At 39.9% G+C, this 117,268-nt stretch overlaps 1 protein-coding gene across 1 annotated transcript; it reads right to left on the bottom strand.

Moving 5' to 3' along the window:
• Positions 1-39,365: 39,365 nt before the first annotated feature.
• pcdh1a (protocadherin 1a) lies at positions 39,366-92,500 on the bottom strand. The gene is made up of 5 exons (XM_037269470.1): positions 91,979-92,500; positions 85,369-86,183; positions 82,984-85,167; positions 55,262-55,481; positions 39,366-43,028 (listed from the first exon to the last, which is right to left on the bottom strand). The coding sequence occupies exons 2-5, from the start codon at positions 86,161-86,163 to the stop codon at positions 42,658-42,660; spliced, it is 3,570 nt and encodes a 1,189-aa protein (XP_037125365.1). The 5' UTR covers positions 86,164-86,183; positions 91,979-92,500; the 3' UTR covers positions 39,366-42,657.
• Between the last annotated feature and the right edge of the window lie 24,768 nt (positions 92,501-117,268).

Genomic DNA, 117,268 nt, shown 5'->3' with positions numbered 1-117,268 from the left:
GCTGGGCTCTCATTCCGGGGGTTCGCTGGGGGGTTTCTCACTAACCTGTCTCTCTCCTCACGTAGCTTCGTTCTTTCAATTATGATCGTCTCATATGCATTTGTCTTTTTCAAGCTTAAGTGGAAAGGTAACTGCCAGAAATAATATCAACAGTTCTTAATCCTGCCGCATTCTGTCTGGAAGGCAATTTGTTCGTCTTATTTGTTTACACAGTCATGACACTTTTTTTTCCCAGGTTAAGGCATCTATCCCATGAATACCAAGCAAACTGAACAACAAAATTACAGAGCAGCATTAACATTGAGTAACGCAGCATGGGGAAAAATGGGGAGAAAGCATCGCCTCTCAGCACTTACACAGCCCTGGGAGATTTAAATAATAAAAAGCACTGGGCCGCTGAACAAACAGGATAATTATGGCCTACAGTCTTCCTGTCGTTCAACTGGCACAGCCAAGCGGAAAGAAACGCCTTATTACTGCTCAAAAGTTGTGCGAGGAGAATTTGGATAAATACAGCTGAATGTAGACGAATGGCTTCACAGTTGATCCTTTGACCAGTGTAAATAAGAAAAAATCAATTTGGTAGATTTTTGTTTTTAGTTTGCAAAGTGCTGATCTACATTTTTGTTCAGACCTTAGAATCAATATGAGTTAATTATGCCTTATGCATAGTTTGTAGCTTACGTTTATTTTTTAATGACTTGAGGGATTTATTTAGTTGCAGTTATGACCTTTACCCTGGCCCCATTGGCAAAATTTAAAGCTACACTCGTATTCTTTTCTTGCAAAGTAGACAATTTAGGAAATTAAGCTGCTTATTTCTCTATCCTTGAATTACTGACCCGATGAGGTCTTGACCCATTGCCAGGGCACGGAATTTTCCGTTCAATTTGGAGGTCTTGCTCCAACATGTATGCAGCTGCCAGCAGTACGTTTGTGGTGGAGCAGATGGTGCTCTAATGGAAAGAGCTTGTCTCCATTAGCTTTCCTGCCTTGCTGTAACATAGTCATTGGTGGCAGTCACTGCTTTTGGATTGCTGTACGTTTCCAAATGTTGCAACACATAAGCGCAACACTCCTTGATTTTTAATGTCTGTTGCCGCACCGAATGGCCCATTCATATTCATCAAGTCCACCAAGCCCTCGCTTACCTCTTTCTACATCAATTTGAATACTAAAGATGGCAGCACCTTCAACCGCAAAGCAACTTCATACTGCTTTATTTATGCACTTAAGATATAACCCAGTGTGACCATTATGAACGTTGTCTTATTTAATTCCAATTTCAAACAGACACATTAAAATTAGTTGTGATGCTTAGTGCTGGCTGACCTGCTGTTTACATCTCATAACAAGCCCAGGCACCCTAACAGCAAGCTCTCTATGCAAGCATCAATTCAAATGCAATCATTGTGCATGCCAAGTTTACATCTTTTCATATTTAGCTGGTGTCGTGCACAGACCTTTCAATCGAAGAAGCCACTTACCACCAGACTTTGCAGATTAATTATAAATATGTTTTCAGGGCAAGGCTATCCAGATTCCTGGTGGCAAATGGAAAAAAGACCTCATGCTTTTTATTTTTTAATGTAGATTGTGGGCGCCTCTCGTGACGAAAGGACATTTCTATACACTTTAATGAGCGTCCCAAGAAACCAAATAGGGAGAGGCTGATGGTAAGTTCTATGTCAATTGAATCCAAATCTAATATGTTGTGGGCTGCTTGGGTCTACACTGTCTTGTGGTCCATTTGTTTGGCTGGGACACTGGTTTGTTCTAAGGAGAAGAGTGCTTCTGTTATTGCCATGGCAACTCGAGATTGCTTTCTTTTGTGGTAATGGCCTGTTGGACTGCCACACTTGCATGGCAGTGACGTTTAAAAAAAGACACCTGCATGGCAACAGTTGTTTGCATAATGACAATATGTTGAGGCTGTAGTTGTGCTTGTTTCAGAGTAGAGACTAAATATGCAAGCTCAAATCAAAACGTGTTAAAGCACCTTCAGGATTGTTATGGAAATGGCGCTAGCATTGTCTTGCACCTTCATTTCCCACCTAAAATCAACACCCTTCAACTTGTAAAAAGGTTAACATGTTTAGCTGTCCATCACTGTATTACTTGAAGGGCTAAAATGCAAACAATGCAAGATATCTACAAAACAGTTTGATGATGAATGTGAAGACACTGTCTTTACTTTTGGAGTTTTTATTTTTGTATTCTCCTCAAAAGGTCTTCATTAGCAGTACCCGTTGCGTTCAAATGAATAATGTAACACTGAGCTCTTTTAATTGCTTGGGTTCATAAAATCTGGGTTAATGAAGATATAGTGTAAATGTAATCTCCAGTATATAACACCTGAATTCTCTGGGGCTAGTTAAAGCTTAAAAATCGATAAGTAAAGCACATGGCGAGATGCATGGAGTTGAAACATCCTACTCGTCCTTCACAGAAACATTCACATAATTGGCCAGTCCGTTCACATCAAGTCAAGTCAAGTCAAGTCAAGTTTATTTGTATAGCCCTAAATCACAAGCAGTCTCAAAGGGCTTCACATAGACAAAAATTGACAATTATTCTCAAAGCATCCCCTGCTCTTAAGCTCCCAAAAGGGCAAGGAAAAACAAAAAAAAAACCTACGGGAGCGAAAACAAACTCCAGCCGAATCGGCCACTACAGGTTAATTAAAGGCTATATCATAGAAATGTTTCTTTAAACGTGTCTTAAATGTTTCTACTGAGGTAGCAGTTCTAATATCCATTGGTAGGGCATTCCAAAGCTCTGGAGCCCGAATAGAAAATGCTCTAGACCCTGCAGACATTTTCTTGCACCTCGACTGCACCTTGCACATTTTAGGGATTGATTTTAAATGTGTAGAAAATTATCGTAATTTCTTTTAGCTATGTATCCAATTTGTTTTAAGTTGTGTGCATAAATGCAGGAAAAAAAGCTTGTTAAATATTGCATTTTTCGATGTAGCAGACCGCAAACTGAGTTTAGTACAGCTATAAATAGGAAGAGTGTGTGCCTGTGTGTCTCATCAGAAAAAAATGCTTAAATTAAGTCAGAGTGCTGCAATGATGGAAGATGAGTGAATAGCTTGGATGGAGAAAGCAGATGGCACATGGTGGTTCTCCTCGCTCGCTCCCTCCCATCCTGAACGATGTTGCTCTCACCCTGCGTTTCCCGCCACTCGCCCCTAAAAACAGTCCGTGCCATTCTGATATGAAGCTTTTAATTGCATTTTCATGTAGGTGTTCTCTGAGGGTGTCATTCCCCAGGCAGAGGAGAGAGTGCTCCGAGAGGAGTTTTACATGTGCACAAGCATGGTCAAGACCCACTAGGGGAAGTGTGTTGGAGTGGAGAGGTTCTGGAAGTGGAGACATTCCTGTAGGGACACTTGAAAAAGCAGTTACAGCCACGGTATAAATAAATGCATGGCTAGACCATTTTTCCTACTGGATGAAAAGCCTTTAACCTTTTAGTCACTATAAAAGCAGAAATTGTTCAGTGGCATTTAACATGCAGATGCTGCTCTTCTTTCTACAGAAATCATTTCGAGCTTTTCAAATTGTAAATCACAAAAGCCTCATTGAATTCCAATAATGTATTACACATCCAAATGATGTGGCTGGGAATTTATTTTGTTCATTTCATGGAGGGTGGGTAAAAAAAAATAAACCCAAGACTGAGACACTAAACAGATTTCTAATTCCATCCATCTATTTTCTTCCGCTTATCTGGGTTTCTTTCGCAGAGGGAGCAGCTTAAGCATGGAAGACCAGAGTTCCTTCTCCCCAGCTACTTGGTTCAGCTCTTCGGGGAATTCCCAAGGCCAGTCGCTCCACCGTGTCCAGAACGTGTCGCCCAAGAGGGATTTTAACTCGATGCATGAGCCACCCAAAAACTAGCGCCACGAAACATATTATGCTACGGCTCATGTGTATGTAGACGACGTAACAATATTATTATGTGGCGTTTTTTAGCCAAAAAGAACATTCCACATAAAGTGCTTAAGAAGAATGCTGAGAAGCTGCGGCTAATCCAACATGCCAAAGAAAGAATTTCCTCGGGGACCCCAGCGCATACATCACAGCAATCCCAGGTTGTGTGCAAATTATGCCCTTGGGACTTTTGAGCAGTATAGGAATGACATTCAAAGAAACCGCGGAGCAATGGCAAGTATTTCTAATGCTAGACTTGTTGATGCAGTGCTTGTATTAGATAGATGGTTTTAATTTTGGGGGGTTGTGCTAGTCTTTTGATTGTCTTGGAAAAAAGGACAACTAAAAAAACAACATGCCTTCATGAGTGAGCTTGCGATTCAGCAGTATGTAATGAATGGAACAAGCCCAAAATCTGCTTTCTAACTACTTTAAGTCGATGTTGGATATTCAATGTGAGGAGGCAATATTTGTAGCCTACCTGAGAAGCGACGGGAATGCAATGGCACCACACAATAACTTGAGCGATATTTCTTGTCGTGCAAAAATTCAACCAACCACTTTCCCTTCCATTGAAGTAAAAGAACTGCTTCAGGCTGTACATCAATGTGACATCAGAGATCATACACGGGATCTCTGCAGGCTCATTTATAAAGCTTGTATACACTGAAGACCCAAAAACTGTGCACAGCAGTTTCCAATCTCAAGATCTGAAAGAACACAAGTCGGCCCATAAGTATCAGCGGAAAGGGAATACATTTCAAATTCGGAATACAAAGAAGAGACAATTGAAGAAATGTTGGAAACAATTTGCACTGATTAATATCATACTGGCAGGAAAGTGTTTGCACGTTTTCAGAAATTATAAGATTGGCAGGCATACAAGACATTTATAATTACTTTATTTATTTTGAGCTGATTTCTTTAAGGTAAGATAAAGTTAAAGTTAAATGTTAAAGGGTGTGTAGCATGTTGCAGTGTTATAGAAACACACGTCTATAATTCATTCATCTATTATGTTTTGATCATGTTTGCTTGGATTTATTACAGCAGATTAGGAGCATCACCTGTGCTCATGTCCCAAAATATCCCCAAAAAATCTGCACATGCACTTCTTCCAAGTTTTAAATGTAAAAGTCATCGTCTTATGCATTTTAGGTGACAAATGGCTATATATACAGAATCATTTTTATTCCAATAAGCATTAACATTTCTGGATCACGAATTATTTTGTTTCAATGGATCACCAGATTAATGGAACTGTAACCACAAATAGATCAATGGCAGTCACTGTACACGTGTCTACGCTTTACAGATCCAAACATGCTGGAAAGTTTGCAAACACAAAATATTTTCCAAGTACAAACACAATTATTTTTGGCCCACCTTTGAGAATTGCATCAATTCTGGCACGGCAGCTGAAAAACATGTGGTTGATCAGCCACACTCGCTGGAATTAATCACGAATTAAATGAACCAGCCCTGAGTGCATTCACTGTGCTAGGACAGCTTGCAGAATAAGTAAAAGAACCATCTTCACACATCCAATCTTATTTAATGGTGTTTCAAAGAATAGTGGCCTTCATCATCATCGTGATTGTCTGTGAATGCAAAAAGGATTGGTAGAACTCCGTCGCGGTGTTTAATTTATTCCAACCGTTGTTGCCAAATTAGAGAGTGCAAATTGTGAACGTATTGTCCAAGTTTCAAGGTGTTCTCCTTTGAAGTGTTTCAACTCCTTTTAAATTCTCTATTAATAATATCCAAAAAATTTGAATCAGACGCAATGCGAAAGCAGAGAGGAACTGGAATGTCCCACCCCATTGAACCTTTACGATGTGCAGCGTTTCACTACATTAATCTTCTTTCCGTGTTTGTATTCCCTTTTGCTCTTTTGCTTGGTCGAGCAGCACAATAATACCAGTCAACATTTTTTGCAACTTATTAAGATTAGAGCACCGACAGGTGGGCATAAGGGTGGAAAGCGCCATGCAGCATTTTGCGAGATGATACATCACTGCCAATATTCCTGCGATGTTGCAAAACTATGTGTGTATGTATCTATGTATATGTACATTTGAACACAAACGCACGGCATTTAAGGTGGGTTTGTGTCCGGTCAGTGAGCCATATTTTTCTCATAGTTTCTATTTATAAGTTGACAACAGTGCTTGGCCATTTGTTAGGTGACCTGTGCAACCCCTTGATATTTTCTCCAAAGCTCAGTAGCTTTAAAAGCTTATCATGACCCAAACCAAGTCACCTTTCTTCCGACACAGTAAACCTTTATGAACACCATGCACAATATTTGGAGTGGTGCCATAAGATCTGTAAAGATGAAATTTCCTGTTTCTATGCACAGTATTACCCTTTGAGCAGATTCTGCAACTCACGAATCAATTAAGATAATTGAAAATGAGGGTCTGAGATAAGGTGTGAATTTGTGATCCTTAAGGCATCAGTGCGTGAATTTCAGTAAATCAAAATTTTATATTATTGTCATGTACCCTAAAAGTTATATTTAGGATGCAATTGTGTCATTAACGTGTTTTTGTTTGCCGTATTGAAACTCTATGCTGCCAATGTGGGCAAGTTGGTCACTTATGTTCTATGCCTCTCTTGGAAGTCTGTGCCGACATCCTCCGCACAAGACTCCGGCATTGCATTTTGTTGTTTTGATCTAACACTCCCTATGATTTTTCCCACATGAAGCAGGCGATCGCACAAGAGTGTGCTGCATATGGAATAATGCTGCTCCCTCTCCGTCTTTGTCAGGTCGTGTGTGCGTCTCCCTTTGATGCTTGCTCTGAACAACACCGAGACATACACTTGTTCTGTTTTTGTCTTAGACAGATTTGAGGTTTTTTTTTTCTTTTGACAGAGTGCACTCGCCCCTTTGTGAGAGAAGGAACAAAAGTTTTGCTCAATGTCAAACGAACGGTAATAAATCTGTCGCATTTCTGCATATTATGAAATGGTGCAGCGATGTTGTTTGACATCCTGTTGTGTTCTCTCACATTCTCAAGAGTGTTGTACTTCTAAAGATGACACTTTTTTCTTCAGTCTCGAAATGTTTCGATTAAAACACATTTAACAAAGAGTACCACATTGATCTGTGACTTTAGTGGTGTTGGAGGCAGAACATGGACCCAAATGGAATATTCTTAACCATACATACGTACATAAGAAAAACAAATTTTCATGCAAAACAGCTAAAACCTTTATCATAATCGTTTTCCCTTTTGTCACGTACCGTGCTGTGTGATGGAAGCACAAAACACACGCACGCACCCTCAAACACATGAACTTCATGTACCTAACGTAGTCAAGAATAAATATCCTCTTCAGGTATTACATGAGGCATGAAGTGCACAACCTGTCAACTGAAAATAATTGCACCCTTCAGTGTCTTTATTTCCCTCATGTATTCCGACTGTATAAGTGATGAATTGACTGTGAAGCGCAAACAAGCCGTGCTTTCTCAAAGGAGCTTCAGAGAAATGCCAAGCTGTTTTTTATGATGGGGGGGGGGGGGGGGGGGGGCACTGCGGTGTCACTAGTATTTATTTATTTTATTTCAAATTAGAACTGGAGATGGTCTTTATTAAAAGCATGTATATTATTCTTCTGAACAAGTACATGGCAAACATGGTTCTTACAATAATGGTATTTCTGTTCAGTCAGTCATGGTGGTTGTTAAGTTTAATTTCTGTCCTGACATTCCATGACTGTTTTTGAATTTTGATTTGTTGTTTGTGACAATCACTGCATGCATTCAACAGCAAGGAAATGGAAAGAATATGACTATGTTTACCAAATTGCTCCTAGAAAATCACAATTGGCAAATAAGTGAACCAATTATTCCATTGACTTCATTTAAACTTACTCAAGGAAATGCAAAACAAATTAAATATTTGTACTTTTTTTCCCCCCCGAAAGACTCCAATGTGGTTTTCCAGCTGGATGAATATTTCAAGCAGTACGGCTTCGATCGAGTGCATTTGAGAGTAGGGGCATCTCGCAGTGCGACGCTTATGTTGGGCTCCGTGCTTGCAGCACTTTGGAAGCAGAGCGGAAGAGAAGCTCAGAATGGCCACCGTCCAGCTGAGATAATGGAATTGGTATGTTCTCTCTGAGATGTGTTTCTGGCTGGAATTAATTCCGTTAATAGCAGCAACTTCAATATTCAAACCCATTGCTGGGTTCGGTGGTAATCACAGAGCACAAGAGATGGCTTTTTGTAAGGTTAGTGATTGATATATAATGGATTGGGAAGTGACACACAAAGCTTTCAATTGTTCTTCAACTAGCTAATGTGTAATCATAAAATGTCTTGCCTCTTTATCATTAATTCATGATTGGACTATTCACAGAAGGCCTCGCAGCACAGCAGCGATGACAATTTTTATTGCAATTTTTATTCATAGCCGATGACTTTTAGCTAAAAGCCACGCCGCCTTTTGTAGTCACTGCAATTGTTTTGACAAAAGGCTAATTTTAATATACTCTATAAAATGCTCGTGAAAGAAAATGTAATTTAAGAAGTGATGCTACTGTACATATAGGTGTTTATCACATGCTAAACGCTATCGACCATCAAAACTAATATCGCAGTTCTGAATACACACAGCTATTTTTTTTATATCTTGGCACAGTGTCTGAAGTGGTCATTAAGAATATATTTGCATACAATACAATGGCAAAGATGATTTAGCTGAAGTTTAGAAGCACGATAAGGACCAAGTGACAGCTCGTCAACTCTTGGCACGCTTGACAAACGGATATCTGGTGTCATACGACATTTGTTGACAACTATTTGACATGATTAAAGACTGGGGATTTCTGCACAGCTGAACTGTACAGCCACATGAAAATGTTTGTCTTAGCTACACTGTGCAAATATCCAACATTCAAACTGTTCAGAAAAAAAGTGGGCTGTGTGGAAGGACAGATCTCTAGGAGAAGGGGACTTTCTAAGGCAGTACGGTCCAAGGGTCTCACCGAGGCCATTATAGGAGGACGGCAGGGACACCAGGGCCAACTAAAATTCCTAGGCCAGGCAATAGATCTCAACAGATGGCAGCCGCAGCACCAAGCAGAGGACTGAGGAAAACTGGCGCGGCTCAAACCGTGGTGTCGGAACAGCGGTCTTACTAGTAACTAAAAATATGGCACTCGGTACAGACCGGGCCTCTGCCAAAGCTGAACTGGGACAGCCTGTGTTTGTCCATCTGCTTGTTAGTTAACAGGCTACTTCTTGATTCCGACACAACCTGTCTGTAAAGCTGGGCGGGAACGTTGCGACTTTCCAATTATGAGTCTTCTTTAAATCGTCGTTGATTGCTGGTGTTGTCATCCGGTAAATGATTATCAAATTCAGCACGTCTCTCTTTTTTACTTGCCAGAGCTAACAATGCCAATCACCAAAAGTAAACCACACTTACAATGAGGCATGAGGATGGCACCGTAAAGCTTTGGGATTGTTTTCATCTGGTTGTAATACTTTCAACAAAAAAACAAAAAAAAAATCAAATCTCCCGACATGCCTGTAAAATGAAAATGAAGACAATCTTAACTTAACCCAAAGCATAAACCCCAAAACGCAAAATAAATAGCTTCTCTGATTGAAGTCGGAACCTGTAATTCAGTCAAGGAATCAAATCGGCAAAAGAAGGTCTGCTACAAGAAGAGGATTGGTTTAGAATGGCCCAGTCAAATCCAAGACATGAATCTAATTGCAAATCTGCGGGGTGACCTAAAGAGGGCTGACACACGAGGTGCCCTTACAATCTGATTGATTTAGATTGCTTTTACAAGAAGGATTGGGCAGATAAAGCTAAGTCAAGATGTGCCATGTCGATAGGCTCCTACCTAAAAAGAATCATATACTTCAATTAACTGCTACTTTAGTCAAGTAAAGCTCAAACTTGCAAGCATATTGCTTCTTTTGTTTAGTTTTTTTTTATAGATTTTGTGATATTTTCCAAGTACCGTATTTTCCGCACTATTAGGCGCACCGGATTATAAGGCGCACCTTCAATGAACGGCCCATTTTAAAACTTTGTCCATATATAAGGCGCACCGGATTATAAGGCGCATAAAATAGAAGCTATACTGCAACAAACTGAGGTTGACTAGGGTTGCGGTATGCATCCACTAGCCAATAACCAACGAGCCCTCTGTAAACAATCGCGTTTCTCAAACGATCTCCTATAAAATGATCGGAACTGACTAAAGTTCGATCTAACGCATTGGTACTACTTACCTATGTTTCCCTTCCATATCGATCCGTAGATTTACTCGAAACATTAACGGAGCAGCCTATTTTGACATGAAATAGCCTGGTGCGCATAGCAGCTATCGTTATAGCATTAGCCATCCGCAAATTCCCATGAGCCTCAGCTCGCAATCTCCCATGAGCCTCAGCAAAGTGTAAACAATCGCGTTTCTCAAACGATCTCCTATAAAATGATCGGAACTGACTAAAGTTCGATCTAACGCATTGGCACTACTTACCTATGTTTCCCTTCCATATCGATCCGTAGATTTACTCGAAACATTAACAGAGCAGCCTATTTTGACATGAAATAGCCTGGTGCGTATAGCAGCTATCGTTATAGCATTAGCCATCCGCAAATTCCCATGAGCCTCAGCTCGCAATCTCCCATGAGCCTCAGCAAAGAGTAAACAATCGCGTTTCTCAAACGATCTCCTATAAAATGATCGGAACTGACTAAAGTTCGATCTAACGCATTGGTACTACTTACCTATGTTTCCCTTCCATATCGATCCGTAGATTTACTCGAAACATTAACAGAGCAGCCTATTTTGACATGAAATAGCCTGGTGCGTATAGCAGCTATCGTTATAGCATTAGCCATCCGCAATCTCCCATGAGCCTCAGCAAAGTGTAAACAATCGTGTTTCTCAAACGATCTCCTATAAAATGATCGGAACTGACTAAAGTTCGATCTAACACATTGGTACCGCTTACCTATGTTTCCCTTCCATATCAATCCGTAAATTTACTCGAAACATTAACGGAGCAGCCTATTTTGAAATGAAATAGCCTCGCGGGTACAACAGCTATTCGGTGACGCCCCCTGACTACAGTTGCCGTAATGTTGGGAAGCGATGCGACCTTGTAATTTATTAGTCGTACTAAAACGTACTGAAACATTTTGGCAGAGCACTGTGTACAACCAGTATGGATCAACAAATTCATCAATTGATCCATATATAAGGCGCTCTGCATTATAAGGCGCACTGTGTTTTTTTTTAGTAAAATGTAAGTTTTTAGGTGCGCATAATAGTGCGGAAAATACGGTACTTTTTGGACTTTAGTTATCATATAAATATAAATATTTCAGTTCGTTATCTTGAATTTATAAAGTATTCTTTGTCGTGACCCCAATCTCTTTTATTGCCTTGGAATCATAACAACATTCAGAGCAGATATGCCCAAATCCATATTTCTAAGATAAAGGATGTGTTATACAGACAGATTTTAGGTCAAGGCAAAATACAAAGTAATTTTTGAAACATTTCCAACTTTCATTTCTAACTTCCTTGCTTCTACTTTTGAGCAGCCTTTAATAAATTAGAAAGCTGTCCCAAGTTCAATGCAATTCAAGTATATTCAATGATTTATTTATTTCAAAACAAAAGAAGGGGATCTCTTCTTACACTGACGTACTTTGGGTTGGCCTTGTAGGTCACAATGTGAATTCTACATGGCGTGGAAGGCGGAAATCTCCAACAATCTTCACCTTGAGTTAATTACTGCCGACAAATATGGATCACTAAGGATGTTATCACTGACTGCTGCAGGAGACTTGCCCCACATCTGATATGATTTTAAGCTCAAAGTAATCTCTGAAACAGAGCAATTTCTTTGCCCTGATGTGAAATGTCTTTTTTTTCATTAGTGAACAAGGCAGACCCCATCCCACTAATTAACTGCAGTTGTCCGTGTTCCTACCTCCCACATTGTTTCTATATAAACATTTCCAAGCACCTCTATATTCAATACTAGCAGAAATGCAATTCGTACATCCTGCACTGTATTCCATTAAAAAAATAACACACAATAACAAAGAAGCCATATTCCCTAGGGGGCCAAGTTATATCCTGCTGAGCACAAGTTGTTGGAATGGTGACAGTCTCAATTAAGCCAAATCTTCTTTGAGATAGCTGAGTCAACTTGTGCCCATCTCGAAAGAAAGAAAAAAAAAGGGCCTGGAGTGCTTGGAGGCAGCCACTTTTCAAATACATAAAGGGCTACCAAACTGATTGTCACTCTAGAGGCAGCACACAGACACATCAACAAAAATAGTGGGGATATTCTTGGTATATAAGAAGCTGTGCTCACTCCAAAATACGATCCTTCATACGGCAGTTGCTATGGGGCGGGTGGCTGAAGCCTCCATTTGCAGATGTGAGATAGTTTTGTTGGTGTCGGAACACACTGTGCACTGCAGTTTGTTCGTGCCTTGTTTAAAGTCTTGCTTGGGGCATTTCAGCTTGGGTGGGTGGGTTGGTGGGTGGCAGAAGGTCATGCAAGCATCAGTTCTCTGACCAGATTTGCTGCAGCCCAAGCAGTGGCCTTTCTTTGTTGTCGACTTGGGCCAAACACATACAAAGGTGTTTTATAGGGTATTACTCATAGTTTTGTATGCCCTTTCGTCAACACCATAACTCTGTTTTGGCTCACAGAAAATTGACTTTTAAAAATATAGAATGAAATAAATACAAATATAGCAACGATGGAGACTTTGCCAAAACTGTGTTTAATGTCTATGTATTTGTTTGCATTGTTGTTGAAAATGGTTGATCATATCTACTCAAATGGCCAACTGTATTAATGAGTAGATTTGGTCAGCGGGGGAGGGAAAAGTGAGTACAATGGACAAAGGCAAGTGTAACGATTCACATCCATTTATTTTTTTTTTTTGCTCCTTGCGGCTGTTATTGTATGAAAGTGCTGTCGACAGCTTTTGCGCTTTCTGAAACAATAGAAAGCGCACCTGCCTTTGTGCACATAGATTTGATGAGGCCTGCGAAAATAAGAGAGAAAATCCATAAAAGCAAATATTGTAAATCACAATCTGATTGGATCATGAAATGTAGCTATTATTATTATTATTAATTTTCTGAATTGACACAAAATTGTTGAAAGAATATGAATGTCCCTCTGTTGTTCATACTGGAGTAGTGAGATTGCTTTTTGTTTCGGAGCGCTGCAACTTTCTGATATTTGTTCTGTCAAAACACAGATTTCCTCACACAAGACTATTTTTCCTGCGAGAGCAAGATAAAACGTCACTTTATAAAATGCCATTCTCTTGTGACTTTTGTATCTGACCAAAAGTCCTAAACTCAAACACAAGAATATTTATCAGCATGAGATTTAAGAAGTGAGATTCGTGAAAATTGTTTTTAATGGTCGTTTTCACAACATCACGCTATCTTGGGTCTGTGGTTTGTTACCGGTTTAATGTGAAGTGGAATTTGTGAATGTACAGGCAACACTTGCCTCGATCTGTGGACCCAGATGGCTATACACAGATTCACTCATCCTTTTTCTTTTTTCCCTCCAATTGCTGTCCAGATTGTACAGGATTAAAAGATTTGCCTTGTGTCCTTCCACCGCAATTCAAGACTCGTAGCTAATGTTGCAAATGTACTCTGCTTTCTAATGGTCAGCTGGAAAAACGCATTTTACCTTATTTTAGACATGTTAACTGATGATTTGCAACTGATGGGAAAAAAAAATAAAAAAATCGACAAATTGGCCAGATAGCAGGATGGACGATGTTTATGGCCTTTGAATTCCAAGATATCAACTCCTGGCTCACGCCTTCGGATTGACCTCTAGCCTCATCACACCATCAGCATTTCCACCCCCCTGTGCAAATGTGGCCGTTGATGGGCTGTCTAATGCGAGCACTGCGGCCAGGCCTGGAAGAAGTCGTCGCCTCGCCTCATTTGGTTGCTTCATTGCACACTATGAAATATTTCTGAGGTCTAAGTGACTAAAACACATAGTGAGCATCTTGTCTAAAATGTGTAAGTTTTAATATGATTTCGACAAAAGTTTCCTCCGGCAAAGAAACTTGAAGCTCCGTAATGTCAGAACAGATGATGTGATTTGGGGTCTTGTCCCAATGTGCAATAATTACACCCATAAACTAGTTGATGCATGTTTTATTTTGCTCTTATACAATAGAGTGAAACACATCTTTATAAAAACACATGAAAAATAATTTGAGGATTGATTCATGGAATTTCAATGCCAAATGTGTAGACAAAGGAAAACATCAGCAGGCGGTGAGACAAAAACATTTTCAAAGCTGCCAAAAGACACCAAAACAACTTTTGGTGACATCAACAACGACCTCCAGAGGGTAAAAGTGTCGACTGTTTGCAGAGGAAAGTACAGAATATCCAAAACACTAATTAGCAAGAAAAATAGAAAAGCAAGGCTGGAAAGTGTTTTGGTCTTTGAAAAGAAAAATAAAGCTCATCTGTGAAACACACTGGCAATAATGTCATGGCTCGGGCTTACATGGTTTCATCTGGGAAAGGCTCACTAATCACAATTTTAATTGATAAACAACATGATGGCTGCAGCAAAATGAGCTGAGAAGACTACAGAAGCATTTTGTCTGTTAACTTGAGCGGTGCAATCAAACTAATTGCAAATCCTTCATCATGGTGCAAGATAAGGCCCATTGGCCCAAAGCGCACTGCCAAACCCCCAAAGAGTTTATCAAGGGAAATAAGTCAAACGACCCAAACCTTATCGAGCATGCACAATATTGCATTCACTTTCTGATGTCAATGGGTCTAATGCTTGATGCAGTTATCGCGAAAAAAGGATTTGCAAATAATAAGTCTCATTCACTCTTTATAGGTTTGTGAGCCTGCATGAAATTATGAACAGAATGGGCCCATCAAAACTTCTGAATTATATGGACAATTTAAAACATACATATTCAGCAGTGGCGTGGAATTGGCATCGGGAATATTGGCAAAATATCAGGGTTTTTTTGAACGGCTGGTCTATATTGGGGTCCGTTGAACGTCATGATGGCCGGTGATTACATTTCTTAGAGTCCCTAATGCTGAGTCATGACACACTGAGTTGTCATGCTAATGAATATTTTTAAAGTATTAGCAAAATACTAAATATAATCTAATTATAACACTGTGCAGTTACATTTCGTATATGTAACATACCGTATTGGCCCGAATATAAGACGACCCTGATTATAAGACGACTCCCTCTTTTTCACGACTCAAGTTTGAAAAAAGAATTTTTGAACACCAAATTAAAATTTTATACAGGAAATGATTACATCTGAAACAAATGATTATAACAATATATTCGAGAGAAAAAGCATGCTATTTTGCCTCATTCAAATGATGCAAAAAATGTCTATCACATCTTAATATCTGAACATTTAAATATGTAAACTAAAGTGCAATCACATTTGTAAATGAATGGCTTCTGGGTTTGAAATGTAAATAAACCAATCTACTGTGATAAAACAACAAAATTGCAACAACTGCATTAACCATCAAAGTGAAGTCTAACTGTAACTGTAGTCTTGAAGCAAATCTGAATAAGGAAAAACATTGCAAAAAAAATAATGCAAACTGCTACCGCTATTGTTGGGGAGCCTGAGGACTGTATAGGGGGTTGGCTCAGATGGTTATGCTCTTTTCGCCCCCGAGTGTCGGTCAGAACACAGGAGGGAAGGCGTGGTTCAGTTTTGATTGCTTTACTGAATTATTGGCAAAAATGTAACAGGCACCGTGGCTCATAGGGGCATACAGGCAAACTGGCAAAAAGGTATAGGCACATGTTTGGTAGTAAGGATGTGAGAGCAGGTGTGTGTAGTGCACATGGGTGATTCTTTGGGTGTGTGAATGTGATTCTTGTGTGTGTGATTATTGTATGAAGCGTGTGAAGGGTGTGTGGGTGATGTGTGTGCGTGTGGTTCTGCAACAGACAGAAATACAGCACGTAAGTCAACGCTCAACTTCTGACGTCACACAACACTAGTAGACGGCACACATTACATAACTAACTGCGCATAACAGTTCCGCTATACTAAACAACCATAAATGAAATACTCTCGGCAACACACCAAACATAAGTCATCGAGACAACAAAATACATTTGCTGGCGACCGTTAGCCGCCGTGCCGCTGCGTAACAGCTACTCGTACGATGCGAGGCAAACTTAAAACAGCGCGCCGGAGCTGTCAATCAAACTGCGCACACACGAAGCAAACTGCGATCGGACAAACGGCACAATAGTGGACAGTAGTAACAATGAAATTTATATACTATGTATACTCTGTATATACATAGATGTGTCAAAGACGCACACGATCACAGCAACATACTCAGACGATACCAGCAACCTTTAACTTACCGCTGCGTACAAGTGAATGGGTATAATGTCTAGACCTCGAATGTAAGACGACCCCCACTTTTTCAGTCTTATTTCAATGCAAAAAACATCATCTTATATTCGGGCCAATACGGTATACACTACCGTTCAAAGGTTTGGGGTCACAAAATTGTTTGGGTGACCCCAAACTTTTGAACGGTAGTGTATATATTTATTTAGATAATTATTTATAGATTATATATATAATCTTCTGTGTAAAAAATCTTATAATATATATGTATACTTATATTCATAGATTATATATAATCTTATACAAATATAAGATATAATTTATAATATTTAATTCATAATATTTTATTATAATAATATTTACACTACGGTTCAAAAGTTTGGGGTCACCCAAACAATTTTGTGACCCCAAACTTTTGAACGGTAGTGTATGTTAAGTTGTATCTAGACTCTTGCAAGACGAGTTTGCAGCGAAAGCGATAGCAAAATGACAACAGGTATTAAATACACAAATATCCTCCACGAAGAGTCCGAGCAGACTGCTTTGGAGACGCACAAGCATTAAAGCAAACTGCTGATCACTGTCTGATCAGCAGTTTGATGCCTCCAAATGCCTCTTAGAATTATCATAAATTTGCCTCCCGGATGACAGACTTCAACTGAATGGTAATGGGAAACAAAAATATCAAATTAAGCCACAAGCAGGCTATTGTTGAGATTATTATACACATTGTCCTCTACCTGTTTTGATGTGGATATTATGCCAACTAGTCTGAGGTGATTTCAAGGTTAAAATTGAAAGTGAATAGGGATAATAAGAGGAGGAACATTTCTGTTTGTGTAGAGAAACTAAAATAATAGCCATAACTGAAAGAAAAAAAAAAAACGAGAGAATGTTGTACCTTTACTATTCTGATCTTATCTTTTGTCAAAAAGGTACCACTTGCGAACATACTACCTCCTACAGTTCCACTCTCACTAATAGTGCAGTCATTATCCACATTCAACAATGTTCTAAAATCAGGAAACTGACATTAGAATGCCAAGAAACAGTTGCGGTGGGAGGAAAAAAAAACTTCAATGGAGCAATGCATTTAAGCTTCAGAAATGTGGGGCAATCATTACTGCTGGGCACTGCTTGAAATGTCACTTTGATGTGATGTGCAAGTAGAAAGGGAAAGACCAAATGATGCAGGAACGGTAACGACTCTCCCAGCACACAGTCCAAATCCCGTTCTGTGTACAGACACTTTTTTTTCCTCCCTCGCTCGCTCGCTCTCTCACAATCCAATTACATGACTCTCCTACATGGACATCATGAATCATAGAATAGATCATAATGCTTTAATGAAGACAATGAATTTCTGACAAGGGCCCGGTTGTTTCCTGATCTAGCAAAGCAGTGCTCAGCGGTGGAAGTAATAGACTAAAATTATTATTTCTTTCACCAAATTAAGTGAAGGCGATAGAAGGATGCCTTCATGGTAGGTACACCTTCAGTATAATTGGAGGATGGTGATCCTGGTCATATCCCACTGCCAATGACATTAAATAAAATCCTGGGGAATATCAATATTGCGGAAAGGTCTACTCGGTGTTCCACCACGTATTGTGCACTTTGCATGTGGCTCACACTCTACTAATATTATGTGAAGCACCGCCGACAATTAATGGTAGTTCAAAAGGTTAGATGGTTCTTCAAAAGGTTATGCGGTTTTTGTTGAAGCAGGTGCTGCTTTTATGAGTGAGCACGGGGATTGAACGACCTCCTGCCTGCCTGCCTGCCTGCCTGCATTCAGCTCTGACCAGCTGTCTGCTGAGGTCAATGACCGCCTGGGTCTACCACCTGAGGCTTTTATCACAGTGGACACTCTCAACTTTCAATTTTTACTGTAATAATTCCCTCACGTGCAGGCTTAAATGTGGCAGGTAAAATGACTAATGTCAATCTTCAGAGGGAATTAATGTAGTTTAATATTTCATGTATTTTTTTCATGAGAACGTGTCCATTAATATTAAAGGAAAGTTAAATAACTGCAGACAGCTCGTGTGGGTTGATGTCTTGGTAATGCCTTGAGGAGGACCGGACACATGCAAACACATGAAGGAGAACATCAACACATACTCAACCTTGTGCCATGTTTAAGATCAAGTAAAAGTCATCTCAAATCTTGATGATAGGTAAATGTTTAAGCTCTATGATGCAGGATAATGAAATAATGAAAAATAATGAAAATGGCGGAAAATATATGAAATATTACATTTGGTAGTGTCGCTCTTTCCTTCGAAATACTCGCAAAGAGTTTGTTGTGTTTGTGTGTTTCTTTTTTACAGCTCATTTATATTTGGAGGTTCTTAATGGACGCTCAGAGCAAGACTTTTGTGTGGAACACTGATCTGCTCTGTGGCTCTATCAGCTACCACTGCTTTCCTGCCACTACCCAAAGACAAAGACATGCAGCTGTGTTGGCTTCAACTCATCGCTTCACTTGGCTTTTTGTGATCAGCGTCATTATTGACTAGGTTATTATCATTTCCGTAGATTTGCATTTTTGCCGTCTTTCGATCCGCAACTAAAGGAAACAACCTTGTACGCAAAGGCGTGGAGGTCAATCTTTGCCTTACTATAGTTTGTCATTTGGGAGTGATGCACTTAAATGAATCATTTGGTCAGATTTCGAAACTGTCGCACATCATTTTGTCATTGTGACATCTTCATCCGAGCATACGGATGTCATCGTATTATGCCTCAGTGGGAAAATGGAGGTTCACACGCACACAAAAATAAATTCAAGTGGTACCATATAATGCTGCAGGCTTTTTTTTTCCATGACTTGAGATGTGTAATGTGCCTAATTAGTGGATTGAATTGAATGTTGTGCAGATGCTTTCTCTCTCACAATTTTTCTTCATCAGTTGACTGTACCCGTACGTAACATTTCCAATTTGCTTGGTTTTTCAGATGCAAAAACTGTTTGTCCAGCATATTATTCCAGCCCCCCCCCCCTCAAAAAAAATCTTCAGCCCAACTCATGTTGTAGTATAGGGCAGTTGAATTTTACTATAATCCTGGGCCAGAATATAAAATAAATACAAGATACAAGTTTCATATTATATCAATAACAATTTGCTGGCGTGTCTACAGATAAAAGTTCAAACAAATGTGGTTATGGGCTTCTGCTGTTGCTGTTTTACAATCTGAAATTCAAGAGCAAAAATAGAAGCACCAAAATAGTGTTGAAAGAAACTCAAGCAAGACATGTTAAAGGATTTTTTTTTTCCCGAGGATTTGTTTTAGAACCTGCACAAATTGAATACTTTGAAATAGCTGTCAGTGATTCAGAACTTCTGCCTCAGGGAATCACACTCCTATTCCTGAGCTGAATTTCTGGCTGTGGAGGCAAAAGGTACAACATTGCACACTGGCAGCTGACACAGAGAAGTGAAAGCAAACAGCAGGAACAACAAAAAGGCATGATTTGTTAAATAATAAATAAAAGCTTGTTGACATACGTAGGGAACTGTCACGATGGTAAACTTGCATTTTTCTTTCTTTTTCAAACAATTTCAAGTAGATTAGAAATGATGGCACTATAGCACTTTCAACTAAAAGTATATGCACCCACAAAATAATGTTAACTGTTTTGACTAACAGCCCTATACTGTTGTCTTCGCTGGAGTTTCTTTAGTCATGTGCTGTGTGCGGGGAGCAGAGCATCATGGTGGCACCTTGACAAGCTCATCCATCAGCACAGCGTGTTCACGTCCTCATCAAATGCCTGTGCAGCACCATAAAGTGGAGGAGGAGAGGTGTCACTCCCTAAACAGGATATATGGCCTCACACTGAGACACAAATTAGACAGTAAATACATTACAGTGCAGGTACATACTTCCCCCAGTTACATGTTTGCACTGCTGCTGGGCCAAAAACAACACCGCAGAACCATTAAAGAAAGCTGCTCCCCTATCAAGAAGATAGATATGCTACATCTCTATGTGATATGTGACTCACTCATCTTGTAGTCATTGGACTGGACGGACGGACCCGATGGACAGGTGGCTAGATAGATATAGGTTTCCTTTTAAGCAGCAACACTTAGCAACAATATCTAAATTAGATCAAACCAAAATATGGCCCAGATAATGAATTTGTATGACAATGCATTTCATTTGCATTCTTTTCTTTAGTATTGCGGACCGATGGACAGGTGGCTAGATAGATATGGGTTTCCTTTTAAGCAACAACACTTAGCAACAATATCTAAATTAGATCAAACCAAAATATGGTCCAGACAATGAATATGTATGACAATGCATTTCATTTGCATACTTTTCTTTAGTATTGCCTCGTGATGGGATTTCTGTTTGTCCCACCATTCTGTAAAAGCTTCTTCTCAACACAGCCAGGGAAATTTTCAGAATGTGACATATGGCAAGAGCTTTACTCCAATTCACTGCGACCAGTTGCAAAATACCTTTGGGTATCCATTCTTGGATATTCCGCCACTAACAGTCTGTGCACATCCGAATTAGCTTTCTCTCAAATGACTCCAATATCCCTATATAACTCCACCGAGAAGGAGGAGTCACAAATAAATATAGCCGAGTGATTTGTTGATCTTCGTCACTGCAGCCGCAGCAGCAGCCGCAGCAGCAGCACAAACAGCCAGAGGTATCGCATGAGCTTCTGTAATTAGGACAAGTGTTTTGGCCTTTTCTCCAAATCATGGAGAAATCCGCTGTGCTGTGATAAGCAGAGTTATGTATGAGCAAATTAACAAACCTGACATGCCAGATGGCTTGTTTTACAAGACTGTTTCATAAATCCATCTGGGCTAGTACTAATAGAAATGACATGCAAATTAAAAAACAAAAAAAGATACTAGGTGATTTGACATCTTGTCCATTGACGTCAATCAGATCAAACAAGAGGGCAAATCTGTCAAATAGGACAATGCATCTGTGAAGACATGTGCTATAATACCATAATATTCTCATCCAATACTGATATTGATCCCAAATTGGTCAAAATGTGTGATTTCAAGCGCCGTATTCTCACAAATACTTGCAATGGAAAGTTATTAGAAGCTTCCACAAAAAAAAAATGTCACGAGTTATGTAAGAGTATTTCCAGTGGCCCAAATGCTCACTTGTGAAATGTGAAGGACACCAACCACTAAACATGAATATGCATGTTGCAAGAAAAGGCCACTCAAACTAAACTTACACTGAGCAGATTAAAACAGAACGGACAAACAATGCATTATGGAAAAGCCTTTAAGGATCTTGCTCATTGGAGCTGTTAGTAAGTTTAGAAAAAAATATTTAGAGTCAATGCATGAATTAAAAATAACACTGACTAATATTATTTCTACTCTGGGCCAAGTTCTATTATCTTAAGGTTCTTAAGTTTTTTTCCTTTCATCTCAGACCCAATGAGTTGTGTGTGCATTGTGTGCTATGTTTGTTTGCAAACCTTTAATCATATAAACAAATATTCACCATAATGAGGTTTAAAAAAAAATCACAAGTCGAGCTGAGAGACAAAACGTCTCACATGTCAAAAGGTGCATGCTGTCAAGTCTGCAATGAATTATTACAGCCGTACCGTAGTTGTAACATCTTCATTGTTGCTGTGGTTTCCAAATGAGATGAAGACGATGCAAATAAATCACAAGGGAAAGTCATGCACAAAAGAGGTACTGAACACAAAAGCAAAGAAAGACGAAATACAACTGTAATTGAACTAAATGAGTACATCGGAATGCAAGAATGTGATTCATTTGCAGCAAAATAAATATCACATTTACACGGTATTGATAGTTCCAGACAGTCAGAATGTGGGAAAGGTCGAAAACATGATTTGGGTTTTCATGCTGGAAAAGGTTTAGATCTCTATCAGAATGCATCCTATCTGTCCGTCTAAACCAAACACATGGTCTGGTCTGAAATGTCACATAGGGGAATTACTCCCATTGTGTGTTTTTTATTTTTATTTCACACCATTTATTAACCCCAAAGTATTTATGCTGTTTGAATCAAACGGTCCAGGACGCAGCCAGGCTTTTAAATGTCTTCATCACTGTTTTTTCTCATCTTGTAGTATGTCTAGAAAGTCGCTCCAGGACTATCAAGTCCTGTCCAGTGATCGGTATCATGAAATGATATATTAAATTCCAAAGCAATTGACATTCCCCCTGTGGACCTCAGCATATGATGCTGCCAGCTGGTTGACAAGTCCAATTAAAACATATCACATTCCTCACATGACATATTACACCTGGCCCTCATGTTATACTTTGTCTGCATTATGAAATAAAAAAGTTGATATTGCCTAGAGAAAACAATCATTAAAAAAATGTCAATTTTTTAGATGTCTCGTGATATAAAATCATGTTTGTCTAATTTTTTTTAAGATTCTATTGTTTAGTTATTTGGCATCAATATAGATATTTCCAATACTTTGTGGTGGGTGCAAGAGCTGGTGGGTGTTTTGTAGTCTTGGGCTCCCCGCCAGAAAAACAGCTATTCAACTCATGATATGAATCTTTTTTTGGCAGCTTGGCCATGCAGCTTTGCATGATTGGCTCTCTCCCTGTCCTCTCACACTCCCACTGACATGCATTTGATTTGTCACCAGCATCCAGAGTCTTAACAGAATAGTGCAAAGAATCTCAGAGTAAATGTTCTCTCTTGGCACACTTCAGCGGCACGGAAACTGACTATTCAGCTGAAGGATCGTCTAAGTACCTTTTTTTTTTCCCCCCAGACAAAGAGGGTGGGATTACAATGCACCACAAAAATAAAAGGAATTGATGATGTGAAGATGACTTGGCACATAAAAACATGCAGGCCACGATACGTTATTATTATATGATAAGAGGCGTGTTTCTTTGAATCCTTTCTTGTGAGAGGAGGGCGAAAGAAAATAGGGCAAACTTAAGTAATTGGCTTCAGAAGTTGCAGCTTTCTCCTCTTCAATTTGTGGTTGACTAGAAGTAACCTGCCAGGCTTGTCAAATTTACGCTACTCTAAGATTTCTGTGCCGGGGTAATAGTGGTCATTGTCTTCCAAGTGTAAAAGAAAGTCAAGTGTGAAAATTAGGTTTCATCATATTTAGATATGCCCTACGATTGGCTGGCAATTGGTTCAGGGTGTCCCCCGCGATGGATGGATGGATTTGTTTTAATCTTTATTTTATTTAAATACTATGTCATATTCTTAACTTTAGTGTCTGCAATTTAAAACATGCCACTTTCTAAATGACTATCGTATTTTTCGCACCAAAAGGCGCATTAGATTATAAGGCGCACCCTCATTGAATTTTTTATTTTAGAAAGGCGCATAAAATAGAAGCTATACTGCAATAAACTGAGGTTGACTAGGGTTGCGGTATGCATCCACTAGCCAATAACCAATGAGCCCTCTGTAAACAATCGCGTTTCTCAAACTATCTCCTATAAAATTATCGGAACTGACTAAAGTTTGATCTAACACATTGGTACTTCTTACCTATGTTTCGCTTCCATATCGATCCGTAAATATACTCGAAACATTAAGGGAGTAGCCTATTTTGAAATAAAATAGCCTCGTGCGTATAGCAGCTATCATTATAGCATTAGCCACCCGCAAACTCCCACGAGCCTCAGCTCGCCGACTCCCATGAGCCTCAGCAAAGTGTCGTGGCAGCCCCCTGTAAACAATTACGTTTCTCAAACTCTCTCCCATAAAAGTGATCGGAACCGACTAAAGACTGATTTAACATATTGGTGCTGCATATTTATGATTCCGTTGGATATTGATCCGTAAACGTACTCGAAAACTTTAACGGAACAGCCTATTTTGAAATGAAATAGCCTCGCGGGTACAACAGCTATTCAGTGACGCCCCCTGACCACGGTTGCCGTAATGCTGGGAAGCGATGCGACCTTGTAATTTACTAGTCGTACTAAAACGTACTGCAACATTTTGACAGAGCGCTGTGTACAAACAGTATGGATCAACAAATTCATCAATTGATCCATATATAAGGCGCTCTGCATTATATGGCGCACTGTGTTTTTTTTGAGTAAAATATAAGTTTTTAAGTGCGCCTTATAGTGTGGAAAATACGGTAATTATAGAACACTTAACTCAAACTTACCATGCATTTAGCAACTTCGACTTCCAAGACTGATCCGATCTGGCGGTCGAATTTTTGCGTGACTATTGGCTGCCCGTGCTATTAATCTGCTGTCTTACAAGAGATAGTGTTACAAATTACAGTGAAGGTGACAACGTTTAGAATTGATAAGAAACGCTGCCTCGGGGCAATGAGTCATGTACATCAAAAAAGATTTTATTTATTCTGTGGAATCTGATAAGGTAAAATGTGAACGTGTCCACGGAAAGCAGGTGCAGTGCAAACACCTCTTGCTATCTCGCTTACTGTCAAAGTTTCCCAAAGCCCAATGGCAAAACACACAACAAAAAGAGTCAACACACGCGGGCTGTGCTATCATTCCAAACAGGCACACATTATTTTAACGGTTATTTCTTGACAGGGCATATTCTGCTCCTGGAAAGAGAAGACCATGGTATGCTTATTGTTTTAATGCAATGTGTCTTCTATAGTAAAAAAAAATATCCCAAATTATGTTTGGACAAAAGTGGTTCAGTCACGAAAATATTACAAATCAAGAAAGTCTTTCAGTCATTTTAAAGTCTTGTGGGGATTGCTATATGTCATTCCAATGACAAATTCAAAGTCCTTTGGATAAGACTCTGTGTCTAATTAGTTACTACTCTTGCATATTATTGCCAAGCACGCTTAGTTGGACAACTAGACACATGAGAGACAACCGTGTCTTTAATTTTGCATGACTTGGCCGGGTGGGATTTCGCTTCGTTGGAGGAATCTCCATCATTTTTCGTCTGTGAGTGCTCCATTTCAACGAAGCATCCCGTGAATTACACACGCGCAGGTTTGCTACTTAAAAGACAGGCCTCGCCAATTGCATGTGATGGAGTTAGGTTTGGAGCGCATCCAGCCGAAAAGCACCTGGAGAGTGACTTCACACGGTGTTATTAACAACTACATGAATGGGTTCCTTTGAGTGAGGGGATAATGCCATGTCTTTACTTTCCAGGTAGCTGGCTTGAGTTGATCCCTGGCACTGTGGCTGAAAGCTGCTGAGGGTTTGTTTTCTCCATATCCTCACAGATTGGAAGTATTAGAATACCCCCCAACCTTGTCCGTCCACCAGGAGTAAGCCCTTGAGTTGTCTTGGTTTTTCATTCCCTAGGTACTGTAATTAGCTTGTCCGGGTTTGTTTGTGCCCGAGGTGTTTAGCAGCAGACATACAGCTGTCATCCATGTTGCGCCCACCATGATTACACCAAATGCAATAAATCAATAAAGCATTTGGAGTGAGATGTGAGCTTTTAATTTGGCTGCATTTAGCTCTCAGAGACACTTCCTGGACTGGAGGATACAAACAGCCAAAGTGGAGTATGTGGAGCCGTTATCTCCGTCTAACACGCAGATACACTTTACCATAGCCCCGTATCGTCACACGCAGCATGTGGCACAAAGTGCCGGGGAGAAAGATGTACACCTCCTACAAATAAACAAGTGTTGTCAGCGAGCTTCATTTAATAAAACCAAATTTAAATTCACGTCACATTTAATCTCAGCAAGGGATCGCGGTGGAAATCAGGAGGCTCCATTAGCTTCAGAATACACACAAGCAGGAAACAGTTTAGCGTGATCGGCCACAATTTATAGTGACGTGGTGTCTGGATGCTTAGTACAATAGGTATTTGTAGGTTATTCTTTCATTCCAACATAATTTGTGTCAATGACTTGGACTGGTGGTAAAACATTTTTTGAATTGATTGGGTACTTTGAGTCACTCACTAAAGTGAGGCAGTTCACTTGAGTCACTGTCATTGTTGTTTTGGCACGGAAATCTCTGGATCCAGAATGTAACAGCTGTTGCTCATCAAGTGAGGGAAAAGCTAGCCGCTGGGTTCTTAAGTTGCTTCGAAACAAAATTAGTTTGCGAAGGAACTTTCCGTATTTTAGTGACGTGACTGTTGACCTGTGGTTTTTAGTGAGCTTCAACCATTGATACAAGTTCACAAATTGGTGCAAAATCTGCAAAGCCTTCAGGGAAATTAAGTCTGCAGTGGATGCTCTTTGTTGTCTTATCAGGATTTTAGCTGGCTCGCAAGCTTCATATAGCCATACCCCGCATTGAGTAATTCAACAGTAATAGAATCAAATACACTTTAGTAGACATCTAGCAATATACAAAGAAAGATTTAGCCTTGACAAAAATAATAATCTTTCTATTGACACCAGAGAGGCATTAAGCTACACATTTATCATTGTAGTTTGTCATGAGATTATCAGCAACACAACGTAACGATGACATGTCAGATTACTTTTAGCATTATTATCTTGGTAAAAGCAGAAACAAGGCTATGATGAAAGAATAAGTAGAAAAGATCTCAAATATTGGTTTGAAAATGACACTTGCATTAATAACGCTGACTGCAGATGAAAAACAGCCATTTTAAAACAAATCTTCCAAAATGATGGAACTATACAGATGTTGTATTTCGTCAAATACCTTCAACAAAAAGTATGGAATTATATTGAATGAAATTTGACAGCGTTAGGAAAAGTGTGATTCAGACCTTTAGATGATGAGAAGAACAGACACTCTCAGAGACCTTTTACAAGTGAAGCAAAGAGGTTGTAGTGGATTTTAATTGGGTGAAGAAAAGAAAACGTTCCGTGAGTGAGATCACTAAACTGTATGAAATTTTTCATTATAACTGAATGAAATAAAGGGAGTAAGACAGATTGGGTATCTTTTCAATCACAGGTGACATTTTATAGAATATGTGATTAGCTCTTATAGTCGGTTTTGTTAGGAAATTACTTTGCTGCCAATTTAAATTTCATTACCTGCTGTCATTTGCTGCCAGACCGGTTGAACCTCACAACACTGTGAAGTGACAACTTTATTGGGCACAAGATATTTTCCTTCCTGGGCATGTTTGGTAAAATTAGGGCACTCTCCGATATCACTTGCGAGCAAATGTGAGTAGAAGCACACTAAAGGGAAAAGTCAACACAAATTGGACGATTTGGCACCGAAGGATTGTGGCGTGTACTCTCAGATCAAAGTGTTTCACCAGCCGATTTATCAAGATGGGCAGCTCTGTGAGGCTGCTCTGGGGCTCAGATTGTACTCGCAGCTCAATTTGAACGTTGGATTCCTTGAGCCCCTAAATTCAACGGGTTTGTTTTAAAATGACAAAACTCAAGCAAACAAATCCCAAAGTTGATTCCCAAAGGTTTTTGCTTAGATACCAAAAAGTTGTGAAATTAAATTTGTAAGATGCAGGGATAAAAACACCATTGGAAATAGTCCCACAACAAACAGATGTACAGGCCACAACAACAACTGTCATTTAAAAGGTCCAATTTCTTAGTCGAAGTATTAGGTACACCTCATTTTCAATTGCATTCAAAGGAAGCTACTCTGAGTTTTAACATAGTCAAGATGGGCATGTAAATGATCCTTTGTTTCATTCATGGGAGCTGCACACGCATGGTGCCTGCACACGGATCAGGCGGAATCTCAAGCCCCGCAGTTAATTACTGATCAGCTGCTGCAGGTGTGCAACAATGAACGAGTGCACCCCAGAAGCCGCCCCGCCCAGCCTGAAAAGAGAAAGTCAACAAAAACAAGTGGCACAGGAACTAGATCAAATTGACCCAGTGCATAGCTGCTGCATCAAAAATACAATTTGACTGATCTGATCACAAAACTCTGAAATTTTCCCCGATTGCACGAAAGCTACCCTTTGAAAAATGGGTCCATCTAGCTCAATAATTCATTTCCTCCATTTTACAGGTCAAGTGTCTGGTTTGCCATCCTTGATATCATTCTGTAACTTCAGTCACACAATCTCTCAGTCTGGTTATTTTCACCTCCACATGTACTCTCTCTTTCCATCCTTCTTCCAAACAACCCTGGCACTCTTATTCATACACTAGTCACATCTCATCTCGATTACTGCAACTCACTTCTTCTCACTGGCCTACTGAATAAATCCGTAAAGTACAACTGGTCCAAAACTCTCCCACTCGACATCCACTTCAAGTCAATCACACCAGTTTGATCGTCGCTGGCAGCCCATAAGAGACAAAATTCAAAGATGGTTGCCCATCTCTAGTTTATAAACCTGAATCCATAATATCATCCGAAGCACTAAATCTTTTACAACCATCTTGAAACTGGGCCATGAACAACTGACTGCAATGCGAGAAATGCATTCTTAGTCGGGGGACGTGAAGTAAACAGCTGACCACGCAAGATACAGCCTAACCCAAAAATAACTGACTCACCCAAGGAGCTGAACCTATACTGGCAATCACTGGAGAGTAACCGAACAACCAATTATCAAGCAATATGTTGTTTGCCATTCCCCTCAACCTTTTGGCGGATTCTTAAAACGCTTGCTGTGAATTTGCTGTCTGCACTGACAGGGCCCATGAGGAGAAGGGTCAGTTCCCTCTAAAGGTTAAATTGTATTATTCCATAAAAGGAGAGTCATCTCTTTATAATGATAACCAGAAAAGGTATTTGTGTCTGAAAAATGAAGGGCGGCTAAACGGTTCACTAATTATCGCGTGGATATTCAAGGTAAACTGTTTTTCTTCCCTATAAATGATAAAAGCAATAGGAGCATTCATCTTCAAAGCAATACATGATTAACACAGCACTCCAGATGCTTTTGTGACATAAACACACCTGTACTGTTTGAAAAAGGGAAGACACATAAAAAAAATATAACATGAAGACTGAATAACTTGTAAGCTTGCAAACACTACAAACGGTGCAGTTTATGAATAAGAAGCATACTAATATTACTCAGACGGAACCTCAGCAAAGACAGCGTTCATAATAGATAAATGTTTTTAAAATATTCAAAGACTGAAAAGTCCACAGCCTTTAACGATATAATCTGCATAGTGTGAGGTTAAACATTTGTGAGTTTCAAAAGACTGTCAAAACCATCAGTGAGTTACGTGCAAAAATCAACCTTGTTTAAACAGTTATGAGAGTATTAAAAACTACATGAATGGTCCCATGGGCGAAATATGCACGAAGCAACCCTAATTAGCCAATCAATTATTGAGATGTGCTGGCAGTTGGCTGCGTTTCACTGCAGCGTTCAGCAAAGTTTTACGGCCTTCAAAATGGCAATGGGAGTTTCTTTTATGCACAAGGCAGACTCCACTGTCACCAAAAAACAAAATACTCTCTGAGAGAGAGAAACATAAAACAAAAAAGGAATTCATCCCAAGAAGAAAGCAAACCACAACCAATTATTCTGTCACCTAGAGGCTTCTATGAAAGGTTGACAGATTGTGTAAGGCGGGTGATTAGTTCATATGTTTTGCTTAGCGAACTATTATCAAGTTTAAAAACGAAGAACCAATAAGTCACTGAAAAACTCTTATAACGACCTTGCTCCTCAGTTTAAGACATTCAAACACTCAAAAGTGTTGAAACTGCTTTTCTTATACGATATCACGGAAAAAAAAAATACCAGTGCCATGGGTAGTATTTTAATCACCCCACAGTTGGAGCAAGATGTAGCCCCTCAGCTACGCGCTTGCGAGAGCGAGGTTCCTGTAGACTCTTGAATAGAAATTCATCAACGACAATTTGTTTTAACATTTAATTACAAATCAGAGCGTGTACGCTATCATAACTAAGCCAATCATCCAACAATAGACTGCAACGCCCGAGGCCATTATAGTACTTTACACTGTGTTAACATTTCATTTGCTGTGAGATTTCTAGGTGGTTATGTTGTAACATCCTGTTTCCTGTTCTGCATCTTATTTCGTAATGAATGAAACAGATCTTAACCTCTTCTATTGCATATTTTAAAAACCTCAGATCTGCCGAAGGCTATGTTAACATATTTCTTTTTTTTATATATCATAAAGATGTATTGGAGGGTTGCCAACACTTGTATCTATTATCTGTGGTTTGTAAACCATGGGGTGTATAAGTCTTTGTTGTTTTCTTTCTTTTTAAATTCTTTTAACGTAGTGGGCGTAGCAATGCTGCTGTGCTAAACAGACCGAATTGTATCGTATTGACTGTTTTTATCAAACTGTTTTTATATTTCTTCCTACATGTTTTCTGTGCGCCGTGGTCTGTATTTGAAATCTTGTTCTTTCCTTTCTCTCAATTTAAAAACAACAAAACAACAAGTATCTCTCCCAATAGCTGCTTATTGACTTGTCTCTCGACTGAGTGCTGCTGCACCCGTCCCCACCCAAGTGCCACCTTGTGTGAGTGCAATGATCGATTTGAAATTTCTCGAGGGCAGCTGAGAAGGCTGGTGGTTACATAAAGTGTCCCACATCTTCACTCCCCGCAGCATTTCTCTGGGCTCTATCGGTCTTTGTTCTCATACGATATTGCATATCTGAAAGAGTGTTCAGGTCATTAGGCAATATCAGTGTGGTCCAATAATCCATTGCTTGTTTATACAAGCACAGAATTACCCATGTCTTGGAAAAAAAAAGGTGTAATATTGTGGATTACCTTCCAAAGTCAACAGGAACAGAAAAAATAATTTTATCTTTATATTGGATTACCTTACATGTACTGTTTATACTTTTTGTAATACCCTAATAAAAAAAAAACAGGTAGCGCCAAGCAGTCATTTTCTACCAACAGAACAATAAAAGTATGTACATTCATGTTCATGCATGAATAAAAATTTAAGTAAAAGACTAAACCAAAGACTTCCATGCCCACAATATAAGCATATTAAACTAGTCCAGCGCAGTAAATTGCAAATGCACTGCAGCACTTTACTGATTATAATTGGATAGGAAAAAAAATGCAGTTGAAACATTTGAGCATATCTGCATGCTGAATTTATATTAGGGAAATTTGGAATGTCCTAATAGAGCATAAGTGCTGCCTCATTAGATTATTGCTTAAATGCCATGTTTGTAAGGTTAAGAAATGCAAATGGAAACATTAAATGTATCATTTAAGGCTGCATTGAACATTTGTCCAGTAGCAAAGTAAGAGGTCATGTGGTTAGTGTGGGATTTCATTCAATCTGATCACTAAAACAATTGAATCTGGACATGATTATCACAAAACTTCAACATTTGCGTTCTGACTCATTTATTCTCATTTGAATGGAAATTCACTTTTACTTTCAGTCATTTCACTGAGAGCTACATTCTGTAAGTGCCTCTCCATTTACAGATAAAACAAGTCGAATAGCATTCCCAGCATCGCTCACCTGCTCAGATGGCCGACACCCAGCTTGACAGCCTTTTCTGGGCTTGCTTTGCCGAGCGGGCCACAACCAACTGTGGTGAATCCGCAATCCAACACCTGAGTTGCATCAATCCTGAGCACCAATGGAAAGTCAGCATGTGCACTTTAGAAGGTGATGATACCAGCGGATGAGACATGGCCGGTGTCAAAGAAAAGACAAGTTGTTTAATATATTTAATGAGATGCAGATTTGGGGGCGTGTGGAAGCGTTGTATAAAAGGAAAATTAAGCAATAAATACCACCACGAGCCACATCAGCTGATTATGGTATAAGTCAAAGACAGTACACGTCCCGTTCTTCTTATAAATGATTTCGATGTTGATTGGTGATATTTTATTCTGTAGCTATACAGAAAAAAAAATACTTCCGCCAATGTCCCAATAAAAGCAAAGCAGAAATCAATGCTCCGGGTTTTGTGAAGACACTTGATTTGTATTGGCTCATTTGTTGACCGATGAAAAATAAATAAACGTACCAACCGGTTACATATTCCTGATTGCCGTCTCTTGCAGGCGCATACTTTTTCTTTGAGTCATTTGCCAGACAGTGACATTGTCTGGAAAGCCTTTTTAAGATTGACATTGCTTGCTGCTTTACCACTTCCAGTATCATTACTTGCCATTAGCTATGATGGATGGGCTAATTTTATCTCAATAAAACACAAATAGTTAGAGCCCAGGCTGATGCTATGGCAACGGCAGAGTTTGACAAAATACACAACTAGTCTCCAACAATTTCATTCCTCTTGGCCTGTCGAAATGTGAATGAATTCGCTGATTATTATTTGTATTTCCAAGTATTCAAGTAATCCTTCTCTTATTAACCTTACGGTCATTCTTTGGCTTACATGTAAAACAAACCATTACAACGATCTTGCCAAGAGCGGTCGTGTTGCCACAGACGCTTCATCTCATTGGTGTTGTGCTCCGTTTGAATTAATGTTGAGTAGCATTCAGCCACTGGCTTCTTTGGGACAGTGATTTATTGAAGTGAGAATATTAATTTCCGAGACGTATATAGAGAAGTCATGAGTGACAGCTGTTATTTTCATATGAATGTATTTTGCACTCTGCTGGGTTTATAGGAGAACAAGAAAAAAATAAACATGTTTTCTGTGTAATGATATTACAGCTTGATAGCCTTTATCAGTTAATTAGCTCATGTCAAGACTTTTTTTTTCCCAGCATGAGCAAGAAAAACTGAAAGGTAAATGGATTACATTGACATCACATTTTTCTATTGCATTTATCCACTGGTGGCAAAGGCATTAGGAGTGGTTAGGTGTAAAGCGTCAAGCGTCATGCTCAAGGACAAAATAACTCCAGTGCAGGATCAAGCCATCACCGGTCTCATTAGTGGATAACTCGCTCTACTTCCTGTGTCGCAACTGTACATGAAACGTATCTCGTGCATTTCTCAAGTGTGCTTATCCACTTAAAACAATGTCAGTCTTCACTTCTTCATCAACATGAGTGACTCTGAATAAATGTGTTGATAAGCCATTGATGCTTGACAAAACATTTTGGTTTTTTATATTAATATTATGTAAGATGTTGCACTTCGACAAGAGTGAAATATCAAGTTGAGAGCATTCATTTACCTATTTATGTGCATAGCGCCGGCTTGAAAAAGCCTTGCGTTAACAAGACAAGACACGTTCACTTTAAAACAAGTTAAAAGAAATAAAGAAAAGAAAACATGGATTTTGAGGTAATCCATCAATATAGGAACAACTGTGCAGGCTTTTGGAAACATAGCTCCCAGGTGCGTGGTTTATTATATTGAGAGCAGATGTAGCTTGAAGGAGCATTGCTATTTGAAAGTATTTAATTGGAGACTGCATTTCAAGACAGCCAGGCCTGCCGCTGGTTTCATTCTAATTGCCAGTAGCAATGCACTTAATGAAGCGAGTGGGGAAGAGTGTGGGTAAAGGAGTGCGAGTGACCAGGTTTCCAAGGCAACAGCAGCCGTAGCCAAGTAGTGTTTTCATCCAGAGGAAAAGGGCTACAGGAGAGTCGTGTTTTCCTGCTGTGTTTTCCAAAGATCTATAATAAATGCCTACAACAGTGTGCTGTAATTGTTATATTTGTTCAAATGTTTCAAGGCTGAAAATTTGACATAGAAATCCTGAGGAAGAGGGACTCAAAAACCAAGAGGAGCAACGGCATACTAGAGAGAGAGAGGGGGGGGTCATTGATTGGTCATTGATTAAAAAAAGTGCCAGTTTATTATGTAACACGGCTCAGGCATCGTCTCACATCTTATGATGCTTTATTGATGTTCCGCCAGAAATATTTCCTTCTCTTCTTTCCACTTTAAAACATGGGCTACTTTAAGACTCCATGGATTTATCACCGTGTCAGCCCAAACACGCCCCCTTGCCTACCTCCATCTCAGTCTTCTTCTCTTATGAATTAAATGTTGTTAAGGTCTGCTATAAGTCCGCCGGCTATAATATTTGATCGATGGAAGTGTGTACATGCAAGAGGAGTTTTCCAATCTAATCCAACTCTTGAAGAGCCAAACTCAGTCCGGTTTCCATCAATCTATCGCAGTAATTTGATATTATTCTTGCACAGACATACTAAGGTAATTACTCCATAAACAGCACAATGAGGTTTATGAAAATTGACTAATCACTCAACCTCGTTCATCTCTTTTTTTCTTTGCCATACTGCAATATAAGCTCTGCAATCACAAACAGCATAATGAGGATTTTGAAAACTGAATAATCACTCAACCTCTTTCACTTGATTTTTTTTTCTTTACCGTATGAGCTCTACCATCACATAATGCTTATTCCCACAGCAACTTACAGCAGACAATGCTAGCATACAGCCTACGCAGTAAAAATAATATGGGCTGTAAAACATTAGAAGCCAGGAAGTGCAAGAGTTATGAGCTGGAGCGATTGACTGGATTTAACATCTTTAATTTATCATCATTCCATCCCAGCTTTATCGGATTGTCGATGATCACATGGTCCCGGGTCTCCCTCACACAATTTTTGGTGACTACCCTGAATACAAAAACACTTCCAAGAGTCAAAAAGCAGATAATAACCATAATACTGAGACAGCACATCCCTCATGTGCGAGGGTCTCCAAAAGAACATTGACACATTAATAATTGATAGCCAGCACTACACAGCTATTCTGAGAAGCCTGCTGCCTGCCACAGAAGATATTCCCAGCAGCCAATAGGTACCAGTTATGTCATCCTTTACTACAAAAGGAACGTTAAAATATGAAAGGAATAGATGATGAATTGGAACCGCCTACCCCGATTGTAATTCGGTTTAAAATCCAAAAGTCCTGCACAATGAACAGTTTTGTCAAAACCAGCAGCTCTCCAACCAAAATGTTTTGTTACAACTGAATTTTCCAGCTATAGGTCATAGCATGTAATATAAACTCCCACCATATTCTTTTCTCTCCCTTTCACAGCAGTACACAGCAAGCCATTTATCTGTCTCATGCTTGGCCGATGATGTTTACATGATATTGATTGGGTTCCTTTCACATCCTACAAAGCAAGGTTGACTGAGATAAGAAGTGCTTCCTCCTTATTCCCTATTACTTGGATGAAAGGGAGTCTAATTAGATCTGAACTCAAGTGGTATGGTAATACGTCTCCTAATTGCATCTATAAGTCCAGCATTGTAAATGTCAGGATGTGTTGTTTTGAGATACCCACCCTCCTGCCTGCAGTGGTTTGCTATAGTCTGATCGACAATCTCTGTAATGCGGTTACATCCATTTATTTCCTTGACCTCTTGGCATCATTAGGGTCGCTCGTGATCTAGAGCCTATCTCAGTTGACTTAGGGCAGGGATGGCTATGAAACTCTGAATGGACTTTGATTATTTTTTAATGAAACTGTTAATGTGGGGTGAACTTTTTTTTTTGACTGGGCTATGTCATTCAAACACTAGAAAGTTGTTGCAATCTAATGGTTGGTAAATCAACATTCTGCAAGAAAAACGTGACCCTAAGCTCTGTATTCTGTGTTTATGTTATGTTGTGAAGAAGCTAACAAGTTTCCGAACAAACACAGGTGGTGCACTCAGTTCATCCTCACGTTCTGCAGGAGCCTGATAATTGAATCAAGTGTGTTTAACGAGGGAAACTCGGAAAACATGTCGGAATGCGGCCCCCGAGGACTGGAGTTTGAGACCCCTGGTTTAGTGCATGTTTCACCGAGCTGAGGTGCACAAAAATGTGTGTGAGAAGGTTCAGTGCGGAAGATAATAGAGGATGTTGTATAACAGCCACTCACTGTCGCCACGAGCTCTCCCTTTATTATTGCTTTGTGAAGGTTTTATTTATGAATCGAACAAAATAACGACAAACCCTGGTTCACTCTGTTTTGGTTTTATCCTACAGCAAATTATAATTCAAGGATAGCATGTTTATTGAATGAAAAAAAAGGTAAAATAAAAAAGACTTTTGCTCTCTTGGTTCATTACATTCTCATCAGGGTGAAGAAGAGCTGTGACAAGCACAGACGTACTCCATCCTTCATACCCAAACCATTGGGATTTCTTTGGGTTGAGGCTGGCTCACTTGGATGCGTTTGATCATCCATCTCGATTGGGGGTAACCATGCATCGCAGTCGTAGGCTACATTGCTCATTTCGAGGTTATTCTCTTTGACCAAACGTCTCATTGGTCAATCGCCAGCAGGAGAAAAATAAAACACAAAAAACACGGCCTTCCAGAAGAAAAGCACTTTATTTGCAAGCAGCAGAGCCATTATGCTGAATTAATCACGTACAGCCATTGAAATTGTAAGGATTCTCGTTTGTCCGAAGCGGTGCATAACGTGCCCAGTGTTTAGATTTTACAATCTTTCTTTGTGGATATAGCATAAATAAGAGGAATTGGTAAAACAAACCAACAGAAATCTGAGTCTATGTGCAAAAAACTGAGAGCTGCAGAAACGCAGGGTTTAACTGTGCTTGAGCTTGAGGGAAATATTTTAGGGTGGAAATTTCATAAAAGTACACCGGATGAGCTTGCTTTCCCAAGAGGTCCACAAAGACATACTCAAGCCAACAACTACCATAATCTCCTAAAAAATCCGCAGTAGATTGAATCGACTCACACCTTCACTACAGGAGGATGCCAGTGGAGCTCATCAGTTCACTGGGATCATTTTTGTTGCAGGCAGTCAAAGAACCAACACAAAGGCAGAGATAGCAAGCTGGGGCTGCACACTGAGCTAAACAAGATGGATGAGCTCAGAGGCTTGCAAACATCACAGCAAGGCGACATGAAATATTGCATTCTGGTTTTGAAAATGGCTTAACTGCAAGAATTTCCTATGCTGCCGAGGAGCTCACGGCACAACACACAATGCTGACTTTGTATGTTCAACTGGTACTGACAGCAAACATGCACTTGTAAAGAACTAATTAATTTAATTGCGAACACTCTATTGCCAGAGTATGGTTGCTTGTCCTCCACGAATGAGCCATTTTGGCTGTGGAGCTGCTGAGAACGCATTACAAAGTGGCACCATTCAGAAACTGAAAGGACACTTTCACTGAATACTATTCAAAAACAAAAAAAAAAGGCTTCAAACGAAGACAAACACGCATCTTAAAATTAACATCACAACACAGCGGTGCTCATTGTGGAGTTGGGGCCAGCTCATCAATGCTTCGTAGAATCGCTCTAATTAGGCAGAGTGTCGGATTTTTTTTTTTTCAAGGAATAGAAGTACTAAATGTAGGTCCTGGGATCTGTCCTTTCTCAATATAATGGAGCTTTCATCACAAGGAAATGAGATGACCTTCCTTTCTTGGTCAGTAAAACTGTCGTTGCTCTCTCTATGTGCTTGCCGTGCACATTCTCATGAAAACATACTTTTGAGAAAAAATTACGCTGTGGCAGGATAGTTCGGCATGTCCTCCTCACAGTCCAGAAATGTGGATTATTTTGTTTTATTCATTAATAGCAAAAGTTGCCCTCGAGACAGTTTCAACTGATCATTGGGATAAAGGTTGAACGTCTTCAACTTTAGGTTGTTTGTTATATTCCCAGCTTGATAAATGAGTACCGTAATTTTCGGACTATAAGTCGCGTTTTTTTTCATAGTTTGGGTGGGGGGGTGACTTATACTGAGGAGCGACTTATGTGAATTTTTTCAAAAACTTAAAAAAAAAAAAAAGTGAAACCGCGATAAACGAACCGCGATGTAGCAAGGGATTACTGTAATTTGAATTTCAAGTGACGTCAGCAGCGCGCCGCGGCGTGGCGCGGCGGTTGTTTACAAAAAGGACAAAGATTGATCACGGGATGACGAAGATGACGAAGGGCCCCATGTACTACCGGCATAATTAGCGGCTTTGTTTGTAAGTGACACAGAGGACGAAGAGTTTGAAGGATTTAATGATTTGGAGTGACACAGAAGGTTTGAAAAACTATTATGGCTTTTACGCACGCCCGGTCCTACTCTACGGAGCTCTCTTTAACCTCCGTGGATGGAAGTCTGGGGCCGGCGCTTGGCCGGGTGGCTGTCCGGGGACGGTGGATGGGGCTCGGACATGGCTTTTACGCACGCCCGGTCCTACTCTACGGAGCTCTCTTTCACCTCCGTGGATGGAAGTCGGGGGCCGGTGCTCGGCCGGGTGGCTGTCCGGGGACGGTGGATGGGGCTCGGACATGGCTTTTACGCACGCCCGGTCCTATTCTATGGAGCTCTCTTCCCCCTCCGTGGCTGGAAGTGCCACCTTCGGGGATAGAAGGCCACGCCGCCACACGCCTGGAAGTCGACGCTGGTGCTTGGGGCCGTGTGGCGGTTAACTATTTATGTTATAGTTATTTGATAGATTTCATTTCGTGTAGGAACTTGTATATGTTTTTATCAGTAAAACATTCAGTAGTTGTTGGCTCGTTGAACTCTGTCTTTCCTTGTACTTTGTTAACGCTACAATCTAGTTAGAGACTAGTTCTGTGGAATAACGACGAGGCTGACGTCAGGGCGCACGCGCGGCCTTGTTGACAAAGGACGAGGAATTTGATCGATGGATTTAATGATTTAGAGTGACACAGATGGTTTGATAATATTATTGCTTATATAATAGTTATTTGATAGATAATTTATACATCGATATATGGGCCTGTGGAATATTTTGAAGTGCAAGCGCCGTCAGCGGCGCGCACCCATTGTTGACAAAGGACGGTCAATGGATTTAATGAATTGGAGTGACACAGATGGTTTTATAAACGTGTTATTTATGTAATAGTTTTTTGAATAACTCTGAATGTTACGTCAGGCCCGTTCTCAGCTCTTCGTTTGTGTTTATGTCACGTTAGCATACCTATCGTTTAGCCTGTTGTTGCTCGTTCATGTCTGTTCTTGGTGTTGGATTTTGTCGAATAAATTTCCCCCAAAATGCGACTTATACTCCGGAGCGACTTATATATGTTTTTTTTCACGTTATTGTGCATTTTATGGCTAATGCGACCTATATTCCGGAGCGCCTTTTAGTCCGAAAAATACGGTAGATGCAGAATTGTTTATTTATTTATCATCAACCAGTGACAATGGGACATCCAGAGTGAAAGCAGGAAATGGTGACACAAGACTAATCAGTGCCTTTTTTTTTTCCCTGAAGTTATTTTATTACAAAGTTCATGAGGACAGTATTACAAGAGAAGTTGTCAACATGCTAAAACAGAACAAAGTTGAACACAGGAGTTGAACAAACTGGTAAGATAAGACAATCCACTGTTCACAACAAACATAACTCGATTAAGTCTTCAGGAGGTGAGAGCCAGTGAATGACTACAGTGCAGGCATAGAACGGCCACATTCACACCGACTCAGCAAAGGTCAATCCAACCAAGGCAAAGATGTGCACAGCTCAAGAAAACAAGTTACAATTTTTATGTGCCATCGGCTTTTCTCTGAACTTTTAGAAAGCGTCACTGTATGTACATAAAACTGTACAAAAACATGGCATCACAAGCATTTTTGTCCCATATAAATATACCAATAATTAGGATAACAACTAGATTCTCTCTTGCAAAGACATATTCTCAAGGCAATCATCTTTGTTTTCCATGGACGGTGAAAAGGATGAAAATATGTGCGCAGTTAAATTTCTGGGGCCTTTTTGAATATAAACCAGCACTGACATTTCAGAAACTGAAAGAAAAGAAATAGGAAACAGTTTCTACCAATTATCTTTGGAATTCATGCGAAATCCCAGCCTGCTTTGCGAGCAGACGGAGAGTTGTGGAGATCTATGTACACTAACACCACCAACAGATATTTTATTTTTATTTTTTTCACACAACCGCTTTGCTAAGAGTCTTTGACTGACACAAAAACAAAACCGCTTGCCAATTTCAGCGCAGTAATTTGTCCAGCTGTCCACAGAAATGATCACTTTACAATACAGACTACAGAGAGGCAAAATATACTCAAGTGAATTCAACATTAAATCAATGCAAAGTACAAATTAAACATTATTCAACATACTTTAAATCTATTTCAGTGCTTTGTGACGTCCTTTATTTTGATCAGTGTCATCCTCTCTCTATTTCAGAGGGGTCAATTAGTAAGACGTCAAATCAAAAAGTAACGTGGGTAAATTCTCTTTGATTGTGTTGGTGTCAGTTTGAGGATCTGAATAAAAACAGAAGCATTATTTTGTGGCGAACACATCCTATCATCCCTGCCCCAATCTGCCGATCGAGGAGGAGATACATTTCAGATAAGCGTCTACTTAAACTGGTATCAGGTGTGGATTAATCCCTGGGGATAAAAAGGATAGATGCAAAGCAGTTGCAGGTCCAAAATACATGAGTCAAGAAGACCTAAACGGATAAAAGTTGTGACTGAGGCGATGTGGCATTGGCTTTATCACTCCTTGCCGTCTTTCAGTTTGTCGTCAATTCCAGGTCAGTGATCGCACCCGCTGCTTCCGGGCCATGAAGCGGCTACTCGTGGGGCTTTAATCACAGTGCATCATGGCTGTTGTTTTGAATTTTATTTCAGTCACTAAATGGCTTTGAAAATAGCATAATGCGCTCTTTCTCCCCCTCAAGGCAGGATAATCGCCCACATTATTTAATCATGGCCATGTCCAGTAATTTCCATATGTATTCAGTTCAATTACTCTAAATGCAGTTTTCAATGGCGGCGTGATGAGGTAAGTGCTGATCCTTTTAACTGATTGTAGTGCTGGCGGGTAGATGTGCATTATTTGGTAGGCGCCTTGTCCTGGGGAGGTGCTTCACACACACACACACACACACGCACACACACACACCACAGCTCAGGACTCATTACTTTCCCTCATTAGGATGGGTCTATTCAGAGATCTTTCTTCTTTACTTAGAGACAATCTCACCGTGGAAATTTTGCTGCAGAGGTGAAAGGTATCTACAAGTCTAATCAAATCAATGTTTGAATCAAAGACATCGCCTGGCACTGTACCATATTGCAAGACGGGCTAATGTAGTCATTACTAGCTTCCAATTACTGACTAATACAAAGTGTCCTTCAGGCATATCCTTCAGATTGACTTGGAAAATTTCCATTAGGGGAAACAAATCCCTACATTTTTGTAGCCAAAGGGAGGGGGGGAATCATTGATGTATTGAGAACGTTGGCTTGAATACAAGTCTGTTTACATTATGTTAATGATGATTTACCTGCACGATGCTTTTCAAGGACCATGCGCCTTTCTCCAATAAGTAGATACACAGGGCACTGAATTTACCTCTTAAAACAGCGAGTGATAAAATGGGATGCTTTGAAAAAAACAAGAAAAGTGCTTAGAATGAAGAGGACTACATTAAGTGCGACATGAACTCCAATTTCCCACTTAAGTGTTTTTTTTTTGTTTTTGTTTTTTCTCGCACTTTACATATTCATTAATTCGAGAGGCGTCATCATACCTTGTGAAGGGAAAGCTCTAGTAAGTCGATTGTCTGGATAGAGGAGAGCTTGAAAACAGAACAGAAAAATGACACACTAGTATATTGTGAGTGAGTCACAAGGAGTTGAGGCAAAAAAAAAAAAAAAACAGTCCCAATTTGTCGTTTGGTCCATGTGACTCCGGGGGACTATGGCCAAGTCAAGCGTTTTGATGATAAACTATAGGTCACAGTGCTGAGAGTCAATGGAACATAATGCTTGTTGAAATGTTACTGCAGAGCTTTCTCCACCCACGGTGAAACTCGGCAGGGAGCAGAGGTAAAGGCCATTTTGCTATGATTAGGGGTTGAAGGTGTTTGTGATTATATGGCGCGGATAAATGCTTTCCACAAAATTGAGCTTCTTTCCCAGATATGTTTTCAATCAAGTTTTAAACAGCAGCAGCGAAGAAAGCCTTAACTACGCCGAAATTCTGAGCCAAATTCCTTTTTTTTTATCAGCTTCTGCTAGACAAAATTATACGTATAGCACACTGTTCAAAATGTATTTACAGCACTGTACAACAAGAGAACATTTCATTTGATTGGTAGTCAAAAGAATAATGCCGTCTGAATGGCCTTATTGGCTCTCTATCCAAATCTACCAATGGCACAAAAGCACTGTTCACAACTTTCAAATTCAAAAGATCACTGCAGACACCGTCGGACTTGGCTAACTACAACAATTATTTGTTACTACTAAAAGTAGTACTGACCAAACTCGTTTTGAACCTCATGAATAAATAAATTATAGCGCATATCAATTAACCTTGTGGAATTTGTAATAAATATGCTAATAAATTAAAAGGTGAGGATGGCAAATGACCCGAGTGATCACGCCGCTAATAGAATGCATGACTGTCTCGTGTTAATTTCAACTGGGCATTGGCATTGGTAGGTGGGCAGCCGTATTTGTTCCACTGCCATGGTTGATCTTTTCTTCATTTGTGCACTGGCCAATATTCACAGATAGATTTCTCTTTTTGGAGTGTGGGCAGGTGGCGAGGTGGGTGGGAACTCAGATGTTACACTGAGCGGCATCTCCTCCAAGGGGCAGTCCTGACTGGCATCGTGAACGCTGCTAGTATAGGCACTGCGAGAGGGTGGAAGGCGTGACCGGTGCTCTTCACCACCCAGAATGGCGCTGCCATTTGCCAGGCGTCCCAGACTCCCTCTTTCCTGGTAAGGCACAAAGGTGGAGAGTTTCGGGGGGTTCCTGGTCCTGCGTACAGGAGAGGGATGCCCTGGCATCCAACACGCATCTGAATGGCCCAATTCACTGCACTCAGTTGTACAGTTTCCGGTCATTGCCACATCAGGCAGTGAGCGAATGTCTGCAGGCAGAAGAATGAATAAGGCATTGTTAGTGTGCGTTGAAACATCTTATTAATCAAAAACAAACATTGATAAACGTCTTTACAATCTATCTCCGATCAGAAACGGTGTCATCTGAACACAAAGAATCCCCCCTCCCTCTCCTCTTTTGAGGTCTTTGCAGCTGTTGCTATGCAGTGAGCAGCAGTTGCTATGTAGCTGTTGCTATGGCTGTGTAATGAGCACGACTCTGTGTAGTCCACTAGCTGATGGGATACATTCAGGAGATGGCGTGCTGTGTCTGTGTCATTTAGGAGTTTCCGACAGCAGTTAGTCGAGCATGCTTGAAATACAACATCAACAGTTTTAACAGCAGCGTATTGATTGATTCTACAACATGCCTTTTGTATCATAAAAAAAGTATGCACCAAAATATATCTGCATTCAAATAAATAAATATGGGTGGGATGAAGTGTGGAGAATTTCTGTGCTGTCAATCAATAATTTTTATTTAATGATATATTTACTCAGTGAGTCCTAATTAAATAAACAAGACGATAAAGCAGTGACCTAATTCCGTTGTGCAAAGAAACTACAAAATAACTCCTGATCACAAAATGTGTATTTCAATCACTTTATTAAACCATTATTCTAACTAACTAACTAACTAACTAACTAACTAACTAACTAACTAACTAACTAACTAACTACAATGAGAAAAATACCCTGTAGCTAGTTTTCTGCACAAAGAATGTCATTTTAAGTGCAGCAGGCAGCCGGCTGACTTGTCATACAGCCTACCTGTTGCCAGACTACATTTTTGGTCGTGCTTTGATGGAAACCATTTGGAATTTGTCTTTGTTATCCCTTCATACTCTGACAAGGACAGGCAATCAATGTCTGTACAGCAAAGAATAGACAATATCACTCTGACACTAGCCTCATAGAACGTTCTGATCGCTCTGATAAATACATTAGTGTGATGTCATGTCAACATTGCACATACAATCAAAGAGCATGCTCATCACTGATGCCTTGTCTGTTCTTGCAGAAACACAGCGGTATCGGAGTGAATGTCTTTATGGGGAATGCATGGAGCTTTGTGGTTGCTGGATTGGACTGATGCAAGCACATGAGATGATAAACCACAGGCAGTTCGGGCAGCCCATGAAGGAAATGGCGTCTTAATCGACATTGGACATCAGTATTGTATTGTTGACCAACAAGATAATTATCTCACAAAATGGCAGAGCTCTGAGGCTTTAAATCAATCAAACAGCAAGATTTTGAATGCTTTTAAAATCATTTTTCAAAGCTATGTCCACACATCTATTATTTGAAGTAGAGATAGCGCTTATGAAAATACATTTAAAAGATTCCTTGTCGATACAAGTGCCAGACATTTTGTTTATCGGACCTTGGGGAAATTTGACAATAGCTTGAAAGGGATTTGCTTCTAAACAACCCCAAAATGATTTGACTATTTGGTTCAAATTGTTCTCTGGCATGAGTAATAAACTCTTTGCAGAGGGCAAAAAAACGGCGTGTTGCATAATTTTTTTTTAATACCTTAGTCAATCTCTTGGATGGAAACATCTGTTGAATACCCAGTATCCAACTGATTTCAAGCTGCAGGGAATGGGAATAAAATGAAAAAGACAAGCAGACCAATGCACATGCTAAACACTGATGGAAAGTTCCTCAATCATAACGTCCCGTTTTGAAATAAACACGAACAATGTCAATTGTTTACATTTAGACATTACACAAAATGGGTGGTAAAGTTTGCTCAAGATGGGTACACATATTCTGAACAAGAATGTTCTGAACAAGAATGCTAATTTGACGTGTCCCAGCTGGTCCACCGCTGTTTACGTATATTATAGACCAAGGCTGCAGGTGATAGAGGGTTGCCATGGCAAAATTGCTGATATAACGTGCCAGCATACCTCTTAGATTTTGAAGCTGGTATTTGAAGACAGAACAATCCCACATATATACGGATAAAAAATCACCCATATTGCACGGCCAATTGTTTGTCACAATAACAATTTCTGTTCAAATAGGCTGTTGCTCTATCTTTTGTTGCCCTTAATCTCATTGTTCCCCCTAATCCTAATTGCTGCTTTTACAGCGTCTCAACTGAGCTATGCTTTTTATATTCTCTCTTAATTATATCATTCACTTACAATTATATTCAGTAAAATGATACTTTTGAAATGGAGCCAACCCCAAATACATGCCGGCATAAACACAAAATGCTTAAATGCAAATCTTCAATAGGAGCCAGGAAAACAATACGTGTGTATATCTCAAGCATGATGACGGGAGTTTATTTCTCATCTCTTCCGAGAATATTGTGTGTATGCATCACTTTGGTGAAATGGACCCCTGCTACAAAATATGTTCAAGGGAGAAGAGTTGGGTGAATTGTTGAGCGTCTGAGCGTGAGCACACTTGTGTAGGCAAAGACTCCAAAAGGATTTCACACTTGATTAAAGCCTCTCCACAGCTTCCAGGAGGTTTACTCCACACCAAGCCGCCTCGTGTCAAATTCTGCATAGCTGCAAGACCCCAAAAAAATCATTCACGCATCTTTATTGAAACCCAGTTTTTATGCTGCAACTAAGGATGAACTATAATGTCATGTAAATATAAACACATTTATTTTTAATGTACTCGTGAACTACGAAGAGGGTCAAAGCATTGACAAATCTTTACTGGTTGTCAGTTTGACTAAATGACTGAAGTTTTAAAGGCACTGACCATGTTTGATGAAACCCAAAGAAAGCATGTAATGCATCCTGATGCCAACGACCACTGGGTGTGCATCAACAACATCAACAGCAACAGCCATAAATTAAGCAGACAGCTCATAGCCTGCCAAAGTTTGACATTTTCTTCTCACAATGTCAAAGCGCATCTTGCACTGTGCCAGGAGACAACATCAATGGTCAAAGTGCAGCTATTTAAATTCCCAAAAGTCTCATCTCTGTTTGTGTTTCATCTAAATTTTCACATGGTGTTATTCGTGAAATAGTGTTGATAATTAAACAAGCAAGAGCTCAAAATTCGGGAACTACAGTCTGGCGTGTCAGATTTGTTGCCGTCATGAGTATGCATATCATTTCAAGCTTAAGCAAGTCATCTTACAGCAGTTGTCAACATACAATAACACTAACAAACATGCTCATATGAACCCCCCCACCTCTCTCTTTAACACACCGTAAGAAATGAATAATTTAAATGGATGGATGTTGACTGAAGCTGAAATACACAAAAGAACTTGATCTGCTTCGCTCTTCCAAAGATAAGATATTCCTTATTTGTCCCACACAGGGAAATATAAAAGAGTAACTTCCTCATGCATAGTGAAGGATACCTACAAAATGTGTCAACTGTTCATCTCAATGAAATAATAATACACATGTCCTCTTATAGAAATGTCGAGGGTTTACCCCCCCGTATCACACAATGTCAGCTGGGATAGCAACTCTTTCCCACCATGTGACCCTTCATGAAAAATGCAGTTCTGTACAGAAAATGATGGATGGATTTAGTTTGCCGTGATGTACGTACAACTACGCTGCACTGTGTTGCGAGATAATTTTATTAATTTAAAAACCATCACGAACAACAAGCTATGAATTATATTTATTTATAGACAACTGTCTATTTGTTGACTGTAGTTATAATACAAATTATTCTAAAAACACAAACAGATGAATTAGCATCATTATGTTGGGTCCCATTAACCTATTACTAGTGCATGAATCAAGAAAGAATTAACAAATACAAATAAGGCATGTGTTTACTTTTATTAGATTTATTTTCCTCGTATGTGGTATGAGTCACGAGTGACTCATGTCCTCTGCCTTTGAAAGAAAAATATCACGGCATAAATGGCGTCAGTGGTGACGGGAGTCAGGAAGGCGACTGGCATCCCTGACTAACTACTTGCAATTTAGTTTTACACTGTGGGACTCGGACTGTAAATTTGATACAGACTTTGTAATGAATCTCATTAGATTGTGCAGGTACCTAATGTTGTGACTGGTGAGTCCCTGAATTATTTAATGGAAGGAGCATTTTAAGAAAAATGATAATCGGAAATAATTGCTGCTATATTTTGCAAGTGGAATTGTCTGCCTGATTCCGGAGGGTTTTGTGATTTAGCTTTAACGAGGAGTATTTCTTCCAGTATGTACATACTGGAATTAACGTCCTGTATCCGCCATTAGAAACACATTTACCTGTATTATTCTGGATTAACGTTACATATGACTCATGTGCAATCTGAAATCACGGATCAGAAAAAGAAAGTGATCATCCTCACATTTCTTTATCCTCAGTGTGGACCTCTGCAAAGCTTCTAAAAGCACCTCGGATGCAGTGGCACTCTGCAGAGTAGTCACAGGGGTAAGGGTAGTCGCACAGTTTAGCCCCCACCAGCCCCACACCCCACACCACGCCATCCCCCGGCTGACTGATACATGTGAAGGGTGGGTTTGCATGCCGCTTGCATCAGGGTGCCAGTGGGAGGTGTCGAGTGTCTGAGGCAGGCTTCCTCATCGTCTGATCCCCTGCCCAAAGGCATTGGGAGGTGGCGGTGGGGAAGCTGCCTCTTCCTGAGATTTCACACTGCCGCTCTCCGTTTGATTGCAAATGCTGCGTCTCCCCACCGGCTGCTTTCTAGTGCGTGTGGCACACGGCTATGATCGATGGTGGAAAAAATATGAGAGCCACAGCTCATAGAGGGATAACAGCCACTATCGGTTGGGAGTGTGTGGGTGATATTAATGGGTGTGTTTGTGGCCCCTGCAAACGGTTTATGTGGCAAAGGCAAAAAAAAAAGTAAAATACTCCACATCTGAGTAGACATTAGCGGCTGGTTTGGGCTGTCAGTATAACAACTGGCTGTGAATATATACTCTGTTTGTCATCCTTGGAAGAAAAAACAGGGTTTTGTATATCTTTAGGTATGACATGTCAAGCCTTTTTTTTCCCCACACAAGCGCTCAAAACAGTTTCACACAGCAAGCCGAAAGAACCAAAAACAGCTTTTTGTTCTCCAGAGGGGTGCACAAGCACTGCAAGCACACACACGGTGTTGACATACACATTCTCCTTGCAGAAAACACACAAAAGGGAGATAGAGTTAGGAAAGTGACACTTGCACTTTTACATCTCACAGACATGATTAGAATGTTTTCGGTCAAAGAGATTGTCACTTGAACTTGCGAGGCAGTCAGCCATTTCCCTATTTGTTATAACATTGTACTGTTAGGCTGCTGACAATTTATTCCAAAACATGTTTCGTATACAGCGGCTCAAATACAAAGCATCATCTGCCTTTGACAATTTTTTCGCAGTGGATTCTATTTTTAAAGCCTCTAACGTGTGCCTGCACATTAGCAGCTTTCGTTGGTGGTGGTCTTGTGCATTTTATATCACAAACAAAAAATACAATTTAACAATAAAAATGCAAACTACAATGCAAATGATTCAATGTTTTGGTAGAAACAAGTCCACGTTTAGTTTTCCACATCAAGTCTCCCCTGGCATCCTTAAACACACAGGTGAAGGAAAAAGAAACTCTGAGTCCACTGAAATGTCTTCTTGATTCATTTGGACAATTGCCGCTCTACCGCCCGGACGTACAGCCCAAGCAATCAAATCATGACTCTCAGTCAGTTTGCATAATGTGAGCTCTTAAATTGTTAGTGTTGACCTACAATGCAAATTGGGATTAAATACCACTTCTAACATTGCATCATTGAATGGCGCTTGTTTCTGGCTCGAGTAACTCCTCTTGGGGGATTCATACAAAGATTTTTCTTCACTTCATGGATGTAACTTTGAAGTCTTCCTGAGCAGGTAAGGCCACATGCTGACAGCGCCTGATGAGCGGACATGACGGCCAGCGGCACGTCAGGAAGAGCGGCTGTGGATGCTTCACCGAGTGACTGTACAATTCCTGTCAGTTTTTCCGACATGGGCGATTTTGCCAAAGAAGACCTTAATTTTGAAGAGTGCTTTGTGAGGGGTTGCGTTTGACAAAGTCTTAGCACCTTCTGACAGATCACGCTATGCGCTGGCTCCTCCAATTGAGGAGTTGATATGTGATGTGTGCAATATCGGGGTTGAGCAAGCTAAATGTGAGCACAGCTTCGAGTTGTTCTATATTAAATGAAGCGTCACTTGGCTAATATTGGACCTCAAGGTGCAGCTGAATAAAATAACCAGCGTAAAAATAAACTTTTGAGAGATTCATCCTGGGAAAACACTGCCATGATTATTCAATGGAGTGTTTAATCACCCAGACCTTTGCTGATGAATGTGACATTCACTTGGCGAGTGTCTATTCCTATCTCTAACCAAGGATTTTTTTTTCGTGCAGTGTTCCTGCATCTGAAGCCTTTAAAAGCTTTCAGGCGTTTTATGTTTTCACTCTATTGACCTGTGTGCCATCGAGGCAGCACCCTTTGGCTCCAGCAGATCCATGATGCTTTAATGTGCAACTACAGTCAAGTAACCTCACATACATTTAAGCCCACTGTACTTTTCTTTTTCTTTGAACCAAGTGTCCCACCTACCGTATATAGAAATAGATTTGGCTTCATGTTTATTTCCTCCCACATGGTATTTTTTCATTGATAAGAAAAAAATAGATATCAGTGACTATGCTGTCAAAAATGTTCCCTCTCGGCAGAAAAAGCGGTCTCCTGCTCTGCTTTTCATTCAATCATTGATCGTGTTGACATGTAAAACAGATGTCTTCCATGAGCCGTTTGTCCCCCCACCCGCATATCGATCCTAATGTATCCCTTGGTTAATTCGATCTTTGATCGCAGCAGTGTGAGACACTGTTGGATCTACCAAATGACCTAGCAGTCTGAAAGAAATACAAGATGAAGAAGGTTAGCATCCAGTCCAAATCCAATACAAAACTCACAAAGCAATGAAATCATTTGGCACCAGCACATTGCTGCAGCTGCCCTTACCTGAACTCTGATGACCTAAAAAATAATCTCTCACCGCTAAAAAAACTTAGCTGCACAAACATTTTTTTTACGACACAAACCAGCACAAACGAAACAGACTATTTCGCTTAAATTTTGCGTGGTGTCACTTCACAGAGGTCTTAAATAGCCGCTGATTGGTGACTGACCTAAGCCATGCATTGGAGGGAGAAAAAAGTATCTGACAACAGACATCATCTTAAACCAATCAGCCCACATATAACCCAAACATGAGTGTTTTAACCTACTTGGCGCTCAACTTGACATTGTGGCTGGGTTTGAATTAATGTATCCATATGTTAGATATTCGTATTCAAATATATGGAATAAAAAGGTTCGAAAGTAAAATTTCCACCCCCAAAAAAGTAAAAACAAATTCCCACGAGTAAACATCAGTCTTTTTTATGGCTATACTTGCCATCTGTTCTTCAGGGCCCGTGTATGATGGCTACCTCATTTTGTTGCCAGACACAGTTTCAAAGTAAATATCTCATCAACATAAGTGACAAGTGTAGATGCCGTGCAATATATCGCTTCAAGAGCAATAGACCGACAGGTTTTCACCGATGAATTGCAAGTGCTACAAGAATCTTCCTCTGACGGGAACCCTCACAAATCAGTGACAATATTCCGGTGGTGTGGAGTGACTGCCTAATTAACGCAGACATTGAGTTGCACACTGGAAAGTTTCATTATAGAAAATTTCTGTCAGAATTCTTGAAGAACATGAGGTCTTTAGGGACAACTCAAGTGAAAAAGTATGCTTTGGAAGCCAGAAGTTTCAAACAACAGGCAAAGGGATTAGTGAGGTTTGACACAGTTCATAAAAAGAATTGTGGTCTTTTGTTTTAACTGCACAGTAGAACAAATGTTGCGGCACCATGGCATGAAATACAAACTCATATCCTCTGTTGCTTAAGGCATGTTGACTATAGATAGATTAACACTATACAGTAAATTAGGAATTGATCTTTTCACAGGGAGATTCTTTTCATCGCAGACGAAACGAATATAACCATACTGCTGTGTTACATTAGTTTTTTTTATTTTTATATTTTCTTAAGTCATTACTGGGTATGGATGCTCCGTGAACCACAATAAATGTGGCAATACCATCAATTGCCTGTGAGCATCTAAAAGACACGCCATTCTTCTGTAACTCTCTGGAAATCAGGGAATTCATGTCAAGAGCATTACAGTGTGAACCCACTCCCTCTAGTTGTATCCATCATTAAGGGTCAGAACACTAGAGAGAAGGGGTTTCAGCAGCTCTTGGTAGCCAACAAGGCAGCGTGGCGGGATGACCCCACAGGACGTTTCTCTGATGACTGCCTGAAGCGCTTGACAAACTGAGGTTGCATTGGGTCTGGCCCCCTCACCAGCATTGCCTCCAAGATGCACAGCACTCTAACCTCATCAGCAAATCACATATGCGGTGACACTTAAAAAGACCCCACCTCAGGTAGTCGATTTGGCAAAGCGCGCTGCTCCATGCTGGACATTCTAGCAGACTGAGAAAGGTGAGGGTGCTTCAACTCTGCCCCTAGAGGACGTTTTAGAAATTCCTGCATGTCTTCTAATTGACACCTTTGTTTCTCTTTTTTTTTTAAATACAATATTGCATTCATATATGATACACGTGTTTTCTCAGAAATTTAATAGAAAGTGGAATAACATCCAACTGAAAAAATGTGATCATCACTATTGTTATTCATGTCAGCAGGGCACTGTGATGAAACTACAGAGAAATCACTTTAATGCGCAAAAGAAGGTGAAATGAAATAGCAGGGCGTAGATTTATTGAGATAATGGGGTTTCTATTCTGGTTCCTTCTGGATTTCACATGTGGCTGCAATCTCCGCTACTCTATTATATGTCAGCTCATATTTAAAATCAGCCAATTTTATAATTTGCTTCAGTTAATAGTCTTGTATTATCCTCATTCAAAGGTTTGGCCATTCTGCTGCCGTTTGATAATTACGGTTACCTACAGTCGGGCCCAAATTTTCTGTGTGGTCATGCTGTTTGTGATCACACAAGCCGGAGAATTACTTTTCAAATGTAAATATCAGAATTTTACGATGACTCGACATATAATTTCTTCTATATTTGATCTAGATACAGTCTTCCTTAAGGCTACTGCTAAAATAGGGGGACGATGAGACATTGTCTATCTGTGGTGTCAAAGCCAAATCCAGGTTAGAAAGTTTAATTCTGCTCCAGTTAGGCTCTTCCACTGACCTATTCGCTCAGCAATAAAATTACAAACAAGCGGGGGGTAACAAACAGCAGCAGCACAATGCATGTGCAAGAATGATCTCACGATTTTAGTCGTATTGCTCAAGACAACTTGCCGCAGGCCACCACTTGATGGGGCTCCCCCCTACAGAGGCCTCTTACAAAACAAAAAAATCGGATGACTTTCCCTTTCTGGTAGCAGATCCAGACAGACATAGTCCATTGCCGTATTAGCTAGAAAAACGACAAGATACCTGTATGAGGACACCTGCACTTGTGCATGAGTGTAATATTATGACACCAGGCTGTGACCCACGGGCCAAAAAGCCCTATTAAGTTGACATTCTCTCACTGCACAGTCTTTCTCCGAAATGCCGTAAGATGCGTACATGCTTTGCTCATTATTTTCGTATAAACACAGAACAGATTGTTGCCAGGAAGAGGTAATAAAGGCTGAAAAGGTTGATCCCTGCGTGATAGTGGTATGGTAGTCATTAAAAGCAGAAAATCCCTGACAGGGGTTCAAAAAGAACAAACATTTGACACTACATGCATCCTCTGAGAGATCTAAGGCTGGAAAATCAGACAGCATTTCTAAAGAAGCTCATTATCATGCAAATGGCATTCATGCCATTTAATCTCACCCTGCTTGGTATCCCACATGGCAATGAGTCCACACAGAGGAAGCGACAGTGACACCGCACGCACGCTCGCGAGGCAAGCGTCCATATCAAAATTCCTCCATCTGCGGATATTAGTTTGTTTGGTTTTTGTTGTTGTAACCAATGACCAGCAGGAAAGATGTTCTGTTCTTTTTTGGAGTAGGCATGACAGAACTGGTGGTTCAATAACAGAGTAAGCTCAATTTTGAATCAGCTTCTGAGCAGCAAATCTACTTACAATTGTTGACAATTGAGAGTATAAAAGGTCAATAAATCATGTGCAAAAAAAAAAATACAATTGCTGTGCTTTCAAGTGAGGAATCTATACTTGTCCTGATAAAACTGCTTCTACGTTGTGTGCAGCATCCAAAGCAAATTTGTAACTGCTTCGCGTTCTACTCAAAGGACACTGAATGGTCTGTTCAACATCCATCCTATCAGTTTGAAGGTTGGCCAGATCCAGCTGGCATGTTTCGAAAATGCAGTTGCTTTCAAGGGTAGAGAAACACTGGGATTAAAAGTAATAAAAGGTACCTGATTGTATCTAGAGTCAACTGTATAATCATGTTTTAGGAAGTGAAATATTTTCAGTTTTTCTTGTATAGCACTGAACATATTTGGGTTTTGTTATCTCCTATACACCGAGTTAATTGTGCACCACTTCCGAGACACCAGGGGGTGAACAGAGTTACCTCGAAGCCGTCAATGACCTCACTGAACTCCTCTCCAGTCTGATTTTTGCCTCAACTCACTGTACTTGATCTACCGATCTCCATCAGCTGCTTCCAGAGTCACACAGGCCAAAAATCCTAATAAGATTTCTTTTTAAGATTCACACAATCCTTCACTATGGGTGTCTACAAATGGGTTCAGGGGTTACTATCACAATAGGCACCAATTACTTTGAGGGCAAAGCTCAGGTTGGCTGCCGGGTGGAACATGGTCCTTGCCCGCTTCGGGACGTGGTCAACGTTGTGCCAGAAATGGGAGTATGACAGACGTTCCCAGAAGAGCCCCGCACGATACGTTTGGGTCTGTCAGGCCGGACTGACATTCTCCCCGACCATCGGAGCCAACACTCAACAAGGTAGTGATCAGTTGACAGCTCCACCCCTATCTTCACCCGAATGCAACCACAAGTGACCCGAACACATTGAACTTTGGCCATGAATGTCCTGGTGACAAGTACACATATGGACCTTCATCTGCTTCAACATTATGGACAATCCAGCATTTTTGGTTTTCAGTGATACTAATTGCACACAATTCCAAGATGTAGAAGCTTTAACTGTGACTAATGCCACGCATTTGCATCACATATCACTCTCAAGGCCAAAGGCACTCCACAAAAATAGACTCACTGCTGTTATAGTTCAACTTATGTAACAGAATAGACATACCTGTCCATATTAGCGGGGCATAGAGATGCAAAGGCGGGGAATCTGAGGTTCATACTGTGTTTGATTTTACTTTAATAGAGTGACACATCATGCTCCCCGCCTCATTTTATGCCTGCCAGTCATCTCCACTGTGATGAACACAACCCTGCACCAGTGCAGCCTGTCACTCTGTCACTCAAATGCTTAAAAAGAACTTCATGTCACTATTCAGGTGGAGCTGGGGAGAATTTCAGATGTCTCTTTTGATTTTCTGTCTAAACCACCCTTTTATCTGGGCTCTAGCTTATCTCCCTGAAGTGGGAATCACATTTTAATTAGGTCTATCCTTGGTTCGTGGTTCATCATCACATCTCCCTATCCTATGGGTTTGCATGTCGGAGACTCTTAGTCCCCACTTCCTGTCACAATCTAACATCTCCCACATCTTGTGACATCGTTTCATTCTGTAACGGCTCCATCACCATTCACAGTCAGGCTCTCCTGCTGCTGACAACAAAGCGTGCCCTGTCTGACTAAAACTTGCATTCTGCAGATGGGCAAAACGATCATATGGAAAGGATTTGGAATTAGGATGGAAACGCAGATTCTAACTATATAAAGAGGTATCCATTAAGTTTAACTTCATAGTGGTCTTCAATTCTTATTTAGTGGAATTCTCAAGATAAATTACAATAAGGTTCGAAAAATAGGTAATGCAAACCCACCATAATAAATCAGTGTATATATATATATATACGTATATATATATATATATATATATATATATATATATATATATATATATATATAAACTCTTCAAATTTCCAAGGAACAAAAAGAAACCACACAGATATTTTTAAAACATACACCAGCAGAACCCCTAATGGAGCAATTTGCATTTAAATCCATATTCATCAGGGTAAGATTGAAGGGGGTGCGATTATCAATGTACCGTTTTCAGGGTGTTCGCTCTCGCCAATGCTGCCATCTGGAGTGGTTCGCTCAAAGTGATCTTCAGGCAGGGTCAAGGGTCCGATGCGAGGGCCAGACGATGACTTGCTGCTGGGTGTCTCTGATTCTTCTAAGCCGCTGTCATAGTAACTGTGCTGGGAGGCATCCTGCAGGTCCTGGACAGGGTTGGCGGTGGAGAAGGTCACTCTCCGATGGGGATGCTACAAAACACAGACATACAGTAGACACTTTTTTTTTTCTTCACAGCTACACTTATCCTTTTGTTTGTGTGCTCCACTGAGAGACGCAACAAGTTGTGTGCTTGCAGTTAGAGATGAAATAGTGTATCGAGGAAAGTATTGGTACACCTTAATATTGCACCTGCAGGAACTGAAAACGGAAGACAATATCAAGTTGTTGTACCCTTGGCAGCTATAACAACTCATATTCTTTTGAGATGACTTTCTGCAAGATTTTCTTGGTTGAAACTAAGAGGTCTGTCTCAACTTATGATTGATTAGTTAATTTAGCAAACTGAAGGAGTGTGTGGCGATACATTTGACCACAAGATGTATTTGGGAATATTGCTGAAAGTTACTCTCTCTAAGGGATTCTGTTTTATTAGACTGTAACAGGACTTTAAAAGATATGGCTTGCTGTATTGTGTGAACAGCAGTAGAAATTATTCAACACAAACTGTCATATGAAATATAAATGTCTTTGTATTTAAACGTACTGGATGATCATATTTCCACTGTGAATATACTACAAGTTGTAGGAAGTCATAACTTGGGTAACTAAGCAGATCTACTCTTTGACAACAAAAGTTGTATTCTGAATTTGCTGGAGACAGAAAAGCACTGGCCAAAGTCTGGCAAGTGAAGGGATAATTCATCCTCCGTGTATTGACGTAGTGTTTACAATGTTATCATTTATTTATTATTGATTTACTCTCCTGCTAATTGCGCGTGCTTCTGCTCAAAACAGCTAAAATTCTTGCAATATTATTCATGTTTCATCTGTGTGTTTTTTGTTTGTATATCTTACTACTTCAAAATAAAATTCAGATGCCAATGATCAGCCCACAATCCTCAATGAGATTCTAAATCCCCATATTAGCATACTTTTCCACAGATGTTGAAGTTTAACAAAGCAGAAAAGGCAGGAAATATGACTGTGATTTAGCGGAAAATTAATCCTTAAGGTCTCCTACGCTGGGGAGAAAAAGAGAATAAAAAGGAGCATCGCAATTACACTTTGACAGTCACTATTTCCTTGTTACATGCTGATGAGATTTGATGAAAGATTAAAGGGGCAAATGCATGAAAGAGAGTGCCGATGGAATCTTGAAATCAATGGCTTGGGGAGGAATGGGGCGGCAAATAATAAATCACTCAAGATCACACCCTTTATCAAATTGAATGGATTGTAAATACAGTTAGGGGACCATTAAATTCTTTCTTCTAAAGATCAGATTACTAATGGTGACTTACCGCCGATCGACAACAGAAAGATGACTCTGTACGATGCACATGTAATGGAACTCCCCCACGCCCACCCCCACACGTGCTTCTCTTGTTAAAGTCAGGAAAGCACTGAGACAGCAGAACAGGTCCGCCTCGGCCGGACCCGTCAGCCTGGATCGATACTACCAGTCTCTGCTTTTCACCGTCTCAACCACTTTTCTGGCAAACAAAAGCCCCTGCTGGAAATCACACAAATTATCATCCTTTTAGTGCATACATGCAAGACTTTGGAGAAAATGCTTTTAGAGAAGTGATCGGAACAATGTTTCCTTAATACAGTTAAAGGGCTTCCAAATGTTTCTTGTTCATCTCTGGCTTCCTCAAACACTTTTTTTTCTGTGTTGCACTGCTGAATCTCCTCATCTTTCATTTTATTTGAGTTTTAGTGTGCATCATATTTTCTCTGCAAGTAGTGCTGATATGTCCATACATCAAACACAGTATGCAACATAAAAATGTCTTGGGTATATCCGTTAGGGTTTAATGGAAATGAAGGTGGGCTTCCAAATAGAAGCGAACGATTTTTGACCCAACAATGGGTCCTTATAGTCCTTACGATTTGTATGCACGGTGCAACATCAAGAAAAGACAGTCTCGGTTAATATGGACCGATAAGAATAAGCTATTTGGATTCCTTCAAATTAATAGTGAAGAGCAACAATTTCTAACAAAATTCCTTGTTGGTGTTTGAGCAGTTTATTTCAAAGGATATCTTGTATAGAAGAATCACATGATCAATATTCCGATAACATATCATAATTCTCCCTATGATGCTATGTTTTTTGTGATATTTAATCAAACATCCCATGCACTATATGTCGGTGGTGTATTCGGCTCAGTGACGATAAGATAAGATAAAGTATAATCCTTTATTTGTCCCACACTGCTAAATTCCAGTTCCGTTTGCGCATCAAACTGCCGCCATCATCTAATCTATCATTTAAATGTGAATGTAGCATTTAGTTGTTCAAATATGGGTTCTTACTTAAACTTATCCTCAAGGCTTCACTCCAAAGACTCAGCATGTTTCCAGGGTATGATAACTAGCAAAGGCTGCCGAGATGGGAAATAGATTCTCTTTTTAGACTGAAAGCAAATCCTTTGCCAGGCCTCGGGGCTGCAGGGATGTGGCAAGACAGAAGGATTGGAAGGGGAAGCCGGTCAGGAGTGGAGAGTTGGTCAGGCAGACAAAGACAACACTTTGGCTGGAGGGGACTAGCAGAAGGATTGGATTCTGGGAAACTGGAGCCAGTCGTAGGGGATCGGTTAGGCATTGTGGCTAGCTACGGGACTAAGACTGAAAAAAGGAACATTTATGATGACTACATCATGCATTGCGGCTAGCTACAGGGCAAAGACAGAAAGACTGAACATTTATGATGTCTACATTCCAACCTCCACAAAACATATTGGAAAAATGAATTCGTTTCACAGCAAAAATTGCACTGGAAATTTTAAGAAAAAAAGATGTTAAACTGAGAAAAATAATACTGAAAATAAGCAAAATTATCTGCCAACAGAACATGAAAGTTTTACTTTTTTGAGAAATAAGAAAATAATATTGAAATTAGAATCTATCTATCTATCTATCTATCTATCTATCTATCTATCTATCTATCTATCTATCTATCTATCTATCTATCTATCTATCTATCTATCTATCTATCTATCTATCTATCTATCTATCCATCTATCCATCTATCCATCCATCCATCCCTCCGTCCCTCCGTCCCTCCGTCCCTCCCTCCATCTATAGCTGTTTACGCATAAGTATTATGGGTTCTATCTATTGCAGGGGTGGGCAAACCTTTTGACTTGCGGGCCGAATTGGGTTCTAAATTTTGACCGGGGGGCCGAACCAGGAGCAGATGGATGTAGTGTTTGTGTGAAGTAATATAAATGACATGTAAAGGTCATTGCATAAAAGGTTTTTACTTTTAGTAGATACTAAAGCATGGATATTAAAAAAAGCTTTTTGAAAACAAATGCATTTATTAACAGCATTAAAAAAATATTTCACCAAAAAACTACTATCAGTGATTCTTATTAAATACGACACTGTTATGATGAATAACATTTTCCATCACTTCAGCGCCTGCAGGTCAGATTTATGAAATATGTTTATCTAATGAGGCGAAATCACATCCAACGGCAAACATTCTGACCAAATACATCATCTTGAAGAATCAGTGAAAGAATACATCTAAATAAAGTAATAAAGAAATCAATAGTATTGTTGGTTTCCCTTTTTTGCTAGTGCATCATAGTCTGGAGTAAAATTTGTTGTGGTAATTCTTAGGATAGAGCCGAGGTGTCGGTCCGTTAACCTAGATCTGTGACGGGCTTTGTTGACGTTCATGTGGCTGAACGTCTTCTCACACACGTAGGTCGAGCCAAATTGTCCACTCTTTTTTAACATTCGGCACTCAGTGTCCACCTTTCTTTTCTTCGGGCCACTCATTTTAATGGAAGGATTCCAGGGGAAGGTTTGTGGGTGGCATTAGCGTAAAACTGTATTTGAAAACTCAGCGCGCGAATTACGAGAATATTGACGTCACAGCCTACACTCGAAATTCGGCACTGATACATGAAATTACTACGTACTACTGAGTAAGCACACGCACTTGTGAGTGTGCACCGAGCTTTCTGACACGGCTCCCGGGAGTAAATGCGTGGGCGGGCGCTTCCCCATCTACTGGGGAAACAGTAATTGCAGGGAAAATTACCCCCAAAAATCTTAATAATACAATTTATTCAGGTTTGGTGGGCCGGATTAAACGGCCCCGTGGGCCGGATGTGGCCCGCGGGCCGTAGTTTGCCCATGTCTGATCTATTGGGTAGTATTATTATTGTTCTATCTATTAGGTGTAAACTATCGTCTAGACTGCACAGTGTCAATGAAAGGGGCCACAGAATCAGTGCAGTGTCTGCTGATTTGCACCACTGCTCCCTAGTGGGACATAGGACCCGACTGCTGCCGTGCTTTCCAACTGCACCAACTATTCAGTCCACTCTTGAAAGCTATCTGACACCACTCTGCCACCACGTGCCCTGTCACTCAGCCAAGCCTCACTGATTGCCAGTACTGAGCCGCCGGTTCTTATGCAGATGCTAAAGCTTTTTCATCAACTCCATCACCTTTTTACTTTCTGCAGAGTGGTTGGTGAGGTAGACTTAGCATTTGGAACTCTCCTGTCAATGCGGCTGCCGCAGAGAGAGTCAGCAGTGTGAAGTATCTGTGAGTACACATTCTTGATCACTTTCCCTCAAGAATAGCAAGCACTCCAACGCTCAGTATAACTTCCTGGTTTGGATAGTGTTAAATGTAAATATTAGCCAAGTAGAATAGTCTGGACAGCCAGCAAAAATCCTCGGCGGCCTGCTCAGAAGGCAGCATGAGCTCCAAACCCAGCAGCAAGCTGAATCTTCCCACACGTTGTCAGACTGCTCAATGGTCTGTGTCACCTCCCATAAGTGAACAATTCAACTTCTAGATTAGAAATGACAGTCAACATGTTTAGTTGTATTCACGCTTATTATTATTATTATTATTATTATTATTTGTGTTCTCTTATAGGAAGTACAATACATTTTTGTCATGCATTTTTTGCCTGCCAATTCCTTCTTAGAGTTTTAACAAATGCTATGCAGACTTAAGTGTATGCTGAAAACACAATTTCAGGAACACGCTCAAAGCATAACATTTCCTAACTCTGAATAATCACTAACTCTGCAAGTGAAATTTGCTACTGGGGAAAAAAACAACAGCAAAAAACAGATTTTCTTCGGATAAAATAAAACTGGAAGCTTTAGAGGTTGAATGTTTTGAGTTGGTATGACTATGCGAAAGAGGACCTGTTCCTTTTTTCCACAGCGAAAAAAGTGATATAGTATGCTCTCCTTTAACACTCTTAAAATTTCAAACTGAAGAAAACCTTTGTGGTCCCGTTTATCTACCTTTCGTTGCGGTATAGCCAATGTGTACTGAAGCTGGAAGCCAGCCATTTCCTACTGAATCATAGTTATGTGTCACTGAGATATTATGAAATGGGTTTCCTGCCCATGTTAAAGGAAACGGCTGATGTCTCAGTGCCCCCCGTGATATGAAAAATTCAATTTAAAAGGATGAGCCAAAAAAATGGTGCAAGGCCTATTTTCATTCGTCCCACACTGAGAGATATGGCAATGATGTTATATTGTGTGGAGGGAGTGATGCCAATCGTACTGCGGAGGAATTCTTTCATAATTCAATTCAATTTCTTCAAAATCCCAGTGGCAAGCTCCTCTGCCAAAGTGAGGCGGCATGATGGAGTCAAACAGGGAGGGCTGCAGACAAAGACGGAAGAAGAGGGACTAAAGATTGAAACAACGGTGAATATAGCAGCCGAGTCACAAAGCCACTTCCATCGAAAAGGTAAAAAGAGGCTGGTGACGCAAAGCGGATAGAGGAAATTACTTTAGCAAAGATAACTATTGACAATTCTAGAATGCCCAAACTAATTACATCTGTGACCCATCTGACAATATCTATGTGAATCAGTTACATGTAGATCGAGATATGGTAGACATTGTTGAAAAATACCTAGAGGAGTTCACAGGCTCTGGCATTTACTGTATGTATGCTGGCATCAATGAGGTCCCACCTGCAAAGCCCCAGAAAAATTGGCCCAACCGACAAAGTTGACAAAGAAGAAGTGCACCCCTTAGTGTATCCAGCAAGTATATAAGCCCGGATAGATAGAGGGCATTATTCAGAAAATGTGTATACTTTTTCTTTTTAATTCCACCATCATGTTCACATCCCTTCCACTGCTCTCTTGTCTCTCTTTAGACACACACACACACACGCACGCACGCACACAAACACACACAGTTGTTGTTTTTTTTGTAGGTGCAATAGCTCGGAGGCAAGCAGTGTGGAATTGGAGTCTTCAAAGAGTCTTGGATTATCAAAGAGACACAGCTACCAGAAAACTAGGGGACACGCTGCAGAGGGGGGAGGGAAGGAACATAAGCGAGAGGCGGGGAGGGGAGAAGAGTGCACGGGAGTCAGCATGGGTTTGGCTGGAGGATGAAGTGATCAGACAAGGGGATGAGCAAAGGGAGGTGGATAAAGACCAGAAGTCCCTTTGTTCACATACTGTTAATGGAGAGAAAAAACGACCAGAGTGAATGCATTAAAAAACAATCACATAGGCCCTAATGGTCTTGATAGGCAAGACTGAATTCACATCCTTCACTGTCTGTCACCTATTCTGGAGTGCTTCTTTTCCACTACGCCCCTCTCCCACCTCCAAAGAGAATTTCATCTCACTGGAAGCATTGGCCTTGAAATACCATAATGTTGTTACAGTAAAATCAAGTATTACTGCAGCGGGACCCACCAAGTGTGAATATGGCTGCCATATCTAATGACAAATCGGCGTGTTCACGCCATTCCATATGACAGGATGTGGGAGTGCTGCCGTGAATGCATCACCCATTGACAAAAAGCTCTTCGTCAGCCCCTCTGTCCTGCGATGAGCTATGGATGTCTATTCTCCATTACAAGGACACGTCTGACTGTGGAACACGTTTCGAGCCAGTGCGGGGAAAATATTCAGCTTGGTTCACCGTGGTGAGCTGCGGGCCATCATCTAGTAATGATTCCCGCTCCCCTGCAACAGCAAAATCGTAGAAACCTCCCAACAACGGCAGCTCGCTTTGAACATAATACATATTAAATGCCTGAAGAAAAAAAAAAATCCATTGGTAAAACAGTACTGGTCTACAAGAATCAAAAACACATTGGTTTTCTGCAAGAGCAAACACATCCTGCCTGCACCATTTGGTAATGTAGAGGAATGCCATGATATTGTTTGTTTCGACTGCAACACGTGTAAACCCATGAGATGTTTTTGTGCCGTTCCGTGGTAACAGTAAAGGAAACCAAAAAGGACCCAAAACCTGGGCCGTCAAATTGAACAATTTTAATTGTCTTTCAATATACAATACATGAAAAAAATGGGATGCTCATCCAGACTTTGGTATAAATTTAAAAGCAATTCAGTGAGTCAGAATAAGGTTGAAAAAGCACTTGAATGTCCAACCACGTCACTATAACTAATTTAATTTCACCAGTTGATGGATTCATATAAAATTAAAATGCCTACCTTGTTTTCCGCTAAGGTGTCAAATCCAGGTTGCGATAGAAGAAACTCTGCCACAATTTGGCTTTCGCCACCGGTGCTTTTCACCTGGATTTGACAACTCTGGTATTCCATTTAAATTGTTGATCTACATTCTACACACTCCCCACCATTTAGGAGAAACTTCTTTTTCCAAGCAACTACAAATGATTTTAAAGATGTAATTGTGGTAGTAGAAAGGATATCTAAGTCCTATTCCGTATGATATGCTTGGTTACACAAAGTTGCAAAATTACTAACAAACAGTTTTTCCCAAAATTAGATTCAAATTATTTTTCTGTTTAGGTAAAGACACATTGTGGTTGAGAGTCAATTAACAACACACTAAATACATTAATTAATATATCCTCTGGCAAAATGGAATGAGATGAAGGAAAGGGGTAGACAAATATAATATGCTTTGGCGTCGCGGGAGATTGGTGCCGTCAGCTTTTGGAAAATATAGAAAGGGATCAGTGGGAAAACTTAATTGGGAAGAGCACCGGATTAACATTTTGATTAGTTTTTGGGTTAAGAAAATGAATTCTTTTTTAGAGTGACCCTCATTTTCTTAAACAGCAGGGACCAAATACGCTATCTGAGCCCAAAGGACAAGAAAAGTCATCACTTGCCATTGCTTGAGGTTTGTAGGAATCATGCTACTACATTCCAAAAAAGGATAAGTCCTCAATGCAGAGAAACAAATGATAAGAGGGCCGTGAAATAAATAACATGATGCAGAAGATAAACAGAAAAGGGGAAAAACAGCAAAAAAGGAAGCGCAAGAAAACTCAGGAGAAGTTGACAGATTGCCATGGTGACAGAAAGTGAGAAACTATTCTTCCAGACTCCAGAGATGTTCTGAAGATGTCCAGATGAATACAGAAAGTTTTGCTTTGTATTTGCCTTTGAATTTGAACACAAAAGTCGCCTATAACTTCGATTCATATACACCAAGTGACAAAGCCAAGCTGTTTTTATAGAATAACTGCATTGCAGAGACACCACAATAGCTCACATTATTAAATTGAACAGGTGCAGAACGATTCCTATAAGCAAAGGCAGGCTTGCCAGCACTAAACAAAATTACTAAATATCTGAATACCCTCTGCGATTTAAAAGAATCACAGTTGTGAATCCTATCAGTATTTGTAAGCAGACGTTATATATACGTAGATTGCCATAACAACAGCTCTTTGTCATTGTGTCAAGTATGAATCCAACAAGGCTGGTTTCAAGGTCTGAAGTAAGTATGAGCTTGCCACTTAGCCTCTAATATATCACATATCATTTGCTATCCTGTTAAACACATCTTCCACACAGACTGTGGAAAAAGTCAATCATGCCAGAAGGGAGACGTAAACAAAGGAGAAATTAGTATGTAAAGATTCAGACATAAGCGAAATTAATCCTGGATGTCCTCTCCGCGCTGGATACCTTATTGCCTCTCAAAGTTCCCATCGTCAGAGCTAATATCTACAGTATTGCTGCAGCATCTGGATGAGAAGCGTGCATGCACTTAGGTTTTGTTTGAAGTTGAACATAATTGGATTGGGCAAAAGGGATAAAAATCCTTCAACCCTGCTTAAAATTTCACCCCCTCTTCTAATATTGTCTGCATGTGAGTCACTGTTTCCCAGTACATGTGCATGCCTATGTATATGCCGTGCTAATAATAGCATCTTGCTTGTCAAGATTCGATTGGCAATACAATTTCAACGTGGGATTATTTCCGAAGAATGTGTGTGCATCTCATTCTTGCATTCCGACTAATTATTTGGATGCAACTAGATGGAGTGGTCTCATGCTCCTCAATGTTACCAAGACGCTGTAGAGAGAGTGAGAGAGAGAGAGAGGAAAAAGTCATGCTTAATTAGATTCACAATGACCTTTTTCATGTCTGGCTGTCCAGTCAGTGCAGAAGCAGGATATGTTCTGGAAAATTCCAACAGTCAAGAAGAATCCAGGCAGAAAAACAACTTGTCAATCATCAGATAAAGAGACTAAGCTGTTTGAGTGAGCTGCTTTGTATGTTGAGTTTGTGGCCTTTAGGATCTTGAGATGTGTAATCCAACTATACTGCAATCTGAAATCATCTCAGAAAAGCAATGGAATATAAAACCAGAGTCATGGCCTCTGCCTCACTGTCTTCATGCAAATTAAATGCTACTGCATCTCTCCGTTCCTGCCTCAAATCATTTCCCCCTCTTGGATCCAACAAGCTTGCTTCTCATCAAATACAACAGCAGCCAACAACAATTTGCAGCCTCCATCCCTCGTGTTTAGGGACTTAATGAACACATATTTGATGTATGCCCCATATTGCCTTAGATTCTCAGCCTCAGCAAAACAGACACTATTATGAATGCCACAAAAAAAAAAGAAATCTATTATCTAAGTTGACTGCCTAGAGCGTGTTAAAAGAAGGCGCTCCCATTTTGAAATGATGGGGAAAAAAACGTGCGCCGATCACAGAGCATCTTTCGCTGTGGTACTGCGAGGGGGGGTATACTAAATGCAGTTGATACAGATTTGATATGATATTGATGACAGATCTGATTAATCTTCTGATGAATTTTTGGCAGAGTCTTTCAAAATGGGCTTTAGACAAAGCCCCAAAGCAAAAGCATCTAGCATGAATACTCCGTTGCCTTCTCTCTTCATTTGAGTCAAAACTGACATATTTATGGCTCATTGTGCCGTATCGTAGACATCACAGTACAAGCACCATGAACCATTTAAATACTCAGGGCCATGCTGTCAGATCCTGTTAGTAACATATGTCTAAAAGATGCATAAGAAGAGGAGCTCAACTTGATTCCTCTGATTGTGTTCCAGAAAAAAATCAGAGCGTAATGTCAGTGAATTTACTGCCGGGAAATTATTTTATGCAGACATCTATTGCATTAGTGACAACACATACAAGTATACACATTCTAAAGAATCATCTGAAAGAATAATTATGCCATTTTTCATGGAGAAATGAATACAGGTAAAGGATTGCGCGAAAGAAATCTCAAATCTATAATGACCCTTTTGTGTGCACCTTAACATGGTTGCTTGGCAACAGAAGTAGAGCTCGGCAGTGAATTAAAGTGTCAAATTAAACACTTGGTTTTATTTTGGATTCTTATTAGACAATAATACAAGCTTTTATGAAGGCCAACTAAGTAAATGCACAGGTTCAAAGTAGCTTCAATGAATGTGGTATACACATATGGAATTGAATATATGAAAGGCGTGGACGGCGAGGTGACACACTATGATAGGATATATAGATCAGTACCATACCTTAGTCCTCTGAATTATTGATTTATTTGGCTGCTGTTTGAAAACACATTTCCTGTTTGCGTACGACAACCAAGAGCCGGGTTGATATATATGGCTTTAGATCTAATGTCTATTGAGTCGAGATTGCTTTATGTGTAGACGAGATGAAGAATCTGCTTTTGTTATTTTCTGCTAAACAAACTTAAGATTTACACTAAGGAGCCCAAATAAGCATCTAATAGAATGGCAGAATTAGTAGCGAGCAAGTCTCCCAATCCCACATATGCATCATTAAATCATCAAACAACATAAATTGTAGTTTCTCTTTTAGTAATTTATCAGTGGGCACGAGCATGATGAAAAAGTATGTGGACAAACTTTCATTCCCATCATGCACAAGACAAAATGTACCGAAATCCTCACACTATTGCGAACGAACAGCCCCTGCCCCCCTTCATCATGGTTAATACATCAAACAGAATTAGCTCCCGAGATTCCTGAAGCTTAGACAGACATGATTCTGACAGCATACCATTCAACACGACTTGCTGCCTGGTCCCTACAGCATCTTCAAACTCTATTCCCAATGAAGTCTCTTTTAGGTAGTTAGAAGATTTACTGCCAAAATTCTTTATATCTTGTTGTTTGTTATACAATATAAGTTATTTGTATGTATATTTATAACATTTCTATTTGAATGAAATGAAATGAAACTTGCTTCTGAGACCATGTTGAGCATTTGTTGGTTCGATTTCCTGTCTGTGTCACACAAACGCTAATAAATGGCCTCGGGAAGGGGATGCGGTGTACAAACCGTGCCAAACAAATCAGTACACTGACTTCCTGTGTCAACCTTTGATGCGAAGGTCCTAAATTCTGTTAATCAACCATTTAAGCAGACTTCCCAAGGATGACATAGTAAGGTCATAAAATGGTCATTCGTATTTGTATTTACTACCTTCGAAAGTCCTTGGTAATTTCTCCCAAAGCAAGTCACGATGATGTTCCATTGGTTTGACTGTGCTTTTTGTTTGCTTCGAGTTAACCTTGAGTAGAAATCTGAATCGTACTTGTTTGTGGAAATTAAAGGACAACCCTATTTGACTGTGATGTAATATAGCTGAAATTCCATAGACATTTTAATTCACTGTGATTTTAGTTATCAACTAGATGCCTCACTCATAACAAGGCAGACAAGCTTTTACAAAGCAGCATAAAGCCACATAGATTTCCAGAACGTAAGCTCAAATTAAATACCAACAAAAAAAAATGAAACTATGTCCCTTCACATGTTGCCAGCCCACTGGGCTGCTGATAGTGAGGCTTAAGTGCAGGGAGACTCACATGTCCTCTGCTATACTGCAAATCCTCAGAAAGAGGATAAAGAGGCTTTAGAATCGCATTTACAGCACAGGAACAGTATCTTGCTGATAAATACAGATTGTGGCGTTTGACCCTGTCCATCAGCATACCGAAAGGCTCGTTGCTTCTCGAACAGGATCTCAAAGTAGGGATCAACCACATGCACAGGGCACCAATGACTCGAGAGCACAGGTGAAAGTTATCATAACCATTATCATGCTAAAGAAAGAACAAGCTTAACTTCTCAGTAATCGTTTCCGACACAGCCTTGGCAGAAAAATTATCCTATTGTCTTGCACTCATTTTTCACACAATATACATTGAATGAAAACAATTGCTAGAACCTTGAACACGTATGAATCGTGCTACATACGCCACTTTAAGCTGCATTGTTCATATTAGAAATCTAAAGTGACCAAAAAGCAATCACTAGATATGCCTGGTTTGATAGCAGTGTTATTTGACAAAGATAATGAACAACCGCCGCAGGATTTTTTCTGCTGTGCTCCCCGCTCCAAACATTAGAGGCTTATGGGAAAGAAACTGCTCAATTTCCCCAGTGGCATTTTAGTGACATTTTGATGTGAAGCCTCTCCGGTGATTTGAGCTGAAATCTGCTACAGTATTTTTACATCTTCAAACACAATGTTGTTGGGGGCTGATAACCATCTTGTATCATCTATCTCAGATCGATGGCAGGAGCCAAATTCCAGATGGCCACTCTAAATCAATAAAATGAAATTAAATGCATGCCTCTTATCTAATCTTTAAACCAGGTTTTCCCCTAAGCAAAGAGGATCGCGCGCGAATGTGTGTGCGTGTGCGTGCGTGTGTGTGTGTGTAATGGTGACTGCCTCTGTTCTTGGTATAATGGAAGCAGTGTTGAGATTATAAAGAAAAATCAGCTTTCCACCATCGCAGTGTAAGGCTGTTTATCCAACTTAACTCCTAACAACCCGTTTTTGGGCGAATCGCCCATCAAAAATTACCTCAGCACACAGCTGCCGATTATGTTTTTATTGTACTCACTATACATCCATTCAAATTTTACTTCCACACTTTGTATGAATATGCATATAATCATGCTTTTTTTATTATTATCTGCATCCAATTCCTTATCCATCCATCCATCCATCCATCCATCCATCCATTCATCTATTGATATGCCCCCCCAACGTCCCTACCGTGTAGGATAGTAACATTTTTGTCAAATATATTTTTTCGCACCTGCAATTTTGTTCTGATGTTTTGTTACAATGATGTTTTTTTTGTTTGTTTGTTTTTGTGCCGGTGCAGACACTGACATTGCTGGAAACGAGTCCAATTATAAACACAACATCAAGCTTACGTACTACTGGTACAAATGTTTGGAAAACATATTATTCATAAAAAGCGAGCTAGTTAACAGAAGAAATTTGGGTGGTTTAAAATGCTTTCCCGTGAATGAGAGACCCGTATGACTCATTGGCACGAGAGCAGTAAGTTGCTGCTTTATTTATGAGAGCTGGTGGTTTTGCTCCGGTGTGTCTCCAAGGCCCAGTGATTCATGAATGGACGAGACCGACTAAGCCTTCAATTGTAGAGGTGCACAGGGAGCGGTGGATATTCAGGATTAATTTCTTTTGTGTCATACTGTTATTTGCCCCCCCCACCCATCAAATCCATCGCTCTCTTGCACCCTATCTACTATGCGTTTCTCATTTCTTGGGTTAATAGTGCAAGGCATAATTATTTGTCCACTGCTTGACTAATGGTCTGAGCATTATGTTTCCCTCTGACATTCTGCAGGAGATATTTGGTTGTTGCGGGGTAATGATTTTGATGCTAGCACTTCAATTGAAGGTATACTGAGCCAGACAGGATTTCATTACCTGCATAGTGGATGAAGACACATATATTGTTGAGCATCGTGATGCAGATTGATGGTTTAAAGAAAAACCGAAACTGAGCATCTGGTGAAGAATTCGAAGATCATCATCATGTTGTGACTAAGCCATCACTGAAACGGCATTACCTTGCCCACTCACTTGATTGACTTAAAGAGCCAAATCCTTCTGCAATCTGTCATAATAGGAATTGTTTGAGAGCTAACTTCAAATGTAGCCTGCGCCTCTAGTTTCAGTGACACAGTAGGAGTCCAGAGGGCTCTTTGAAATAGATGAATATGTCCTGGTTTCAACAGACTATGTCCCTAGATATTCCGTTTTGGCACATTGTTAAATATTCCTTTCTAAGTGATGTTCCTTCTGCATCCTGACCCACAAAAATCAAACCATAAAACAAACAGCTATAACCCCAAATGGGGTTATTTCAGCAGCTGTTGACGGTTGCTTTGTTGCTGACATGCCAGTCAATCACTACAGAAATAGTCTGAACCATACAACATCTGAAACATCGCCTGCTGTCTGCTGGGAACGAGCGCTGACATTTTGCATTTCACCTTCCAAAAGATAGTTTGCTTTGGAGAGATCTCTAGCTCGGATTCATTTATCTTTGCCTGTTGCATTGTGGTTTGGTAACATCCAACAAACGGCAGGGTTGGAATGACATCAGTTGAATGGCATCAGTTCAATGAGTTTCTTTCAAAATAAAAGCATTACTAAGTACAGTTTTGTGTCCAGGTATCTATATTATGATGCTAATAAAATCCAGCAGTCCAAGAAAAAAAAAATCCCAGCGGACAAAAATGGGCTTTGCAATAACTGTAAATGCAGCAAAGTGCTGCTAACTTCAAAAGACTGATGATGCTATTTTCTCCTGGCCCACTCACTGTTGTTCTAGGACGGCTTCTTGGTAGATCAATGTGCTAACTTGATTTATAAAGAACAAGAGGTATTGAATTTTGTAATTACCAAGGCTTGAACAAAATCACTGCAGAGATGCTCTGAGCACACCCTCAAAAATCTCTTTGTTGACAAAACCGTACTGTGTGTTCTCTTAAACCAATATTTAATAATTATATAAGTTTCGGTAGTCACTAAATCACAATGTTGAAACAAATTAATATTGTTAACCTCTGCATCTTATTATTGAACTGTCAGCAAAGAGAAAATATAAAATGCAATATTCAGATAAACATTTCAGCCATTCTCACTTTTATAAGATGCAGTTGTGGAGCTAACAACCCTCCAAACAACACATTATGTGCCTCTTATGCTGTCACGGTGAAAATGGAATTCAAGAGGGGCTGTCAACTGTCGACATTCCGCTTGGGTGTTGCGTTGCTCAAAAGGAGAAACAGACCACCCAACACGTCACTCTCTAAAAACTCCACCCATGAGAGGGGTGAACAATCATCGCCATGATAGAAAAATGCCAAAGGCAGAAGTGATAAGACTATCGCTGCAACGAGAACAGAACATTTGCTCCCAATTTATCAAATGACTGGTATAATCATTTGTCATTAACAGAGCTAAATGGAGTGTGTTTAATCTGTCAATTCTCAACTTCACTACTGAAAAGCATTTAACATTAAGATTTGACTACTTTGTGCTTACATTTGGGACTCACAGGGAACTCGGGGCAGAGGTCACTTAAAAATGTCAAAAGCTACTGCTACTTTACACATGCAACTCTCATCTTACACTTTTCTATGCAAGTTGCATATATTTGGTGCAGTGTCGATCTTTTTTTTTTTATTGATTTTTTTCACGCAGTTATGCTCCATCAGTGCTTTGAATGCAGATATGTGAATTCTGATCTCATCCATGTTTGTCTGATCTCTTAGCATAATAAATTATGATCCCTCCTCCCATTTCCATCCTAAGAAAAAAGAAATCACTTTAATTTGGTTCACTGGATTGGGTTAAACAAAAAAAGCAGTTTCTGAACTTTCATTATTTATCTTGCAGGCGCCTTGTTTTGCCTCACTAAATTTGCAATGGCTCCCTGTATAGTAATGCATTGAAATGGCCATTTCTTCAATAAAAAAAAAAAGCAGCTTGGTAACAAATAAGACAGACAATGTGCCTTTCACTAATGTGAATAAAAACACACGCGTTCATAATTAAGAGTGATGTCTTTACAGCTAGCCTTGCCTCTTTGGTTAAATGTAATCTAGCCTTGGCCCAACATAGCAGGCATATTTGAGAGCAACAGGAAATAAATCACTTTTAAACTGTTGGGCAACGATGCCGATTGGAAATCCATATCATCAAATAGGTTGCTTGTAGTTATAATTTTACCACAAAAATCTTAATTCATCCGGGTTAGTCTTGACAAAGGATAAAGGTTGAGCAGATTCACATTTTTGTTTGTTTTCTTTTCTGTTCTCCGGTTGATGATTCTTCATTCCAACACACAGGAGCTTTTAAAGCATTGTTTTTGCACACAGGGGGATGAGACACGGCGCAATTGATAGTCAATGGAGAGCTATGAATTGTTATCCCCTCCAGTGTGGGAAGGACTTAGCACTCTTGTTCTGTACACATTATTGCACTAAAGCATTGTCCTAGGGTAGACAATCATAAACAAAGACGTGTTTCATAATGTGTCAACAAGGTCTGATTAGTGTTACACATGCAGCAGGTACCACAAATATACAATCCAGACTACACAATTATTTGCTTGAAGGATGTCATCCATCTAATTCAAATTTCATATCTTGATCTTTTCTATAATTCCTCACATTAGCAAGTCATCTATAAAAACGCTACTACGTACATGTCGTTTTACTCACGAGAAAACAAAATGTTTCCTCAGTCTGCCAGCAGAGCTAACTAAAAAAACCCGGAGGGCTTTGATGAGAACAAAACCAACAGGACTCGGATAGCCCTGAGGCTAGCTCTAAGTTTATCACAAGATAGGTATTAGATCAAAAAGAAGGGACAGCATGACCTCGCTACTCTTTCTCATCATGACATCTTCTGCACGGTAAAAATAATAAGTCTGGATTTCCTTTCTTCTACTTTCAATGACTCACTCACTTGTCTGTATGCTCCATCACTCACTGTCTGCAGACTGCTGGGTGCAAGAACGGATGTCTTGACACATTCCGATCAGTGCGAAGACTATTCAATTACCGTAACTCGTAATATCATAACCTTGCTAATTCTGAATGCCATTTCAGAGATCTGATCAAGTTCTCCTCTTGACATCTTGCTTTTATTGGCTCATTTGATACCCAAGTGAAATTTTGTGTGGAACCGGAGGGTAAAAGCTCAAATTCCTACTGCAAGCTACTAAAAAACAGCTACTAGTTGTTGGAAATATACTCCGCTGCTTCCTGACAGTGTGCACTTGAGCAAGACACTGCGGCAACATCACCTAATCATGTCATTATAATTCTTAATATTTGTATGATTTCAATCAAGGGCATTTTATCTAATTCCCTGTATCCTAGCAACCCCGTCTGCACTTTAAACACTAGAGGTAACAAGAACAACATTCACACACAATCCATCCACCCACGCACTCTGTGAGCCCACTCATGTCTTGATGCTCTGTGCACCTGCCCTAATCCCCAGGTGAGCCACTACCGCCAATCTCTGACTATACTTTTTCTTCACCTCAACCTACTCACTGCTGTTCTTTTCTTTTTGATGGTGAAAACGTAGTGTGTTGTGTTGCTTGCCCCCCACCTCTGTTTCTGTCTCACTTCTCTTCCAGTGTTGGGCACCAACTTTATACAGTGAGCATGTTGACATTCCCCTCAGCTACCTCGGCTACCACATCGTGGAAACAAACATTTGGTAACATTCATACACAAGACGATGATCATTTCTTTCTTCCTTTCAAGAACTCACAAATATCGAGACCCTGCTTTTATCAAGTGATGAAAGAAACACAAAACATGCTGGATAGTAGGCGTACAATGGCGCGTATAAAAGTCTATTGACACACTCGAACGGCATTTTGATCAAGAAGATTCGAGGGAGAGTCAGTCGGGTTCAGTTGGTCATATCACTTCAAAAATATATAATTGCATTAGTCATATACTTATTTCTAATACTCCCCCATAGCAATTTAATTTCTCTACTCATTTGAATAAATATGTCAGTGATATAATTATGCAGTATTTATGCCATATTATTTAAGTTCATGTGAATATGTAAATGATTTCGCAAGGTACAATTGGACAATATCTTTGAATTAAACTTTTTGGGTTTAACAATGCTTTTAATGATTGCATTAATTATCAAAACTATTGTTGATTAATTTTAGGAAGAAATTGTTTGCAATTGATTAATTCTGCCACTTCCAGTCTTGCACCAAAAGAACAATCTGGTAAAGACCCAGTGAGTAGCCAAGATTCCAAGATGGACAAACATAAAACCTTGCTTTCTAAGTCTTTTAATGTTTTGTTGTTCGATGCACAAATGGACATATATCTACGGACACTGAACACTACATGGCTTTTATACAACTGAATAAACACTTCTACGTTATTGCTTGTGAAATGAAAGAAAGTCATTTCATTATTTTCGTGTCATAAGAGTAATTGTTCCTGAGGCAGAAAATCTGAAAAACAAGAGAGCTCCCAGCTGGAGAGTAACAGACAAAAATGTAAACTTTAGAAAAGGAAGCCAACAGCTATAACAGCTATGATTAAAAAAAAAAAAAGAAGAAGAAGAAAGACGATTAAGAGAGAGGAAGAGAGGCAACAGTATGTCCAATAAACACACATTGTATGCACCTTTTTCTAATAATGGCGTTTGTGCTATGCTAACCTAATAATCCATCGTCAGATATTAAAAAAAAGGTTTATCCTCCATATAAAAATATGATACCTCCAAGACGATTGGTGTAGAACTGTCAACCAGTAGACTTGTGTAATTATATCTTATGCAACGTAAAGTCAGCTATTGCAATAAAAAGCAACGTGTATAATCTAAGTCAACCTCAGAACATATATTAGAAAAGTTGATTTAATAAAGGTGCTACAACCCAAGTGTGACATAAAATGCAAGCAAATCAGCTTAACATGATAAAAGACGCACAGTAAGAGACAATAATCCATCGGTTTTAAGGGACGGGGGAAAAAAATGGCACAATCAGACGCTTTATGCAGAACTGTAATCAAATGCGGGTCTTATCACACATTTGCAGCACATTGATCAAACACATACAATAAGCTTATCAAGCACATGCAGAAACACTTATAAACGCATGGATTTATTTAAACCTTTTCCTGGATAGGCTTTTTTTTTTTTTTTTTGCAAAACCTGTTGAACTGTTTAGTTTCGGTCTTTAACGAACTAAGAGGGTGGAGAGTTAACGTAAGGGCGGGCAGGGCATGCACTTTCTCCATCAGATAACATTTACTCTGTAATGGTTGTTTCTTTTGTTGCTTAGGGAAGAACAGTAATACCTAAGTGTGTACCCTTGAGACATGGGGGAACCTTCCAATAACCTTTTTTTATATATAATGAAGGAATGAAACTGCCCATGTTGGGCCACTATAACTTAATTACTAAAAATGTGCTGATAAGCGGTGATGCCTTCGTGAGTTTAGTGTAACCGATATTACCATTGTTCTTGGTGCAGCCAACATGAATGGCCTCAACTGTAATTGGTAAAATGAGCCTTCAGTGTGAAATGTGCTTAGCAATCAGTTCTGCCTGAGATATTCTGTTGAATTTTTTTCAATTAATTCAAATCCAAGGCTAATTTACACAGGCCTTGTGCCTGGAATTGCAGAGCCCGTTCAAATTCTCTCAGTCCACATTGAATTTCCGAGGAATGTTTTGAATGCGCCAGACTAAAATGCCCGTGGCCGAAATTGGAAAAACCAACAAAGAAGATTGGTTGATTATATAGGTTTTTACGGCTGACATGCAGAATGAAGAAGTGAGTGGAAAAACTGCGGGAGAGTACACTGGTTACTTGTGGTGCACAACTAAGACACAATCCTGCTGCAATCATACCTTGAAATGAACAATTAAAATAAACAAACCTGACATTTGACTTTGTGAAATAAAATGTGTTACAATAAAGCTTCAAAACACAAGACCATGTGACACATGGCTACATCGTTATAGTAACGAAGCATAACAGTTTTGACCTGAAGACAGATGCTAAAAGTAATTCTTCTAGCAAATAATTAGTTTTATCTCAGAAGGACACGGGTCACCCGTAAGGGGCTCAATTATAATGCGGGAACAATATAAGAAAATGTGCAGCTCAGTGGAGCTCTCAAAGGGGATAGCTCCTTCATATCTTGTCAAATTTCTGATGACATTTCATATGGCTGCAGACCAGAAACAACACTTTTTGCTATGTGAGTCGCTGCAGCTCAGGAGTCATTATGTTGAGGGCTGATATTTCACACTGCGCCGCTTTAACATTTGTATTAAAGGGGAATGAAAAATCGGATCAAATTTTAAATCAATTATGTGAGTATAAAGTATTGAAATAATACGAGAGAAAATATTGAAATGCCTGATGCCTGCATATTTAACTGAATGGCAGTATTTGAGATTGTATTATTTATCACACTTTCCATTACCGGCTGCATGCTGTCCTCTTGATAACACTGCTACATTGTGTGTGCAAAGATGAATATGGTGTGCTAAGCATTTTTTTTGCTCTTTTCTTATTTCGTTTTCGACTCAACACCACTGTGTATTGTGTTGACCGTATGTTGAATAGTATTGGCCGCTCATTATTCCAATTACATTTGGCACACTATATTTCTCAGCACTGCCTGACGGATTTGCACTCATTTAATGTGTGCTATATACTGCTGCTTAACAGACTCACATTTGCATCATAATGATTTAGAAGAGCGATGCATTTTTAATGTTCATAAACAGGAATGTGTGGAGTGTTACATTGGCATTGCCATAATTGGAGCAAATCTTTGGTAGGATATCACTGTCATAAGACACTACATCACAAAGATGGATGTTGAGTTGAAGTTTAGCTCTGCCACCTGTTAACCGCTTGAAATTACTGGTAATTAATCGATAAGAATATCCAGCTATAATTAATAGTGTATCTTATCGTGAGGCTTTTGAAAGAACTTGACTGATGTCTTTTTAAGCATTTTCCAAATCACACTGATTAGTTGTTTCCTGCAAGCAACACACAAATTAATTGCACACACCAGCGATCAGCCATGCGATGCACATTAACAATGCAATGAGCATTTTAGATGCAGATCGGCCCATAGGGGGAGCTTAAGCCTTTCATATGATAATCCACTGTAGTTATTAATAACTTGTCACTAAACCTCTCAATATTGCACAGGGAAGGACGGAGCCAGTTTCATAAATTTTACGTCAGATTTTTTTTAGGGCAATATGACGAATATTGATGCTGGAAAGAAACGTGGTGATTTTTAATCTACATATATACTCTATGGTATACTTTTAATAAAGCTCTAGGTGCCATTGTGGACCTCCAAAGTATTTGTTGTTTCCTCCTGTGTATCACACAGCAGCAGTGGGCCACCTGACTCAAACAATAAATTTAAGATTGAGAGATGAATGTCTGAAGGTATTAGGGTGGCCGCAAGCCTTTATCTTATCAAGTTTCAGCCCAATACACACGGGGATGGGGGCAGGGACAAAAGGAAGCCAAGCAATTAATTGTCTTCTCTGCTTGGCATCTCATTTCAACAGCCCAGAAGGTCTATTACAGGAGCAAGACAGTCATTAAACCTCAACAATAATCACTGCTGAGCTATTCCTTCATCCTTTGTGCTACTTCACCATCTCCTGTTTAATGACACTCTACTGTGTCAATTCTACTCACCAACACAAGTTTTGATACAGGAAATCAATTTATAGGATGTAAATGTCATGTCGCTCGCGTCGGTTCCATAGAACAGAAGCTGGGGAGAGCTAAACACTTGACTGAGTGCTGATGCTGTCCAATGAATTTCAAGGGCAATAAAGAAGTATTTTATTTTATTTTAGTTCATAGAAACCCATTGGCAAGTTCCATATGTTAACAGGAGAACACAAAAAAAGTTTTTCATTGTAGGGGATCCAGCAAGGTATTCCAATACTTCACAAGCAGAAAGAGAAGGAGGGACGATTGAAGGGAGAGATGTGAAAGAGCGCCACAAGATGTACAAAGTAAAAGTTAAAAATACGTAGCACAAAGTGGAGACTGAAAGCTGAAAAGCTCTCAGTAGGTAAGAATAAAGACGACTTGAAAGGTTGAGAGCGCCGGGAAGAAAATAGTGGGTGGGTTGGGAAGCGATTCCTTGAGTTTGAGAGGCATAAAAGTGGCAGTTGGGGATGTGGAGTTGCTTCATTTGTCACTGTCACATCAGTTAGATTCTCCTTCATAACAGCAAGGACGGGCTGCGGCCCCACGACCCGGGCCTCGAGCCGCCCCATCATCTTCCATCCTCCAACCTCTCCCAGCACCTGCCCTGTGTCCCATCACTGGGGATAACCCCATGCAACACTGCACTCACACAATTTTCTCTGCCTGTGTGGACATGCTCATTGAGCTTAATCAAATCCATGTCCCGGCAGTAGTCGTAACATATAGCCTTAAGCTAAATTATCCATACAATGGCATGCCTGAGTGATGCTAACACTTCTTTTGATGGGATAAATTCACATGTCGGTCAAAATACGGTGATCAAAACAAATATCATTTTGTGTAGCACATAAATACAGCGTCAAATTATACACAAACCTTTCCGCAGAGGCATTAGCATGTTGGAGAAAAGCTTTTATGGGCCGGATGTCTATAGTCCAACCAGGGGGATGTAATGCGTACTATGGTGGTGCTTCCTCTGTTAAAAAACACTCAAAGGTTTTAAAATGCTCTTTGGCTTAAGAAGCATGAAGCGGTTGGCAGTTATTTTGCATGTTTGTTCCCCTGTGGAAAATGTGTGTACGCTCGTGTAATTAACATGATTTGTCTGCACTGCGCAGGTAAGCCCGCAATCGCTACACCCAAGTGTGAAATATATATATATATATATATATATATGTATGGATATATATATATATATTTGCTGCTCCTGCAGTGAGCACTTTCCAAATAGCGCGTGCAATCCGGAAAAAAATTATGACTGGCTCTTTGTCTCACACCATATGTCTTTCTTGAGGGTCTCACTTTACCTTGAAGAAGTATTTTCCCCCGAGCTACCTTTACCATTTTGACAGCGGGGACTATTCATTCAATAAACTTTCATTTCTTTCTACCATCATTTCATATATGTATGTTGCCATTCATCTCTTCTGCCGGTGATTTATTCACTGCTTATCTTTTATTTTCCACCAAATGTCAATAACACAGTTACAGATTCACTATTACTTGGTAACACGAGCTTGTTTATTGAAAGCAACAGCTCGGAGATGAATTTTGAAGTGACAGTGTGGCACATTATTTAGCAGCTCAACATCAAATTACACCACACTATGTAGAGATTCTTATTTGTTGATTATTTCATTGACTAGGACAGCATTCATTAGCTTGCTTCCCCGTTACTTTCCAGCACAATTCTACCCGCCTAATAACTCACACACACTTGGTCGTCATTAGTGCAGAATTGTTTGTCAAAAACCTTTCCCTTGATCTCATAAAAACTCATTTTGTTAGGCAATAATCCAAGACTTGTTTTTCTGTCAGCATGAGGCATATTGGATAGCTTCAAAACAATAGATGCATATTTGTAGCTGTTCTGACAATATTTAATAATTTTATGTCAGAAAAATACCCCAATGGTAGACCAAACATCAAGATATGCCCCACCCCCCGAATAAAAAACATTAAAATCTGAATTGTAGCCAAGCTAGGTTTTCACTCTTGAGTTGATCTAGGGTTTAGATTTTAAAAGTGGCTTTGAAAAATGTGTCGGTCTGTGGAAAATTTGGGTCAAACTCATCAAGCAATAATAAGCAGTGCGCCAGTCACGGTGCTGAAAGCTCACAGCTGCATGCAGTTGTTCCCAATAGAGGAGGTGACCGAGCTGGCATTTGCTGAAGAGAAAGCTCGGAAACTATAAGTGTGTGAAATCTCACATGGGATCTATTTAAGCGCAATGATTCTTGCGCTGATTTACATTTTATGATATCGTGCATTATGTACTGCCTTTCAAATGAGAAACATAATTTAATGAGTATCGTTAAAACAGCTGCCTCCAAACATCTTTGATTTGGGCTTGATTATGTCCCAACAGTCGAATTTCTGAAACTAAAATCCTTTTTGATAAACTACTACTGACACATCGTTTGGTATAAAGCATGGCATTTTAATGACAAATCAAATGGGTTTTATACCATCTGTAGCCATGCACCTTTGAGGCTGACTGGCCTTACAGGTGTCTGCGGACCAGAACGCTTCCCTAATGGACCTTAATGGGTTTTATAGTGCGGTGCAGACTTCTAATGGGGCAGTATGTCTGATGGGGATGCTCCTTTCTGCCCCTCCTGGGCCTTTTCTAGGTTCCTAATGTGACCTGAAGAGAAGGATACATAATGTATCAGTAGGTTCTCTCTCGGTGAGAGGGTTAAATAAAGTGGAAAGTGTTGTGGGAGTGAAAACACAGAAATGGAAGGTTATGAGAATTTGTAATAGCGCTTGGGTGGTGGGGTGGATGGGCTAGATGAGGGGGGGCGCCTAAAGAGACATTAAAGCTGCCAGAGGAAGAAAAAAATACCACGGCGTATTATTGAGGGACACTTTGGTGCTAAGCTGCTTATTGATAAAAGCAGTAATCTGCCTGGCAGAAGGTAAGGAGGCTGGGATGTGTGGTGATATAATATCGCGGCTGAGAAGAACGCCATCAGAAAGATGAGCCTTCACACAGCGTTACCAAAAGGAGTTGCTCAGTGGAGATATATTTTAACATAAATAAAGGGGAACTGACATGTGGCAATTATATAAGTGCATATGATTCTGGGAGTGAAGCCCATTTGAGATTTCAGATTTTCCATCGGGCTTGATAAAACGTTTTGAAAGGTAGATGCTGATAGAAGTCAATGGTATCACATTAAAACCTTGTAATTTTCCTTTCAATTCCAGAAGGCGTATAGGATTTCGTTGGAAGAAAACGAGAGCTTGCCTACATTTTTTTTAGTCTGTCCTCTTGCGGATAACTTATTCTATTGTCTCAATGGGGGGTGTTCACAGCTTCAACTAATAAATTTCAGCAACACCATTGTTTGGTTAAATTTGGGCTCAGAGTTATTAGATTAAAATCCCAAAAGGTTTGTATCAGGAGAGGATTGAGGAGGAAAAAATGTTTGGAGAAAATAAATGATTGTTCCTCATTGCCATCCTTTCTTGGAGAAGGCAAATAAAGATGACACCACATCAATAATGTGTCACGAATACTTCATTTAAATCTACTTACTATGACGAATGGCTGCAACATCAAATCGATAAAATTGATCAAAAATAATAATAATCAAAAGTGTTGCCAACAAATTTTATGATGGACTCTTTGAGGAACTCCTAGCTCTATGCCAAACTGAACTCGGATGTTCAGAGAGGGTAGAGTTACACCCCCGCTCTGTGGTGCAGCAACTTGCCATACAATGATTGAATGATTAAACAGATATGTAAAAAAAATATTTGTTGAAATTGAATTAAAATGGCATAACGTTCTACAGCATAACGGAGCACTACTGGCGATAGTTTATTTTCAACTGAATCATACTGTTTGCAAAATAAATCCAAGAGACAAGAGAAATCTATACTTTTAGAAATTCATGTTTTTTAATCTTGTATTTCTCATGTTACAAAAAGACACTTATACCTTATTACTCGATCTTGCTCTTACTATTCTAGCCACCTTTAGCCGTTGGTCTAAATTTTATATAATATCATTTTTTAGGACTGCCCAAGTTTCATAAAGGATGAACCTTGTTAATTATAGGCCAGATTAATTAAGACTCGTTCTTTACCCTCTAAGGCTCTCTGAATCCTCTGGATTAGCTTTGGGGACGAGCAGAAAGGATATTAAATGAACATCCGAAGTGAAACGTAAAGCTTTGACTTCTGATTTTAATGACGTCACACGGAACACATGCTTTACACAAACTCTCATTAGACACATGTGAAAAAAGGTGTGAGCGCTTGGGCCCGACAGGGCTAATTATCGGGTTCTAATTGCTGATGTGAGTCATGGGTTCCTGCAGCAACCATCTTACAATATCACACGTTCAAATGTGACAAAAGGAAAAAAATGAAGTTGCACAACGATAAGAGGATGTTTGCCATAAGCATGGTCATTAAATCTTTGGTGTTTTGGATATGACGACACAGCAATTGTGTGATCACCTCAGGTGACATTATTTTCCATGATGACTAAGAAGAAACTGCAGTTGAAAAAAAATGTCACATAAGATGAGTCACGGATTCAGTTTTAAAATATGCCCTAAGGTTTCATGCTATCAAATTTTAATAGGTCAATTTATCGGCTACAAATAGTAATAATAGTCAGACACTGTCAAAGAGCCACAATGCATCATCAATATATATATATATATATATATATATATATATATATATATATATATATATATATATACACACACCCAACAGCATTGATAACTTTTTTCCATATGCATATATAGTAGATGCACATACGGGTGCAAAGGTCTTATCTATAACGGCGAGTTGTTTACCTTTCCCAGACCTGAGGAAAACTCCCAGTGCCCCCACTTTAATTAATATTACCTCAACATACGTATGCAGAGTTGCAATATGAACAGAAATATATATATATATATATATATATATATATATATATATATATATATATACACACACATACACACACACACATACACACACACAAGCACAATATCATATTCACTATTGCAAAAGCCACTATCGAGAACAACAATGTTAAAAATTAAGGTGAAAGGGCACCAGGCTACATCTGTCACATTACTTGGCATTACTTAATTATATATTTTGGTCAATCTGTTCTTCCTGATGGGAGATGAGATGCCGTACATGAAACAACATCTGTAAAGTTCGTCACAGAGCTTCAACATCTGTTGAGATTTTACAGCCTGTCAATCATTGGCCAGCCATATTTTCCTATGCCTTTGTTATCATATTAAAAAAGTAATGTCGTGCTTAGCGTTTATATTTGAACTGCAGTTTCATTTGACACAATTTTGCTAAGAGAGAGATTACGCACAAAGGCTGACACTACATAGAGACACGCCGTGTGGCTTTTGTTCCCTTTTGTTGTCATTCAAGGTGAACATGGTGATTGCTCGCTGAACTGACACAATCCACAATGGCTAACATGTCAGATAGGTCTGCTGAAGGTATCAAACTACCTAACAGTGAGACTGCAACAACAAAGCCAAAGAATAAAAATTGGTCGTTAAACAAGTTTTTAAATTCTTAACAATATACAGGATTAAGCAAGTAATATAGTCGTATAAAATGTATTTACTATGCTATGCTTTTGAGAATCACACCAACTTATTTCTATAACATGTATCAATATTTTTCTGTGACCTTACCTGTTTGTTGTACTTGGGTTGACTGGTCTTGTAGCTGTAATCAGAGTATTGGTCTGACCCAGTAGAGTTGTCATCTCCTCCGGTCCCTACAAAGGTATTGGTAGCCGGAAGGTCCTGGACTGCCTGATGTTTTTGCGAGCCTGAGGGAGATTGTGCTTGCAGCTGAATGGAGGGCAACGGGGAGTTGGAGCGGTAGTGCCGACCTATATCAGGGCTTTCTGGTGAGTAAGTCAGGGGCAGATGTATCCTTGGGCTATCATTGACTGCATCAAGGTTGAACTTGAGGCTTTTTTGGAGGCTGACCTCCTCTTCTTCCCCAAGTGGTTTGGGAGATTTTGGAGGTTTTCCTCGCCTACCTCGCTTCCCTTTGGCATTTTTTGGTGCCTGTTTGGGTGCATATAAGTCCTTTGTTTCTTTCTTGCCGGGTTGATATCCACTCTTTGTTTCTCTTTGAATGCGGTGTCGTATAAAGACTACCACCACGATGAGCATAACGACGCCTGCTATTCCAGCGAGGCTTCCGAACAAAATGTTGCTCCGTTGTGCAGCAAAGCCGTTGTCAGGATCACCGGCGATATCCCGGTCTAGCGGGGTGTAAAGACTGTGTCCAACCAGAGCTTCAACTAAACTGACATTTGAAATGGTTTCATTGACATAAATATGGACTAAGGCAGTGGCATGACGTGCTGGCTTCCCTCTATCACTCACTTTAACCACCAGGCGATGTAGTCCGCCATATTTTGGGACCATTTCCTTTGCTAGCGTAATCTCTCCACTGGATTGAGAGATACGAAATAACTGGTAAGGGTTACCGCCCGCAATGCTGAAAACCATCTCTGCATTGAGCCCACTGTCCAAATCTTCAGCTTCCACCATCTCCACATGGCTATCGGGGGAAGCAAGGGGTGACAAAAGTCTGAAGGAAGAATTGGAGGGCTTTGTAACAACGGGGTCATTGTCGTTTTCATCCAGTACATTGATGGTTACACCCACATAAGAAGAGCGAGGTGGTTGTCCTCCATCCACAGCTTTTAGACGGAAAGTGTAGCTGCTCTCTTTTTCTCTGTCAAAAGATATGCTTGATAGAATGGTGCCAGTTCCATTTTGAACAACAAATTTTCCTCCATCTGACTCCACAGATAGGTGAACGTGAGCATTTTCACCTTTGTCAACATCCATAACTGTTACCATGCCAACTGGGCTGAGGGGAGGCATGTTTTCTAAAACTGAGAAACTGTAGCCACTAAGCATGAATTTGGGGTCATTGTCATTGCGGTCGAGGACTTTGATTACAACACTTGCGGTTCCTTTATGGACAGGTGAGCCTTTATCAGCTGCGGTGACCCTAAACTCATAGTGTTCTTTGTGCTCACGATCAAGCGGGTTCCGGGCTCTGACTTCCCCGGTATTTGGATCTATCTCAAAGAGACCCTTGATGGATGTGTCTGCCACAATGTTATAAATAAGATCTGCATTTGTGCCGCTGTCTGCATCTGAAGCGATCACATCCAAAACTTTTTCTCCAGCTTGGTTCTCTTCAGCAAACTCTACCTCAAACAACGTTGGGGAGAATATTGGAGAGTTATCGTTCACATCAGTTACCTGTACTTTCAATGAGTTGGTACCGGAGAGCGCTGGATTTCCAGAATCTACAGCCACTATCTCCACTCGATAATCCTTCACCCTTTCATAGTCGAGGGGAGTGGTGGTTTGCAGGAAATATTTCCTTTTGCTGTCACTGGATGAGTCACTGATAGAACGAAGCTGGAAGGGCACATCCCCTGCAACCACACACGTGACCACGGCATTCTCTCCCTCATCCCTGTCAGAGACTTGCACCAAAGCAACAGCTGTTCCCACCGGCATGTCTTCTGAAATGTTAGCGATTCCTTCACTGTGTGTCACAAGACCAATCCCACGTATCTCCACAGCTGGTGGATTGTCATTCTGGTCAGTCACCTCAATGGTGACAAAGGTCTTTGAGCTCTTTGGCTGTGGACCCTTATCCCTTGCCACCACATAGAAGGACAAGCTGTCAATCTCCTCTCGGTCCAGCGGTCCTTTGACATAGATGATACCAGTGGACCGATCAATTCGTAAGAGTTTTGGCACAGGATCTCCTGCTTGATGAAGTGTGTATTCAATTTCTCCATTGGGGCCCATGTCAGAGTCATTTGCTTTGACCTACAAGAATGACAATAAGAACACACACAAAAAACAAAGCTATGGTTCGTTTATGTGAATTTTTTGCAAGAACGTGCCAACAATAATCGGGTTTTCTAACAAAGAAAGAATGAAGACATAATCTGACTACATATATCGTGATAGCAGAATTTGTGATTTTCTTTACTTTAAAAAAGCCAGGTAAATAAGAAACAGTCTTACCTGCAGCACAGAATGTCCTACTGGACTATTCTCCAAGACTTCTGCCTCATACGTTAATTTTTCAAACTTTGGTAAATTGTCATTGACATCGGTGACGACTACTCGCAGCAAAGCACTGCTGTAGCGCTGCGGGTTTCCTCCATCCACTGCCTTGATGGTGAGGTCATAAGAATCCTTTACCTCACGATCTAAGTTGCCCAGAACAATAAGCTGTGGTAGCTTGCCACCCCTGTCATCGGCCACTTGTAAACCAAAGAGTGTTGCTGCATCTTGTCCCGCTGTCAGGGCATAATCACTCACCCCATTCCTATCTGAGTCCCTGTCAGTTGCTATAGGTATGGCGAACAGCGCTCCCATGATCGTGTTCTCAGGGACGGATATGGTCAGCACCGAAGAAGGGAATTGAGGGGTGTTGTCATTGATGTCCTGCACCTCAATGCGTCCTTCAATGAGTCTCGGGCTTTGATTCTGTATCAGATCTGTTACGGATACTTCAAATTCCAGGTAGCAGGGCTTACCCCTGACAAGCGACCGACAGTCTTTCAGCGTCTCTCTATCGATGGGGATCTCAGTGGTGAAAATATCTCCAGTCTTTCCATCAACACGTAGATAAGGGGCACCGACCTCCAGCTTGTATAGATGGCCTGAATCTGGCAGCCCCTGATCTGCAGCCAGACTACCAATAAGAGTGTTGGGAGGCTGCTCCTCCTGGACCCTGTACAGAATGCTGCCTTCAGCAGAGCTGCAGAGCAGCATTACGAGTCCAAACAGCATCACTTGTAAATTTTGATCCATGGGGTCATCAGAAGCTCTTCCTGTAAAACAACAAAGATCATTGCTGTCAATGTTTACTGTCCATTCAATGGAAAGGCATAGCTGTGTCTTACATATCCAACTAGATCGTCAAGAGTCACATCTTTCACATATAGAAAACATGTGGTAGGTAGAGATGATATATATCCAGACATCCTTGCTAACCTTCCATGTTATGACAGAAAGTTGCATGTAATATATTTCATTTTGAGTGTGGCCCATGACAATTTCAACTCAGTGGAGGTGTGAGAGCTTCCTCTTTTACAGATTACACCCCACCGTATTAGTACGTCTTGGCCCGTAGTACAATTCAAATGTCTTTCCATGCTCCAGTGCTACAGATAAACTCAAACACTGGAATAATTTTGTTTGAATTCTAACCTTTCAAAATTAATAGTAATTACAGAATGTTATTTGCCGGTCTTTGATCCATTTCCCTCCCAGCATTCTTCTTTTCTACACAATAATTGCAATAATTTTCCGTGTGAGTGAATTATTTGTAAAATTTAAATAAGAGCACATATTGGGGTTAAGAGTCGAACTTCAGTGCTGAAAGAAAACTTTGCCAGATTTGGATGTGCATGTGAGCTGTTTAATCACCGGATCATTGCACTTGATTTTACCTCATTTGAGTTGAGCACTCTGTGTTAGTGATGCATTAGTCCTTTAAATGATTGTGTGGGGGAAATAATCGACCTGCCTACAATAAGCACAGCTTCTTTGTCAATGATTTGTCCAAGCTGTAACACTGCTGCCCCCCCATTTTGAATCATCAACCACACAATACAATAAATTATTAATCAGGCAATGAAAATAAAATGCATTTCTGTTAATATGACAGCAATACGGGACCAAAGGCATTTCATTGAATTGTGCTGGTATTTCATTGAATTGTGCTAAGTAAACAGCACCTCTTGTCAAATCGACTCCCTTTTTTGAGAGAAATATTTGTATAGCTGAAAAGCAAAACACAAACATACAAAATTGACCAAGAAATCCAGTTCCCTTTGAAAACATGAAATTGTAGGTATTGATGGGCTAAACGCTTCGCTATCGATATGTCCCGTTTTATTCTTTAGAGGGAGAGCTCTTGTCAATACACAGGTACCATAAAAAGGGAGTGTGGTTTCTAAGTGTGTTTATATGCTAGAAAGGGGATGAGATAAGGAATGGCTATAATCAAGAAGGAAAGAACCGATCATTTACAAAATACCACTATGGGCCTATTGTATACTGTGTAAATAAAAGAATAAAATAAAATAATACGAGAAAAACATGTACCGTATTTTCCGGACTATAAGGCGCACCGGACTATAAGGCGCACCTTCAATGAATGGCCCATTTTAAAACTTTGTCATTATATAAGGCGCACTGGACTATAAGGCGCACCATTAATGCATCATGTCAGATTTTTAATCCAAATCAAATCATTCTCCATTTTATCTTTTTTATTTCAACTTCAGACGCAACAAATCACTTTATAATCACAAAATAATGATCCATAGTCTTTTTTATTCATAGTCTTCAGCGGGCCACTTATGATTGATTTCGTGACAATGCTTTGGGCCAGTTTAAATTTAGGAATTTGGTCCATATATGAGGCGCACCGGACTATAAGGCGCACTGTCGGCTTTTGAGAAAATTTTAGGTTTTTAGATGCGCCTTATAGTCCGGAAAATACGGTAAGTTGTGACAAGTTCATGATTAGTGGGGTTTTTCTCATAGTTTATTAAACTGTGGCTATATTGTTCTTTATAAACCCATAATTATTGTATCTTAAACACTTTGCTGTAAGATTGTGTCTTGCTATGGTTTTCACTATAGAGTGACATAATCATGCCCGTTTTTGTTCCATCTCTTTACGTAACTAATAGGCGTGCCTTGATTGTGACATGATTGTTATGGTTGATGACACTCGTGACTTAATATCTTCCAGTTGGCCTCTTGCCTGTCTTCCAGATGGCACCATGCCTTGCAGTCAGAGCAAATTGAGCTTGTTTTTTCCCCTTTGTTTACAGTTGAATTCAACATCATGTTGTTTGTGTAGTATGTTCTGTGTTAGCTTTTCGAAAACATTCCTCGTTTATCTCACAAATCTTTTCCTGAAAGGATCAAAATCCTATTTGCCCCCATCCTAAGAGTTGAGGTAGATTTGAGAATATAATTGGGAGATGTGGACTTTGTTTCAGTAAAATGATGACACCTAATGCAAAATGGTAACATTAAAACTGCAACAACTGCAAGGACTGCAATTTTCTGCAACTCAGCACTTTTTTCTCCCTAAAAATGTGATTATCATCTGCCGACCCAGATGGTATGGTCGACCTGAACAGCAACAAGCTGATTCAAGCAAATTATGCTACATAACTCAGCATAAAATATTTTTTTTTACTGTTTGTAGAAGTTCGGCGACTTACATAAGGCTGTGGATAATCACCATTTTTTTATACTGTACTTCATTAATGATGATTGACTTCAGATTTGAATATTTAATATATGTATAGGAATATGCAACTTACTTTTACCACAAGAACTGAAATGTGACTGCATATATTAACCATCAAGTGTTGATATATTGACATTTGAAAATTGGTACCCTTGCTCAAATTGGCACAGTTTCTTGTAACTGTTTGTCTTCTCTTGAGAAAGTGCTACTAAGCAATAAATAAAAACTACAACACATCCCAAGACAGATTAACATTCATCATACTGTATAATCTCAAGGTGTGATCATGCAATAGTCCAGGCGATTCCTTTTAAAAAGAGAAAAAATATGTGGAAGCATGCTGGTGGACCTTTAAAGGCTATCTATAACTGCCAAATCGGTGTGCTAGGTCCTTTATCTTCTGCAAAGATGTTAGGCTTTGAAGAAAAGAGTGCGGTCAAGGCTAAAAAAATAAATAAAAACTGGGGTTTAGGACTCTGAGGAAAGAAAAGAAGAGGCTTGCCACGCAGAAAGAACGTACCTGGCTAAAAGCCATCTTATTAAGACTATCAGGGTGGCAAGCCTAAAGAGAAAATGAGGTCCCGTCGCATGATTCATGCGCAGCCCAGCCGTCGCTCTGCTGACCTAGCAAGCCCCTGGAGAGGGTCACCCAAATACATTTAGTCACTGATCAATAGATAAGGATCACTCAAAGTAGAAGTAAAGTGTTTTCTCACTCCCCACCTATGTGTCACTGGTGAGATCTACATTAGGTGCCAAAAATTAAACACACAAATTGCACCTAAACAAAATATGCATGACATCATATGATTTGTTTGCAATAACATCAGAGCTTATATATTTTGAACAATCGCTGGAGCACACAGCATATTATGTTTTACATTGTGTATAGGAAGAATATAACACCGGTCCTCTCATAAAATAATGTCCTGATATAATAGGAAATTATACAGTCATTTGATTTCATTTTTCATTATTATCCACATTATTTGTCACTGATTGAAATGTCGGTTAGTCCATGAAGAGGTCTTTGTCGAGTTACCAAGATGGTTCCTTGTAGAAAATGCCTTACAAAAGATTCTTTCCTTTCCTCTTACTTCTGCTGCTTGCAATGTCATTTTGAATGACAGTGAACTCCTCCAATTGCTTTTAGCGTCTGACCGCAAGCCTCCATTTAGGCTGCGCTCCCTCAAGGCTTCATTGCCTTCAGTTCCATGACTAAAAGCCAAAGCTTCTAACAGAAAAACATCAGTTTAACTGCAAACTGATTGATTCTCACCTGAAGCCCTCACATAGTGCGTGACCTTTGTGACCCCAAGGTTCAGGAGCAAATTTCAACTTCGACAAGTCTATTATCAACTTTTAGCTATATATCAGACACTGCACAGTGTGAGTCCCTAGAGAGGTGCACTTTCAAGCCTTATTGTGCAGACAGTGCTGACCTTGTGCTAACAAGGTCCTCTAAAAAGGATATAGCAGCCAAGTTTGTAAACAGTACAAACCCTGCATGAATTGGGGATCTGGAACACTTTGGGACCAACGGACAAAATTATACTTTAACCTCCACTTATGTAAAATATATTTACAAATGTCACCTTTTTATTAGTAGTATTTATATTTTGCATCAGTGTGTCTGCCCAATAATATATTGCTGTTTGTTTAAATTGTTAAAACAATCCAAATCTTTCTGTCCATTCCGCAGTTCCATTCGCCTTCACGTATTATTCTGATAACTAATTAAATGTGTAGCTTGTTTTGTTTAAGAGCATAACAGAGGTAATAAAAAGAAAGTCTAAGATAATTATGCTGCAGCCCCTGTGCACCTGTCCTGGTTACCATAGAGACAGATGATCTATGACTGTGGACTGAGTCAACGCAGTGACTGACTGGCTGACATTTGCTGTGCTACAGGTACAGACAAAATGACTCAAGCGGAAAATCAAGCAAGACATGACGGTGAATTAACCGTTGCAAACGGGTGGACTAGCATTGGAAAATATAATTAAAAGAATGGATTCATCATTTTGTACTTTTTTGTTGCTTTAAAGCAGCCACACTACAGTATGATGAGTTCTGTGCACATCTGGAAAGGTTCACTTGTTCCAATCTCACATGTTTCTTGTGGGGGGTCCGCTCCTCCCAGGTTGGAGGACATAATGATAGTGGACGATTTTATGATTTTCTCAAATAGGGTCATTTTCTACATTGGCTGCCTTTTTAAAAAATCCATTACCCTCCCCCATGCATAGTTTATAATGGCTGGCATCACATTGAGTGACCTCAAATGGTTGATCTTTGCAAATAATTGATTCCAAATATTTTTTTAGAGACGGTGCACATTGTGTCACTCAATATTTCAGCTGGCTATTTATGTAGGCTACTCAATGTAATGCCACATCTAAAACATGTTAAATGCGGCCAAGATTGCTAGTCACCACACAAACTTTTCTTTTCCTTTTTTTTCCTCATTTGTGTGCAAGACAAAATCTTAATTAATTATTATCTCAAGCAGTTGCAGTAGCACATCAAATTAAGCCAAAGGACTTTTCCCCATCATCAAAGCTCGGCCAAATCTCATCTCTCAACATGCCCACTGCCTTGAGCTCTTCACAGATGAGATCACCACATTGAGAGGGCTCCTGTTACAGGCAGTTTGTGGGATATGAGCTAGAACGCTTTACAACCCTGTTGTGTTTGTGGACTGTTTTGACGGCCTTGTAGTGTGTACACTATGTGTCTAGCAGACTATTAAAATGAGCCTAGTGTTCTGTGGAGTGGGGAGAAACAACACCCAAGACTCTCACTTGGAGCGCGAGGGGGGGGAGATTTCCCATGTGAACGCGCACACTTGCTCTCTTCTTCGAATGGACGCACAGCCATTTACAGCCTGATCATTTGTTATTTTGCGCTCAAATTTTACTCACGAGGAAACCCACCTAACTAATACACGCAATTAGTGTGAAATGTGTTGCTTAAAAGAAAGGACCGCAGAGAAATGTTTCAAATTGATCGGATTTTCTGCTTCATAGAATAATAACGCTATTATAGAGTGCAATTACGCATAGCGTTCGGTGAAATTGACTTGTTTGAGGCTGCAACTGCAACGGTATGCGCGCATGCATTCCTGCAAGAGCTCGGAGCTCGGGTCTTTTTTCTTTTTTTTTAACTCGCAATGTAGCGGTACCAATCATTCACATTCAGACGAGACTGATGCGTTTATTGCGCCACGGCGGGCAACTTGTTACTGGATCATGGAGATGGAAAAAATGTTCCCAAAACGCTACAGCGCATGACAACAAAAAGCAACGCAAAAAAACAGTTGTCTTTTTATTTATTTTTAGTGTACAGTACCTGAAAGAGCTTGGTCACAATCCGTCCAAAAGCGGGTACGTCCACCAACCAATATTTTGAGGAAGAAAATAACTTCAGGTGTCACTCAATCCGGTTATAACTTTACCGCATTAAAATTCAGAAGCGTGCAACCTCGTCTGCCCTCCCGACAGTGGTCAAGGGATATTGATTTTTCTTCCCCCTCGGCAGAAATATAACTTTGCGGCTTGCTCTAAATTATTTGACGATTAAACTGGCAAACGAGTGGCCTCGTTCCATTGGGGGCGGCGTTCTTCTTGGCCATCTTCAGTCCTCAGACAAAATGCACTGGCTGGCGCATCCCTTTCGGTCCAAGTTTGTCCACCAGAAAGTAGCCGCGGGAGCGCACTCTAAAGACGCACCAAGAGGTTAAATAAGATCAACGCGTATGTCACTCGCACGGAAGGACAGCTTAAAAAAACAAAAATACATAAAAGAGCCCATCTGAAGCAGTTCCAGAGAGCAAGTGGTGGTGAGATGCTGTGGCTGACTTGCTCCCTTCGCTGCCTCTCTCCTCTCATCAGAAGGTGGGAGGAGGAGGTGGGGCTCCCATCAGCTGCATAACGCAGCAACTTCACACTCAACATCACGTTCTACAAGCGGCTGCCTACCACGAAATTGTTTGATTCCTGCACTTTAACGAGATCCCATCAAACTGGGTCACCTGAAATGGTCAAACGCACTTTATTTAAATCAGCATGCTAATTCACTTGCCTCTTGCACGCCATTCAATTCCCGCATGCAAGTGTCCTAGGTATGATGGAAATGATGATGTCACTTGTTTGGATGTGAAATAACAACAGGTATCGAGCGCGGACAGTTTACTTGTTGATTTGCATTCCATGTTGAACGTGAGAGGACCGAAAAAGGAAGCCATTGGCACAGGGTACTCCTTATTCATTTGGCGCCACCCTCAGGCGGTTATTATAACGAGGCCATCCACTGAAAATTATTTTACAATGTAATGGGAACCTATTTAGGAGCTTTGGTAAAATTTAAAGTCGAACAATCTTCAAAATAAATTTACACAGTTTGAGTGTTATTACTTTAATATATTATTTATTAATGGGCTATGTTATCATTTGATCCCTATGCCAGCTTTTTCCAACGCTCTTCTCACCCTTTCGTGCAGGCAGCGTGGGTTCAGTATACTCAATGACCATGTTACTGACTACCAATAGGTCTTTGAATCTGGACTTGGTTCTTATTACATTTAATGTCGTTAAAGCACACACAGTTATTTTGTTTTTCCCCATTTGTGGTTATTGAGTTTTCCCGTGAAGTGTTGGGGAGTTTAGGTTAGGGACTATTGGTATTATTTGTGGACTCGTGAAGCCCTTTTGAGACTCTTTTGTGATAAGAGCAATACAAATAAACTTAAGTTTGACACGGAGCAAAATGGCACCAGTATAAAAACTTGTGCTCAAGGCTAGAAACCAGCATGTCTCTACAGGGAGTGAAAGCCACCCCACACCACAATACTCTCTCTTCCTTTCTTCCAAAACACTAATGGCAATGATCATAAATGCTTAGTCATAAGTAATGAACTAGGAGCAATGAGACAAACAGTGTTTTGCCTCAATGCAGAAGCCTTGAGCGGTGCCCTCTGGAGAAAATTAAATTTTCTGTCGTACCCCCCATTCTGAGTTTATCATAGACTTTCAAATTCTTTAACCCCCCCCCATCTCTCATTAGCTGCAAACACACAGATGTTGGGTTACCTCTCCAGGGCACCCATTAAGGGCTGCCACTCAGGCTTACCATGTCCCTGAGCCAATCATATTAGCGCACCCACCTACGCACTACTACTGCAAAGCTGCTCCTAACCAGCTGTATTAAGAATATGAAAGCATTTGACTCAGGTGGTCCTTGCCTTTGTCTCAAAAGAGAAATGCATATCAGAAAATATATATTGTCTCTCTGTCTACCTACCATTCAGCTATCATTTGTGTGTCCGTGCATCTCATCAACTCAACGCCCAACAACAATGACATCCAACTGAGACATTTCAGTGAAAAGACGTTAATTATTATTACACTGCTGCTGTGTAAACATTTTTGTGTCATGCAAGTGTTTCCAGCAGCATTCATTAAAACAGGTTGTCAAGGTGGCGTTTCCGTGTAATTAAATTTACTTTGAGTACACGCAGAAGTCAGGTGCCACTGTTTCAAGAAGAGTGTCTCTACATATTTGTATTTTTCCATTCATGTACATAGACATATTTGTACAGACATAAATGTCTATATACATCTGTCCTGTCTATATATCTATCTTTATTGTTTTTCCCAACCCTTACTTACAACTATCAGATTACTGTATGTCAGATAAACGGTCAAAGCATATGCTGCCAAGTTATTTTGGTGAAATTCTCCAGTCTAGGTGATTCACATAATTCAATTTGACAAACACCATAGGTCGAATGGCGGTTCCACCCACCCATGAGAGGTTTTTTTCTTTTATATGAGTTCAGAGTAACACACGGTATGGCTGTGATCTCTGCTCATTTGCATCTTTCAAACCTCTTATCACACACTGCACCTGGAGCGCATTGCCCCACCTCCACAAACACTCACATCGGGCACATGTAGTATTGCATTTGAGGGCAAATTTAAAAGAGGGGATAAGTCAACAGAATGTGTATAGAAAAGAAACACACACACACAAAAGACTAGTTGTCCACAAACAGGGGATCAATTCACTATGAATGAGAATGTAACATCTGCTGCTATATGGCTCTCTGAGGGCGCAAATCTTTAAGGATGCTTTCCCAGCACGTGTCTCATCTTTGACAGGTGATTGAAAAGACCAGCACTCACATCCCAAGGTGTGCCAAAACATGTCACAACATTTAAGCTCATGGGATTTTCTAAATTCATCCAGTGATAAATACCAAAGTTATGTTTTAAATTAGATGCATGCTCACGTCAGACTGCTGAACAATAGAAGGAAAAATAGGAATCCATTGCTTACTAAAAACAAGAATAAAAGGGGAAAAATGTAAAAATTTGTGCCATTGGGCATGCCCGCTCAAGAATAGAAAAACAGAGCAAAATTAGAGGCGGAAAATAAATATGACCTGAGAATAAGCCCGTGGTGGTGATGAATGGAGTTCAAGTCAAGTAATCCTCTTAGTTACCATCGATGTGGCTTGTACGGTGTCTTCATCATTTTCAGAAGGTTTATCTGTGCAGTCATGCTGGATGTCAGTATTTGTCTTTTAGGTATTGAGGGGGGTGATTTTAACATCGCTTTGAGCTATGCTATAGTTTGCGTTTCTGTTTTTAGCTTATTGTTTATATTTGCCACTGGGCTAGGATTATATCCACATGAGCCTGACAGTTAGGCATGCATCAGCAGCAACAATAACATTGCTGATAGTGAAACAGTTGACTTTAAATTCTCCTGCAATTACTGCTAGTGGTTCGCCATCCAAAGTGAATTAAAAGAAAAAGAGCATATACAAATATTTCACATGATGCTATTTCATTTTAAAAGTACCAAATACGCACAAGTCATAAATAAATCGGTAGGCAGAATTCATGGTCTTTCAGTTTAAGGCAGAAGATCAATTAATTGAATTATTATTCCTCCTTAAAACTTTTTGGGGTTATTTATCATGCATTGTGTTGAAGCAGTCAGTCGATTACAGGCTGCATTTAATGACATTGCTTTAAAAGACGTCATCCTCTAATGATGTGTGAAATTAAGTTCCATGTGGTGTGATACCATACAATATCTTGCATAAAATGAAACTACAACAAATGTGTTGCAAGGGAAAAGAAGGTGTACATCATGTATATTAATAAAACCGGCTTTAGTAAGATGATAACCACTGGATCAAATTGCATCGCACGTTTCTTGCTTTATTGTGACTCCAAACAGCTTCTTGAAAAATGTAGAAGGTGATGGAAGCCCAATGTAGTTATCGAGGTAAAGAGTGAAGGCAAAGCATCTGGCCTCCAAATTTTAATTAGATTTAACCACTGGGACTTCTTTCATTTTACAAGCTAGAATACACCTCATCCCAGAGGAATACTTGATAACGTGAGAAATATCGTATAAATTTTTAATCTACGATGGAGTCATTTTTCTTCATTATGAAGAGGCTAACAATTGTGAGAAATATGCAATGATTCAAATGAAAGAATTCAAGTTTGACACTTGGGATTTAGGTTGTTTGTTTGATTTGAAGTTTTATATGCGTAAATTAGTCCAGTTCATCTGAAGTGCAACTGGCAATGAAGCGGAAAAAAAATACATTTTACAGCACACTGTGAGAGCTGCTGCTTCACTGCCCTAAAAGGCTTCAGTGTTTTAAGAATCAATCTCTTCCTCAAGCTTGATTTTGTTCAATCAATATTATGCATGACATTGCAAGAATGACCAGCTTTGACCTTGCAAGCCCACGATTGTAATCCCTCTGCCAAATGTTAAAGCAGAGCCTTGAAAATATGCAGATACAATAGTTTTTTTTCCTCAAGCTAACTTTTTTTTTTAAACAGTTGACTGAATAAATTTATTTTGCAACTGTATAGGCAGTTTTCAAGAGGCTAAGTTGCTGGAAGCTTTTGAAATAACCCCAAAATTAAGTTTCCAAATATCATCAGCGGGCTCGCCGTTAACGTCCAACGAACCGTTTTATCTAGTAGAAATAAAGCTTTACGATTACCGTAGTGGAACATCGGCTTTTATGTCATCTATGGCTCCAATGGGTGTGATCAGAGAACAATTCATTCTTGATTAGTGTGATGTCACAGATTGGAATGTTGATGAGAGGGCAGTACGGCGCACAAGCAGCTCTTGATTAACAAGAGGATTGTTTTGACATCATCCATCACAGGAGCAAAAAATAACAGCAGTTACACAGATGGGCAATTTAGTCATCAAATGACCCATGCATGTTTTTGGAATGTGGTACGAAATACTCACAGAAAAAGCATGCAAGCACATGGAGAACATAAATGCCTGAGCCAAGATTTGAACCCACAACTTTTTACTACAAATCTCTACTCCACTTCTGCATCACATTTTATAAAGAACAATATGATTAATACTGCTCACTCTGGATATGATTAAGGAATAATGGGAATCTATTATGTTTGTTCTGCTGAGGTCCGATGATTGCACTTGTGTGGTTCCCGAAAGCGGGGCTCCAGCGAATTTATTTTCCACAGATTGCAAAACTACTCTCCCCTTTAAGGCAAGGTGGAACAGACTTGGCGCTTGATTGTCTGTGCAGGAACAAACATGCTGGCCAATCAACCGTCACGCAGCAAAGCTGAAGCCAATTACCTGTCAGAAATCTTGGGTCGGCAGTTCATAACAACGGTCAAAGGCACAATTTTCTTGAAATCACTGTGGGAAATACAAAGAGGTAAAGACAGTACATAGTTTGAATTTTACATGATGCACCAAAGTATTTAATAAACCCATCTAATTAATATAGTTGTCTTGAAGGATCTTTTCCATATCCATGGATTCATTAATAATGCTAATGAAACTTAATTAGAGGAGCTTATGAAAAATGCATTCAAATGAGGGATGGGTTTTATTCTTAAATAACAAGCCTCTTGTTCTCGATTGGGTGCCTTATTACATGCTAATTAGCCTGCACTAAAGCTTGTTAATTAGCGTGGATCATTTCAATGTTCGCAGTGTGACCAAAAAAAGACCATATACATACATAAGTAAGAAATCTCTCCGCATGCTTATGATGTGTGTTGATTTGCCAGCTGTTTCGGTTTGCAATAGCAAAGGTATGATTAAACTTTGAAATGTACATTTAGTACAAATATGTTAAAACCAGAAATTCTTTATGGTATATAAAAAAAGAATCGTAACAGTAAATAATCCTAGAATTGGCAATGAAAGTAGGGTTGACGATTCGGTAAATAATGTCTTGCCATGTCCAAAAACCTGCCTCCTCACCATATGGAAGCTCAATATGTGAGCAGAGCAGAGACGTGCATTAGTAATAACACTAGGGGGGCCAAACACCAGCTACTGGTCAATAGTGCAATCGCCCAAGACTGTAAAACTAGAAGAACCAACATGTGCACTGCCTGCATGACGACGAGAAATCCTATGACTCAATGCCGTACAGAAGCTTCGGCTTGATGGCCCAGACTGTAAAACCAGAAGCACCAACATGTGCACTGCCTGGATTGACTACAAGGAAGCCTATGACACACATAGGATTTGGAGTGCTACTTAACATCAACAAGATTCGAGCAACCTTCATTAAGAACTCAATGAGGCTGTGGAAGACAACTCTGAAGGCCAACTCAAACCAGGTGAATATCAAAAATCATATCTTCCAGGGAGATTGCTGTTCTGCACTCAACCCACTCAGTCAGACTATAACTAAGAGTAGATTGGGAATATATATATTTATTAACATATACATGTATATTTATATGCATGCATATGTATATGTAAACCTACATCGATGTCATCGATGTACATACGTAAGTACGTATAGGTATATATATACCTATATGTATATGTACTTTTACATTTATGTACATAGACGTATATGTCTATGTACAGGTCAGATGGGATAGGCTCTAATGTGCCCGTGACCCTCGTGAGGATAAGCTGATCAGATAATGGTTATACTATATACACAACAGGTATATATATATATAGGTAGGTATGTGTCTAAACTCTGGAGGTGCGGAACATGGTTCATTTGGACTCAATGTCCCATGCCTCCTATGGGACATTGGTGGCCTGGAAATTACGTCTGACAGGACTCTGCCAGATATTCCCAGCAGACCCTTACAATACGTTTAGGTCTGCCAGGTCACACTAGCATCTAATCCCACTATTGGAGCCAAGACAGCGCCAGGTGGTGATCAGTTGACAGTTCCAACCCTGTCTTCACCAGAGTCCAACACATGCAGCCGCAAGCAAAAAGTCAATATACCAGGGACTTGTCTCCATGGCACGATAAACACGCACCTGTTACTGGACTCCCTGCTGTGTGTGCCAGTTTTGATATTTACTTACATTTTTCATGCACTGTGCATATTGTTGATACTTTGCCAGCCGTAGGAAGCAATATTGTATGAAAAAAAGTTTGGATTTATTATTCTGACATTTACCCACACATGCTAAACAAAATGCACTGAATTCATACATTTAGTGTTAACATCGGGTTAAAATTGTCTTACCATGAAACCCGGCTGACCAAAATCATTATCTTATTCATCTTCTAGCAGTACGATGGAACAATTCTCATTAGTGATCTGTGGTGCTACAGTCATTATTCCAGCTGACAGCTCTGTGTACCCTTTGGCAGAGCCTGATTCCTTTTTCATGCGTGAGTCTGATCATTAATTTTTCCAGCACCCATGGCCTTTTGCTTTCACTAAGAGTGAATAGGAGGTTAATGCCACCTTCCCCAACCGGGACATGCACTTGACAAGAGCGTCTCATTCACCCTGAGTGGCAGACACAAATATGAACATTCTGTATCAAGGCCAATACAGGACCTCGGTGTCTTGTAGAAAAGTTCAACATTTGTAAATGGAATCCATGATGTAATGTCAAATATAATACAATTATGAAACATGTCTTTCACCGTGCTCATAAAGTAGTCTGTTTCTTAGCAGATAATGATTGCAGGCTGGTAACTATGAATCTTACAGGAGAATTAGATCATGACAAGCTCTAATGTGATGTAAATTAGAATTTGACCCAAAGGAAGATTTAATCAGGACAAAATGTATGTTTTTATTTATTGTTTTACCACCACACAACATAGGTTACTTCCAACAGATACAGTATGTACAGTTCTCATCATGCCAGTGGCACAGCCTGCAGTTAGGGAAGGCCACCTCAGCCACATGCTTCTGACAATGCGTCTGTGACACCAGAATCCCAAAGGGCATGTTCTCAACAGATGCTGCTGCCAGACAAGCTTTGCCGGCTACAGTCTCAATTATAAAGGAGAGAAATTCAAAAAAAAAAAAACGTTTTATATCCCTGACAGCTCATTACTGCAGAAACAACCCTTGCCTGGTCTCACTGGCCAGCCCTCCTCACTCGATCAAACATACGTACAGTACAAGGTGTGTTTTGCAACAAACGAGATTGAAATATGGGGTTTTTAATTCAAAGATAACTAGCTGCAGAGAGGGAAGGCGCTGCTTTAATTTTAGGGGCCATGCATATGTGTGCCGTCAGAATAAAGTGAAGGCCAGTTATCTGGGCACAACAAACAGATGAACTCACTTGGCAGAAACAGGTCCACTTGCTGGCTTCTGTCACTGTTTGGCACACTCATTGTTCATTTTAAATCCTTTGTTCACATAGCCAAAGTAAGAAGGCGATAAGGTGATGAGCTGGGGAAGGATATGCTGGAACCATTCCCAGCATCGTCAGATCACAGAAAGCTCCAGATCTAGAGAACTTCAACATCGTGTGAGTCTGAACATCTGTAAAATAGATGATAGTAATAATAAACTTCATTTTAATGTGAGCGGGATTGCTTTTTAGCACAAGAACCTTTATAGTATGTGATGGTGAGTTTGGGCAAATCCCGCAAACAAGGCATAAAGAGGAATAAAATATATTTTTGAAAACTGGAAAAGTTATATTTCAGTAATACAGGAGATTATGTATGTGCAAAGAGCCCATAGGCAGGACACAAAAACATCACACACCACTGAAGAGTAGGTTGGCATAAGATGCTCACATTAAGTGGAAAAACTTGGCACACGGGGAGGCCAAATGTCACCTCAAGTCTCCACAAAGAATGTTGACCCCCTTTGGCCTAACTCGGTTTGATCGCTTTAGGGTACATCCCACACATATGCAGCAGCGATACAAAAATGCACAATGCACAAGCTGTTAAATCACTTCTCTAGCTACACAGGGTAAAACGTGATTTAACCTTTTAGCCATTTGTAACAGTTGGCTATTAAATCCCACATTAATGATAAAGTAACTTGACTTCTTCATTGAGTCTTAAATTCAAATGGACAAACTGAAAAACAGTTTTTTATGTTGTCTCCCTCCCTCAGTAAAATTCAGTTTAAAACAAATCCAAATGTCTTGCGTGCAACTCACTGGACATACACAAGCAATCGGCGTATTGAAATGCACAAATAACTCTGTCCAGTCAGGCATGTTATTCTGAATGTTTCACAAACTGAAATTTTGACCTTAATTTGAATATTGACTGCATGTAAACATAGTCACTGGCATAACAAGTGTGTCAAGAGCCATATTTTCCTCATCTTTTGCAGGATGATTATTTTACTACCGTACATCTTCTACCAGTATACAAATATGAAGGGAGACAGCTGAATTTATTCTATATTTCCACCTTCAACAGTGCCCACCAAGAAGCAGAAACTACCACTGGCCAGCATTGTCAGCAATGTGATTCCGTTTTTGACCTTTCACACTGCAAAACTCTCATCCATATTGATGAGGTAAATACCACGAGGAGACGTCTGAAATGGAGGTCTTGTGAACGACAACCCAAAAAAAAAAAATACAAAAATCATGTCAGGCAGCTTTATCCGCTAAAGGGGATATGTTCAGTAAATAGAGTCCAAACATCTGTCCCTCTAATTTTAATTCGCTTTGGATTACAGGCAGCCATGAAATCATCTTCTTAAAACGCCATGACTTTTTCCCTTTTTGATGCACTCAATTTCCAGATGATGCCGGCGCAGTCAAAAGCAAATAAATCATGATTTTTAATATAAAAGCTGCTCCTTCATGTTGGGTCAGTCTTTATTTTGTGCGTTTGAAAACTTTACTCCCCAACCAGTTGTTTCAGATGATCACAATCATTAACCAGCTTGTGCAGATTTTGCTTATGAACTGATCATTTCAATCAGGTGTTGCACTAGTGGGACATAAAAACGGGCAGGACGCTGTTGACCAAAATTGGTGACCCCTGTCCTACAGTTTGTTGGCTAAAGCTGTGAGCGCTTGGCTGTCAGGTTTAGCCCCTTGCAGAGTTTCAGAAGCTTCTACAGACATCACATGGTCATGTCACCTTCAATCCTCTGCAGGTGATGAGATGATAAAGAGGGCGAGCCAGCTCACCGTCTATTGATCCAGGCGTGTCTTGTCCCAAAACAACAAATGCCTTCCTCCTCCTACTGCAATTCAAACAAAGTCAATTAATACCAAAACAGATTACCCGAGATAGACAGCACAGCATGGATGGGAAAAAATCCAAATGATTCAAAGTATCAAACAAAATACAAAATAGTTTTGTAACGAAATAAATGTACAAAATTACCGGTAGGCTATTACAATGCTTCCTATAAAAACATTGATGAAAATATGATTCCAGCACACAAATCATTAATTTTGTAAAATTAAGGTATACAAATATTTTCTTTTTAGAGCTGTTTGAGATTTAACCCAAAAAGGACATAACTTTTCTTACATCACTCGAGAACATTTGCACAATATTGTGACCTAACAAGATTTGCAAACTTATTTTACACCAACATATATGCACATTTGGAATAGTATTCAAAGCAGCACACATTTGTTAGTTTCTTTTTTATGTTTGTAGTTCTATAGCTCGGTTGTCCATCATTAAAAATTCAGTATTCTATTTTTTTGGCTAGATGGGTGAGGAATGAGATTTTTTTTTTTTTTTTGCAGACTTAAGCAGCTAGTCGAAATGTCCCTTTTCAACCCCAAATCTTTTATTTTATTTATGTACTTTGACATTCTGTCTCATTTTCTGACCAATGATGCCGAGTAGAGATATTACATATGGACCGACTGTCATATGCAGACTGCAGGATGTTTAATTTAGATATGTTTATTTTTAATTGGGTTTTCTTGGAGTACAGTATATCATCACCCTCTTTGTCTAATGCCACACTCAGTTGACTGGCCATGGGACAAGTGCGCTATAGCTAACATCTTCTCAGTACATGTTGTAGCAGACAGCTATTTTTCTAAACATATGCACCAATTAAAAAATCCATTAACACCTATGATGTTCTGTCATAAATCATATGCAGTATCTGGGCAGCTGTTCTAACGATAATTATTACTGAGCAAGAAGCAGAACTATTTGATTTAAGGTCCTTTACTTCCTCTGTCCCTTTCATTGCAGATTTGAAAGAATACAAGTGTATAATAAATCATTTCCATGTTAAACCTTCAATAATAGCACATTTGATTGTGATGTGGAAACAAAGAAACCTGCCTCCATGTTTCTTGTCATTAATTACAGAAGTTGCAGCATACATGAGCTGGGTTTTTTTTTATGTTGAGTGAATTGCATGGGTCTCACATTATCTTCAGCTAACAGCAAATTTGTCAAATACTTGAACGTGTTCATTTTTTCCCCCCAGTCACTGGCAGGAAATCAAATTAGGAGGCATTGAGCCACATTCAATAGAGACCCTAATTCCAATTCACAATGTAGATTTGTCATCATTGCAGAAGGTGGTTTACTCTAAATCTTATTGAGCTATTTGTTTGGCAGTTTCTTTTCCGTTATTCCCGAACGTTTACCATGACTTATATTTGGAATTAAATATATGTTACTGTAGCATCATGAGATGTGATTTTTTTTTTGTTTTTTTTTTTTTTGTTCATGTGGTTCTCCTTGCAGACTATGCTGACTGATGCCTTGTGGCACGATGGAATCTTGGGAAATCTATTTTAGTGCAATAACAAGCCCAGGCAAGAATCTGCCCTGTGGAATGACAGAAAGTGTATTACCTTTAATGCAAACCCTATCATCAATGACACACACATCAATTATTTAGTGTATTCCAATTTCACAAAGGCTGGTTCAAAAACAAATGTGAATAATTTATCTGAGAAAGAATGGGTTTCTAAACATGAAAAGTAAAAGGCACCATCAGCTCATCACAAATCAACACAGCAGACGTACAGCCAACATTTTTTCTTTTAATTATGTTTTTGAGAGTTGGGATCAGAAGTTTAATGCCTGTACGGGTTTCTTTCAAAGCAAAGGGGACTCCACAAGGTTTATTGATCCAAGTCGAGGTTAAAGGTCCCGCTATTCTTTTTCAGTTTCACCTTTTATGCCCAGGGATCAATGAAGAACCAGCAGCTATAATTACCATGCGTTTGCCCATGTTATTATGATGACACCCGCCTGAAAATATATAGATTAAAATCCACGTCAACACACAATGAAATATAACCACAATACCAATATCCATTTTTGTTCCACTCATGATGGTCAAACAAGTTGTAAGCACTCCCTGCAATTAATTCAACTGCTGCAGGAGTTTCCCAGCCAAACGGCGATTGTCTGCCAACAATTTGCCAATGAGCCAGCCATTGATAATAAACAGGATGGCAGGAATTATCATCACATGGCCTCCATTTATAATACAGCAAATATATTGGATTTTGAGTTTAAATTATTCACAACTTCTGTGGTGACTTATTCAAGGTGAATGTGGTTTTATGGCAACAATATTTGGGGCTCACTTTGAACAATACATCATACAATACTGGGTTCAGCCATGCTTTGCTTTGGTTTGTGTGAGCCAACTGCAACACTATAAACACATGGAAGCACATTAACAGGGGTCCTGGCACAAAGGCGGGGATTGAGTATTCCAGGCATGGCAGGTCCAGGATTTTGCATTTGACAATGACCTTGCTTGGATAAGTCAAAAAAATGTTGACCTTACAGGCAAACAGTTGCATTTGATTATTTCTGGATATAAGTGAGCAAACAAAATATTTAGCAAAAAAAGTACAAACTCTGCAGTTGTTAACCAGTCCAAAAACTGGGTTTTGCAGTCGCTCCTGATATTGAGACGTGTACAGTTTGGGAAGATTGAAACATCAAGTCTAATCACACTGCCACATTCTATTAAATACAATGAATCGATAAAAAAAATCATACAATTCACAGTTTCAAAATGAGTTTTATGCGATACCTGGAAAACAAGGACATGCGTTTTTTTCTGTTGTTAGGAGGCGAGGATGTGTTTGCAATATTTCTTGGATTCTATTCCTTTGATTTGAAGAAAATCAAAGCTCTGGCTATTAGGATATTAGGTTAATGTATTCTCTTTCATGATTGTAAGGCAGAGAGTAGCTTGATCAAATGCTGATTGTTGGGGAGCCCCCCTTTGTTATTTATAGTATAAGATACTGGTGCTGAAACATCATTGTGCTACTTATCCTTTTCTCAGCTTTGGATTTGAGGGTAAGTCATTAGAACAAGTGGGTCAACTAAGTATCGAACTTTTTACTTTGCAGACAGCGGTTAGCTCATTCCTGTGACCTCACTTTGTGGAAAGGCGTTTTGTTTCATGATGAGAGGAGTGAAATAAATAAGTTGTGGGAATGTTCCATTTGTTCTTCAAAAGTAATGCTATCGTTAAAAGACAAGTGGGTCATTTTGCATTTTAAACGGTGCCGGCAATCAGATGGAAGAACTTATTTCCAACCACAAAGTTTATTAATTGCTCTAAGTTGAAGATGAAAACTGAATATTCTCGATGCGGGTATGAGGCCTGGTTATGTTACAAATCTGGTGTTTCTGTGTGTGAGAGCTGAGCATCAGGAATGACAAAGAGGACAGTACGAGACAGTGACTAGTTCTAAATAATAGCACATGAGGAAGGCACTGAGTGGCTTTTTTTTCTGTTTTGCAAACAAACAAGCACTTACTGTACATCTCTTCTCAGCTTCCTGTCTCACTGTCTTGTTTCCTAGGCAACCGTGTCAGATGAATTGTGAGGGCAGCGGACAACCTCCTTGGAGCCAAGCCTCTATCATTTGAAGTTTGTCTTTTTCTACGTCATGTGACAACTGTTCCCATGGCAACCAGGTAGGATGGCAGCTTGGGTATCTGCATGAGCAAAGGGAAATATCAAGCTATAGCCGAATTAAGGACGGACTGCAAAGGTGCAGCTGACTAAAAAGATTGTAAATAAATGTTTCATCATTCATGAATTAGAGATTCTCTCTGAAACAAAGAAAAGAACCCAGAAAGAAAATCATTCCTGGTTATTTTTATCGTAACTTGCCTAACTTGGTAAATATTAGCTACCTTGAAGGGCGGGAAAGGATGACAGGATTTTCAAACTAAAGACGTGTTTTCTTGTCCACTGCGCAAGAGCATTACAAGCAGCAGCAGAGTCAAGTTTTGTGAGCAGGTGGCCTTAAAGCCTTAAAGGTCTTCTGGTCTATGATAAGCATTTGGCCTTTCTAAGCCTTTGAGCACCCACAAACAAAGAACCTACCCAAACCTCGAGGCTGAACAAAATGGTTGACGTTTCCAAGCCTTTTAGTCTGCACAAAGCTTTTGGAAGGCGTCTATCGGATAACCCAATTGTGTCCTTTTGATTAGAAATGTGACAGCAGCCAACGTAAGAGGATAACATTTTTAGTTTACATTGAAATATGTAGTACACTTAAATATACTGTAATATGTAAAGAGGTAAATGCAGTACAAAGGTAAAGGTCACATGATCGACCATAGACTACAAGGTAGGCCCTCCCCCATTAACCAATATCCGTTCTAGAGAAATGTCAACAATCAAGACGTTGACCTCTCAATAGCCGTGCAGTTGCAGATCTCTCTGCCAATACCGCTCCTCATTGTCATCAAGACAAACTACTTTTTACTCAGCATCTCCTTGTTTTACCCGCAGAAGAAAATGCCCACTAGAGGCAGAGACTTAAGTGTGACCTTTTCGGTAATTCCTGGAGGGTTGACAGTGTCATTTGTTCTCACCACGGTTGTATTAGTTTGGAATTTTTCATTATCGATTTTAATTTGTTTTTGTTTTTAAAACAGTAATTCGGTAGTTTTTATTAAAGTGTGTGTGCCTTTGTGCATTTTTAAGTTAAATATTTCTAAAAAGGTGATTTTCAAGTTTGCATTTTCTCCACCATGTTGATGTGGCTTTTTCTGGGTACAAATGCTTTCTTGCAATAACCCCAACAAACAGGATACTCAGTCTGGTAAATGTTTCATCAAACCAAAAACACAACAGCACAAGATACTGAGGACAGTCAAGTGGAACAATTGGGGAATTTGACTCAACATGGCTTTCGAATCTGACAATAGAGGTTGATGCGCTGAATCAATGACTAATTAAAATGCAGGATCAACAGGGGAGATAAAAAAAAATGTTTCACAAGAATGAACCAGTGAGCATGAATAATCAGGACAATCATGTGAAACGCAATCATACAAAGAAAAAAGAATACCTGCCTCTATAACTGCTCTTGTTGATTGTTACTTAAAGAAAATTCATTTGCTTTTTCCAATCTGCCATCATAACACAATGTACTTATTGTAATTTGTGTTTTAATTGTGATACACCACGATGGAACTTAAGAATAAAAAAAGAATGTTCAAAGGTCATTTACTTTGTAGCAAATTTGTCTCTGCATGTTTTCTTTATTTTTTTAACTATGACACAAACCCCACTTATAAAATAGTAGAAATACTTCCATTGTATTTACCGTCTGAGTTGTGTATTTTTCATTTTCAGGGTAATTAAATTTACACCGCATTATATCAAAAGCATTAAAGTAGATGCAAGCCTGAATAAACTTTGAACACCACATTTACATAATGTAATTTCCCAGATTTGTGATTCAGCACTGTTGGAAATGCATCATCCTTCTCTGTCTATTCAGCATTGCATTTTGGGGCACTGCATTCATACAGAGTATCGGCACAATTCAATCTGCGACTTGGCACAAAATGCCAGAGTGCCCATAATAAATATGTGAAATACCAACTCAGAAAAACGACTGGATTTCGATTAAAGATATTCAGTTACAGAAATACACTGGGTATGCACAACAGTGTTTTGTTGATATGAAGTTCGATCTAACAATTAATGGACTTTTCTTGATTATCATTTTCTTTTATTTATATTGAAATTCTGTGGTTGATACACATATCACTACAAATGCTGGCCTCTAACGGCAGATTTAAACTTTGTCTATATGCATGAAGCAAACAAACACTCTCCTTTATTTCAGAGTTTGCATTTGCTTATTCAACACTCTAGTGTAACATCCCACTTTTCAATACCATGTGGGGCTGTCGTTAACACACATAGGAGATGCAGAATTGAGGTAAACAGTTGTTCCACCAGCTGTCTGGGTAACTTCCACCCTCGTCAGCACACTTACAATTAAGCAGACACATGGACCAAATTGTGACCCTCTGTTAGGAAATGTGTCAGAAGGAAGCCATAAATAATAGAGTGTGCAAGTTATACCGTAGTCATTATGAAACATTAGTGCCCATCCAGGAACAACGAAGCTACGTGGAAGACCTCACAGGCCCAACACGAGTTCGAATTGGTGTGGCTACTGATTAATGGATGAATATTACTTTCATTAGTCATAAGTGACACAATTCAGCTACCGAGTGCCACAAGTCAACTATACAATACAACTTTATTTATGTGCCATGTCCGTGTGAAGAGAAACTTAAACACCTCGATTCCCATTTCAGAGCACAAAATGTTTTTGGGGAAAGAAAATCATTTAATCGCACTCCAGGCGACACAGAACTTTTCTCACTGTCCTAATTCCACTGCTGTGCGTCGTCTAACGCAGCCCAGTTAAGAGGCAAGGGAAGGGAGGGGATAGGGAAAGAGACAGTGAAAGCAAGCGTAATAGCACAACAATAAGTAGGTAAAAAAAAGCAGATCAGTCATGGGGATAAAAGCACACACACAACCGGAGTCAGTGTCCACTTAGGGAAAATAGGAATTGGCCCTTAAGGCCATGTACTGTATCCCTGACTTTAGTGCTCAAGTAACAAATTGAGCGACTGTGTGCTGTAATGGCTGCTTAGAATTTTCCAAACATAGCAGCACGTTGCGGGGCGGGGTCTCCAAATCGCTCACTACAACAGACCAGGAGTAAGATTTATCTCTTATTCGGTGACACGGCATTTGCGCCCTTCACACAACCATGACACTTCAACAGCTTTATTTGTCCAGTGATTATAGCAAGCTGCTGTGTTGCGTTTCTAGTCAGAATGTGCAATGAGCTGTGTGAATTGTAATCGTATTGCTTTATCGTACACAACTACGGTAACAAGGACCGCTTGCACCAGCAGTGAATTCCTTGGTTGAAGAGCAGTACCATTAAAGTGTGTCTTAATGATTTAAGACCTGCTCCCATGGCTACAAGGTAACACATCTAACCAGTGATCAATATAATTTAGCTGCCTGCACCCAGCGCAGCATCAATCGCAACATCTAATGTGTCTGTCGCCATGCAGACGGAACGTGATGGTATGCAATGAGGGGTGGCCTAATGAACAATTGTATTGGGATGGGACGGAGAAAGACAGTAGATCTACGTCTCCCACCCTCCCATGTGAGATTCATTAACTTTACAGAGGTTCAGGTTTATGGCGGTAGATGTTCTAATCATCAATCCGGAAAGATCGGCATTCACACTAATGTTGGGTAAAGCAGCATCCAATAAAACAGTTCGATGCCATTCCCATGATAATGGCCCCTTTCCCTGCATGCTGATCAGACTACCATGATGATGGTTGGGATTTTCTCCCATATAGATTTATATTTGCAGAGCATTTTGGGGATGACATATACATATACTAGACTCTCCACCAAACTGTTTGTATCAGATGGGCCGATTTGTCATAAATGATAGTCATATCTTACCAATCTGATCAATTACAGTTGCAGTGATTTTCACAAACAGATTTATTTGTAGCAAGCAACCACCACTGAATTTTGTCTACCAGTGGTTGATTTTGGTGCTAACCGCCAATACCGAACTGTTTGTTTCCTTTCTTTTGCTGCGTGGAGATTGAGTGGCCCTTGTGTGCATCTGCCAATTGATAGCCTACTTGAACTGCTTTCATTTGTAGTAGCTTATCTGGAAGGACTTTAGCTTTGAAAACAGAGGATCGTAACAAAATCTGGACTCAAACTATTTATTGAACTGGGTGTTATAAATATATGTAAAGGTGTGTCACTCAGTCATATTTTAGAAATATCTCTCTAAATAATTTCTAAACAAACTACCTAATTGGGCAATTGGAAACTGAATTGATGCAATAAATTTAAAATGGGGTTTATCCCTATAAAACAATCATTTGAAACATATTTATCCTCTCAAAATGTCAACTCCATGGCATTGACGTGTCCTCGAGGGATATGAATAAACATTTATGGCAAGATTTCATTCGAAGTTGCTCGGGGTTGTCGGTCATATTCGTAAACAAATTGAAAACACTACAGTTTCCCATGCATCATATTTTTACATGAATTCAACTCATTATGATCCCTCGAGGGAAATTCGATTTTCACTCTGTTTTTAATACATGTTGTAACAGACCAAATATACATGCAGGCACAGAATGAGACATGTCAGAGTCATGTAGTGTGCAAATGTGAAAATGAGCTGTCATTCAGATGGTTTGGTGAACAGGACCACCTCAACAGTGGTAAGAATTATATTTAGCACCCCTCCAACAACTAGCTGCAATTTCGTTTCAAAGTCAGAGACCTAACCTGCCGTTGCCCTATGTGATGCATTTTAAAAAACAAACCTCAAGATGACACCCTGCTGGTTGCTGATATCTAATGAATGCTCTCACTGCCGTGCTTACTTATGTGAAGTTGTTGAACTTGTTATTCTTTTTTTCCACATTCTCATCTCACACTGTTCTGTGAAGGAGTGAGCAGTGTGATCCCCTCTGCCCGTGGCATAGATTCTCTCTCTAAATGTAAACACCTACAGTGCCACTGTGTTCATTCTAATTAAAACTCTGTCTGTCTAATGAGAGACGTGCCTGTCAGGCCCCACCACTACTCATTAAATCACTTCTATTCAGGGCTGCTTTTACCCCAGTGCACATTGGGAACTAATCTCCTGTGCAAGTGTTTGTTTCCAGTCGTCTCTGGGAGAGTTTGTGTCTTCTGTTAAATGTAGGGCGGTATCTTCAACTTCATCATTAGCATTGGCAGATTGGATATGCCCACATTTATTATTATAATATTTCCGCTCTAGTTTGGAAGTATGGTGCGTTCCAGTGAGTATAAAAAAAAAAAGATCTGGACTTTGACTGGTTCATTCCAACCCACGAATAATCTCTTCCATCATAGCTCTGGCTTTATGTTTCAGGTCATTAATGTTTTGCAGCCTCCAACAGGTTTTCTTCCAGGACTGAAAATGTGTCATATTGTGGCGGACCTCAGTACCAGGCCTCTCATCCAGCAGGGCTACAGTTAGGGGTGCGGTGATGTGTTTGTCCTTTGTTGATATCATCCTCTCTTTGTATCTTTGATGACTTGTCTCTAGCCAGTTGTTGGCAGACAGTCATGGAATAAAGACGTGTTCTTCCCTTCTGCCACAAAATAAACACAACCGGGAGGTTGGAATCTGCTGCATTAATTCCAACACACGTGAAAACGTGTTTGGCAAAAATAAACCTACATAGAGTACATCAAAACAAGGGTGACTAAGTTTAGAATACACAAAGAGACAAAATACAAGGACAAGCAGGGCATCATGTTGCAAACTGGCTTGTGAAGTATCATTATAATGTGTGTGCTCTTTGAATCCTGCTCTGTAGGATTCAGATTCTAGTGATTGTCTCTGTGTCCAACTTGCACAGTGTGTCAAGAATGAATTTGCAGATCCTGTCTCTTGTGCACAGTCAAAGACAGGCGCTTTGTCTTGGCATGAGAGATTAAAGCACAATTCTAAGTGCTACATTACCCTTTACCGCTGCTCTATGACATCATGACTGTGCTAATGGAAGAGTGCTACTTGGGAAAAATGGGGAATGTCTTAGGCCAGGTGTGTCCAAAGTCCGGCCCGCGGGCCAAATCCGGCCCCCAGTCAGATTGCATACGGCCCACAGCTTCGGTCTTATAATGTATTATTTATGCCCCGCCTGCACTGTCAAACTGAAAAAAAAAAATCATGAAACTTGAAACTGTATTTCCTCCTATTACCAAAAGATGGAATCACCACCCCTCGCCGCTCATTTCTGCCATGGCGACTGCAAAGAAAACAAGGAAAGTTGACATTGAGGGCCGTCGCTTTCAAGAGAAATGGGAATTACAATACTTCTTCACTGAAAATCAAGGCAATTGTTTTTGTCTAATTTTTAAAGAGAGGGTTGCCTTGTTTAAGGATTTCAACCTAAAGAGACACTATCAGACTAAACATGCTAAAACATACGACAAGCTAACAGGGAGTGACCGCACTGATAAAGTGAAGCAGCTCCAAGCTGAACTGGCATCACAACAGCGATTCTTCACGTGGAGCTGCGAGTCAAAATTAAATCAAAAGTAAATATTCCATCCATTTTCCGTACCGCTTAGTCCCCACGGGGGTCGCGGGCGTGCTGGAGCCTATCCCAGCCCTGAACCGGTTGCCAGCCAATCGCAGGGCACACAGAGACAAACAACCATACGCACTCGCACTCACACCTAGGGACAATTTGGAGTGCTCAATCGGCCTACCAAGCATGTTTTTGGGATGTGGGAGGAAACCGGAGTGCCCGGAGAAAACCCACACGGGCCCGGGGAGAACATGCAAACTCCACACAGGGAGGGCCGGAGGTGGAATCGAACCCGCACCCTCCTAACTGTGAGGCGGACGTGCTACCCAGTGCGCCACCGAGCCGCAAAAGTAAATATTACTTATTATTAAATATTACGAAGTGTCCATGTTAATACTTGAAGTTATGAACCTGTAGACGAGACACAAACTATTACTTTCTGAAAGATATTGTAAATGACAAGAGCAAAATTCACTTGTTTTAAGTTTTAATAATAACAGACAACTTTGCATTACTTTTAACTCCTGTTTAAAATGTTCATGAAGCAAAAATAAGTTTAAACCCATACTCATGTAAATTTAAGATATTTCATACAGCTTGTTCAATGTTATCTGACTCTTCGGAGATGAATTAAAGGCAGAATTTGTTTTTAGAGTTGTTCACATCTGGCTAAGTGGCTTATATTCATTTATTTTGTCATTTAAAAGAATAAAGACAATTGGGACAATGAAATTTGTTTTAAAACAGTGTGTATTCGCATGAAATTTCTGTAGTTAAAAATTGTCCGGAAAAACTATTGGCCCCCGGGCCCCTTCACTTTATCAAATTTGGCCCTCCTTGCAAAAGGTTTGGACACCCCTGTCTTAGGCTGTTTCCCATAGTTACATGTCTCAGTGTCACAGAGTTCTGGATAATAAATGCCTTGAATAACCTTCTTCCAAGAAAGTCGACAACAGATTTGGAAGGGGAAAAGATTTTCTGATAACAGCCTAATGGGACATTAAGATTAGACAAGCTATTCATGTTACCGAAGAGAATTCCTCCCAGACCTCACAATTTATGAGGCATAGGTTGTGTTTTTGCTTCAAGCTACAAAGCCAACTGACACACTCCTTCAATTTCTTGGAAAATCACATTGGAGGCAAAAATGAATCACCATCATTGTCCCTGAGCTCATTCTTTTCAAGACTTGAAGTGTTACAGGGAAAATACGGGGGGCCAGCAATCATCACCGGCCGGCAACGTCACTACATGGAGCACTGATTTGTGAGAGAATAATTGAACTTCATAGGTCCTATTATAACACTACGTGCATACTGATTATACTCAAATGCGAACCTAAATCACTGCAATTTGGTAATATGCAGTATGTATGATTTGGATCAAGATTGCACCCTGAAGCCTCAAAAGGGAACAAAAAAGCACCTTTGGCATTGCCCCGTGTAACTGCCCTCAACACTGCTCATATTCAAGCATCTCAGGGATTATCAAGAAACCTGAAAACAAGGTCAAAGACTTGAAGGAGAGCACCAAGCAAGTCAAACTTAACTTCCACTTTATCCCTGAGGCTCTGAAAATACTTAGAAGATAGTTGAAGCGGGCGCTATTGAAAGCTCCCCCGTTGGCATGCAAAGCTTTGCTTTTGATGTTAATTCCTTGAAAGCTGTTTCTTTAGCTGGGGATTAGTGTATGAAGAGCTAGGCTTACCATACTCGGGCTAATAAAGATGAAACATTGACAACACAGGTACTCATACGTGCACTCGCCCGGGAACAGCGTCGATAAGGTTGCCTTAATTATAGGGAGATCACCTCGCTTGGCTGAGTATAAGAATAGGACGACATTGTGTTCGAATCTCCTGGAGCGTTAAATGAGGAGGTAAAATAATACGTTGGACACTTCATTTCAGTTGATGCAGGAAAGGCTTCTTGCAATTGTTGGTATGCTCTTAGTCTTCCTGTGTGGGTTCCTCGACCCGATTGACAGTTATGAACTGTGTCCATTAGAGCTACTGATTAGCCGCCATGTACGCTTCAGAGTGAGCGACAGTGGTAGCTAATGATTCCGTGGAAGTAGGCACAGAATCACCATGCTGTGATTCATCCGCGCGACGAAAAATCTTGGTGATTAATAGGTTTTTCACAAGAACATTCACCCTTTTCAATATTTGAAAGGGTTTGCCCCATCACTGAATCCTCTGCTTTGACACTTTAAGAAGTAAATTAATCAATTCAGTCACCCGCGCGACGCACTCATCATGCTTCCATGCACAATGAAAGCTTTTCCGCTCTTCCCTCACTTGGCTATTTTCCAATAATCAACAGCGGAATGATTCTTTCCAGTAACCTGTATTTGCTCAAAGTACTGTGGAGGTATTATTGGACATGACTATACACAGTTCCCAGGTCGTCCTGGCCAATCCTTGCCACTTATGTGCTGGAATATATACCCTGTCAAAATGCAGGACAATATAATATTCCAGAAATGATCAAGTTTAGTTTGTATTTTTTATGCCACTTATATAGTGTTGACATTAGAGCAAAAATAATTGCAGTATATGCATATTTTTCCATGTAAGGTAAAATATTATTTGAAAGAGAATGAAAATGGTCTGTTTACAAATTTCACCTACCTTGGCTCCGAGCAATACTTTTACTTTCTAATTGCATTTTATTATATTGCTGCAAATTGCATCATCGTTTTAGATTAAAATGTGAAGTGGGAGACAGCCATTACTCCATGATGACATCAGATATGTTGAAACTGCAAGGCTTTGTTGAACCGTGGATGGACGGTGCCGGTGTTACCTGGGGGGCAGCAGTCTCGTGTCATTTTTCCAGGACTTGCGTTGAGCCATTTGAGCTTGTAAAAGGTGCCAAATGGCTCAATCAACATCTTTATGAGTGATGAAATCATATAGAGCATTGATTCCCAACTTTTATTGTACAAGAGCAAAATCAGTGCCTCTTTGATTAAACACAAATCGTATATCGCAGGAAGCCATGACTTAGTTTTTTGTATGAATGGAAGCAGCTAGGTTCATTTACAGCAGGGGTGTCAAACTCATTATTTTCGCGGGCCGCATTGTAGTCTTTCAGAGGGCCATTATGACTGTCAACCCAAATAAATGTATGAGCACCTCATATTATATACAGTAAAAGCTACAAAACAGACTGACAAATAACTCATTTTCAAATCAGACGAGTAAAAACTGGTCAAATATTTAAAAAAAAAGATATTAACAGTGAAGACAATTTGCAATTCTAGGAATGACACACAAATTTGATGCACAATTTGTCTTCGCGGGCCACATAAAATGATGTGGCGGGCCGTATCTGGCCCCCGGGCCTTGAGTTTGACACCTGTGATTTACAGTATTTGTGATTATTAAATAATAATTCTCTGACGAATGAAGATACATTTCCTGTGCTACCCCTAATAATTTCTTACGGCAGACTGCACCCGGTTTGGGAATAGCTGAGTAGAGTATGTGGGGGTTTTTTTTCTGCCAGTTTATTGGGCTCACCTTTCAGCAAAGAACGTAGCATATTACCCAGCTGACAACAAAGTTGACCTTCATAATAATAATTGAATTTTGTTTGCGAGAGGTGTATGTTCAGATATAATTCACAAGATTCAAAGGGCAGCGGTCATATTAGTAAAGCATCAAACATGATCTTAACTTACAGCTCATTCAGAATGTCTTCACAGTACTTACAGTTCAAAAATGAATAAATGTATTGGACATACTTTTATGGATGCTGGAGGCCACTGCGCAAATAGGAAGCTTCAAGCAGCAGATATACCACCTTCTCCAGATTTCTCCCTTAAGACAACCCTGACTCACCGGTCTGCATAAAATGTCTTGAACTTCATGGTTGGCTTGCGTTCTGATAAGTACTATAGGAGCTATAATAGACAGGCCTGTGTGTCTTGTCTTCACGTCATGTCCAACCTTCTGGTGGACTCCAATTAACTTGTAGAAAAAACGCAAGGATGATCAGGCTTCCCGTATTTAAACCTACCGTATTTTCTGCACCATAAGGCGCACTTTAATTTTCTCAAAAAACGAAGGTGCGCCTTTTAATACCTTTTGTGTGGACCAAATTCCAAAATATGTAAAGTTGTCTGGCTTCCGTATTATACAGAGTCATATGAAGACCCGATGTACCAATCAGACGGCATTACGTTTTACGTAGATCGGGGCGGTGAACCAATCAAAGGACTGTATGCAACACGTTGCGTACGTACCTCCGCCGTCATAAATAAATAAATACTATCGTTTGTGCAAAGAAAACAGCATTTGGACCGTCTAAAATGGCATAGATGACAAGACAGGCTTACGAGGCACAATTAGAGCTTTCTGGAAAGCCAGGATCATTGCAGAAGAGCAACGTGACAACGACGAGAAAGAACTTGGTATGTTTAATGGCGAACTTGCCCAACTGTTTAATTTGGATACCGAAGATGAGGACTTGGACGGATTTGCGTATGAATATCCATTAACAATAATGCGAGTACAGTAGACTACATGGTTAAACAGTAGAATATAATATAACCGATCACACTGTCTCACATTTCAGATGGTCTTCTCTGACAAGTCAGAAATTAATCGAGGACATTTGGAATCACGCCATACATTGTGATGCAGGCCCACCTCAGCAATAGTCAAAAACAGTCTTGTGTTTAGTGTCTTTGGGAAATGGGGAGTGTAATATCAGCATATTTACGGTTTCAGGAATAAAATTATCATGTTTACTGGACATGTAGTTGGAAGTTAAATAACTGCCATAAATAGTCCTTAATTACTGTAAAACTTGCGTGTTACATATTGGAATAGCTGATCTGCATCCATTAAAAAAAATGTTTATTGATTTTATCCACCAGCTTCGTGTCAGAACATGCATACATTTGCAATTGAAAGCTACCACTTGAGGGAAAGAAAAAGAGAGTGAAGGAGTGTTGGTTGTTGTGAG

Source organism: Syngnathus acus, chromosome 14 (assembly GCF_901709675.1).
Source record: "Syngnathus acus chromosome 14, fSynAcu1.2, whole genome shotgun sequence".
Taxonomy (NCBI): Eukaryota; Metazoa; Chordata; class Actinopteri; order Syngnathiformes; family Syngnathidae; genus Syngnathus; species Syngnathus acus.
The sequence above is the reverse complement of the archived record's forward strand: the minus strand, read 5'-3'. Positions and strand labels throughout refer to the sequence as shown.

Excerpts from the sequence above, each read along its gene's own strand:
- pcdh1a (XM_037269470.1), bottom strand. The coding sequence starts at position 86,163 with ATGGATCAAAATTTACAAGTGATGCTGTTTGGACTCGTAATGCTGCTC. Across the intron at positions 85,168-85,368 it reads TAGGACATTCTGTGCTGCAG|GTCAAAGCAAATGACTCTGA; the intron begins GTAAGACTGTTT and ends TCATTCTTGTAG. Across the intron at positions 43,029-55,261 it reads GAGCGAACACCCTGAAAACG|ACATTCGCTCACTGCCTGAT; the intron begins GTACATTGATAA and ends TTCTGCCTGCAG.